Source organism: Bos mutus, chromosome 23 (assembly GCF_027580195.1).
Source record: "Bos mutus isolate GX-2022 chromosome 23, NWIPB_WYAK_1.1, whole genome shotgun sequence".
In the NCBI taxonomy this organism is placed as follows: Eukaryota; Metazoa; Chordata; class Mammalia; order Artiodactyla; family Bovidae; genus Bos; species Bos mutus.
In genome coordinates this window covers 14,580,804-14,724,982 of record NC_091639.1, presented here as the reverse complement: position 1 = coordinate 14,724,982, position 144,179 = coordinate 14,580,804, and the positions used below count along the sequence as shown (strand labels likewise).

At 42.9% G+C, this 144,179-nt stretch overlaps 1 protein-coding gene across 2 annotated transcripts; it reads left to right on the top strand.

Moving 5' to 3' along the window:
- The first annotated feature begins 28,055 nt into the window (after window positions 1-28,055).
- Window positions 28,056-139,086, top strand: MBOAT1 (membrane bound O-acyltransferase domain containing 1). 2 transcript variants are annotated; one of them, XM_005898233.3, is made up of 13 exons: window positions 28,056-28,515; window positions 86,561-86,706; window positions 87,567-87,644; window positions 96,702-96,797; window positions 107,269-107,324; window positions 109,497-109,551; window positions 111,447-111,630; window positions 113,691-113,883; window positions 120,747-120,850; window positions 123,191-123,255; window positions 125,228-125,360; window positions 128,017-128,168; window positions 137,737-139,086. In XM_005898233.3, exons 1-13 carry the CDS (start codon window positions 28,429-28,431, stop codon window positions 137,858-137,860), a joined length of 1,473 nt encoding a protein of 490 aa, XP_005898295.1. In that variant the 5' UTR covers window positions 28,056-28,428; the 3' UTR covers window positions 137,861-139,086. The 2 variants fall into 2 exon arrangements, with proteins under 2 accessions (XP_005898295.1, XP_070217527.1); XM_070361426.1 differs by lacking the exon at window positions 28,056-28,515 and adding an exon at window positions 41,429-41,515.
- Window positions 139,087-144,179: the final 5,093 nt, after the last annotated feature.

Genomic DNA, 144,179 nt, shown 5'->3' with positions numbered 1-144,179 from the left:
GGAGAAGGCAATGGCAACCCACTCCAGTACTCTTGCCTGGAGAATCCCATGGACGGAGGAGCCTGGTAGGCTACAGTCCACAGGGTCGCTAAGAGTTGGACACAACTGAGCGACTTCACTTTCCCTTTTCACTTTCATGTATTGGAGAAGGAAATGGCAACCCACTCCAGTATTCTTGCCTGGAGAATCCCAGGGACAGAGGAGCCTGTTGGGTGCCGTCTATGAGGTCACACAAAGTCGGACACCACCGACGTGACTTAGCAGCATCACCAAAGCTGGCTGATGTCGTTGTGCACAGTGGGGGCGGGGCGGGGAGGAATCTGCGGGGAAGAGTTCTTCTCTCTGAGTCCCCTTCCCTTGGCAGTAGGCATTGGTTAGGTTCCTTCTGAGATTATCTGGCTACTGGAGGACTAAAGAATGTCTTTTCAAGAGTCTAGGAAAGGTTTTCTACCCACAAAACTGGGGGAAACCTCTCAAATATTTTGTGAAAGGTCATGTTATATTTAGGTTGTCAGAGATACAGGAAAGAAGGGCCAAGTGTGTGGTATCCAACTAGGTATCACCAAGGTGTCAACTAGGTTATCTTTTACTACTAGCTCTCTTCCTCTGTCTCGTAGCACACTTTGAATGAGAGGGCAGGAGGTGTAGCTGCAGAAGGCCTCATGGAAAAGGATGGTGTTTATGGGAAAATACTTTAGGAAATGTCCAGGCTTCTCACTACGATTCTTTGATTTGCCCTGTCAGTCATTTAGCCCTGGGGTTCCCCACAGCTGTCAGATACAGTCTCAGGCAGAATAGGAGAAAGGTGTTCTTACTACCTGATGTGAAGGATTGAGTGCTTCTAATGAGGTGGCTACTACACGCAAGATTTCTTTGTGTACATTACCTTGTTTGATTCTCACATCATTCTTGAAGACAGGAAGTGTCCCTATCTTAATTATAAGAAAACAGGTGCAGCATTATGGGAAGAGTATGGAAGTTTCTTAAAAAAGTAAGACTAGAGCTACCATATGATCCAGCAATCTCACTCCTGGGCATATATCAAAAAGATGAAAACTCTAATTTGAAAAGATGCTTCCTAGTGTTCAGAGCAGCACTATTTATAATAGTCAAGACACGGAAACAACCCGAACTCACATCAACACATGACTGATTTAAGAAGATGCAGATGCGTATATATACACACACACAAAATGGAATACTACTCAACCATAAAAGAATGAAATATTGCCATTTGCAGCAGCATAGATACACCTAGAGAATATAATACTAAGTGAAATAAGTCAGAGATAAAGCAAACATTATAAGATATTACTTAAATGTGGAATCTGAAAAATTATGCAAATGCAAATGAATCTGTATACAAAGCAGAAACAGACTCACAGACATAGAAAACAAACTTATGGTTATCAAAGGGGGACATTTGGGGGAGGGATAGATTAGGAGTTTGGAATGAACAGACACACCACTGCATTTAAAATAGATAAACAGCAAGGATTTATATATAACACAGGGAATGGTATTCAACATCTTGTAACAACCTGTAATGGAATATAATCTGATATATATAACTGAATCACTATGCTGTACACCAGAAACTAATACAATATTGTACATCATCAATTGTAAAATATTATTGTAAAAATACATCAATTAAAAAAGAAGAAGAAAACAGTCTCAGAAGTTTAAATGATTTTTAAAAAAGTTTAAATGAAAGTCACTTAATAAATGATAGAGCCAGGATTTGAACCCAGGTCTGTTTGATGCCACAGATTACGTTCTTTTTAAAACCCCTTCCTTTACAATCATCTTCAGAGGCTCTCAGCTTCCTTTATGTACTGTTCTGAGAGCGGTAGGGATGGGGTACATGGAGACGGACTATAAGGGTCTAGCAGTAGTCTCAGAGCTGGAGTAATATGTCCCTCCCCTTCAAGTCTGGTCTCTCTGGATCCTACGTCCTCGTATCTCCTTGGGGACCTTGCCCATCACTGTGAGGTACCCACTCTCCCCCTCCAGTCGGCAGCATCCCTTCCATGTACAGTGTGTGCAAGTCTCTCTTGTCTTTCCAGACGCTCTCCCATGACCCTGCATTTCCTTTCACTATTGCCAACATGGTAACCATTAGTCACATGTGGCTGGTGAGTACTTGAAATATGGCCAGAGCAACTGAGGAACTATATTTTACATTTTATTTCATTTTAAGTAATTTTCATTTTAACTTAGAAACCTAAAGCAGTGTGAAACACTTTCCCATTACACACAACTCTACCATTCTGGTAGAGCTGTATTTCACTTCAACCATTGCATCACACAGTAATGTAGTACACGTATAGAGTGTGTGTTATCTAGTATTACTCATAAACACATCACCTCTCTAATTGGTCAATACTCAGTGTGAATTCTTTTTTTTTTATGTATACCATTGTGACATTGTAAAGTGTTTATTTGAATATTTTTGGCAGAGAGCACAAATTAAACTCACACCTACTGAATCATAATTGAGAAATACATTTAAATATGATCATTTTAATTTTTACTATAGTATCTCTAAGTCATTTTCTAGTCATCTGTCATAGTTATTTGTAAGTCTTTTATCTTCTATTAAACACTGAAACTCTTAAGAGGTAGATCTATAAGTGCAGAAAAACTTGGTTTAAAATGAAGGTACACTCCTGATGCAGAGTAGAGATGTAGAGGGTGGTACTACAAATGGACCGCTGATGAAAAAGACTGAAAAGAGAGACCGATTTCACAATAAATAGTAATTGCAATTTGCTTCAGCGGAGCAAAATGCAGAAGCTGTTACGCAAAACAAAAATCCACTTGTGTTGTTTTCATCATATAACTATTGAACACCATGTCCTAAAGTGAGTTCCACAAAACATTAATCAGGAGGGATGTTCAAAGCAAGAGGGTCTGTGGTCAAATAAGTTTCGGATGTGGTGACTATTTTAATTCTTTACTGGAGATTCACAGTGTAACTTAGCATGTTAAAAGCATTGCGACATCTGGTTTTAAAAGAAAAAAGAGAGAGATTTTAAAAATCTGATTTAATCCAGTGTTCCCTAAAGCTATTTTCACTCTAAAGCTTATGTTTTATTTTGATTGATCTATTCAGATCATGTATTAGAGCATGACACTACTACTGCCAGAAAACTGACTCTTGTTCTCACACAGTGGATAAACCTTTGGGCAGGAAGTTCTCGGCTAGTGGACGGGCCCCTTCCACATCATGCAGGCAGAATTCTCTGGCCTGTGATATGATGTGCACAGAAGAATAAATATAATTCAAACTGATTAAATAAGACTCCAGGAAGGGGACTTCCCTGGTGGTCCAGTGGCTAAGACACTGCATTTCCAATGCAGGGGACCCCGGTTCCATCCCTGGTCAGGGAACTAGATCTCACATGCTGCAGCTAATACTCAGTGCAGTCAAATAAACTTAAAAACCCAGGAAGTGTGTTCAGGAACTTGGAAGGGAGTGGACTGGAAGTTTGGTGACAAACAGGTCTGGATCAGAGGCCTATGGTTGGGCGTGTGAAAATGCTATACCCATCAGAAAGTATGGGTCATGGGAGATGCATCTAGCCAGTTGACATGAGCAAGGCCCCTGTCATTGGCCATTCAGGAACTGGGCACTTGAATGGAGTAGCCACAGTACAGAGATATAGACTGATTTGGGAAAAAGTGTCATGCTAGCAAATATTGAGTCTTCTAATCCAAATTATAATCTTGGATGAATGAGGTATAATCTCTCCATTTTGTTGTTGTTGTTCAGTCGCTAAGTCATCTTGGACTCTTTGTGACCCCATGGATGGCAGCACGCCAGGCTCCCCTGTCCTTCACTATCTCCTGGAGTTTGCTCAGATTCATGTCCGTTGAATTGGCGATGCTGTCTAACAATCTCATCCTCTACTGCTCCCCCCCACCCCGCCCCCTGCTTTGCTTCAATCTTTCCCAGCATCAGGGTCTTTTCCAATGAGTTGGCTCTTTGCATCACGTGGCCAAAGTATTGGAGCTTTAGCATCAGTCCTTCCAATGAATATTCAGGGTTGATTTCCTTTAAGATCAACTAGTTTGATTTGCCGTCCAAGGGGCTCTCAAGAGTCTTCTCAGTACCACCCATTCCTTTTGTTTTGACCTCCTTTAATTTTTCTCTGTTTTTATGTGTTTTGTGCTTTTCAGTGTAAAGATCTCAATTTTAATTATATATATATCTTTCTCTTCATTTTTTCCTTGTAGATACCTGAAAAAATTCTCAGAAAAATAATTGAGCATATCTGTAGCCCACAAAGTATTGTTCCCACAAGTAAAATGCTGTGAGCAGAGCAAAGCCAGAAAGAACTTCAGTAGAAAATAAGAATATAACAATATTTTTTAATTTAAGAAATTTATTAATCAAAAGTTTTGTACAAAAGTTTGAACAAAATTTAAAAAAAATTAACTTGGATGGTAGTTTCATTATTCACTCATTTATTTTACAAATGTTTCTTTTTTAAAGTTTAGCATTTTCTTATTGAGGTATAGATAAGGTAAGCAAATTCTTAATAAAGGTAGGCAGAGTAATATATTTTCCTAGCCACTGTAGGAAAAAGGATTTGTTTTGAATTTGGCCATGGTTTCTTACTGAGTTCTCATTGGAAGTCTTCCTGATGTCTGACTGCTCAATACCTTTGGAAAACATACAGCAATCTCTACCAGGTTAGAGACAAATTATGTAGATAATTCTTCCTGCAAGAAATAACCTCTTGTCTAAGTCTTTAGAAGTTACTGGTAGAGAGAGAAAAACATTAAAATAAGGATAACTAGAGTTGCATTTTATGATGCCTGTAAAAATCCACAACCCAGAGATAAAGCATTGACATTTTATTGTAAAAAGACACAGTGTTGGCTAAAAGGTGGACACAAGTACTTCAGTTAGAAGTAGGGGTTAGAGAGGAGAAAGGGGAACCAGAACCATCACTGTCTCCCGCTGGCTCTGCAGCTCCTGCGTGCTTCATTAGCCATGGGAGAGAGAGTTCTTTGAATTAAGAAATCATTGAAAATAATTTGCAGAGAGCAGGGATATGTCAAGTGTGAGAAGTTCCTCATAGAGGAGCACTTCAGGGCTAAAGATGAGGAGGCTGACAGCAGTTTGGAATCTCAGGATCTTATTCCGGCAGCTTGAAAGAGCACCCAATTAGCATCGTGGTTATGTTAAAAATAAAATGAGGGAACCAAGATACTGTATGGTCTTGGGCCAGGACATTTTCAGTGGCGAGAAACCTTTATGTACTCAAGGAATTCGGCCAGTCCTGTTTGTTTGCTTTCTCTGGGGAGTGGCCTAACAGCATCACAGGTTTTTTCCTCCCAGTTTTATTGAGAGAAAAAAAAATTGTTTTCTCCTTGTGATGAGAACTCTTAGAATTTCCTCTCTTAACTATTTTCTTATGTAGCAAACGGCTGCGTTAACTATAGTCTTCATGTTGCTTGTTATATCCCTGAAAGTGAGTGTTAGTCGCTCTGTCGTGTCCAACTCCTTGCGACACAATGGACTGTAGATTGCCAGCCTCCTCTGCCCATAGAATTCTCCAGGCCAGAATACTGGAGTGGATTGCCTTTTCCTTCTCCAGGGAATCTTCCTGACCCAGGGATTCAACCTGGGTCTCCTGCATTGCAGGCAGATTCTTTACTGACTGAGCCGCCAGGGAAGCCCCATAGTCGTGTCCGACTCTGTGTGACCCCATAGACCCCTATTACCTCCCTAATACTTGTTTTTTTTTCTTTTTTTTCTTTTTTAATAAATTTATTTATTTTAATTGGAGGCTAATTGCTTTACAATATTGTATTGGTTTTGCCATACATCAACATGAATCCGCCACGGATATACACGTACCTAATACCTGTTTATCTTAAAACTTTGTACTTTTGACCACCTTCTTCCAATTCCCTCTCCCATAAATCTTATCTCTTTTTCTATGAGGTGTTGTAGGACATGACTTCAAGGTCCATCCTGTTGTCATAAATGGTAGAATTTCCTTGTTTTTTTAAATGGCTATATTGTATTCCATTGTGTGTGTGTGTATGTGTGTGTGTGTGCATGTGTGTTTGTGTGTCAAAAAAAAGATTAGTGGATAAAGAAGTTGTGGTATATACAATATATATATATATATTTCAGTAAACATTTTATATATATACACACACACACACACACACCACACAAACACAATGGAGTACAATACATGGGGATACATATATCTTTGCAAGTTAGTGTTTTCGTTATCTTTGGATACATTCCCCAAAGCGGAATTTCTGGTAAGGTAGCTCTACTTTCAGTCTTTTTGAGGAACTTCGGTACTGTTTTGCATAGTGGCTGCACCAATTTACAATTTCTCCACCAGTGGACAAGGGTTCCCTTTTCTTCACATCCATGCCAGCATTTGTCTCTTGTCTCTTATTGCTGGCCATTTAAATAGGTGTGAGGTGATACCTCTTTTTAACTTGCACGCCCATAAAGACTAGTGATGCTGACGTTTGTGTATCTTCTTTGAAGAAATGTCTATTCAGGTCCTTCGCCTAGTTTTTAGTTGAGTTATTTGGCTTTTGCTATTGAGTTGGATGAATTCTTTATACATTTTGGATATTAAGCTCTTATTAGATACATGACTTGCAAACATTCTTCCCTTTCTGTAGATGTTCATTTCACTGTGCTGGTGGTTAGAATATACAATTTTTAGGTATATATATTTTGACCATAATTATGTGAAATAGTGTTTAGCAAAACATGATAGACATCATGCAGAGGGGAGGATGGCAGCAGTGGTGAAGTGTTTCGGTCTTTCCGAATCCACAGCCTGGTGGTCCAATTGTTTAGACTCTGTGCTTCCAATTCAGAGGGCATTAGGTTTGATCCCTGGTGAGGGAGCTAAGATCCCGTAATGAGGTGTAGCCCAAAAAACCCCACCCCCAAACAAACGAAAAACAGAACTAAAAACAAACAAAAGACCAGACAGGGAATAAAAGAGCTTTCTGAGCCTCACCTGGGTTTTGCCAGGTGCTCCTGAGTTTTCAACATAGATTTAAAAATGACATGACATGGAACAAACAAATCAGTGTTTTGATTTGGTAGCGCTTTACCGTGAGAATCTACAGAGATATTCCAGGGATGTTGCCGCTGTTCTAACTGTTCTGGATTCCTCTTTTATGTCTCTGGCATATTCTTCAGAGATCTTCAGATGATAAAAGACCATCGTTTGTGGACAGGCAAACTTTTTAGAGCAAAAGTTTCCTTGATCCCAGGATGGTAAATGAAGTTGGTTATCAAGTGGGTCACATGCACGACTGAGATACAAACAATCAAATGAGACATTCTATGGGATGTGCACCAGACTGCCCTTAGTCTGGGTAAGAGGAGCCCAGGTGTCGGGCCCATGACTGAGAGGGCCCTGTGCATGTCACACATGTACTAACAAGTAAAAACCCATGGGGTTCTGTACTCAGGGTCTAGTGCTGGCCCAGTAAAACTCATATCCTTAAGACATCTGCCCTCTGTGAACACTGCTGAGGCCCCAGGAGCTGCTTCTTAATCTCTGTTGAGATTCTTGAAACAAAAGGCAAATGTCTGACTATTGTGAAGTGAGACTTGGTTGACACTGCTTTGGAAAGCCCGGTGGTTACAAGCAGTAGACATTAAGATAAATTAATAAACTAGTTAAACACATGTTCTCAGAGAGTTGAAGGCAATGGATTTTTAGAAATATTGAAGCATAGCTGATTTACAATGTTAGTTTCAGGTGTACCACCCTGCAAAACCTAGATGAGGCTCAGAGAACGCCTGTGTTTCCTGGGTTTTGTTTGGTTTTGGTTCTGTTTTTTGTTGGTTTATTTGTTTTTGGCTGCACAGCACAGCATGTGGACTTTCTCAGATTCTTTTCCATTATAGATTATTATGGGATATTGAATATAGTTCAATATATAGTGGGTTCAATATATAGTGGGTCCTTCTTGGTTATTTATTTTTTGCATAGTAGTGTTTGTATGTTAATCCCAACCTCCTAATCTATCCTTTTCCCCCTTTCCCTCTTGGTAACCCTAAATTTGTTTTCTATGTCTGTAGGTCTATTTCTGTTTTGTGTATAAGTTGTTCTGTATAATTTTTAGATTGCACTTATAAGTGATGTCGTATGATATTTGTCTTTGTCTGACTTACTTTACGTAGTGTGATAATCTCTGGGTCTACCCATGTTGTTGCAAATGGCATTATTTCATTCTTTTTCATGGCCGAGTAATACTCCATTGCTTAAATACCACATCTTCTGTCTTCATTCACTCTTCATTCATCTGTCCACTAAGGTTGCTTCCATGTCTTGGCTGTTGTAAATAGTGCTGCTATGAACAGAGGGGTGCATGTGTCTTTTCAGTTTATGGTTTTTTCTCTTTAGCAATAGCCTCTATGACTGCCCACATGTTTCAGCATGACCATTACATATATGTGTTCCTGAAAGGTAACATGTAAATTAGATTTCTTAAGTGATTTAGAGGGCTCACTTCTTGAAATATTGCTTATGATCAATTTAGTATTGTAGAGCGAAGGTTTTTAATAAAGCAAGTTATCGTTTTTGTAATTTGCATATTTTTGGAAATCCATTCTTGGCTAAAGCAGTGATTCAACCCTTAATCTACCTTAGAATAATCTGGAGAGAGTTTAAAAAGTATTAATGGTCTATCTTACCCCAGGAACTTTTCACCTAATTTGTCTGGAATAGGGCCCAAACATCAGCATTTTGTTAATGTATTTTTTTGGCTTAAAAGTTTTACTTTGAAATAATTTAAATTCACAGGAAATTGGAAGGAATGTACAGGGAGATTCTGTGTGCTCTTCATCCCGTTCCCCCAGTGATAATCTTGCATTAAGTATACTGAAATATCGACTCCAGGAAAACAACGTTGGTGCAGTCTTCAAGAGTTTATTCAGATTTCACCAGTGTTAATATGTTTGTTTGCATGGCTGTGTGTTTCTATGCAATTTTAGCACACGTGTAGAATTGTGTAACCACCACTACAATAAACATAGAGAACTGTGCCATCACCACAAGGTTCCCTCATGCTCTCCCACTTCTCACCTCTGGCAACTTATCTGATCTCCATCCTGACAGTTTAATTTGGTATTTCAAGAACGCTATGTTGATGGGATCATGTAGCATGTGATGTTTTGTGGTGGGCTTTTTTTCACTCAGCATTAATTCCCTTGAGATTCTTCTAAGTTGTGGATGTATCAACAGTTGGTTGCCTTTTATTGTTGTGTAGTATCCATGGAGGGCTTCCCTGGAGGCTCAGATAGTAAAGAATCTGCCTGCAAAGCAAGAGACCCAGGTTCGATCCCTGGATTGGGATGATCCTCTGGAGAAGAAAGTGGCTACCCACTCCAGTATTCTTGGCTGGAGAATTCCACAGACAGGGCTACAGTCCATGGGGTTGCAAAGAGTTGGACGTGAGTGAGTGACTAACACTTCATCCGATACGGAATGGGTGTTTCAGTCTATTTTACTATTCACCCACTGAAAGATGTTTGAGTTGTTTTCAGTTTGGGACTGTTATGAATAAAGCTGCTATAAACGATCATGTAGAGGTTTTTGTGTGAACCTAAGTTTTTACTTCTCTGAATAAATGACCAAGTGTGGAACTGATGGGTCACATGGTCTGCATATTCAAAGCTATGGTTTTTCCAGTAGTCATGTATGGATGTCTGAGTTGGACCATAAAGATGGCTGAGTCCCAAAGAACTGATGCATTTGAATTGTGGTGCTGGAGAAGACTCTTGAGAGTCCTGTGGACTACAAGGAGATCAAACCAGACAATCCTAAAGGAGATCAACCCTGAATATTTACTGGAAGGACTGATGCTGAAGCTCCAATACTTTGGTCACCTGATGTGAAGAGCTGACTCATTAGAAAAGACCCTGATGCCAGGAAAGACTGAGGGCAGGAGGAGAAGGGGACGACAGAGGATGAGAAGTTTTGATAGTGTCACTGACTCAATGGACATGAGTTTGAACAACTCCAGGAGATAGTGAAGGACAGGGAAGGCTGGCGTGCTGCAGTCCATGGGGTCGCAAAGAGTCGGACACGGCTTAGCAACTGAACAACAATGGAACTACGTGCTTAGTTTTATAAGAAACTGTCAAACTATTTTTCAGAGTAGCTGTACCATTTTGCATACCTACCACCAGTATATGAGTGGTCCAGTTTCTCTCCATTCTTAGCAGTGTTTGATGGTGATACTTTTTTTAAAAAAGTAGCCATTCTGGTAAGGATGTAGTGATATTTCATGATTTTGATTTACTGTTCCCCAGTTGCTAATGACATTGAACATCTTTTCATGGGTTCTGTTCACTGTCTGTATATCCTCTTAGGTGAAATGCCCCTTCGTGACTTTCGCCCATTTAAAAATTGGATTGTTGGCTTTTAACCATGAGTCCTGAGTTCTTTATATTTTTCTAGAAACAACTCTTTTGTAGGACATAGGGTTTATTTATATGTTCTCTCACTCTGTAGTGTCTTTTTATTTTCTTAGATGGGTCTTTCACAAACTAAAGAAATTTCATTTCAGTGACATCCAATTTTTTCAGTTCTTTTAATGGATCATGCTCTTGGCCTCAAGCCTAAGATTTCTTCATCTAACCCTTGGTCCTGAAGATTTTCTCTTATGTCTTTTCTAAAGGGCTTGTAGTTTTATAGCTTACATTTAAGAGTGTGACCCATTTTGAGTTAATTTTTATATAAGACATGAAGTTTACTCTGAAAGTCATTTTTTTACCTATGCATATCCAATTGTTTCAGCATCATCTCTGGGAAAGGTTATTCTTCCTCACTAGAATTACCCTTCCATCTTTGTCCAAAAGTAAGCTGGGCATATTTATGTGGATCTATTCATAGGTCTTCTTTTCTGTTCCATTGATCTATGTATCAATATCTATCTTTCCATTGTACCACACTAAGCTGATCACTGTGGTTATATAAGCCTTAATATATGTAGTGATTCCTTCCATTTTATACCTCTTTTTCAAAATGGTCTTAGTTATTCTAAGTCCTTTATCTTTCCATATCAATTTTAGAACACGTTTGTCTATGTCTTACTGGGAATCACTTCACCTTAATTGTCCTGGAATAGAGCCCTGGCACCAGTAATTTATACTCCCACCCCCAGGGGATTCTGATGTATAGCCAAGGTTGTGAACTTTGGTTTAAAGCTAAATACACCTAAAGAAAAATTGCCCTTAGAGAGCAGATGATTCAAGTCTTGGCTTGAAAGTTTGAAGAACAGGTGGGATCTTCTGAGAAAGAGACTATGAAATGAAATTTAAAGAAGTGAAAGGAGGAGAAAGAAATAGAAATTTCTTTACAGCCCTGCAAGTTGTCTCCATTATATGCCCATCTGAATAGGAAGAAGCCTAGGTTTGAAAAAGTAGCTCAACTAATCTTAATGAAGCTCCAGAAATGGAAATGGTTGGTCTCCAGCCACACTGTTCTCACTTGGCTTGAACACAAAAAAGACTGTGGCCAAGACCACACCTGTTAGAGGCGAAATACTCTATAGATAGGCGTGGTACAAGTTAGTAATGTGAAAGCATTTTTCTTCTGTGTGGATGGTTCTACAAAGAAGTGTTGAAACTTTAAAGGATTCAGAGGTCTTTCGAATCCTGCTCGTGCCTGTGCTCACTCACTAACTTGTGTCTGACTCTCTGCAACCCCATGGACTGTAGCCCGCCATGCTCCTCCTTGCATGGGATTTCCCAGGCAAGAATACTGGAGTAGATTGCCATTTCCTTCTCCAGGGGATCTTCCCAACTCAGGGATAAAACCTGCGTCTCCTGCATCGCAGTCGGATTCTCGGGCCACATTCAAAAGCTCATCTGGACTGAAATTTTAAAAATGGCAGACATAGTCACACATTTGTTGTCCTTCTTCTTTTCTTTTAACTGAAAGCCTTTTTGGTTGTATCCAGTGAGCATCAATGTTATTACTTTTCTGACAATGTGCCTGTGATTTATAGTTGCTGTTGGTGAATAAATGACGATATGCTTGAGGGGATCTCCCTCCTTTTAAATACTGTTGACAGTTAGTCTTTCCCTAACTGCAATTAACACAGATTTCCCCCATAGTTATAGAAAAGACAGAATGATTGAAGTAAAACCATTTCAGAGCAAAATACAGTTCTTTTTCTACTTTTAAAATTACCAAGTAGTTGGCACCACAGAAGTTTGGGTCTGAGAAGAGATACCTAAGGAGGTTGAATGTCTCTTAGCCATCCCATTTATGTTTCACAAGGCTGCTTTCTGCAGTGACCACAGTACCAGGAAACAGAAAGCTTTTCTCTCCATCGACTTCCTGTTGGCCCCGTTTATTGACCTTCACCTAGGGGTGAGGCATTGATCTTCTTTCAGTGATCTCACTAGCAGGGAAGCAGTTGGGTCACCTGCCTCCCTGGCTTTCAACTTCACTTCCTTGGGGAATTTTGTTCAAAAGGAAGATTCCTGGTTCCTGTTCCCCCAGCGCTAGCCATTCTCCTCTGGAAGGTCTGTCACGAAGCCCTCAAGTCGGCACTTTTGACAAGTACCTTTGAAGGTTCTGATACTGGCAGGGTCTGAGCCTGCCTCGGGGTTTGGAGTCACAGAGGGCTGGTTGTGATAAAGACGCTTTTCAAGCACAGCTGGCTCGGGGATGAAGGTGGCTCCTTCATGGCTGGGGAGCCCTCTGTGAGAGGCTCTCCTGCGTGCCCACCTGCCTCTCCAGACCCTTTTCTCTGAAGTTGCTTCTGCCCTAAACTGCTCCCTCTCAGTGACCACAATAACAATCCTCTGTTTCAGTTCTCACCACTTCACTGAGAATTTGACTATTTCAGTCCCTGTGGCTCTCCCCCTTCTCTAGACTTGCTGTCATCACAATGAACGAAGCAGGGGCATTCTGAGGGGGCACTTCTGGTGTGAAGGCTCATGAGGTAGCGTCAAGGCTCTGGCCAGCTCATGAAACACCTGTCCTTCCAGCAGTTTCTCCCTGACCCAGCCCCTCTTGCTGCCTCCTGCACTCCATCCACAGGACCTCTCCTTCAAACAACCTGCCCTCCCTGGGTCTCCATTGCCATTGTGACTTCACCCCAGCACATGCCACTGCTTTCTCTGCTTCAGAGACATCACTTTTTCCGTGGTGTCCAATACCCCAAACAGTTCCATGCCTGCCCCTCTTATGTGCAGGAAATTAGAAAGTTATTCTCATGACTAAATGTTAGCAGTAGGTTTCCACAGCCAGGGAATTTGTAAACTGAAGTATAACCACGGTGTCTATAATGGGCTTTGTTATTTTGCAAACCCAAATTGAGTGCAACAATTGACATTTCTTCTTCCACCCCAACTCCCCTGGAAGCTCCTTAACTGCAGCGACCATGTCTTCTTTGTCCCCCATGTTTTCCATAAGCTTCATTGAGAACTGGAAAGGATGTTGGACAGAAAGAGGGAAGGGACTATGATGTAAGAAAAGAGAATGGGCTTTGGAATCTGTGTGGGTAGAATCATGATCCCCCAAAGACATAACCTGTAAAATCGGTAAAAATAATTCTCTTAATTGTATAGATGAAGCAACTGAGGTTCCAATTGTTTAATACATGCCAAAGATCACATTTACAAAGAACACAAAGCTGACAAAGGTCCATCTAGTCAAAGCTATGGTTTTTCCAGTAATCATGTGTGGATCTGAGACTTGGACTATAAAGAAAGTTGAGCGCCGAAGAATTGATGCTTTTGAACTGCGGTGTTGGAGAAGACTCTTGAGAGTCCCGTGGACTGCAAGGAGATCAAACCAGTCCATCCTAAAGGAAATCAGTCCTGAATATTCTTTGAAAGGACTGATGCTGAAGCTGAAGCTCAAGCTCCAATACTTTGGCCACCTGATGTGAAGAACTGACTCATTGGAAAAGACCCTGATGATGGGAAAGACTGAAGGCAGGAGGAGAAGGGGATGACAGAGGAGGAGATGGTTGGATGGCATCGCCGACTCGATGGACGTGAGTTTGAGCAGGCTCTGGGTGTTGGTGATAGACAGGGAGGCCTGGCGTGCTGCAGTCCGTGGGGTTGCAAAGAATCAGACACAAATGAGCGACTGAACTGACTAACTGAAAGATCACATAGCGAGGTAGTGTGAAATCTTTTTGAATCTTGACTTTCATTTAATATAATTCCTGTGTCTCCCGGGTGGCACTAGTGGTAAAGAACCCGCCTGCGGTGCAGGAGATGTATGAGACGTGAGTCAGGTTCCTGGTCAGGAAGATCCCCTGGAAGAGGACATGGCAACCAACTGCAGTATTCTTGCCTGGAGAATCCCATGGACAGAGGAGCCTGGTGGGCTACAGTCCACGGGGTCACAAAGAGTTAGACACAACTGAAGAGTATGTTTTGAATGACTCCTTGGTGACTGAAATTTATTTGCATAATCTCATTCTCCTGAGCTCAGTTGCTTCTGTCGTGTCCAACTCCCAACTCTTTGCATCCGCACAGACTATAGCTGGTCAGGTTCCTCTGACCATGGGATTTTCCAGGCAAGGATACTGGAGTGAGCTGCCATGCCCTCCTCCAGAGGATCTTCCCTACCAAAGGATTCTCTTGAGGAAAAGTCATTATATCCATTTTACAGATAAGGGAATAGATGGGATAGTAAATTGCTCAAATTCCCAAAGGCAGTAAATAGTAAGTACAGAAGTGGCCTTTATTTTCAGTTCTGTCTGAGTTCAAGATCCCTGGTTTCTTTCCTTACAGCATGCTACATCTCAGAAGGCAAGCTGTAGATAATTCTGGATTTTGGACTTCCCGTTATTTCTTGTAGGTCAGTATCATAGTTTGCTTGTGTTTGGTTGTCTCCCTCCGACCACCCTTCCCAAATATCATTTAAAAAATCTGACCTAAATAGAGCCTGCAATTGTAACTATTTTTAAAGATACCCACCTCCCCTACCCACTTTGGTGAACATTTGCAATTACGAAATCAGAATTCCTCTCTTGCATACTTCCCAAGAGTCTTTTTCCATTTAGAGGAGTACTTGCTGATTAATTGATGGTAGGCACTCAATGAAGGTTTTTAGAATTTAATTTAAGGATTCCCATGGAGCTTGCATACTTGATAAACCTTACAGCCACAGGAATTTTAATTTTATCATTGCTTACATTTGAGAAGACATTTTTAAATTTTTTTGTCTTTTTTTATTGAGGTATACTTGACTTACAATATTATTATATATTCATTTCAGATGTACAGCATAGTGATTCAGTAACTTTCTAGATTATACTCCATTAAAAATTATGACAAGATAATGGCTATAATTCCTTGTGCTGTAAATGGTATCTCTGCTGCTTATCTATTTTATACATAGTACTTTGTATCTCTTAATCCCATACCCCTAACTCGCCCCACCCCCTTCCCTCTCCCCATTGGTAACCACTAGTTTTTCTTTTATATCTGTGAGTCTGTTTCTGTTTTGCTATATGCAACCATTTGTATTATTTTTTAGGTTTTACATATAAGTAAATAACATATAGTATTTGTTTTTCTCTGTCTGACTTTTTTCACTGAGCATTAATATTCTCTAGACCCATCTGCTGCTGCTGCTAAGTTGCTTCAGTCGTGTCCGATTCTGTGTGAACCCATAGACAGCAGCCCACCAGGCTCCCCCGTCCCCATCTACATTGCTACAAATAGCAGACTTTCACATTTGGGAATACTTTTTAAAGTCCTGTTTCCCGCACTCAACATACATACCATGGAATGAGGAAATTAGAAGTGGGAATAGCTTTAGCGATTATTTCACCACCTTTCCTTTTCCATTTTACAATGAGTACTCCAAGGGGTTAAGTGATTAAACCAAAACAATGCAGCTAGTTAGTGAAGGCATCCACATCAGAATATAGAAATATAGGTTCCATTTAATAGAGATAAATGTATCTGAGCTTTAGAGCTAAAGTGGACTTTGGTTTTTTTGAAAACCTAAAATCCATTTCTCCTTGTTTTGATAACAGAACTCTATTTTTTTTTCTTAGAAAATTACTCCTCCCTCACTTTCAGTTAAGAGGTTGTGTTATGCAAATTCAGCCTCCAGTTCCATAGATGGCCATATGATAATGATCTGGCCAATCAGAGTGGTACATTCTTTATTTGGTTCCGAGATGGGCACGTGACACATTTAGGGCCAATGAGATTCAATCCTGGGATTCCTGCTGGGAGGACTGCATCTTCTAGTTACTGAGAGGACAGGAAACTGGCCTGGAGCTGCAGGCAGCCATACAGGAAACTGGCCTGGAGCTGCAGGCAGCCATCTTGCCATCCTAAGGGGATGGAACATCATAGAGGAAAACAAAACCCAGAAATTCTAAAAGACCAATCCTGAAAACCTTGAGATCCTGGATCTAGATGTATCTGAAGTGCAAATACTCTAGGAGTTTTCAATTATTTGACTAATTAATTTGATAACCAATAAATCACCACCTTGCTTTTTTTAACTGCCTAAGGATGCTTCAAATGACATGTCTATCATTTGCAACTAAAAAAACAAAAACCAAAATAATGAAAATATGATCAAAAAGTTAATGGACAAGGATAGGATTGGGGAGACATGGCCTAACAATTATTTGTGTGAAAGAGGCTCTTTGGAGAATTTTTTTTACTTGAAGTATAGTTGATTTGCAATGTTGTCTTAGTTTTAGGTGTACAGCAAAGTGATTCAGTTTTACATACATATATGTCTATGTTTTTCAGATTCTTTTCCCTTATAGGTTATTATAGACTGTTGAGTATAGTTCCTTGTTGGTTATCTAGAGAAATTCTTATTCATATTAATTTGAAATCTGATTTCTTGAAATGTATGACAATAAGTCTGGGTACTATACTGAAAAATGAAAAGAAATAATGTAAATTTACTTAAGCATGGCAGAGATTTTTTTTTTGTTTGGCTGCACTGGGTTTTCGTTTCTAGGTGTGCAGAGAGCAGGGACTATTCTCTGGTTGTGGTGTGCAGGCTTCTCATTGCAGGGGCTTCTGTTGCAGAGTACAGGCTCTGGAGTGCTCAGGCTTCAGTAGTTGTGGCTCATGGGCTCCAGAGTGCAGGCTCAGTAACTGTGGCGAATGAGCTTAGCTGCACCATGGCATGTGGGATCTTCCTGGACTAAGGATCAAACCAGTGCCCCTTGCATTGCAAGGCAGATTTCCAACCACTGAACCACTGGGGAAGCCATGGGCAGGGATATTTTTAACTTCTAGAAACAGCTGATAATAGTCTCCATCTATACGGCACTGGTCATCTCTTGCTTGGAAGACTGTTTTCAGTTTTGTGTAATGGTTTTTAAGAGAGACAGGGACAAACAACAGAATCTCAGGAACAGGGTAATTAGAATAGTATGAGATCTTAAAATTACAACATTATTGAAGGAATAGTTTAGCTATGGAAATGAAGGCTTATAAGAGGAGGGGAAAGAGACTCTTTTCAGTCTTTAACTGCTGTCAAATGGAAGAAAATATTTTTTTATTTTATTTGGCAGAACTAGGAAGAGTGGTTAAGAGTTTCAGAACAGCAGGTTTTAGTGCAATATGATCGAAATTTTTAACCAATATGCTGTTTCCACAGTGTCTGTCATGGGTTACATACGAGCCCCATATGTTTGTTATTTTCTTGGAAGAACCAATTGACACAAAAATGTTTCACTGTTTAAACAGAGTCCCTCCCCTTATCCCAGTTAATAACTAAGAGCAGACTGTGTTTGTCTGTATATCAGTATGCTGAATGGTCTGGGACAATGTTGGATAAAAGCGTTATAAATATATATTCAATATATGTATGAACAAAGTTATTATTTTTTTAAAATATATCTTCTCACTCCAAAAACAATGTTCTACCTATCTTTGTGAATGATTATATATTTGATTTCAGTTAGCAAAACATTAATGTATATGTTTAAGCTACAGTGATTAGTGTAGGATTGGTCTCTGTCTTCTACAAAGGAATTAAATGTAGCCTTACTCAATTTCCACATTCTCTATACAACCTATTCCTATGTCCTGTCATGATGTATCATATTGATTACTTCCCTAAATAAAGCACTTCAAGGAGAAGGACTGTGTCTTATCAAATTCCATATGAAAGTCCTGGAGGTTTTAGCCAGCTCAACAGAATAAGAAAAAGAAATAGAAATACAAGGATTAGAGAGAAGGGAGTAAACTGCAACTTTGTAAAGAAGATGATATGATTTTCTACTTAGAAAATTTGAATCTATATACAAATAAGTAAAATTCATAAATATTTTAAAGGGTGCTACGTACGTATAAGATGATCAGCTCAGTTCAGTTGCTCAGTCGTGTTCGACTCTTTGCGACCCCATGAATCGCAGCACGCCAGGCCTCCCTGTCCATCACCAACTTCAAAAGTAAATTGCAACAAACAGAATATGTAATGTATAAAACAAAAGAGAGAATGTTTACTAGTGCAAAAGAAAATATAAAGTACCTGGAATAAATCTAATCAGAATGATCGAGGCATTTATATAGATAGTAATAAAAACTTAATCAGAAACTTCAAGGTCTGAGTAAGCAGAGAGAAATACTGTACTCATGGAACAAAAACTCTACATATCACAAAGATTTCGGTTCTCTGCAGACTGAAAATTTCTCTACAAATTGAGAAAGTGACTCAACACAATTCTAATCAAAACCCAATGGGGTTTTTCATGAAACTAACAAACTGGCTCTAAAATTTACATGGAAGAAGGTCCCAGATTGTCCAGATGCTCCTGAAGAACAATATGATGGAACACCTCATTCCAGGTTCCAAGACTTTAACACATCGATTGTAATTATGACATTGTGGTATTGGTCCACAGTAGACATATAGAACAGTGGAATGAAATAGTGAGCTTAAAACAGATCAACACAAAAATGATAACTTGATATATGACAGAGCTTGATCAGCAGGAAAAAGGGTAACAGGTTGATAAAAGGTTCTGAAACATCTAATAATCCATACAGAAAAAAAAAATGAAACCTCACATTCTATCTCACATCATATCCAGGAATTAATTCTAGATGAGACAGAGTTAAGTATAAAGCAAAATTTAAAAAAAATCAACCAAGATATCCTTCAGTAATTAAATGGATAAACAATTGTGAGGGTGGCTTCCCTGGTGGCTCAGTGGTAAACTCTTTGAAAAATATTTCTATTCTACTCCCTCCACAAGTTTTTGTCCTAACATGATTGAAAGTCTTCTATTAATTATCCTATCATACTTTTTCAAAACAAAATATGCATATAAATGTAATCTTCACATTTATCTCATTTTCTAGTATAAGGCTCTAAGATTAATTCTTCTAAAAAAATAATTCTTCTAGATTGAGTTATCTTTGTAATTTTTATTGTGCTCAGTTGCTTCAGTCCTGTCCAACTCTTTGTGATCCATGGAACGTAGCCAGTCAGGCTCCTCTGTCCATGGGATTTTCCTGGCAAGAATACTGGAGTGGGTTGCCATTTCCTTCTCCAGGGGATCTTCCTAACCCAGGGATTGAATCCCCATCTCCTGCATCGCAAGCAGATTCTTTACCACTGAGTCACCAGGGAAGCCCTTCTTAAATATATTTATAAATGTTGATATTGTTAAATACAAAAAGCAAAATTTATTGGAAATAAATCCTTTTCTGCTTTTTATTTAAATTTGAAGTATAGCTGATTTTAGAAATAAATAATTTTATAAGAAGAATCATGCTCTTTTTCTATGCTTTTAGTAAAGAGAACAGTTTATACTAGTGAGAACTGGTGGGACTAGCAGTTATTTTCTATATTGTTTTTATTGATAGGAGATAGAAAATAATAAACATTTCAAAGGATAAAACAATAGGAATCACTGTAATTACAAAAAATTAATAATATAATTGATAAAATAGGTTTTAATTACCACACTGAGTACTACATACAAAAATGGGGAAAAAAAGTTTTATTTTTAGATCTTACCCAAAGTTATCCTGAAAATTTTGGCAGTCCCAGGAAACATTCCAGCAACATTGAAAAGAATCACAGTCATTCTGCTTCTTCAGCTGATCAACATGTTTTTATTTCCAGCAAATGACACACCCTAGGAAAGAGTATTGAAAATAGCTGAAAAGAAATTCTTGTTTTTAAACACATGAAAAAAAACCTCAAGTTTTCACTGTTGAGTCTGTCTTTTTCTCTCTCTCCCTCCCTTCCCTCCCTCCCTCCTTTCTTTCCCTCTTTCTTTGGGCATCCCATGGACCATGTGGAGTCTTAGTTCCCCAACCAGGAATCAAATCCATGCCCACAGAGTGGAAGCACAGTCTTAACGACTGGATCTGCAGGGAAACCCTAGCGTTGAGTATTTCTTACCCATCTTTTCTTTATTTTTCTCTCCCAGGACTCTTCCTCATTCTTTGAAAATGAGCTGGGGAAGAAAGAGGTGGAAGATTATCATTGCCACCTTCATTCTCATCACTACCATTGATCTGACGTCAGAACATCTTGACATAGTTAACTCTAAAATTCACGCTCTGCCATTAACAGAAATATGCATAAAATGGGAACCAAGAAAGCCCTGTGAATTTACGGAGCCTTGCTTAATCCTCAGGAGACCTGGCCCATTTGGAGATGAGAAGGGTTCACACCCAGGACCCTGGTACACTGTGAGATTTGCAGTGGATGCTTTGACCAAGTGGGAGAAGGACTGTTGTGAACTTGAGACTTCTCAGGCAAATTTGGTTTAGCAAGAGTATACATGAAATTTGGGTATCTAGAAATAATTTACATTAACTGGTAGATGGTTGCTGCTGCTGCTGCTGCTAAGTCACTTCAGTCGTGTCCGACTCTGTGCGACCCCATAGACGGCAGCCCACCAGGCTCCCCAGTCCCTGGGATTCTCCAGGCAAGAACACTGGAGTGGGTTGCCATTTCCTTCTCCAATGCATGAAAGGGAAAAGTGAAAGTGAAGTCGCTCAGTCATGTCCGACCCTCAGTGACCCCATGGACTGCAGCCTTCCAGGCTCCTCCGTCCATGGGATTTTTCTAGGCAAGAGTACTGGAGTGGGGTGCCATTACTCACAAAAGTCCTTATGTACCTGAGTAGGGGTGGGAAGGTGAGAGGCATGCAAACCTTGGTTTGGAGAGCACTGCTGATGATGTTTCTGATGTTCTGTTTCTTATAAGAGTTGTGATAACATGCATTTATCTTTTATTGGTCTGTTTTTAGTTTATATTTGTATAGATATATATTGGGTTGGCCAAAAAGTTCATTTGGTGCTTCCTATAAGATCTTATGCAAAACCCCAAACTTTTTGGCCAACCCAATATATATACATACATATACATAATAATAACAATATATTATTATACTTATACATACGATGTATCTCTCAATAAATACAGTTTTAAAAAATCTATAATGTTTTCAAGGCAGTTTTATTTCTCAAACATATACATGGAAACTGTAGCTGAGGAAGACTGGGTTTGTAGGTGTGACAGTTGAGGGAAAATCTAAAATTTTTAACAACAGGTAGGAGAATTTCTTTCAGGGGGAAAAATGTCTTTATGTAGGAAAATAATAAGCCCTTTTATAGACTGGATTTTACAGAGGATGGTAAGCAAAGAGATAGTTCCATTGTTTTACATTAAAAATGAGGGAACTCGGATAAACTCTCACAGATATGGTCAAATGATCTTTGACATGGATGTCAAGACCACTCAGTGGGAAAAGGACAATATAAGACTGTTGACAAGCTGGAAATCCATATGCCAAAAAACTGAAGTTAGACTTTTATCTTATATTATATTCACAAAGTAACTCAAAATGAGTAAAAACATAAGCAGAAGACCTAAAACGATTAGTAGAGAACTAGAGGAAAACATAGGGGGAAAACTTTATGACATTGTATGTGGCAATGATTTTTTAGATACAACAAAAAAGCACAAGCGATGAAATTAAAAAGAGAAAAATGGGACTACATCAGGCTTCAAACCTTTCATGAGTCAGAGGACACAATCAACAGAGTGAAAAGACAATGGATTGGATGGGAGAAAATATTTGCAAGTCATATATCTGATAAGAGGGTTAATATCCAGAATAAATAGAGAACTCTTACATCTCAACAATGAAAAAAATCAATAACCTCACCAAAAAATGGGTAAAGGACTTGAACAGACATCTCTTTAAAGATGATGTAAAATGGCTAACAAGCATAGGAAAAGATGCTCGACGTTACTATCAGAGAAATGTGAGTCCAAACCACAATGAGATTATTTCACACCCATTTGGATGGCTACTATTGAATAAAAATGAAATAGAAGATAAAAAGAGTTGGCAAGAATGGAGAAAAATTGGAAGCCTTGTGCAGTATGGGTGGGGTTATAAAGTGGCAGAGCTGCTATGGAAAATAGTATGATGGTTTCTCAAAAAATTAAAAATAGAACTGCCATATGATCCATCAACCCTGGAGGAGGCAATGGCAACCCATTCCAGTATTCTTGTCTAGTGAATCCCACGGACAGAGGAACCTGGAAGGCTGCACTGCATGGAATTGCGAAGAGTCAGGCTCGACTGAGTAACTAACACACACACACATGATCCAGCAATCCCATTTCTGAGTACATATCTAAAAGATTGAAAGTAGGGTCTCGAATGTTTTTGTTATGTCTTCACCTTCTAGAGTATAAGCTCCATTTGGGGACGGATTTTTGTCTGTTTACAGTTGATGTGTATCCCAAGCACCTAGAATGGTGCTTTATTAAATAATATTTATGTTAAATAATAGTAGTTTATTATAAACAATAAACATGTGCTGAATGTCGACTCAGTCTTCACAAGCAAAAGCACTGTTTCCCCAAGTGAGTGTGGGGAAAGCTAGTTCTGAAGGATGCACTCTGAACATAGAAAGTGTCCCATGGTGAGTGGAGCCTGATGTTCCTTTCTTGGAGATCACCGACACGAGCACCTGTGAGTATGTGGTGGAGATAGGTACTCTGAAGTAATTGACCAGTAGTGATGGAAATTGTTTTGAAGAGAATGGAAGTTGCAGAAATGGCACAATTGGAGTGTAGGGAAGGCTTAGGGAATAGAGACAAATACCTACTTTAGTTCTATAAAGAAGAGACTACACTGTACCGTCAGCATAATTTAGGGCTGGCCAGTCTGATGTGCTGACGCTGATGGCCGCACAGGCTCTGAACAAGCTGGGTCATGGGGATTTAAGTGAGAGGTCATGAGTACCATTGGCTGCACAGATGGCCAGGAAACCAGCCATCTCTTCATTTGAAAACACTGTTGTGCTTGGTATTATCACTGGGCCTAGGAATCAGGCAATAGAACGAGGAGTGAAGTGCTCAGTCACTCAGTCGTGTCCGACTCTTTGCAACCCTGTGGATTGTAGCCCACCAGGCTGCTCCGTCCATAGGATTCTCCAGGCAAGAATACTGGAGTGGGTTGTCCTTTCCTTCTCCAGCCCCTAACTCATAGTAGAACCAAAATAGACGTCAAGGAAGCAACAGCTCAACTATGAGAGGAGGTTGAAAACCTAGGAAGTAGACACAGTAACTGAAAAAGTTTATCTCTTTGGGTGAAATTTAGTGCCTGGACAAACTTTTGACAAGTCAGTGGACTCTGAGATGTCATCACTGTGTTGCAGGATGGGGTTCTTGATTCATCAGTAAAAATTCAGTTATGATCACTTTAAGTAAGCAGGAACACATGCAATCCATTTTAGAAACCTCTTCTTCCCAAAAGACTAGAGTTAAAACTAAAATGTTAGCTTGTGGAGGGTACGCTTCCACCGAGCAGTTTTAGCATTTTTTTTTTAAACAGTTACTCCGTAACAGTTTAGTTCACATATAATCTTTCCTTCGGTCCTTATACCAGTGACAAGAGACCATAATTCTTATTTTCATGTTGTAGAGCAGGAAGCTGAGACATGATGATAACTAACCTGCTCAGTCACAAAACCAGGAAAAAGCATTTCTGGTTTTCATGTCCAGTTCTGTTTTGCTCTAAAGGCTGGATTCTTTCGACTTTCATTCCCTGTTCCTTTTCTGTGTTTTAGGCTCCAGTCCTGCCTACTCAGGAATTGTACAAAATCATATTTATTGCTCTGTGTACTTTTAGTGAATGGCATTTTGTAGCAGGTTTTATTTCTGCATTTGCTTATCAGTGACTAACTTCTGCTTTGTATTTCTCATAACTGGTTTCTCTCAGAGGCTGGCATATTATTTTGGATTCTTTTGTCTTTACAGCATCTCCCTGATGTAAGTAGAGATTAGTAGGCTGAGAGGATTTGTGTTGATTTATCTTGAATGACTAAATGATACTACTATTCTCAGGGGAAAATGCTATGTTATGAAATAGTAAGAGAAAAATCTGGCATATGTTCAGTTATCTTAATTTTCTGAACATGTACAAGTATGAAAATAATGTTTAACTGTGATTGCAACTCAGAAAATAAGTTAGGCAGGTAGGTGGAAATAGATGCTCCAAGCCAATGCAGAATGGTTGAGCTAAAAACGTGAAGAAGTGAAGCACTGATTGCAAAATATAAATTCCCTACAATTTCATGTGGATGATGCTTAAAGAAACAGCTTTAAAAGCAAGAGTGGTACCCATCGTGGGTCACTTTAGACCATTCTCCTGATCCTATCTCAAATATTAACGCATGGAGTTTAATGCCCTTGGCAGGCAACAATTTCTGCTGTTTTCCTGAAGGTGGACTCCTAGTATAATAAAAAAGATTTCTGTGTGATAAAAAAGAACAATGGAATAGCTAAGTTTGAATCCTACTTTTGCAGGTTACTAGGTGGATAAGCTAGCTGCAAGTTACCAGAAACTTCATATTTTCATGAACAAAAATGGAGATGATGATGACATAATAATAAAAGTGGTAACACCTGCCTGTTCAACCTCCTAGAGTTGGTGGGAGGATCAAAGGGGATGATATAAATGAATGTTCTCTGTGAATACAGAATATACACAAATATGTGGTATTATTAGCATGGCAATTTATTTTTATGTGGGTTATGTCATTTTAGATGGTTTAATTAGTGTTTGTGATAATTATTTTTTATTGAATCATAAGAGTCTATCTTCTTGAGGGGGTTATACCTTTGTAAATTTTGAGGATGATTTTAATTTAATTTTGTTGTTTATATTTGGCTGGGTCTGTGTTGGCATGAGACTGGTGTTGGATTTTCATCAGTCGATAGCATCAAGCTGCCTTCTTGAAACATGCCAGATTCTTTTTCAGGTCTTTTTTGTCTGGCCTTTAATTTCAGACCAGTCATCAGGATAAGTGCTGGGTCTTCTGGATGACTTCACATTCTGAGCATAGCTTCATAAAGGAGATTAAAAACTTGACCTTGATATCAAGCCTCATTTTACTGCAGATAGAAAACAGGTGAGACAAAGCGCCTGTAGCCTCACCCCAGCCACCTCGTTTTTGAACAGTAAATGCAGTGTTTTGCCCATAGGAATGACAAGCCTGCGGGGATGTGAGCAGGCCTCCTGATAGAGAGAGAAATGCTTTGTTTTAAGAGGCAAATGACAAATGACTGAGAGCCCAGGCTCTGGAATCAGACAGACATGTTTTATTCAACCTCCCTTAACACAATCAAGACACTTAAGCTCCCCAAACTTCAGTTTTCCCACTTGTAAAATAGAGATTATAATAACTACCACACGGGATATTGTCACTGGTAAATGAGAGAGCTTTTGTAGAGATATAACTAACATATAATAATTATTATGATGAATGTATGATTCACAGAGGATGGAAACAAAGGGGAAGGAAAAAAGAGTGATAAGTCCATGGTGCATCTTAGAATCATAGCCCATCTTCCAGAACCCAAGTGAATTAACCTGTAGTATAACTGGGGCTTCCCTGGTGCCTCCTGCAATGCAGAAGATGTGGGTTCAATCCCTGGGTCAGGAAGATCCCTTGGAGAAGGGCAGGGCAACCCACTCTAGTATTCTGGCCTGGAGAATCCCACAAACAGAGGAGCCTGGCGTGCTACAGTCCATGGGGTCGCCAAGAGTTGGACACAATTGAGCACCAGCACCAGAGTACGTGTGCACACACACACACTGTACACAGAGCGACCACCACCACCACCAAGTGTTACTGATCCCTTCTCTTGATGTCTCCTAGGAGTTCTTTGAGGATTAATTGTACTACAGTTATCAGTAGGACAGGATTATTAAGATTTAAGTTCTGTGATGTTTTGTTTTCAAGATCTAAGCATAGTTCCTGCCTTTTTAAGGGTAAATTTTAGACTAGATGATAATCTGTGTTTTGTTGAGAAGAAAATCCAGGTAGGGCTAATCTTCTGTTTTTAAACCTATGTCAATGTGAGGACTATTTTTTGAAGTCTGAAGAATATAGCTTTGTGGAGAACTATGAATGGTCTGAGGGTTTTCTTCATAAACACCACCCAAACTGGCCTACTTTTCTTTTCTAGCAGTTCACATTTAAGTGATTTTTTTTTTTTTTTGAGGTTTCAGACTCTTTCTGCCCTCAAATACTTCATGTAAGCTGTTGTCTTGCTGAAGATAAAAGGAACATTGTTTCAATTCTGGTCAGTTTCTAGAACTGTGTGGTATTTAATAAGCCTGTCTAGCCTCATTGGGGCTTCCCAGGTGGCATTAATGGTAAAGAATCCACCTGCAATGCAGGAGGCTGGGGTACAATCCCTGGGTTGGAAGATCCCCTGGAGGAGGGCATGGCAACCCACTCCAGTATTCTTTGCCTGGAGAATCCCATGGACAGAGGAGCCTGGTGGGCTATAGTCCATAGGGTTGCAAAGAGTTGGATACGACTGAAGCGACTTAACACGCATACACACAGCCTCATTGATCCTCAAGCGTATGCCTGTGTGTGTGTTTGTGTGTGCACTGCGTGAGTGAAGGAGCGTGGTGATAGTGGCCTCCTATAAAATCTTCATGGGGACCAGGAGCGGTGGTTGGGACATGTTTTTTCCTCCTCAACAGAGGACAAGAGTTGAGAAACTCTGGCCTGACCATCTAAAATTCTGTGCAGCTTTTTGGTGATGAAACTCTTCCAGAAGGCCAGGGTGAGGCTGAGCCTTGGAGGGAAAGGTGTTAGGAGTGTCTGACAGGCCTTCAGTTGGATTTGAAGTTGAGGGTCACATGGAGGACAGTTAGTTCTGCTCTAGAGGGACTGCCCCCCTGTTTGGTTGGTCTCGCCACCAACTAATCCTTGGCTGGGTGGCTCAGTGCCCGTTCCCAGGTAAACTGCTAATGCAAAGTATTGAGCTTGGTTACCTGGTGAAGCCTGGGGATTGACACCAACTCTTTTTTTTTTTTTTTTTCTACCCATTCGATTTCAACACTGCTTTCCTGAAAGTCCAGCAAGCATTACAGCAGTTCCTGGAAAGAGCAAGACTTTTATGATTCTCAAAATCTCTGTATCAACTGAAAAAGTTTCCCAAGCACCAGTGATACACTTCTGGGGACAAAGGGGGCCAGGTAACCCCTTTTTAGAACCGGTGCTGGCAAAACAGTGATCAGAGAGCACACAGTATCGCAGTAGCATCGTTTCTTACAGGAGTAAAAAGAATTTACAGTCCGCGGGGGGCCGGACATCCAAGGTCAGAAGCTAGCAGTCCCAGTTTCTGAGCTTCTGCGACACAAACCCAGGGTGTAGGAAACTCTCCCCTTAAGGGGTGGGTGATGGGGCGCTGGCTGGGAGCATCGGGGTGTCCTTGGGTTTCCAGCCTCCGGCAGATGAACTCTTGGCCGCGGGGAAAGCACAGGAAACCTTCACCCGAGAGGGAACCGGGAGGGCGGGGGTGCTGAAACTGCGGCGGAACCAAAACAGGGTGTGGCCAGGGTGCTCCCGAGTGCTAGGCGCCCGCCTGGGTGACCCTGGAGGAGGTCGTTTTCGGGTGGCGGGGAGAGGACGGGGAACTCCGGAGAAGGAAGAGCATTGGCTCCTCCCGCCCCACCCCCGCCCGGGGCTGCGCAGCGCCGGGCGCGGGGCAAGGCGGCGGCGCCCGTGGCAGCCTCTCCCGCCCCGCGCGGCCCGGGCAGGGCGGGCCGGGTGGCGCTCGGGGGGCCGGGCTCTGGTCCCCACTCAACCCTCCCTCCCCCCGCCTCCCGGGCCGTCCCGGGCGGCCGGGCCAATGAGCGGCGAGAGGAGGGGAGCGGGAAGCCGAGCGCGCTGGGCCGCGGCCCTCCTACCGCGCCCGTAGCCGCAGCGCAGAACGCCAAGTTTTGCGCCCCGAGACTTTGCGCCGCGTCTCGTCCTCCGGCTCGCAGCTCGGTGTCCCGGAGCCTGGCGGCCGCGCGCTACCCTCGGGACGGCCGCCCGCGCGCACTCGGGCAGGAGGACGCCGAGCCGGGGGCCGGGGCTGGGGGCGGCTCCTCCCGAAGATGCAGGATGGCAGCGGAGCCTACCGCACCACGGGCTCCACCTGTCTGCACCCGCTCAGCGAGCTCCTGGGCATCCCGCTGGACCAGGTAACTGCGGGCGGGCGGCCAGGCCGCGGCTGGGGCGTGAGCGCAGGCACCCTCCCCGAGCCGGAGCGGGAGGGAAGCCGGGGGAAGCGGGGAGGGGGATGTTATCTACCTCCCGTCCCCGCCCCCAAGCAGATTTCCCTGCTTCAGACTAGACAGGTGGAGTTTTGTTTGTTTGAGTTGATGTTTTTCTCCTGTAAGTATGTGTATACCCTGCACAGCAGGTTCGAATAAACTTTTTTTTTTTTTGGTCTTGTTTGAAGTTTGGGGTTGCCTCCTTTCCTGTAAGCCAGTTCTAAAGCCTTCTGATAAATGAAATCGTGTTCCTTCTGTCATTGCACTCAAGTCTTCATTATTTTTAAGTTAGTTGAGCCTACTTAGAAAGTAAGCCTGAGTCATGTCTAAGCAGTAGTCTACCGTTTGGGGATGAGAGACCCGGGTTTTTCGGGCAGCGAGGCTTGGAAAATCGGGTTGACAGTTATTTTGTGCCGTGCGATCTCCATCCGCAAGGGAGGAGGGACACAGGATGCTGTGGTTTTCCGAGGGCTGTGGTTTATTCAGTCAGTCCGTCCTCGAGGGTCCAGGCTCCCTAGTAGGACAGGTTATTGGAAGAAGAGAGAGGCTGCTGCAGGTGTTTGGACGGAAACTGAAAATAGCAACAAACAGTAATTCCAGGTAAGAAATTTTTCTAAGCTTTGAGGCTCTTAACCCATTTTTTTGGTCTCTCTAGATGCTACAGGCTAGATCTGCCCTGTGTTTAGTAGTGAGCCAGTAAATACACAGCTGACCCTTGAATAAGACAAATTTGAATTGCATGGATTCACTTATATGTGGATATTTTTCAATAGTAAGTACTACAGCGCTGTACCAGTACTGAAGCTGCTTAAATCTGCAGTCTAGGAACGGAGGATTCAAGAGGCTGTCTGTAAATTATAGGCAGATGAACACCTGTGTGGTTGAAGGGTCAGCTGTATGTTATTTAAATGGAATTGAGTAAGGCGTCCTGGAGGAGGGCCTGCATACTCCTGTTTCCTGCTGAGTTTTCACCCAGTTTTCTTCCTCTGCCTGTTCCCTAGTAGTGAATAGTAGTGAAGTCGCTCAGTTGTGTCCTACTCTGCGACCCCATGGACTGTAGCCTACCAGGCTCCTCTGCCCATGGGATTTTCCAGGCAATAGTCCTGGAGTGGATTGCCATTTCCTTCTCCAGGGGATCTTCCCAACCCAGGGATCGAACCCCGGTCTCCCGCATTGTAGACAGATGCTTTCCCGTCTGAGCCACTGGGGAAGTCACCTGTTGCCTAGTGAACTTTAAAAATTCTTTCCTTCACACAAGAGCATACCTGCTGCACTTCCCACTCCCATTCCTTCAGCAATGAGGAAGTGAGAGCTGGATGTTTGCTTTACTCAGGCTGTTTTCCGAGCCACCCTCTACCTGGCCCCCTTTGAGGCTTTGATTCAGAACTCCACCTGATCCGACAGTTGCCTTCTCATCAGTTGTGAAATCCCGAAGGTCAGGAGGGTTTTTTTCCAGCTGCCAGTGCCTGCTCTTGTAGTGAGGATGTAGTGACTGCCAGGGACCTGCAAAGGCAGCAATAGCAGCAAATTCTCTAGCCCTGAAATGAAATCTAACTCAGAGCCGAATTTCCTTTCTGGGGAGTTTGTTTCATACTTAACCCCTCTACCCTCCATCACAATTTAATTGCACTTTCCATTTGCAGCAGAACAGCACAACTAGAGAATGGAGGAATCCAGGGAGGGTGGTTTTTTTTTGTATGGAAAGAGAGATTGTTAATAGATCCTGGAGATTGATGGCTAAGAGGTACCTAGGATGGATGTTATTAAGTGCCCTGTAACTGCCTCCACTGTCATCTTGAGTCTCCTGGATTTCTGGCAAAGGAATCCTGGTTTTAATTTATAAGAAAGAACAAAAGACTGAGAGGGGAGGGATTTGGGGGTACACTGAAGGAAAAATGTGGGCTTATAGACAAGGAAGGCACACCTGTGATCTCTTAGATCTTAGGGAGCCCTACTGCCCTTCAGTTGGGTCCAGTCACAGTGACTCTTGGTGGAAGACACCCATAAAGGGCAGTACCCCAGCTGGCTTATTTAGGCCGAGGGAGAATCCCAAACCATAAACAATGTGGTTTGAGGCGAAACTGTGGCTTGAGGGTTTGGAAGCTTGATGTGTTTTTCTCCCTCACACTTTTAAGGGCCTTTTAGATGTTAGACTGACTTGCGGGTAATTCCTGGTCTGCCAGAAATCTTCCTTTGTGACCGTCAGCTGGTATTCTACCAACCTGGAGCCTTAGGGTCCTCACGTGTAATGTGGGAGATGGCAAAGGACCTACCTCTGGGAGTTGAGACATTTTATATAGATGTAAAGTGCCCTACGGTCCTTGTATCAGGCAGGGGCCTGGCAGGAGACAATTCAACTCAATGGCTTATAATGAAGAAACTTCCCTGAATTACTTAAGAGTTGTGGGTGGCACTATAGGAGCCAATAAAGGATGTTCATGTACCAAGACTGGGCGCTGAAGGGGAAAAGGGAGAAAGTCCTGTTGCTGGATGCAGGGGCGAAGCAGAGAACTTGGCCCTTCTGCTCCCCATCCCCTGACCTTTGCATCTCTTGCCATGGCCCCTGGTGGGTGGCTGGCCTAGAGCACCTAGGTGAAGTGGTCTGAGGGGCTTCTCCTGGGCCACAGAAAGGGGACGAGAAATGTGGAGCCAGCTCTGGAGGACAGTCCTAGGCTAAGAGCCCAGTCCTTGATATACATTTGCTCCTGGCCCATTAAAGAGTACCTTCTTATTGGCCTGCAATTTGCCAAGAATGACAAAACATATCTCAAGTTGCCCAAGTAGTGCCTCATATACCATTTAAAGGCGGCAGTGAATCCTCTCCTTAATGTTTTAGCATTTCACATGTGTTTGTTAATTTCTGAATTGATTGCACTTGTGAGAATGTCTTTGGCTTCTAGGTCTCCCTGGGTCAAGTCGTTTATTATTTGCAACACCTGAGATATCTGCTGAGCATTCTGCTATGTGAGTGAAGAGCTCTGTTTTTCATCCGATTCTTGCATTTATCTGTTCTGTTAGCTCCTCGGGGGAGCCCATGTGCGTTGCAACTACACTCAGGAAAAGTCTCTAGTTTTAGTTTCTGGGGACTTTGACTAGCCTGGACTCCTCTGAAAGAGGTTAAATGCAAAATCATCTTATTTAATTAGAGACTTGGAGCCTAGCAGTTCAGATCCAGAGTATAGGAAATGGAGGATGTAGGGGCCTTCACAGGTGCCTCACACATGAGTTTGTTGAAAACTGTGTTTCTAGAATGAGTTCCTTTCTGTTGAGCAGATGTGGAGCTTGGGCAGGAGCTTTTCTGTTTCTTATTTGCTTTTCTGTTTAAATCATCTGTTCATGCCCTCTCCACTCTGTTTAGGTTGTGGGCTATGACAAGATCCATCTTTAAACTGTCCCAGCCTTCGAATGGACTAGGACTCAACTAGTCCTAAATGGACTCAGCTACCAGAATGCTGACATTCCTAATGTGTGTGTCACTTGATCATATCCGAGGAGCTGTGCAAGAGGAGGAATTCCTGGCTTTAAGGACTTTGCAATTTGGGGAACTCTGAGTGCCAAGACTTATGTTTTTACCAACTGAAACCCCCCAAATTTGTCTGTATTTGCATAAAGTATCAATTCATTATTAAATTAGGATTCTTTGTCTGGATTTCAGTTTTTCCCCCTAATTGACATCAGCAGAAAAAAGGGGCAAAGGAAAAATAGACCAGGAGATAAGAATCTAGGAAGTGATTTCCGAGGTTAAAGCTGTCAAGGTTTAGGCCTCTTCCTATAGGCTTGTATTACAGTTTAAAAGGCTAGTGAAGACTAGCTCTCAAGGCCTGGCCTTCTCAACTCATGGTGATATGCGGGTATGATGCTCCTACCCGTGTCTCTGGTGGCTCAGATGGTAAAGAATCTGCCTGCAGGGCAGGAGACCAGGTTCAATCCCTGGGTTGGGAGGATCCCCTGGAGAAGGGAATGACTACCCACTCAGTATTCTTGCCTGGGAAATTCCACGGACAGAGGAGCCTGGCGGGTTACAGTCATGGGGTAGCAAAGAGTCTGACCCTGAAGCCTCTGACCATAAAGTTTCTCTACCTGCCTGGAGTTTTCAGTCACCTGGTTGGTTCCTTTGCCTGTCTGTGGAAAGCCCAACCCTCAATTCTTGTCTTATCTAAGCCTTGCCCTTGGTTAAAGGCTTAACTCACATTCCACAGTCATTATTAAATATTTATTTCACACTTGTAATGCCAGGGACTTGGTCAGGTTGTAGTAATATAAGGATTAAGAAAAAAAGGTTTCTGTCCTAGAAGAGTTTATACACCTATAAAGGAGACAAAAGACCCACATAAATATTAATATACAAGTACTATGTCCTGATGAACCGGTGTAGGTGCTAATAGAGGTTTGCTGTTGTTCAGTCACTCAGTTATGTCCGACTCTTTGCGATCCCATGGACTGTAGCACGCCAGGCTTCCCTGGCCTTCACTATCTCCTAGAGTTTGCTCAAACTCACGTCCATTGAGTGGGTGAGATCCAACCATCTCATCCTCTGTTGCCCTTCTCCTCCTGCCTTCAATCTTTCCAGCATCAGGATCTTTTCCGGTGAGTCAGCTCTTTGCATCAGGTGGCCAAAGTATTGGCGCTTCAGCATCAGTCCTTTCAATGCACATTCAGGGTTGATTTCCTTTAGGATTGAGGTTTACACGTGGTACCTTAGTGGAATGGAGACGGGAAAGCCACAGGACACCTTGGACTCCTGTAGAATTTACTGTTTACCTTTGACACCATTTGTATTTGACACTTAGTAAATGTTACTTTATTTTGTTAGCTGTCCTTCTACATTTGTGTGCTGAGTTTCAAACTAAAGTTTTCTTGAGGGTCAGGTTTTATTTCCCTTTGTATTCTAAACAAGTAATAAGTGAAAGTGAACGTCGCTCAGTCGTGTCCGACTCTTTGCGACCCCAGGGACTATACAGTCCATGGAATTCTCCAGGCCAGAATACTGGAGTGGGTAGCCGTTCCCTTCTCCAGGGGATTTTTCCAAACCAGGGATTGAACCCAGGTCTCCCACATTGCAGGCGGATTCTTTACCAGCTGAGCCACAGGAGAAGCCCAAACAAGTAGTAAGTACTCAACAAATGTTTATCATTAGTAACAGTATAGGCCCATGCTAATGGTGTATGTGATCAGATGTTGATATAGAGAATCTTGTTTTTCAAGTGGACAGTGGATGGGCCTTTGTAGGGAGAGGGCCCGCCACTGAACATCCCCCCTGTTGGTGGTGCCTCCAGGCTGTACCCTTGGGTTTCTGATTTGAACCATCTGCTCTCCACCCTAGGGCTTGACCCCAGCTCAGGATGCATTTGGCAGGCCAGAAAACGTCGGTCCTGCAGAGAGCCACTTTCATTTATTTCTTTGGCCTCACTGGTTCCTGCAAGGCCAGATCTCCTCTCCCCACTCAATTTCCCTTTCATCGTCCGAGAGTGAAAATCATTGACTCCCAGGAGGAAGCTCATGAGGTTAGACCACAGATAGCAAATCTTGAGTTTCTGCCTTATTCCAGGAATTCTTGGAACCAAGTGAGGCTGGGATGATTCAAAAGTGAATAAAATTGGGCCCTTGCTCAAAAAACTCACTAGCGATTGGGGCGGGGGACACAGAAGTCAACTGGTGTTGCTTCTGTGCAGTGCCTGGGCCAGCAGCATCAGCCTTGAAACTTGTTAGAAATGTCCATTCTCTCTGCTTGGCACCCTGTCCGCCGCTCTGCGGGGCAGACCCAGCCAGAGGGTGGTCTCATGAGCCCTCCTGGTGGTGCTGGGAGCAAGAAGTTTGAGAATCACTGCTGTGTACAGATAATTGGGATACAAATGAGTTTAGTGCAGTGGGGAGTCGGGTGAGGTTTGGTTGTCAGAGAGCATCTCACGGGTGGGGAGGAACATGAATTGGGTCTTGGAAGGACGAAGAAGTGTTTGTGTGGCAAGGTGGGTAGAAAGAACAGCACGTACAGAAACGGGGAAGTGTGAAACTGCACTTCATTTGAGGCGCTGAGCCCACTGAAGTGGCGGTGCGGCTGCGCTTGTGAAGACTGTGGGACCTGAAGACTGTGGGACCGTAGGTTGGGGAGGGGGGCGGGGGTTACATCACAGAGAAGCTGGAAGGCTCTGGTGAGGTGTCTGCACTTCATCCTGCGGACCAGGGGGCGGCAAGCTTTTTATATAAAGGACCGGACAGCAAATATCTTCAGCTTTGCAGGCAGTCTGTGGCATCCACGTCACTGTGCCTTTGTCACTTCAGAGTAGCCGTAGACAGTATGTAAATCGCTGGGCCTGGCTGTGTTCTCCTGAAGCTTTATTTATGGGCACTGGAATTTGAATTTTATGTAATTTACATGGGTTGTGGCATTCCCTTCTTTTAAAAAAAAAAAAAACTTATTTTTCGCCATGCTGGGTGTTCGTTGCTTCCTGTATGCTTTTCTCTAGTTGGGGGCTACTCTTCGTCATGGTGTGGGGGCTTCTCACTGCTGTGATTTCTCTTGTGGAGCTGGGCTCGAGGGCATTTGGGCTTCAGCAGTTGCAGCCCACAGGCTCAGTAGGTGTGGTTCTGGACTCCTGAGCACAGGTTCAGTAGTTGAATTGCATGGGCATAGTTGTTCCGTGGGACGTGGAATCTTCCCAGACCAGGGAATCAAACCTGTGTCCCCTGCATTGACAGGTGGATTTTTATCTGCTGTGCCACAAGGGAAAGTCCAAAATTCTCCTCTTTTGATTTTTTTTTTTTTTTTACAACCCTTAAAAAATGTAAAAACACATAGTTAACATGCAGGCCACACAAAAACAGGCAGGGGCTGGATTTGGCCCGAGGGCTGGAGTTTGAGATCCATGTCCTAGACTGATTTTCCTCCAATCTGGTGGATGGACCAGCATCCGAATCTACTGCCATGTATGCTTCTGGGATTCGATTCAGGCCTAGTGAGTCCAAATACCTGTCCGAGTGAAGGGGCTGCCCAGGTGATTCTCCTGACAACAGAAGTTTAGAGGCACTGCTCACATCAAAGGGAAAGCGTTGAAGGGTTTAATGTGAAAGGATTTTCATCTTGTGAAGTGGGGTGGGAGGTCATGGCTGAGGGATGAAGGGATGGAAGTGAAGCCGGGGTTTTGAGGATGAGCGGATGTTTCAGGTGACTTTATAGGGGAGCAGAGAAGGAGCTGCCTGGGGTCAGTTGAATGGGTTGCTGGGTATAATCAACCCACTGAAAGTCAAAAGTGTTAGGATTTGTGCCAGTCTGTGATTTTTCTCTTTCAGCAGCGCCTTCTCAGAGCAAAAGTGAAATAGACAGTTGGAAGGGAAAGTCGTTGAGACGTTAAGAAGTAAGGGTGTTGAGAGATGCTGACAAGTAGCTAGAGGTGGTGACAGTGAGAAGGGAAACGTTAGGGGATTGGAGGGACTTTGAGGAGCAGGTGCTGGGGAAGTGAGAGAGCCAGGTGCCGGGGTATTCAAGTTGAAGATCCCTAGCAAAGCTTCCCTGGGAGAAGGAATGGAAATTGATTCAGTTTAGCAAGCCCAGGAACTAGGGGGGTTTGAGGAATTGTCCTCCTAAACACTGAAGCTCCCCAGGTGCCCGGGGATGTGAGGTGTGGTACCGAAGCTCTCCAGGAATGTGGAGGTTGGTGGATGCTGACAACTAGGAGGGATCAGAGAGGGCATGACCAGCTCTGCTCTCAGGCTCTCGGCCAGCTGCTCTGCAGGGTGCATCCTACCCAGGGTTAGGAGGAGCCACACTTGGGTCTGGAGGGGAGGCACTTCCTGGCTGGAAGGATGATGCCTCTCTCGAAGGGTGTTAGGAGCTCTCCTACCCCCTTTATAGAAAGAGGCAGCAGCTGAGCCTGATGAGGGGAGCAGAACATACCTGCTGTGTTTTTTTGGTGCCTGCCACCCCCGTTCCCTCCAACAGCCCCATCCTAGGGGTCCAGTTCATAATTGGTGCTAATTAAACACTTTAAGAATTGATGCTTTCAAACTGTGGTGCTGGAGAACACTCTTGATTGTCCCTTGGACAGGAAGGAGATCAAACCAGTCAATCCTAAGAAAAATCAACCCTGGAAACTCATTGGATGGACTGATGCTGTAGCTCTAATATTATGGCCACCTGATGTGAAGAGCTGACTCACTGGAAAAAACCCTGATTCTGGGAAAGATTGGGCAGGAGGAGAAGGGGATGACAGAGGATGAGATAGTTGGATGGCATCACCGATTCAATGGACATGAACTTGGGCAAACTCCGGGAGGTAGTGAGGGACAGGGGAGCCTGGCGTGCTGCAGTCCATGGGGTCAGGAAGAGTCGGACACGACTTAGTGACTGAACAACAACAGAACACTTCATGAATACAAGACCAAACAAAATGCACTCAAATGCTTTCTTAAAAAAGGCCATTTTAGAGTTCTTTCTATTCAGGCTAATAAATAAGGGCAGAGGTATTACTTTCACATGATTGGCTGATTTTACACACACTTAGGGCTTTTAGTCTGCAAGCGTATTGCTAAATGACAGGGGATGGTGGAAGAAAAATGGTCCAGAGCAGCACTGGGGGAGTCTGGACAAGCAGTGACTTTCTTCTCTCTCCTTGCCCATGTGGTAGTAAAATGGGAAAGCAGACACTGGGGGCAGACAGCTCTTCCACCAGGCCGAGAGCTGAGGGAAGGAGCTGGGAAGACTCTGAGGTTTCCGGAGCAGAGCAGAGGTCAAAAGTGGGAGGGAGGTCAGTGGTGGGAACATGAATCATGGAAGCGGAGGAGGAAGTCCTTAGCTGCAAGTGTGCACACCCTACAGGAGGCTGGGGATGAGAGGCAGGTTGCTCGGCAGGGCAGGGAAAGTGCCCCCTGGGGGCCCAGGGGCCTGGTAAGGCCATGGCCAGCAACTGACCCTAAGCCTTGCAGTCTTTCTTGGAGCTGCTCACAAAGAGAGTGGAAAGAGCCTTTGTGGTTCTGAAGAGATTGCTTTTGGGAGATGAAAGGCGGCTTTTAAAATAACCAGAGGCTCAGCGGCGAAGAATCCGCCTGCAATGTAAGAGACGCAGGTTCGCTCCTTGGGTCAGGAAGATCCCCTGGAGGAGGGCATGGCAACCCACTCCAGTACTGTTGCCTGGAGAATCCCATGGTTGGAGGAGCCTGGCGGGATACAGTCCATGGAGTCACAAAGAGCTGGACATGACTGAATTGACTTAGCGTGAGCGTAATGAAACGGTGAGATGTATTGAGGGAAAGACTATATTATAAACCCCAAATTCCATATAATAAAGAGGACAGGGTGGGTGGCGTTGGGCAATGTTCCTTAGTCCAGCCCTGTGTGTGGGAGGAATGACGACTCTATCCTAAGGGACTCGGGTAGGTCCAGGGGGTACTGGCAGGAATGGCCAGTGCTGGCTGGTGTCACAGTCCGGTGGCCTGATTTGACTACCGTTGAAGGGGGGTGTGGCCATATGCTTTCTGGAATTTAAGGCAGAGGCCTGGTGGGTCCTGGAGCTTCTGCCTGCCTGTCATGGAACAAGATGTGTTTCTTCTTGACTTGGCCTCAGTTTACCTGTCTGCCCTAAAGACACCAGCAACTCCACATGCTGGATGCTTAAACAGGCTTACAGGTCTTCAGTGGGACTTCCCCAGTGGCTCAATGGAAAAGAATCTACCTGCAATGCAGGAGACGCAGGTTCGATCCCTGGGTCAGGAAGATCCCCTGGAGAAAGAAATGGCATCCCACTCGAGTATTCTTGCCTGGAGAATCCCATGGATCCCGTGGACAGAGGAGCCTGGCGGGCTACAGTTCATAGCGTCGCAAAGAATCAGACATGACTGAAGCGACTAAGCACTCACCCGTCTTCAGTAACTTGCCTGCAGCCCTAGGGCTGGGCGAGGGCAGAGGCAGGACTTGAACCTGGGCCTCTGCAGGCTTTGCTGTAGTCACTTCCTTACATGCCAGCATGCTTTCCTGGGTTCTGTATAGTCAGCGCAGCAGACAGTGCTTTCCTGTGGCTCAGATCCCCTGTGTCTTTTACACCTTCCAGCTTCTGTTCACACTTCCCCTCTCGCAGGCAGTAGCCCTCATCCTGATGCTCATTTCCTGTTTCATCCCCTCCTGTCTGCTCTCTGTGACCCTGGCCTTGCTCTCCCCTCTTCCCTTATAGACTCCCCCTCCCCCAGGGCCAAATGACCCCGCTTTTATTTTCTTTGTTTCTCCACAGCACTCTCTCCATATCACATGTACCTCTTTTGCGGGGGGAAGGATTATGACAGTAATCCAAAGAGTTATGTTTATTGACTTTGTATATGCATATCTAAAGGAAATCAACCACCCTGAATGTTCATTTGGAGGACTGATGCTAAACTGAAGCTCCAATACTTTGGCCGCCTGATGCTAAGAGCCAGTTCATTGGAAAAGACCCTGATGCGGGGAAAGATTGAGGGCAGGAGAAGAAGGAGGCAACAGAGGATGAAATGGTTGGATGGCATCATCAACTCAATGGACGTGAGTTTGAGCAAACACCAGGAGATAATGAAGGACAAAGAAGCCTGGCATGCTGCAGTCCATGGGGTCGCAAAGAGTGGGACGTGACTGAGCGACTGAACAACAATATGTGTTTCTACTGGTCTGCATATTGGTTCTGTGTGTCTGTTTCTGTCATTTTTAAAGAGAAAATTCATAGTTGATTTGCAATATTGTATTAGTTTCAGCTGTACAGCAAAGTGACTCAGTTATATCTATTTTTCAGATTCTATTCCATTATAGGTTATTAAAAGATACTGAATATAGTTCCCTGTATTGTACAGTACATCCTTATTTCTTATCTGTTTTATGTATAGTTGTTTGTATCTGTTAATCGCATAATTTATCCCTCCCCACCCTTTCCCCATTGGTAACCATAAATGTTTTCTATGTGAGTCTGTTTCATTTTTTTGTATATAAATTCATTGGTATTATTTTTTAGATTCCACATATAAATGATATTATATAATATTTGTCTTTGACTTCACTTAGTAGGATGTACTCTAGGTCCATCCAAGTGGCTGCAAATGGCAATATTTCATTCTTTCCTTACCTGGTGCCTCTTGTGTCTCAGATATTTCTTGGTCTTTCTGCCCTGCCTCGCTCTGAGAGGCTTCTTTCTGTAGTTGCTTATTGAACACTGGCTACCAAATATTGGGCTGGAAGAGGGATACAGAGATGAGCTAGGGCCTGTGCCTTCTAGCAGGCAGATTTATAAGCATGTGTAAACTCTTACAATGCAGTATGCTTAATTATTACAGAAAATGTGTGCACCCAGGCCTCAGCACGCCTGGGCCTCTTCTGGGAAATGATGTGTGTGGGGAGTGTTCTTCCTGGGAGTTCCTGCGTTAGAAGCAGGAGAGAAAGTGCAGGGATGGGGCCGGGGGGACAGGCAGAATATGCCAGGAAGAGGAAACTGAGCAAAGGCACTGAGAAAAGATGAACTTTCTCTGTGGGCAGTGACTAAGGCTGAGTCGTGGTCATCTTGGTATGCTTAGGCGTGTGAAGTAAAAACTAAACACACTTGATTCCATTGTAGTGGAATTTTATTTACATATTTGCGTTGGAATGGATGACTAAGTGATGAGAAACCAAGGGGCCAGTTCCTTTAACCACTGGGTTAGGCCTACCTATTTCCTATTTGGACCCTGCATTTCAGATTGAATAGGCCTAATTTCTGATCGAAAGTTAATTAACAGCCCAGTTGCTGATAGTGAAATGTGAATCTTGGATTGTGTAAGTATAACATTCTCCATTCCTGTTTTCATTGTGTGAAGTTGATAGATTACCCTAGATAGATCTATTACTATATGATATAGTAATATCATAAATGCAGATATTATCATCATCTTTTGGGGGGGTCAGAATGTTTCATGTTTGTGTGGACAATATGTAGAAATCCCTTTCCCAGTCTGAAGTCAAGTCACTTATACAAAAAGTACAGTATACCCCAGTACTCTCGAGTATTTTTGAAGCATGGCCTCTGAATTACATTCATAAAAAAAATTTCATGAAAAGATTATATCAAAGCAGATACAATCTGGAAATATCTTTTTGTGGCAGCAACTTATAAAAAAATTAAGAATTCAGTCTGTGTAATTTAATCACAGTATTTGGTTGTGTACTTTTTAGAAGCTTTCTATTTTAAGTAAGTCAACCCTTTCAGTAAATAAGACAAAGGAAAAACTTGCTGCAGACTTATTAATGACAATTTCTAGTAGTTTTGCCAGAAAAGCAAAAGGATAGAGAATAATCAATGGGAAAATTACCTTCACATAGTTTATACTGGTTAAAAATAGGCTTTATTAAAAGACCACTATCCCTTAGGGCTCAGTTACATGACCATGTGCCACAAGATGAACTCATTAACCCATTTGTAATGGGTTTTTACTTGGCCAAAAAATATGTACTTGGTGAATCATTTACCAACTTCCTTATAGTAGAAGGGCTCTGCTTATAACTGTTGTCAGTGGTTAATCTTCTCTGAAGTATGTTTTTGAAAGTCCACACGGCATTAAAGCATCTCTAAGTGTTGAACTAGGATTTCTGGGGGGTGGGAAAGGGGGTTGGTGCTGAGGGTTTCCCAACCATCCTAGTGTTAAAAATATTCCATACTCCAGCTTATCTACCAAAAGAACAACACAAAGCTTGGGTTCTTGTTTCATTTGAAAAAAAAAAAAGAGCAGGGTTATACTGGAAAAGTTTTCTTCAGTTCTAAATTCATATTTCAAACAAGTAATTAAAAAATCCTGTGGTTTGTCCCCCCCTCGCTTTTGTCTCATTCCTCATTCTGTGCTTCTTTTCTGAAACAGAGTCGGCAGAGGTACATACAACATAAAGTTGCTAAGGCCTAGAGGAAGTTGCTAAATTCAAAAGTCATCTTGTGAAATGTCACGAAGTGGTTTAACTGTGAGTGTCATTGGGTTGAGACGTCTCCTCCGAAGACGTCCCCCACCCATCCCCACCCCTGCATGATTTGTTGCTCTGTCTTTCTAAAAATTTAATTTCACTTATTTTAAATATTTATCTGTTTTAATTGAACATGATTTGTGTTTGATTAGCTCATTTTGGGGGTTTTTACTTTGTGTAAATACAGATTTTAAGAAATTAGTTTTCTGACTAGGTAGTTTATGTATTTAGTGTCAGAATCACAAGGCAGAAAAGGGGGGGTAGGATGAAAGGTCAGTCCCAGTGGTGATCCCCCACTTATCCCCCATGCCCCTAGTTTGAAGCTGCTCACATTCCCTCCCCACTGGCAGCCAGTGGCACCCTTTGAGAGGTAGGGGAGACATCCATGTATATGGAATCTTTTTGTCTTTTCTGATATAAGCGAGAGCGTAGGTTCCTCCACTCTTCTTTTAAAAAAAAAAAAGAAAACAAAACAGCGTCTCCTAGGAATTGATTCATATCTGTGTCTACGGAGCTCTTGCAATGCCGACTTCCTTTCTGCCTTTTCTGAGAGTTCTGTTTCTGTGCTTCCAGGAGTGACCTCGTCCTTTAGCCAAGGCTGAAAAACGCTGCTGGGGGTGGGTGATGGAATCGGGGCGGGGTCCTCCACTTTGGCATGGTCCCCAGGAATGTGTAGAGTGAGGACCCCCTCCAGTGGGACAGGTTGGGCGGTTGAATGCGGAGCTCAGGAGGAGGGGCAGAATGGGGTTTGCCTCCAGTTTCTGCTGGGAGGGAGAGAGATCCACTCTGGACTTAGGCTTGAGGATGTTGAGGATCATCTGTTCCTTGTGGCCCAGGGATTCAAATGGCTCTGCCTCTCTCAGACGTGAGGTCCATGGCCCGTCTCCAGAATTTCTGCTCTCTCCATCTGCCAGAAACGATGCTCCTGAAGTCCAGTGCAGCTCTAAAATTCTGTGATTCCAAGATCTTCAACAGTAGAGGGAAGGCTTGGTTTCAGATTGTAAAGGAACTCTTCTTGAGGGTGAAGACCCCCTTTTCTTTTTCCTTTTCAGTGGATGAAGCTCAAAGAATTGCACCTGTATACTTTCCTTTCTTATTTCTTTCAACGAAGTGTGTGCATTTCCACGCGTGTTGGCTGAAGTGAATAGAACTTCAGGGCTCTGGAATTGCTTTGCTTCCACCTCCTTGTTAGAGTCCGGTCAGAATGCCTTAGAAGTTTGTGTGCTTTGTTCTGGAAATAAGAGTAATTTATTCGAAAAGAGCTTCTATTTCTTGTTCACATGTTTGAGGAGAGAAATGTTTATCTTACTAAACAATTATTCGTTCGTGAAAATCAGCTGATGAGCCTGAGGATTCGGGGTGAACCAAAAGTCCTTTGTATCTTTACTGAAAGTGACTTAGATGCATGTGATGATTTTAATAAATCTGACTTTAAAGTAAAAGTGAATCTGAAGCACAAATACATACTGGTGTAATTGTGTGTGAAAAAGAGCTTCTCTTTCTTGTTTGCTAGGGATGTTGAGCTGCTTTTCCTCCCTTCTCTATCCCAAAAGAAAATTGCCCATTCATCTCCAAACAGTAAGTGTTAACTTGCCTGCAGGTTCAAAAGGAAGCAAATCAAATTGGATTTGAAATTGTATTCAGAGGTCCACTTTCTCTACCCTGTGGAGGGAAGAACAACAACAAAAAATTTACGTTTTTTTTTTTTTTTTTAATGACTGGGGTCTGGGGGTGGAGTTTACAAAAAGGATATAATGAAAGGCTGTTTTGTAGTCTGAGCCTTACTGAGTTATCATTTACCTCAGTTTCATAGTGAGCTTGACCTAGTTGCAAATCTTGAGTTACGTGTTTTATCTTTCTATAGAGGTATTTAGAGTGTCTTTATAGATACCTTTATCTGATGGCTAGTTTGTTATCTTAATTTAAAAGAAGGCTGAAAGGAGGCTATAAACTAAAAGTAATCTTTTCATCAGAGTACAAGGTGGGGCCCAATTTCACTGTCTTGAGCAATAATGAATTATGACTGTGCACCTTCGCTATTTGAAACTTCGAGAGACACTGAAGGACAATAGTAAGCTGTCAAAGTGATTTAGAAATTGACCACTTTTTTTAATGAGAACTGGAACACCGTCTGTTGTATGCTTGGCAACCCCCAAGTATTTATTAGAGTTATATGTATCAAGATTGGTTCTCCATTGCAAAGTTTCTAGAGGATATGGTATAGTTAGAAAGGAGCAGGAAAAACGGTTATAAGGACAACTGAATTGAAGGTTCCTGAACAAAAGAAAGTGAACTTGAGTAGAGTTGACTAAAGGTGGCCAAAGCTGCAGACTGTGGAATGGTGGTGATCAAGGAGGACCATAAAATGCTGGTTTGGTAACCGTATCAGGGGTGTGCCACTGATGCATGTCATTTCCTGAAGATGGCCTTGAACTTGATGGCCTCAGAGAACTCCTTTGTCATGTCATTTTATAGGTATCCTCTCTTTAGCTTGAATGAAAATACTAAGAATCTCACCAATATTTCCAGAAGCAACTGGTATACCGTCTAAGGTTTGCTCTTTGCTTCATAATAATAGATCACGTTCTATGGTAATTAAAAAAAAAAATCCCAAATTTATTTTGGAATAATTTTAAATGTACAGAAAATTTGTAATGATAGTACAAAGAGTTTTTGTATATGCCTTCCCCAATTTTCCTCATTAGGTACCCTTGTCAAAAGTAAAACATCAACACTGATAACTGTTAAACGCATTGCAGACTTTTTGAATTCCACCAGGTTTTCAACTAATGTCCTCTTTCTAATCTGGGATTCTGTACCTTACAATTCACCCATTTCAGGTGTTCAGTTCAATGTTTTTTAGTATCTTCACAAGGCTGTGTGACCATTTTAATAACCAGGATGAGTCTCAGGAGACAGAACAACTAATGTGTGTTGTGTCCTGGGGCAGACAAAGAGCATTAGGCAAGTCTAAGGAAATCTGAATACAGAGCAGGCTTCAGTTAATACTAATGTATGGATATTGGTTCATTAACTGTGGCACATGAAACCTTTGTATGTAAGATGCTAATAATAAAGGAAATAGGGTTAGGCTATAGGAGAACTCTCTGTACTATCTTTGCAATTTTTCTTTAAAGCTGTTCTGAAACATAGTTTATACTTAAAACCTAATGCTATTTAATTAAAAAAATTTTTTAATTAAAAAATATTTATTTGTTTTCGGCTGTGCCAGGTCTTACTGGGATCTTTAGTTGCAGCGTGTAGACTTCTTAGTTGGGGCATGCATGTGGGACCTAGTTCCATGACCAGGGGTAGAACTCACACCTCGTGCATGAGGATTGTGGAGTCTTACCCACTCGACCACCAGGGAAGTCCCTGCCTTTTTTGTTTTTAATCAAGGATCATTACTTGTGCCGTGTCTGTGAACACTGGGACCAGTGTGGTTTTAGAGGATTTTCTAGCCAGAAGAATGAAAAGGAAACACACAGTTACCCTGGTACGTGTTTGTTCTTTACATTCACTTTTGCTTTAAAGTCAGATTTATTAACATCATTGCATGCATCTAAGTCACTTTCAGTAAAGACGCAAAGAACTTTGGTTTATCCTGAATCCTCCAGCTCCTCATCAGGTGATTTTCATGAACAAATAATTGTTTAGTAAGATAAGTATTTCTCGTCTTGTAACATAAAACAGCAGAACCCCCCTCCCCCAAGCCCCCACCTCCACCTCCGAGCGAAACTCTCCAGGCATTAGCCATTGCTCATTGAGGGTATTTCCTCATTAAGTTTTGACCTTGGAAGTGCTATTCTGCATCTCAGTTGCCCATTCAGCAGAACCATTCTAAGTGTCTATTGCTTAAGCCAAAAGAATTCATGCAAAAAACTCTTCTCAAAGAATTATGGAGGGCAAGCTGTAAAAAGTCGACCACGTTTTAGACCCAGGCTGTGTAATTGATATTTGTGTTTCCTTCTGACTTCTGTCCTGTGAACTCACCCTAGCTCAGTTGTAGTAGGAGCAATGCTGCAGTAGACTTTGAAGAGCTGGGTTTTAGACTTAGAGCCAGTCTTTTGTAGATGTGTAACCTTTTGGGGCTTCCCAGGGGGCGCTAGTGGTAAAGAATCCACCTGCCAACGTAAGAGATGCGGCTTTGATCCCCTGGAGAAGAGAATGGCAAACCACTTAAGTATTCTTGCCTGGAAAATTCCATGGAGAGAGGAGCCTGGCAGTTGCAGAGTCGGACTTGACGGGAGCACATGACCTTGGCCAACCTATTTAAGCTTTCTGAGCCTGATCCCTTATTTGTAAAATGAGCTATTATAGGTACATTAAGAGTGGTTTGAATTTCAAATGAGGCTGGTGATCCATGGGGAAGATTTTAGTAAACTGTTCATCAATTATGTGCATGCTGCTTGCTGTCACTTCCCCATCACCCCTTCCATCACATTTTTGAAGCTCAGAGGGAACAATACATGCTCAGTGCTCATGTCACAGCACTGAGATTAAGTGAGGTGGGTGTAGGTGGTGTTTGGAGGGGAAGTTGAGTTTTCAGTTAGTATCTGGTGATGAGTAAGAAAAGACTCAATTTTGAGGATTCTAGGGGATGAAAAAATTTAGTACTTCAAGACAGAAAAGATGGGGCAGAAGAAGGCAGTGAGTAAAGACAAGGATGACAGCTAGGGGAGGGGTGGGGGAAACTTTTTTTTTTTGACTGTAGTGAAATGGGAAAGAGTGGATCCAAGCTGAAATATAAGTAAATTTAGTGTATCCAGGAAGTGAGAAAGAACCTCTCATAGGAACCACTCTTTATCTGATAAACATTACTTCTTATCAATGAAGAGGCGGGGTTAGTTAGTTTGGGTATGTTCACAGCCAGCAGTGTGGCTGTACCTGTGGGATATTAGGAAAACTCAATTGTCTTCTGAAACAGACACCGAAGCTCAGGTATTTACTTATTATCAGCCACTTAGATATATAAAAGACAAGACTTCTATCTCTTCAAAGAAGAGGAAAATACAGCTTAATTCCTCAGGAGGTATGGGCCACATGTATATTTATTCTGTCATATGGCAAGAATTCTGCTTTCAACTTCTGGTCTCTGTGCTAACCTAGTTACGCATGTGTGCTAAGTTGCTTCAGTCATGTCCGACTCTCTGTGACCCTATGGACTGTAGCCTGCCAGGCTCCTCTGTCCATGGAATTCTTGAGCTTTTTGCAATGATTGCTTCTTGCATACTGTGCTAAGCACTCCATATGAATTATCTAAGCCACACAACCTCCTATGTGGTAAGTGACTTGTTTTAGGTCCCGTGGCTGGCCTACAGTAGAGCCAGGATTGGGACTCAGGAACTTTGGGTTCTTATCCACTCTTGTGTTTTATGCCTAAGGGCTTCAAGTGCCTCCTCAAAGCAGGGCTGATTAGAGAGTATTCAAAAGAGTATTTGGTAAGTCTGGGAATGAGTTAGAATACACAGCAAGTTTTGTAGCTGTCCTCTTTGACTTTGGCCACCTGATGCGATGAACTGACTCATTGGAAAAGACCCTGATGCTGGGAAAGACTGAAGGCAGGAGGAGAAGGGGATGACAGAGGATGAGATGGTTGGATGACATCACCGACGCAATGGACATGAATCTGAGAAGCTCTGAGAGTTGGTGATGGACAGGGAAGCTGGAGTGCTGTAGTCCATGGGGTTGCAAAGAGTTGGACATGACTGAGTGACTCAACTAAACTGAACTCTTTGGCTTGTGGCATGTGGTAAAATGACCCAGGGGATGTGTTAGGCTCTCCTGTCCATAGCTGGTGATGCTGTGGAGGGATGGATGGTCACAGCAATTCACTGTGTGCTGCTTGAGTCACAAGCCCCTCAGTGTTTAATGCTACGTGTTAGCTTTTGAGAGTGACATTGGAGGGACTTCCCTGGTGGTCCAGTGGTTAAGACTTTGCCTTCCAGTGCAGGGGATGAAGATTTGATCCTGGGTTGGGGAGCCAAGATCCCATGGGCGTTGTGGTCAAAAAAGCAAAACATTAAACAGAAGCAACGTTGTACCAAATGCAATAAAGACTTATAAAAGAGAGACCTACTTATAAAAGAGAGACCTCAGAAAACAAGAAGAGCTGAAGGAAGGTGAGAGCCCTGGAACCTAGTTCCTGGGAACAGGATTATTGAAGGAAGAAGAGGTGTTTAACTTAGAGAAGAAAAGCCTTAGATAGGATCCCGTAGTAGTGTTCAGATATTTGATGCATGTAATTATGCTGTGTCCTCAGCAGAATTGAACTCAAGGGGTGGAAACTTTAGGGAAGTAGGCTTCAATTTGTCACAGCGTTTCCTATTGATGAGATTTGTGTCAATAAAAGAATTGGTTATCATGGAAGTTCATGAGTGCCCCGTCCCTGGCAGTTTTTAAGTATTCAAGCAGAGGCGGTGTGGTGATGATACTCCTGCCATCAGGATCTACTCCCTTCCTTCCTGATAGCCCTCCCTGCTTGCTCTGCGTTCTTTGTTTATCCAGCTGTCAGTCCACAGTGGTTCTAGTTTTAGTATCAGCTGACAAACAAGTCAGTGGTTTAAGGAGCGCCTTTTCTCAATGGACTTTTAAAGACAGAAAGATCCCTAAATGATAAGCAATAGCAGAATAGTTAGATTGAATTATAGTATACTCAAGCTATGAAATTAGATACACGTATTAGAGAAAATGAGGTCAGGTTGAAAGATAGTCATCATATTGAGTGAAAAGAGCAAGTTGTAGAACAGTATGTGTATTATGATCTCCTGTCCTGATTAAAAAATAAAAATGCCATCTCTTCCATCTATTCATCTATCTGGCTTTGGCATGATAGTCACTACCATGTCGCTAGCCATCGCAGTGACCTGTGAAGATGTTCATGTCCCTGTCTGGGTGCCAAAGAAAAGGAGCAGGCAGTCTGCATGCACACTGTCCCAAAGAAGACATACAGATGGCCAACAGATACGCGACAAGATGTTCAATGTCACTACTCACCAGGGGAATGCAAATCAAAACCACAGTGAGATACCACCTCACACCTGCCGGAATGGCTATTTCAAAAGGATAACAAGGATTGACAAGGGAACCCTTATGTGCTGTTGATGGGACTATAAACTGGTGCAACCACGGTGGGAAACAGTACGGAGATTCCTCAAAGAATGGAAAAAATAGAACTGTCATGTAATTCAGCAATTCCTCTCCTGGATATTTACTCAAGAAAACAAAAACACTAGTTAGAAAAAAAGATATAGGTACCTCGATGTTCTCTGAAGCATTGTTTACAGTAGCCAAGATAGAGAAGCAACCTCAGTGCCTGTGAATAGATGAATGGATAAAGGAGATATAGTATATAAATCCAATAGAATATTTTTCAGCCACAAAAAGGATGAAATCCTGCCGTTTCTGACGACATGGGTGGACCTGGAGGGTATTATGCTACGTGAAATAAATCAGAGAAAGACAAATGCTATTTGATGTCACTTATACGTGCAGTCTAAAACAGAAGACAGAACAGAGTTATAGATACAGAGAACAAACAGGCGGTTGCCAGTGGGGAGAGGGGAAAGTAATAGGTGAGGGAAACTAACAAATCTAAACTTCTGGTTCTAAAATAAGTGAGTACAGATATAAAATGTACAGAGAGGCGAATATAGTCAATAGCTATGTAATATTGATGTATGGTGATGTAACTAGACTCATTGTGATCATTTTGAAATATATAGAAATATGGAATTATTATGGTGTAAATGAAACTTACATAGTGTTGTAGGTCAATTATGTGTCCAAAGCAAGCAAGCAGTCTCATAGAAAAAGAGATCAGAGTTGTTACCAGAGGTGGGGAGTGGATGAAGGTAGTCAAAGGGAACACACTTGCAGTTGTAAGATAAATAAATACTCGGGATGAAATGTACACCATGCTAAATATAATCAACACCGCTGCCAAGTCGCTTCAGTCGTGTCCGACTCTGTGCGACCCCATAGACGGCAGCCCGCCAGGCTCCCCCGTCCCTGGGATTCTCCAGGCAAGAATACTGGAGTGGGTTGCTATTTCCTTTTCCAGTGCATGAAAGTGAAAAGTGAAAGTGAAGTCTCTCAGTCGTGTCCAACTCTTAGCGACCTCATGGACTGCAGCCTACCAGGCTCCTCCGTCCATGGGATTTTCCAGGCAAGAGTACTGGAGTGGGGTGCCGTTGCCTTCTCCAATAATCAACACTGCTGTATGTTATGTATGAAAGTTGTTCGCTGAGTAAATCCTAAGAGTGTAGGATTCATCACAAGGAAAAAAAGGTTTTTTTTTTTTTCTGTTTATTTCATTATGTATCTCTAAGAGGTGATGGATATTCCCCAAATGTACTGTGATAATTGTTTTGTGATGTATGTCATTCGTATCATTACGCTGTACACCTGAAACTTACACAGTGCTGTGTGTTAATAACATCTCAATAGAACTGGAAGGAGAAAAAAATAAGGATTCAACATACCCCCAGGAGCTTCCTGGGATGCTGGGAGTCCTACAGAGGAAAAATGCCTTTCTGGGGCAGAAAAATACTCTGTGTATTATCTATAGGTTTGTCTGAGCATTTACTCCTTTGGGGACTTGTTCTAAATTTTGCTCACTCGGGGAAGTTGGGTCTCCCATGGTGATCAGACACCTTGCTATTTCTAAGGCTGAGCATTTGTAGATGTGGATATCTGTTGTGTTGTTTACTGTTCTTAGTCTGCCATGTCTGTTCCCACAAAGATTCCAAAGCCTCTCTGAGCACCCTTGAGTCATTTTCTCTAGGTACTCTTCCAGTTCACAGGGTTGCCGCTTATGCCCCGCACAGGCAGACCTTGGAGATATTGGGGGTTCAATTCCAGACGACTGCAATAAAGCGAGTATTGCATTTTGATTTCCCAGTGCATACAAAAGTTATGTTTACACTATACTGTAGTCTGTTAAATGTGCAATCGCATTGTGTCTAAAAAACCAATATGCACACCTCAGTTAAAAAATAACTTATTGCTAAAAATTGCCAACCATCATCTGACTACACAGGGTTGCCGCAAACCTTCGATTTGTAAAAAAACATTACCTGTGAAGCTCAGAGACGTGAAGTGCAATCAAGAGGTATGCCTGTATAGTGTTCCCATTTCACTCTTAAACTTAGGTAGAAAGCCAGTGTGCCAAGTTTCTTCGTCTCTTGACCTGACTTACGGAAATTCTTTTTTTTTACTCCTTATTCTTTCATATTAATCCAGGAGCCTAACTCTTAGTGTCATGACTCTGTTATTCCTTCTCTCCTTTGCTGAAGATAGAGATTGTTAACCCCTTCCGGCTTTTTAAATTGTTTTAAATTTGTAAAATAAGAAGTTGGAACTGTTTTTGTAGGGGAAGTAGGAAGAAGAAAGTGAGCTCTATAGAACCGCAGTAAAATTTGCCCTGGAGAACACTCCCCATAAGTTGTGGGAGAGCCCTTTAGATGCTTGTACTAGATGTATCCATATATTTTGTTTTGGAAATTTCACAATTATCCTAACAGTTATCTTTCCCACTTCCTCATTTTACAGACAGGAAGGGCTTGGTTCCTCGAGATTACAGCAGTAGTCCAAGGACACCCTAGGTAACTCATGGCAGAACTGGCTGTCAGACTCCAAAGTCCATGCTGTTTCCCATATGACGTGTTTACTGTTTTGCTCGTGTCTTCAGAATTAGTAAAACATGACCGTAGTGAAAAGACTAGATCCCTGGATTACGGTTATTGCACACAGATTTCCATTATTGCGCTTAATCACTCAATTGTGTCTGACTCTTTACGACCCCATGGACTGTAGCCCACCAGGCTTCTCTGTCCATGGGATTCTCCAGGCAAGAATACTGGAGTGAGTTGCCACTCCCTTCTCCAAGGGATCTTCCTGATCCAGGGATCGAAGCCAGGTCTCCTACATTGTAGACAGATTCTTTACCATCTGAGCTACCAGGAAAGCCCAGAGTTGCCATTGGTCGGTGTTTAAATATTCCAGGAATCTTGAGAATCCTCTCTTATGTCCTGGGAAGGACTTTATATTCACATCTGAATGAGCAAGTTGTGATGTTCAAAGATGTCTTAGTGGAATAAACATAGGAAGTTATTTTTATCCTGAAGATGTTTAAGTTTGAAATAAATATTTCTAACCAACTTGGTAAATAGTTTTATAACCATATTTACAGGCTGCAGGTTTTGCTTAAAACTGAATGGCTTATGCTCTGCTTTCCATTTGTTGGAGTGTGGAGCTTGTTTAATTACCTGGAAAGTAAGTTAATCGGGAATTACTCAAGGCACTATGGTTTTTCTCCTGACTTCCTGATTAGTTTATTTACTTTTGGAAGTAGATGCTTGCTCTCTCTTATGGCTTTCTTAAGTCCCCTACTCAGAGTTTAAACTCCTTTACATTGTTCAAGGTGTACTTTGATAGAATATTCTAATTTGTGCTACTTCTTCAAAGATTTCGTCAGGGCTCTACTTAAAAATGATGATGTTTCAGGCTGACCTTATTGACCCTCCAGATTCAGATCCAGCGAACAACCAGGGAATAACTTGCCTGGTAAACTTGCTTCCAAGAAGCGGTGCTTATCCATTCCCCACAGGGTCACAGTATTGCTTCACCTTCTGTTTCTTATTCTCCTACTCTGGGCTGCAGGAAGGGTGGTGACCCTCAGGACATGTGGATTTGTAGTTGCTTGGACCTGGAGAATGTAGGCAGCAGCAAGAGGCATGTTGGAAGCATCATTGGAGATGGAAGACTTACTGGTACAGCCACTATGGAAAACAGTGTGGAGAGTCCTCAGAAAACTAAAAATAGAATTACTGTATAATTGACCAATCCCACTTCTTGGTATATTTACAAAGGAAATGAGATCACTGTCAAAGAAATATCTGCATCCGCATCCTCCTGTTCAGCCCCTCCCCCGACCCCCCTCCACCAAGAAAAAGGAAGTCTTGCCATTTGTCCTGAGTGGATGAACCCTGAGGGCATTATGCGAAGTGGGATGAGTCAGTCAGATACAGACAGACAAAAACTGTATGATCTCACTTATGTGTGGAATCTAGAAGAGCTGGCTTCATGTTGAAATACCCATGATCATATTGAAAAGTTATGGACTCTTGTTCCCTGGGGCAGTGAGCTTGGTGGGAGGGAGGAGATAGATTACCTACAGATGAAGACAGAGCTGAAGCTTCCAGCAAACTCCAGGCCTCTCACCTTCCCGCCCCACCGTCTTCCTTCCTCTCAATCATTTATGGATGTGACCCAGTACAAAGACAAGGAGTCAGAGCTTGTGTTAACTCCCTGTTTTTTTCAGTTTTTATAGGTGAAAGTGAAAACGTGAAAGTCGCTCAGTCACGTCCGACTCTGAGACCCCACAGACTATACAGTCCAAGGAATTCTCCAGGCCAGAATACTGGAGTGGGTAGCCTTTCCCTCCTCCAGGGGATCTTCCCAACCCAGGGATCAAACCCAGGTCTCCTGTATTGCAGGTGGATTCTTTACCAGCTGAACTCAGTGTTTATATTGGAGCATAGTTGATTAACAATGTTGTTGTTAATTTCAGGTATACAACAAACTGACTCAGTTATTCATGGATCTATTATTTTGCAAATTCCTTTCCCATTTAGGTTATTACAGAATACTGAGTAGAGTTCCTTGTGCTATAAAGTAGGTCCTTGTCCTTGTTGGTTATCTATTTTAAATATAGCAGTGTGTACATGTTAATCCCAAACTCCCAGTCTATCCTCCACCCTCTCCATCCCACCTCCTGGTAACCATAAGTTCATTCTCTAAGTCTGGAGTCTATCTCTGTTTTGTAAAAAAGTTCATTTGTATCATTTTTTTAAAAAAGATTCTGCATATAAGTGATACCATATGATATTTGCCTTTTTTGCTGACTTCATTTAGTGTGATAATCCCTAGGTACATCCATGTTGCTGCAAATAGCATTATTTCATTCTTTTTAATGGCTGAGTAATATTCCATTGTATATACATCCCACATCTTTATCCATTCATTTGTCGATGTACATTTAGGCTGCTTCCGTATCTTGGCTATTGTAAACAGCACTGTGATGAAATTGGGGTGCATGTATCCTTTTATGAACCATGTTTTTCTCTGGATATATGCCCAGGAGTGGGATCGTGGGCTCGTATGGTAGCTCCACTTTTAGTTTTTAAAGGAACCTCCATATTCTTCTCTATTATGTCTGTACCAATTTATATTCCCACCAACTGTATAGAGGTGTTCCCTTTTCTCCACACCCTCTCCAGCATTTATTGTTTGTAGATTTTTTGATTATGGCCATTCTGACTGGTGCAAGGTGATATCTTATTGTGGTTTTGTATTCTAGTATTTCTCTAATAATTAGCAATGTTGAATCATGTGCCTCTTGGCCATCTGTCCTCACTGCCTTTTAAGACTTTTCATCTGTTGAATGGAAATGATAATGGACCTGCGTCATGGTTTTGTTAAAGGAATGAAATGAAAAAATAGGGAAAATGCTAAGACTATAGGGAGTATAATTTTGATTATCGTGTGTTGGGCTCTGACCTAGGTGCTGGGCTTACAGAGATGAGTAAAACTTGTTCCTTGCCTACAGAGAACTCAAACATAGCTAGAATATAGATTCACACACAAATTGCCATTATGTTAAAATATTAGATACCTATAGTAGTATAGGGGCTTTCCTGGTGGCTCAGACAGTAAAGAATCTGCCTGCAATATGGGAAGCACAGGTTGAGAAGATCCCCTGGAAAAGGGAATGGCTATCCACTCCAGTATTCTTGCCTGGAGAATTCCTTGGACAGAGGAGTCTGGCAGGCTATAGTCCAAGGGGTCACAGAGTCAGACACGACTGAGCGACTGATCACACACAGAATATAACTGGTAAGCAGAACAGAAATACTGATATTGGGTAGTCATTCTCTTTGTCTCCCACATAGGAGACTTTCTCTGCAAATTCAGAATTGAATCAGAAATAGATGGAGTCTGCTGGTGGACATCATGGTCATGGTGATGGAGCCAGGCTGACCAGATAGGCCCAGCTGCATCATTTGTCTGTACCCGGATGGGCTGGCTGTAGTACCTCTTTACCTATTTGGTGTTCATGTAGTCAACTATTTTGTCCTTTTTCCCTTGTTTAATAAAATCCTGGCAGACTTCTCCTTTCTGTAAACACATTGTCTAGATCATAGTACTGTGGAGTGTCGTGAAAGTTGCTCAGTCATGTCTGACTCTTGGCGACCCCATGGACTATACAGTCCATGGAATTCTCCAGGTCAGAATACTTGAGCAGGTAGCCTCTTTCCTTCTCTAGGGAATCTTCCCAACCCAGGGATCGAACCCAGGTCTCCTGCATTGCAGGCAGATTTTTTACCAGCTGAGCCACAAGGGAAGTCAAGCCGTGGACTAGATAACAGTTTATTTTAGTTACATTCTAGCCTGGAGGGTAGGACCACCTGGCAGGCTCCTTGAGTGAGAGAGTGAAGAGGGGCCCAGAGGACAGGGATTTCTCTCTGGCTGCAGTCATATCCTTGGCCCTTTGCAGAGGGGTGGGAGATAAGGCCAGGGGGTTTCCAGTGTCTGGAGAGCTCTGTGTGTCAATTTGTTCTTTTTTATAAATATAATACCAACTGTTGCCATTGTGTTACCTGAATTTTTCTCCACCAATGAAAAATTCTCCATCATTTTCCATAATAAATATTGGGGTTTGAGAGTTTCATTTTCGCCCCCTCCAGTGGGTTGTGAATCAGTTGAGACGTGCAGGTGTCAGCTAGGGTGCTTGATAATGTCTTCGATAGTGAGAGAGCTCAAACAGAGCTGGGGACCGTAAATGTGAGAGCTCTTGCAACCTGAACTGAGCTGATTTATCCTGATGATAGATGTGCGTGTTGTTAATCCCTTCCTTCAATTTGTGTAGGTGTAACATAGTTTCTCAATGGTCTGAGGCGTTGTGAACGTACACACCTGTGCCCTTGAGTCATGCTCTGTGTTGGAAGCATAGTCTTCACTTTGGATGGCCCCTCCTTCATCACCTGGTCCCCATGGAGATGTGAGCTCTCTCCTCTGGATGCCCGTGGGCTTCCTGTCTCCTGTGTTTGAGGACAAGATGATGCCTTATGCTTTAGGGGCTTCCTAAAGAATCCACCTGCCAATGCAGGAGACATAAGAGACATGGATTTGATCCCTGGGTCATGAAGATTTCTCTGGAGAAGGAAATAGCAACCCACGCCAGCATTCTTGCCTGGGAAATCCCATGGACTGAGGAGCCTGGCGGATTACAGTCCAGGGGATCGCAGAGAGTCAGACACAACTGAAGTGACTTAGCATGCATGCACGAATATGTGCTTTTTGGTCTGTTGTATTGATACTTGCTTTATCCCTTTCTCTAGAAGGTGGGAACCAGAGCGCCTGTCCTTTTTCTACCATGGCACCATCCTGAACTCTGGGACTAGTTATTTAATTGAATACATTTAAGTGATGACTTTTCATCCACCTTAGAGTTCAAGAGAGAAGAAAATAAGATGGAGAGAAAAGGCCAGCAGTTGAAAATAGAATAAAATGGGAGCAGGGATTTCCCTGGTGGGCCAGTGGTTAAGACTCTGTGTGATTCCAGTGCAAGGGTTATGGGTTCCATCCCTGGTCAGGGAACAGGCTCCTCAGTCCATGGGATTTCCCAGGCAAGAATGCTGGCGTGGGTTGCTATTTCCTTCTCCAGAGAAATCTTCATGACCCAGGGATCAAATCCATGTCTCTTATGTCTCCTGCATTGGCAGGTGGATTCTTTAGGAAGCCCCTAAAGCATAAGGCATCATCTTGTCCTCAAACACAGGAGACAGGAAGCCCACGGGCATCCAGAGGAGAGAGCTCACATCTCCATGGGGACCAGGTGATGAAGGAGGGGCCATCCAAAGTGAAGACTATGCTTCCAACACAGAGCATGACTCAAGGGCACAGGTGTGTACGTTCACAATGCCTCAGACCATTGAGAAACTATGTTACACCTACACAAATTGAACCATGCAGTGTGGGCCCCCCCCCTAAAGAACAAAGTCAGAGCAGGAAGAAGGAAGACAGAGGGAACCTGATAATAAAGAGGTGAAAGAAAAGAAATGTTTAAAAAGGAAAGAGGTGACACGGGGCTGAGACTTGTGCTTCCTCCTGCACTGAGATGGCCCTGCCCCCTGTGAGTGGCTCTGATCACTCTTGTGTTGGGGGGAGGGGTACTTAACGAGGAGGGTCACCACAGCAGTGACCAGAGTGTTACCCCTAATTCAGAACTCTCTATTCAGCCACCAAAATGGGAAACAGCCTCAACAGGCCAGTCCTTTGGCAGCTGTGAAGTAGACAAGATTACATTATCTGGTTTCTATTTTCAGCCTGCCGTTAACACTGCCTAAAACTGATCATTTCAAGGCAATCATTTGCTACTATTTCTGTTTTCATTATATGTCTCCTTAGGCTCACTGCTTCTCGGGTGGTGCTAGCGGTATGCAGGAGACATAAGAGACGAGGGTTCGATCCCTGGGTTGGGAAGAATCCCTGAAGGAGGGCACAGCAACTCACTCCAGTATTCTTGCCTGGAGAATCCCATGGCCAGAGGAACATGGTGGGCTACAGTCCAGTCCATGGGGTTGCCAAGACTTGGACATGATTGAATTGACTTAGCAGGTACAAGCACAGGCTCAGTTTGGGTGACATCAGAGTGGTTTCTGATCATTTCAGTTTCTTTCATTCTTAAATTTTAAGTTCTGTTGAAGTCTTCCTAAACGTCCAGGCGGAAAACACAAGTTTACATAAGGGTATGCCATTTATTAAATAGAAGTTTTCATTAAATTCACTTGTCTGTGGATACACTGTAGGTTTTTAAGTTAGAAGATGAACATTAACAAGTAATTGGTGTTTGTTGGGTGGTAGAAAGAAGCGTTGGTGTCCTATTTAAAGGCTAGACATTTAAATAACGTTTAGCGTAGCTCAGAGTGAAACTTTGTGGGCTGATTCATCAAGTGCAGATGATTTTTGAGTTTAATTAGCAAAATACCAGAGCAGCTGATTCTGTTGGGCGGGAGCAGAATGTGGGGTGTAGGAGATCCAGGGCTACAGGTGGTTATTGGAACAAGCAGGGGGTTAGTTAGCTGCCCATGAGGCCTGAGTGTACACACTGGGAGGCCCTGGAGAGATGACAGGAAGGGGAAAACAGTGGAAAATGCCAGGACATTTTCATGGGGAAGGACAGGAGAATTGGGTAACATAGGAAGATGGCCAGTAGGTGAGAGTGTGGAGGGATTGGAAGTGATTGGAAAAAGGAATTGGGGGGAATTAAAGCAGGTTCAGTGACATTAAACTACATCAGAGTTTTATTGAAAAGAGCCTGAGAAGTGTCTAGTTTTTGAGCAGTGCCACAACTATCTAGATAAGGATCCACTCTTCAAGGAAGAAACAGTCTAGAGTGGAGGTGGCCTGAACACAGACACTTAGGGGACCAGACAGGATGTGATGGGTGCAATGTGCGGGCATGATGCAACTGCAGAGGCTGCCAAAGGGAGGGAGGGAGATACAGCGCTTGGCTTCTCTGATTTGTTGAAGGAAGCTATTGGCTTTTTCTTTTTTTTTTTAAATCCAGCTCTTGGGGCTTCTCTGGCAGTCCAGTGATTAGGGAGCTGTGCCTCAGGGGGCATGCGTTCAGTTCCTGGTTGGGGAGCTAGGATCCCACATACTGTGCAGTATGGCCAAGGGGGGGGAAAAATGTAAAATCTAACTCTCAGCAAATCCCTGATAGAAACCAGGCACCCACTGTAGGTTTGGTGAGCTACACTTTTAAGACTGGCCGTTCAGTGGGATGACCTTGCTCCACTCATTGTTTTGATGTCAGTACAATGAATTTATTTCCTGTGCTGTTGGTATAGTCTTTACATGAAGTGGATCGGTTTGCATGAAGTGGGTCAGTTCATCATCACCTGTCAGATGTCAGTCAGCCTTAGGCTGAGTCACTTTATCAAGCCAAAGCACAGAAAGCATTTATAAGTATTTTTGAGTTAGAAAGGATATTATGGATCATTAATATGATCTCCTGATTTTTCCTATTGGAAAGCTTAGGACCTCAGGGGCTAATGACTGTCTAATGTTCAGTGCATAATCGTTGTTGACTTCAGCCCACAATGAGCCTGTCTCAGACCTAGTCTGTGTCTGGTCCAAGATTAGGCAATGGGTATCCACACTCTGACACTAGGTGTGCTTGACAGGGACATCACGTTTAGAAGAACAGCAACGACTACTTTTTAAATATTTCCCAGAATCCTGTGGTCCTTTTCTAACACTGTCATGTTTTTGTGGCCAAGTATTGCCCTGGGATCTCTTTGGAGGGAATGATGCTGAAGCTGAAACTCCAGTACTTTGGCCATCTCATGCGAAAAGCTGATTCATTGGAAAAGACTGATGCCGGGAGGGACTGGGGGCAGGAGAAGGGGACGACAGAGGATGAGATGGCTGGATGGCATCACTGACTCAATGGACGTGAGTCTGAGTGAACTTCGGGAGTTGGTGATGGACAGGGAGGCCTGGCGTGCTGCGATTCATGGGGTTGCGAAGAGTCGGACACGACTGAGTGACTGAACTGAACTGAACTGATTGCAACCGTGGAATCTTCATAGTGTTAACAGTAGGTAGCCATGGCAGGTTCAGCTTTTGCTCTAAAGAAAAATGGTGTCATGTGGGGGTGGCTTTGGAAGGCCATTCGTTGAATACACAGTAACCACTGTGTGTACATTACCTGCACACTGGAGGGACTTTCCTGGTCATTCTGTGATGGTGCCCCTTACCTGCCGCCTCCTCTTCCCCATAGAATTTACATCCCTGGAAAACTGGTAGCAGGAGGCAGGAACTTCTGCCTTGTGCCCTGGAATGGTCTGACTTAAATGTCAAACAAATAGAAAAACCACAATAGGAGACAGGAAATTGCATCTTGGCTTAATAGGCTTTTGAGGTGAGTAATTTTTTTTTTATGTTTACACCACTGAAAAAACTATAGACTCTAGAGCAGCGGTCCCCAACCTTTTTGGCACCAGGGACCAGTTTCATGGAAGACAATTTTTCCACAGACTGGAGGTAGCGGGCAGGTAGGAATGGTTTCAAGACGGTTCAAGCGCTTTACACTTATTGTGCATAGAAAAAGCAAGAGAGTTCCAGAAAAGCATCTGCTTCTGCTTCATTGACTATGCTAAAGCCTTTAACTATGTGGATCACAACAAATTGTGGAAAATTCTGAAAGAGATGGGAATACCAGACCACCTTACTTGCCTCCTAAGAAATCTGTATGCAGGTCAAGAAGCAACAATTAGAACCGGACATAGAACAACAGACTGGTTCCAAATTAAGAAAGGAGTATGTCAAGGCTGTATATTGTCACCCTGCTTATTAACTTGTATGCAGAGTACATCATGCCAAATGCCAGACTGAAGCACACGTGGGAATCAAGATTGCCAGGAGAAATATCAATAACTTCAGATACGCAGATGACATCACCCTTATGGCAGAAAGCTAAAAGGAACTGAAGAGCCTCTTAATGAAGGTGAAAGAGGAGAGTCAAAAAGTTGGCTTAAAACTCTGCATTCAAAAAACTAAGATCATGGCATCTGATCCTGTCACTTCACTTCATTGCAAATAGCTGGGGAAACAATGGAAACAGTGAGAGCTTTTATTTTCTTAGGCTCCAAAATCACTGCAGATGGTGTTTGCAGCCATGAAATTAAAAGACACTCCTTGGAAGAAAACTATGACCAACTTAGCATATTAAAATGCAAAGACATTACTTTGCTGACAAAGGTCTGTCTAGTCAAAGCTATGGTTTTTCCAGTGGTCATGTATGGATATGAGAGTTAGACCATAAAGAAAGCTGAGTGCCAAAGAATTGATGCTTTTGAACTGTGATGCTGGAGAACACTCTTGAGAGTCCCTTGGACTGCAAGGAGATCCAACCAGTCCATCCTAAAGGAAATCAGTCCTGAATATTCATTGGAAGGACTGATGCTAAAGCTGAAACTCCAGTACTTTGGCCACCTGATATGAAGAACTGACTCATTGGAAAAGACCCTGATGCTGGGAAAGATTGAAGGCAGGAGGAGAAGGGGATGATAGAGGATGAGATGCTTGGATGGATGGCATCACTGACTCGATGGACATGAGTTTGCGCAAACTCCTGGAGTTGGTGATGGACAGGGAAGCCTGGTGTGCTGCAGTCCATGGGGTCGCAGAATCAGACAGGATTGACTTGAACTGATTGATACTTACTGTGTACTTTGTTTCTATTATTACATCAGCTCCACCTCAGATCATCAGGCATTGGATCCAGGAGATTGGAAGCATGAATGGATTACATGTAAAACCCAAAGGACTTTCCCCTCCACACTGAGAGAAAGTAGCTTTAATGCTCAGCTGCACCTTTAAAATCTTTTAGACAACTGCAAGACCTGAGTCTTGTGAGTGACACCTGATGCCCGCTAATCTGCCCTGTTGCCATTGAACCTGCTGCCAGGGACTTAGGAAGCTGGCATCAGAGTAAAGGAAGGAGGAAAGCCAGGTGGTAGTGGTGGCAACAGATAGGCTGAAGCTTTGGGCAGTGGGGAACAAAGTGAGAAGATAAGCAGAAAGTTTTAGAGAAAGCTGACATTTTAGGATGATGTCTCAGAAACCTTTGCCAAGTTTCACGAGCAATCCCAATGTTGTGCTTTGGTGTATTGTCCATATCAACATATCTTGGATTTTTTAAATAGGCATTCTTGTTATTATAATGTCCTCAAGACAGTTCTGAACCCTTCTGTTTGCTGCTTAATAAGCTCATGAAGCAAGAGAGAAGGTGACGGCCTGACAATTATAGGCTAATTCACTGGCTAAAGGTGAGTAAGCACCAGCCTATTGTTAATTGTCGAAATACCAACAACTAAGGTCTTTATTAGTATTTTCTTCCAGGTAGTGACTAAGGGCAGGTCATTCTTGATGACAGGCTAGACTGTCAAAATTTTCAGTGTTTCTAAATGTGTGAAAAGTGAAAGTTCGTTCCACAGTATGTCCGACTGTGTAATCCCATGGGCTGGAGAGCCTGCCAGGCTCCTCTGTGGAATTCTCCAGGCAAGAGTACTGGAGTGGGTTGCCATTTCCTTCTCCAGGGGATTTTCCTGACCCAGGGGTCGAAGCCAGGTCTCCTGCATTGCAGGCAGATTCTTTACCAACTGAGCTACTAGCAGATAGCTTTATGAACTATCCGATGCTACCCATTTTTTATAGTTAACAATTACGAGGTTATAGGGCTTCAGTGGGCCAGTGGTAAAGACTTTGCCTTCCAGTGCAGGGGCTGCAGGTTCCATCCCTGGTCAGGGAGCTAAGACCCCACATGCTTGGGGCTCAAAACGAAAAGGTAAAGCAGAGGCAATATTGTAACAAATTCAAGAAAGACTTTAAAAATGGTCCACTCCCCCCAAAAAATCTTTAAAAAATTATGATGCTAGACCTTTTATCATATTTGAAATGGAGTAAATATTGATGGTAAATGTCAGTATCTCTTCTGCATCTTACTTTGGGACTGCTTAAAGCTTCAACTTTAAAAAAAGTTAGCTTTTAACTACACCACTGCATTGTATTAATCGTAAAACAAACAAAATATAAAATGCACACACCCCCATAGTCAAGCTTCAAATAGCTCTTTGCCAACAGCACTTATGAGGCTGTTGTCTACTCAGCATGTGTTGCAATTACATGTATCATTTTCAACAGGTGATTTTTTTTTTCTTGAGTTTCAGGAAAAGAGTTTCTGTTAAGAACTTAAACTTAAAATTCTCCATTTAAGAGAAAGCAGTGTCTCTGCTACAGATAATTTCTCTCTTAGGGCCTTTCTGGCTTTGCTATTTTTATTAATTAAAAGGCTGTTTTTGTGGGGTCTTAAAAGGGACCAGCTTTTAGGGGAGGGACTGGTTTTTGGATACGTCTCTATTTCCTCTCCTGGCCCGCAGACATCTTTACCCTGCATGCTGAACTTACCAAGGTGTGGCTTTGCTGGGGACTCTGTTTTTTGACTGTCTTACTAAATGATACGTCCAGGATGAATTAATTTGCCTCTTGTGGATGTCACTGCCCTTCTGGCACATCCCCATCATGTCAGACATGAAAATAGAAATTGAAGGAATTTAAAAGTAGTAGCTAACTTTTTGCTTTGAAAATTCCTCTTCATCATTGGCTTGTTGTTGTTCAGTTGCTAAGTTGTGTCTAGCTCTTTTGTGACCCCATGGACTGTAGTCCACCAGGCTCCTCTGCCCATGGGATTCTCCAGGCAAGAGTACTGCAGTGGGTTACCATTTCCTCCTGCACGGGGCCTTCCCAGATCAGAGATGGAACCCACTTCTCCTGCACTGGCAGGCAAGTTCTTTGCCACTGAACCACCTGGGAACCCCTCCGTCATTGGCTGCTTGGTATTATTTTTATTCAGCAAGGATCCCGTGACTGGAACTGTTTTCAAGTACTCTTGATTTCCTCAAGATGCTCACAAGAAGCAACTCTTTCTTCTTGAGCCCCAAGTCACCTCCCAGTGGTGCATACAGCAGGGGACCTGGTGCCCTGAGTGGCGTCATGGGTGGCGTCTGGAGGTGACCGGAGAAGCTGTGCAGCACACCCTTTCATAGATTGGTGGCTTGGGTTCCTGGACTCCTGACACTTTTTTCCCCATTTCTGTCTCAGATATCTTAATTTTCCTCTTTCAAGTATACTAAACAGCAGGAACCATATTCTGAGGCTCAGTTCTTAATCTTAAGAACAAGTATGTCCTTACAACCTGGGGGAGGTGGCCCACTGACATCTGTGCACAGTGTGTGTGTGTGTGCACACGTGCTCTGGTGCTCAATTGTGTCCGGCTCTTTGTGACCCCACGGACTGTAGACCACCAGGCTCCTCTGTCCATGTGATTTCCCACGCAAGAATACTGGAGTGGGTTGCCATTTCCTGCTCCAGAGGCTCGTCCCAACCCAGGGATCAAACCCAGGTCTCTTAAGTCTGCTGCATTGGCAGGTGGATTCTTCACCACCTGGAAGTGTGTGTGCATGTGTGTATACGTCTATAGAAATGACATACATAAGAAATACATATGTGTATATATATGTGTGTGTGTGTATATACATATATAAATGTATGTAGACACGTGTGTGTATGTATCCGTATCTTTCTTGGACCACGATGGATCTGGGGGGCACCATCTGTATTTCAACTTGTATCATCACAGATTTGTTTAGTTAGCATGCTATCATTTCTAAGATTTCCTTCAAACCCTTTGCTCTTTGTAAAACATGCAAATCTCTGCAGAAGTCCTGACAGATATTATTAATCCCATTTTTCATTTGAGTAAGAGAGTGGCCCCAGGTTATTGGGATTAACCAGGTAGGTAGGCTACCAACCACAGTAGCCTGTGGAGCTTGGCCCACAGGATGGAGAGAGAGCTGCTCCCCACTCCCCCGACTCAGTTCAGTTCAGTTGCCCAGATGTATCTGACTCTTTGTGTCCCCATGGACTGCAGCACGCTGGGCTTCCGTGTCCATCACCAACTCCTGGAGCTTGCTCAAACTCATGTTCATCGAGTTGGTGATGCCATCCAACCGTCTCATCCTCTGTCATCGCCTTCTCCTCCTGGCCTTCAGTCTTTCCCATCATCAGGGTCTTTTCCAATGAGTCAGTTCTTCAAAACTCCAAAGTATTGGAGTTTCAGCTTCAGCATCCCCACTTTCTCCCCACTTGGCCTGGTGTGTATTGATGTGTAGGACAGGTTCCTTGGGCATTGAGAAGGGGTGGGTGGAATGTGAGAACATCAGGGTAGATTGGCCTTTGCTTTTCAACTTGAGAGAAAAAGGAAATCAAGCAGTCTTCTTATTAGCAAAGCCCGGATTTAATTTTCCTTTGACTCACATAGCTGTGATCTACTGTAAAGCCAAGAGAAACTAGAGTCGTTCTTTGGAACCACCAGTTGTGGGCGCCACTGACTGATACTCTTTGCGGCCATCTTAGTGTTCCTCCTTTCTGTCTTAGATTTTCTTTAGCTTTCTTTTATGGGCCTTTTCTTATTTATTCATTTGTTCTACAGAGATTAAATATTTACCACATGCCAGGGACTGTGCTAGGTGCCAGGGATCCAAAGAGTAATAAGTCATTAAGTTTCTGCCCACGAGACCCTCACATTCTATTGGAAAAGTAGACTTTATCTAGCATTTGAATTGTTTATTCTGCCAATTCTAGGACCTCATCTGATTTTTAGAACCGTCTTGTAAGACAGCGGTCCCCAACCTTTTTGGCACCAGGAACCCGTTTCGTGGAAGACAAGTTTTCCACGGATGGGGATCATGGTTTCGAGATGATTCACGTGCACTTTATTTCTGTTGTATTTCTTACTACATCAGCTACACCTCAGATCATCAGGCATTAGATCCCAGAGGTTGGGGACCCCTGTTGTAAGAAGCAGCAGTTAAACCATGTTCTCTTTGTCGTTTATTTACTTCCCTACCCCAACATTTTTGTCTTTCTCCTTTCTCTGTGTTTTAAACCCTCTATCCCTAAATATTTACTGGCACTGCCTAGTTATTCATGTAATACTCATATTTAAAGATTTGCCCAGTTTCTGGTCTGTCTCTTCCTAAGTGAAACAAAATTTTTAATCTCCTTTGTGTCCTCCTACTTATGAACAGCCAAATGTATTCTGACTCTATTTCAGATATTTTCCAAAATGAGTCATTAATCGTTTTTGATGAAATGTTTCCACTCAATTGTGGTGTCTTTTAAAAACCAGTTTGAATCCCTATGATTATTTTATGGAATTTAAAAATTCAAATCCTGGATTAAGTTTCAGAAGACATTTTTCTTATACGGGAACAGAGATCTAGAAAAGACCAGCTTCTACTACTCAGAGACCACAAAATTCCAATTTTGTGTGACATGGAGAACTTACCTTTTCTTCATAGAGTCCATCTAGGAAACCAAAAGATATTTATACGTTTCTACACTTTTAGCGTTTTTCCCCATATGTTTATGTGCATCTTTTCATATTGAAATGTTTATTAAGTATATGATTATAGATGTGCTTCAAGATTTTATACATACACACACACGTATTTTTCATTTATGTGTTTGCAGGACTTCTCACTATAGCTGTCCTGGGAACTTAACTTTTCTTGGAACAAGGAAACAAGGCATTTGCTACCTACAGATTCGGAAAGGCAAAAGAGCCAGTTTCACCTCCTTTTTGGTTTTAAGAGCAAGAGTTGAGAAAGCAAGGCAGCAGATCCTCCTTTGATTCTGCAGGTATAGTGTCAGAAAATTGAGGCATCCCTAGGAATCGATTTTTCATAGCAGTTTATACCACAGCATCTTTATTGCCTTCTTTTTTGTTTTCCTTCAGTTCAAAAATGTAAAAGAATTCCCTGCTGTCAGCAGTGCTCCTGGGGATTGTATTGATGGAGTTAGTTGTTGTTCAGTCACTCAGTCATGTTCAACTCTTAGCAGCCCCATGGACTGCAGCATGCCAGGCTTCCCAGTCCTTTACTGTCTCCCAGAGTGTGCTCAAACTTACGTCCATTGAATTGGTGATGCCATCCAACCATCTCATCCTCTGTTGTCCCCTTCTCCTGCCTTCAATCTTGCCCAGCATCAGGGCTTTTCCAGTGAGTCAGCTCTTCTCATCAGGTGGCCAAAGTATTGGAGTTTCAGCTTCAGCATCAGTCCTTCTAATGAATATTCAGAGTTGATTTCCTTTAGGATTGACTGGTTTGATCTCCTTGCTGTCCAAGGGTCTCTCAAGAGTCTTCTCCAGCACCACAGTTTGAAAGTATCAGTTCTTCAGTGCTCAGCCTTCTTTATGGTCCAGCTCTCACATCTGTACATGACTTCTGGAAAAACCATTGCTTTGACTAGATGGACCTTTGTCAGCAAAGTAATGTTTCTGCTTTTTAGTATGCTGTCTAGGTTGGTGATAGCTTTTCTTCCAAGGAGCAAGTATCTTTTAATTTCATGGGTGCAGCTACCATCTGCAGTGATTTTGGAGCCCAAGAAAATAAAGTCTGTTACTGTTTCCATTGTTTCCCCATCTATTTGCCATCAAGTGATGGGAACGGACGCCATGAACTTCTTTTTTTTCTTTTGAGTTTTAAGCCAACTTTTTCACTCTCCTCTTTCACTTTCATCAAGAGGCTCTTTAGTTCCTCTTCACTTTCTGCTATAAGGGTGGTGTCATCTGCATATCTGAGGTTTTTGATATTTCTCCCAGCAATCTTGATTCCAGCTTGAGATTTGTCCAGCCCAGCAGTTAGCATGATGTACTCTGCATGTAAGTTAAACAAGCAAGGTGACAACATACAGCCTTGACATACTCCTTTCCCAATTTGGAACCATTCCATTGTTTCATGTCTGGTTCTAACCGTTGTTTCTTGACCTGCATACAGGTTTCTCAAGTGACAGGTAAGATGATCTGATATTCCCATCTCTTTAAGAATTTTCCATAGTTTGTTATTGATGGGGTTAACTGTAATGTTTTCTGTTGAAGTTGAGAGGAAAGATCAAATTGGAAAGAGATTATCAAGTTTGTTTTGTATTAATTACATATAAATAGCTGAATAAGAAATAACATTGGTCATTTTAAAAGTGACACCTGTAACTCAAAGAATACTTCTGGCAAAGTCACCCATGGCCCCAAAACAGTTCACTCTTGTATATCAGCCTTTTAGCAGTTTCTGAATACCTGGTAGAGGCCTGGAACTGTATTCTTTACAGAATAAAGAGGAAGCATGATCTACAGATTCCTTTATTACTTGTTTTCTTGTTTTTTCTTGTTATTACTTGTTTTCCTTTTCCTTTATCTGTCTTTTCTTACCCTCTTAACATGCTGGCTAACCTCCTTTGCTCCTGAGCCTACCATTCGTTCATTCATTCATTCCAATTTTGAGAACCCAATATATAGTAGGCACCCTGCTATATATTGAATATTCATCAGAAGGACTGATGCTGAAGCTAAAGCTGCAATACTTTGGTCACCTGATGCAAAGAGCTGACTCATTGGAAAAGACCCTGATGCTGGGAAAGATTGAAGGCAGGAGGAGAAGGGGATGATAGAGGTTGAGATGGTTGGATTGTATCAGTGACTCAATGGACATAGTTTGAGTACACTCCAGGAGACAGTGAAGGTCAGGGAAGCCTGGCATGCTGCAGTCCGTGGGGTCACAAAGAGTTGGACACGACTGAGCGACTGAATAACAACAAAATGGATACTTTGATCAAAAGTAAAGACACAACCTTTGCCTTCTTGAAGCTGTTTGCCCAGGTAATGAGGTCAACACAGTTGGAGAAGTGCTGTGACTGCAGAAGCTTAGGATACTGCAGGAATGTCAAAAGGGAAGCCTTCCTGGAGGAGGTGACTTCTAAGCTGTGATTAAAAGGTTGGAGGAAGAGGGGAGAAGGAAGTGGGCATGGTCAGAAGCAGTAGATGAGTTCAATGGCTGTTGAAATTGTCCAGGTGAAATGAAGGGTGACCTGAATTAAGGTAGAAGTAGTGAGGGAAGCAGATGGATTTAAGAGACAGAGGTAGAATGAATAGAGTCAGGAGGTTGATTCCATTAATAGGATTTAAGGGAAAAGGACAGGTTCTCTGCTTTCTGGCCTAACCAGTTGGGTGGTTGAAGGGCCCACCCTCAGAGGGGAGGCTGAGGTGAAGGGGAAAGTGATAAGCTCTTATGGACCTCATGAAATTTAGGTGTCTGTGGTTTATCCAAATGAGGATTCCAGTAGGCACCAGGGTGTGTGCCTGGGGATTCAGGAGGGACATCTGGGCTGAAGAAAAGAGATCTGGAAGTTATCTGCTGGTCATCGGAGGCGTGGGAGTGCGAGAGATCCTGTGCTGTATAACTTGGCTTGGGAAGCGAAGCTGGCCTGGGATGGCCCCCCAGAGGGCACCGTCTCAAGCGGAGCGGCAGGAGAGCAGGTCTCAAAGGTGAAGACCACCTAGGAATGTCAGGGAGTCAAGCAGAAAGAGCAAAGAATAATGCTCTGCGTCAAACATTGCTGAAAGCTCACGGCAGCTCCTGGGTCCTGCTCACCGGCTTTGGCCGATGAGATGGTTGGTGACTTGGTCACAGCAGTTGTTTTAGAGTGTTAGAGAGTGTTGTAATTTATGGCACTGAAAGTGAAAGTTGCTCAGTCATGTCTGACTTTTTGAGACCCCATGGACCCATGGAATTCTCCAGGCCAGAATACTGGAGTGGGTAGCCTTTTCCTTCTCCAGGGGATCTTCCCAACCCAGGGATCGAACCCTGGTCTCCTTCATTGCAGGCAGATTCTCTACCAACTGAGCCACCAGGGAAGCCCAAGAATACTGGAGTGGGTAGCCTATCCTTCTCCAGGGGATCTTCCGGACCCAGGAATTAAACCGGGGTCTCCTGCATTGCAGGCGGATTCTTTGCTAACTGAGCTATCAGGGAAGGCCCTGTGGCATGTAGTGGAGGCTAAGCAATACAGTATGATTTTAGGGGTTCTTTGTAATTAAATTTTTAAAAGATTTATTTCTTTTTGGCTGTGATGGGGCTTCACTGCTGTGCGCAGGCTTTCTCTGTGGTGAGCAGGGGCTAGTCTTCGTTGCGGTGCTCCAGCTTCTCCATGCAGTGGCTTGTTGCAGAGCTCAGGCTCAGAAACTGTGGCGCACGGGCTTAGCTGCTCTGTGGCATGTGGGATCTTCCCAGACCAGGGATCGAACCCATGTCCCCTGTATTGGCAGGCGGATTCTTAACCATGGCACTACCAGGGAAGCCCCGTAATTAAATTTTAAAAATACAAATCCCTTCACTAGGTCCCTCCCTGTGACCTATAGGTGGGAGAATTAATAAGCACCAAAGAAAAGCTTACCTACTACTTGCAATTTTTTTTTTAACCTGTAGTTAGTTGGAATTTGTTTTATGCCTTTGAAAACCATTGTCTTGTTTTCTATAGGCTAAGGCATTTTCTTTTCTTTTAAAATAAGGGATGCACAGTTCCTGACTCTTGCTCCAAATTGGAGTCTCCCTTTGATCATTAACACATATTTTAGAGAAGGTGATTACCTAATAGTAATTGTAAATAGCTTAGGACTTAGTGACCAGACGGAATCACAGGTATTCCCATTTCGATGTTCCCTGTTGTATAGTGGCCCCTAGGGCTTGGGTCTCTCCACTCTTGGTATTGTGACGTTTGTGTTATATCCCACCTGTCCCCACAAGAGCTCTATTTTATGAAAGCTAAATGGTGCTATGTTTTATTTTCAACTTGAAGTGAAAATTAATTGTTTCAAGACATTTGAGAATTTCATAACTGTGTGAGATAATTGGTCACACCCTAGGGAAATTGCATAAGAAAATATAGCTCTGAGTTCTGCATTTTCATTTTCCCTAAAGATCTCATTCACAGTGATGTCTTAAATAGTAGATAGTTTTATGGGTGATGAGAAAGCAGATTTACCTGTAGAGTGCACTTTCTTTGGCATAGTGAAGGGTTCACAGACCACCACGAAAGAAATTGCTCAAGTCAGGCTTTTTGTTTAGGAGGCAGCAATAGGTTATTGGGGATAGAGGTGACTTGGGAGTGTGTTTTCCTCTCTCGTTAAATACACCTTATTTAACCTCTCCATTGTACCCGCTGGGAAACCACTGACGGTATTTGTACTTACTGCCTCCCTAGGGACATGAAGTAACCAAACACAGAGTGTGCATGTATGTGTGTATGTGTGTGTATAGTTACTTTTTCTTTTTTTTTTTTAATAAAATGACACTATAGGATCATAGTATAATTGATTCATGCTCCATGCTGTTCGGTTCATATTTCTTGATTGATTGTACTATTTCAAATGTGTAATGTCTAAGAATTTTAAATAATGAGATTTAAAAAAAATGTTAAGATAATGAATGTGGCCTCTTTAAAGCACCATCATCAACTCAGTTGAATCTCATTTGGGTGAAGATGGGCTAATTTCATTTTACATTTAGGACAGGTGCCAAATATGCCTATGGGCTTCCCTGGTACCTCAGTGGGTAAAGAATCTGCCTGCAGTGCAGGAGACGCAGGTTTGATTCCTGGATCCACAAGATCTCCTGGAGAAGGAAATGGCAACCCACTCCAGTATTCTTGCCTGGAAAATCCCATGGATGGAGGAGCCTGGCGTGTTACAGTCCATGGGGTCGCAAAGAGTCGGATACAACTGAAAACTAACACACTTGCCGGCTATATCGGAACTTATGCATTGGTAGACCATCAGTGGGCTAAGTCACTTCAATTGTGTCTGACTCTGCGATCCTATCGACTATAGCCCGCCAGGCTTCTCTGTCCATGGGATTCTCCAGGCAAGAATACGGGAGTGGGTTACCATGCCCTCCTTCAAGGATCTTCCCAACCCAAGAGGAAGTCAGCAGCTGCCCTGGTGGGTCTCCTGGCAGGATTTTGATTGACTTAGTTCTCTATCAACCTCTCCACTCCAGGACAGAGGAGAAAGGAGGAAAAGCCACTTCCAGGCCAACCTGTCTCTTACATCTCCTGCATTGGCAGGCGGGTTCTTTACAAGCGCCACCTGGAAAGTCCTCAGAGATGGAGGGGTGGTGGTCATCATTTATATGTTTTTTACTGAAGGATGTGCAGAGAAATTCTTCAAGTCTAATGAATATATTTGAGCTTTTCTCCTTGTTGCTGTATTGGGTAGACAGCCTGACTGAAAATAACAGAGGTGCCATTTAGCACACACTCAGTATTTCATGCTGGACAGGCACCATGGGAATCACTTTACAAGTATTAAGTCATTAAATCTATGACTCAGTGAATATTAAGTATTAATTCTATGAGGGTAGCTATATTATTATCCACATTTTACAGAAGAATTGGGGGTAGGGGTTAGATAACTAGCCAAAGTTGTACAGCTATGGGATGAGTTAGGGTAGTATTCAAGTCTCAGCAGTCTGGCTCCGGAGCCTGTGGTCTTAACTCTTTACACCACTAGCTTTCATTACAGTCTGCTGCTTTGTCTACAGATCTGCAGTTTGTTGAATCCATGGACAGAAAAAATGGACAGAAACTGAGAATAAGGAGGGCTGGCAGTACTGGGCTATTTTATGTAAGAGAGTTGAGCATCCACAGATTTTGGCATCTGTTGGGGTCCTAGAACCAATCCCCACAGACTCTGAGGGACAGTGTCCTATTGATCAAATCTGAATGCTTTAACTCATCTCATCACGCTGTTTTTACAGTAATGAAAATGAGTCTTGTGGCTAATAGATTCATTGGCCAAAGGCCAATAATAAATGAAAAGATGCTCAACCAGTAGTCAGGAAAATGCAAATTGAAATGAATATTCCACTAGTTCTTTACCTGATTGGAAAAATGGAACAGATTCATAGCATCCAAGTGTGAGGGTAAGGACACATATGTAACTCGTGGGAAGGTGGGAGTAAAAAAATTGCTTCAAATTTTTATTTAAAAATTTAAATAAACATTTCATTTGACTGAACTCCTAGGAATTTATCTTGTAGACATAAAATCACCAGTACATAAGGATGCATGTACAAGGAATTTGTTTTTTATCATGCTATTTGTAATGACCCTAAACTGGAAACCACTTGGCAGTTGGAAAATGCTGGCATAAATTATGCTGCATTCCTAATTTTGGAGTTTGGGGAAACTAATCAACAGTTCCTCTCCTAGCTAGCATGCATGCATGCTCATGCTCAGTTTTTCAGTTGTGTCTGATTCTTTGCGACTCTGTGCACCGTAGCCCGCCAGGCTCCTCTGTCCATGGGATTCTCCAGGCATGAATACTGGAGTGGGTTGCGTTTCCTCCTCCAGAGGATCTTCCCAACCCAGGGATCCAACGTGAGTCTCTTGCATCTCCTGCATTGCAGGCGGATTATTTATTTATTTATTTTTTTAACCACTGAGCCACCTGGGAAGCGAACCAATTAGGAAATAAGACCCAAGGGACAGAGGGAGATCAAAGTATTGTCTTATTAGTGATAAAGCTGATTGACTATGTTTCTTATTTCTTTATTCTTGAATGAGATGGACTTATGCTCCCAACTGCTGGTGGTGATGGGGGAAGGGCAGCAGGGGAGGGAGCACAGATCAGAGAACGTCCTTGTCTGAATGCAGACTGGCCACTAAAGACCGAAGTCTCCAAGTGAGTCCAGCACACCCAGTGTCTCCTCTCAGACTCACCAGTTGGGCTAGTCATTTCCTCCCTCCCTGGATAGGAGGAAGTGCGGAGTCACAGTGGAGAGAAGGTGGAAATTCTCCTTTTGTATTTTCCCTCCTAGGGAAGGGAGTGGAGATTATTCTTCCTTATGGAAATCTATGAAGTGGGAAGTGTTCCCCTCTCCTCCAACAACAGTGTTTTGGAATATCATGCAGTGTTAAACAGTATAACTTAGCTCAGTGTGAGCAGACTTGGGAAGATGTCTGTCATATTTTAAGTGAAAAATTGAGCTATAGGTGACTTTTATATGATTTTATATGATTATATTAAAAGGAGAAACCATGTATATGGGTATATTTTTGTAAATATAGAAAAAAGTATTTAAACACATATTGTAGTTGCTAAGAAGAATGGTGTGTGGAAGGTTTTGGTGATGGGGAAACTGAGCTTTTCCCTTGCATTTCTCTGTATTGTTCAGTTGTTCAAATGAGCATTTATTAATTTTATAAGAAAACGTCTAGTTGAGAGTTGCTGTGAGATACATATGGGCTTCCCTGGTAGCTCAGATGGTAAAGAATCTGCCTGCAGTGCAGGAGACCCTGGTTAGATCCCTGGGTCGGGAAGATCTCTGGAGAAGGGAATGACAACCCACTCTAATATTCTTGCCTGGAGAATTCCATGGACAGAGGAGCCTGGCAGGCACCAGTCCATGGGGTCACAAAGGAGTCAGACATGACTGAGCGACTAACACTTCATACTTCACTTCATGATATATATATACACACACACATATATGTATGTATATATACATATTTTCAGATTACTTTTCCATTATAGGTTATTACAGGATATTGAATATTGTTCCCTGTGTTATACAGTAACTACAGGGTAGATCTTGAAATTTCTGATTACAAGAAAAAAAAAGTTGTAACTGTGTGTGGTGATGGATATCAACTAGACTTACTCTGTTGATCATTTTACAATATTTGCAAATACTGAACCATTACATTGTAAACCTGTAAGGGAGTCTTAGTGGCCTAGCTGATAAAGAGCCCGCCTGCCAGTGCAGGAGATGCAGGTTCCATCCCTGGGTCAGGAAGATCCCCTGCAGATGGAAATGGCAGTCTACTTCAATATTCTTCCCCGGAGAAGCCCATGGACAGAGGAACCTGGTGGGCTGAAGCCCATGGGGTCACAAACAGTCGGACATGGCTGAGCTACTGACACATGTTGTACACCTGAAACTAATATAATGTTATATGTCAGTTTTATCTCAATTAAAAATATCATAAAGTTGTCTGCAAATATTGCATTGTGTGTTCAGTGGTGCCTTCAGCAGCTGGTGTCCCCCTTCCCTTTGGCAGTTCAGGGGTCTTCACTGAGAACTTGTTTCTAGATGGGCCTGTCGGCTCCCCTGCACCTTGTTTTATTTTCACCCCACACCCAGGTGTGCATGCGTGTGCTCAGTTGCTTCGTTCATGTCCAACTCTTTGTGATCCTGTGGACTGTAGCCCAGCAAGCTCCTTTGTCCATGGGATTCTCCAGGCAGGAATACTGGAGTGGGTTGCCATGCCCTTCTCCAGGGCATATTCCTGACCCACAGATCGAACCTGCGTCTCCTGCATCTTTTGTGTTGCAAGTGGATTCTTTACCACCAAGTCACCAGGGAAGCCCCTACACCCAAGGCTGGTGGGGAGTTTTGGGAGGGTGCGCTGGACTGGAATCAGGCCACTTTGTTGCTTGGTGACTATGAACTTGGCTGAGTGATTGGCCATCTCTGGGCTCCGCTTTTCTTATCTGAAAAATGAGATGTTGGAATTACATGAGAAGGTTGAACTAAATGAATCATTCTAGGGGGGCTGAGCAGATGGACTCTGAACCCTGTCTCCCCGAGTTTAAATCCCCATATTGCCACTTACTAGGTGTGTGATATTGAGTTTAAATCCCCATTTAAATGTGTGATATTTAGGAAAATTTTGTAACCTATCTATGACTTACAGGCAGAAGGACTTTAGAGCAGTGCTGGAATATATGGGGTTGGTCAAAAGTTCATCTGGGTTTTTCTGTAAGATGTGATGGAAAAACCCAAATGAAGCTTTTAGCCATCCCTCTAAATACTGATAGTGTTAGTCACTCAGTCGTGTCCAACTCTTTGTGATCCCGTGGACTGTAGCCCAACAGGCTTCTCTCTGGAATTCTCCAGGCCAGAATACCAGAGTGGGTTGCCTTTCCCTTCTCCAGGGGGTCTTCCCGACCCTGGCATTGAACCCAGGTCTCCTGCATTGCGGGCAGATTCTCTACCATCTGATCCACCAGGGAAGACTACTCTAAATACTAGCTATTATTAACTGACTAACAATGAAATTAATTCTAATGGGGAAATGGTATCTCCAGGGAGGTGGATGACAGCATGCTTATGGGCAAGGTTTCCCAGGATTCCTCAAATAATCCTGAATTCTATCCAGTCTTCCCTGTCTACTTGGCCAGGGCTTATAAGGATGTGGTTTATGAGGTGGGAGGCAAGCTAGAGGGATATCCTTAAAAGATACTACCCACCTATATTAAGGTTTTTCTTTGCCATGGCTAAAGAGGTGGCTTAAGTATTTTCCCCTTTGTATACACTGGAGTCAGTTTCTAAAGGGTTTTCATTGTAAATTATAATAAATGCATGGCATGATGTTTACAGAATAAGGTCAGCCATGAGTCTTCCTGTACAATTTAAACCCTAAACAAGTATATAGGATACTGTTCTGAGAAGGTGTTTAGTTGCTAAATTGTGTCCGACTCTTCTGCAACCCCATGGACTGTATCCTGTCCAGCTCATCTGTTGATGGGATTTCCCGGGGAACTATACTGGAGTGGGTTGCTATTTCTTTCTCCAAAGGATCTTCCTGGATCAGGGATCGAACCTGCGTCTCTTACATTGCAGGTGGATTCTTTACTGCTGAGCCACCAGGGAGGGTTATCTCATTCCAGAAGGACTGGATGACTTACTCTGAACTAGTGGAAAGAGGCTTGTTAAGTGAGTATAAAAAGTTGGGGAACAGGGCTTCCCTGGTGGTCCAGTGGTTTAGACTTTGCCTTCTGATGCAGAGGGTGTGGATTTAATCTCTGGTTGGAGGGCTGAGATCCCACATGCCTTAGGGCCAAAAAACCAGAACATAAAACAGAAGCAATATTGTAACAAATTCAATAAAAACTTTAAAAATAGTCCATATTAAAATTTTTTTTAAAAGCTCAGAGAGAAAATTTGCACAAGTTGAAGAGTTGTTGGAAATGACTTTGAGCAGCTTAATTAAAGCCTCCCCCTGGACAAGCCTGACGTCTTGGGAGACAACCACAGGCAATGACTAAGCATCTCGCTTTAACTCCTGGAGCTGCCCTGGAGCTGAGTGTTTGGGGCCATTTACTTTACGTCTTGGTTTCCTCAGTAATCCTTGAGGATTGTTGGGAAGATTCAGTGAGATGATAGGGGTGAAGTGGTAAAGAATCTCCTTGCCGATGCAGGAGATGAGAGTTCCATCCCTGAATCAGAAATTCCCCTGGAGGAGGAAACAGTAACCTGCTCCAGTGTTCATGCCTGGGAAATTCCATGGACAGAGGAGCCTGGCAGGCTACGGTCCATGGGGTTGCAAAAGAGTCGGAAACAACTGAGTGACTGAGCGCATACATTTAGAAAAACAGCCTGTATTTGTGTTGCTCAGTACACATACATGCTCAATCAGTGCCAATTGTTACTACTTACACGTGTGTGTTCGAAACAAAAGGCTGAGGGGTCATGAACTTTCTCAACAAGTGTGAACCCTTTGTGGGCTAATGAGCTTTTGACCTAAGTAGGAGCAGGGAGGCCAGGGCACTGTTGGGAAGCCCTCTCAGTCCCGTTTGCAGTGGGCTGAGACGTACCTCCAGGCGAGGAGGGGGCATCCCTCACAGTTTGGTTTGGGTGTTGCTAACTTCCCACCTGCAGGCACAAGGAAAATGAGGTCTGTTTCATTCCTTGTCTTTGAGTCGAGGGTTTTTTGTTGGGAAGTGTTACAGGCCAAATTATGTTCCTGCAAAAACCCAGTTCTGAAGTCCTAACTCCCAGATGGTTGGATGGCATCACTGACCCAATGGAGGTGAGTTTGAGCAAACTCCGGGAGGTGGTGAAGGACAGAGAAGTCTGGTGTGTTGCAGTCCGTGGGGTCGCAAAGATTCAGACATGACTGAGTGACTGAACAACAAACAACCACCTCCAGTATCTTAGAACGTGACTGTATTTGGAGATAGTATCTTTCAAGAGGTCACTGAGTTAAATGAGGTCTTTGGGAAGACCCTCTGGGAGGGAGACATCGGCCGTCTGCAAGCCAAGGAGAGAGGCCTCAGAAGAAAACAACCCTGCCGCCATCTTGAATTCAGGGCTTCCAGAATTGTGAGGCAACAAGGTTCTGTTGTTGAAGCCCTCCAGTCTGTGATACTTTGACATGGCAGCCCTAGCAAACTAATACAGGCAGCTACTGAATTCTCCCCAGAGTGATAGTATTTCTGGGCAGACTATTTGAAGGTGAAGGAAGTGATATAGTATCTTCAGTGGGGACATAGGCCAGGTTTTAAATTCTGGCTCTGTTGCTCACTGGCTTTGTGAATTCAGCCTTTGTTTTTTCTTTTCCTCCTGTGTAAAGCAGGAGTAAGCTACTTCATAAAGTTGTGAAGCTGAAAGGACTTCGTCTGTATAAAGTTTATTACTCTGCCTGACACTTAGTAAGCACTCAAAAAAATAGTGTTGTTACAATGAGACGGAATATCAATTAGGAGTTTGGTTATAAATTTGCACATTGATTATCACTTTTAAGTACTGTTTGCTTACCTACAAGCTTGGAAAATGGCTTATCACAGATTTGAAGGTGTTTCTTGCTGACCTCCCAAGGAGCTTGGAATTAAAGTATGACAAGGATGTCTTTGAAAGTGCAAAGTAGCTAAAGAGTATGGTACAGCCACTTTTTGTTTTGTGGTACAGAAAGGAATTGCATTTTTTGTTCTCTTCCCCAGCCACATTCATTTGTAGGAGGCAATGCAAAAGAGCACTGTTTGTGAGAGAGGGACGGCTTGCCTTTAAATAAGGAATTGTTTAATTAGGTTGGTTTCGTCTTGGGGCATATAAGGCAGTGCTGCTGAGAAAAACATTCCAGGCCTGAACAGCTGCCTTTGTCTCATTGGTGAGCCGCCGGTAAATCACTGTGGTAGGGAAATAATTTTGGATTGTTAATATTTGCTGTTTGTTAAAAATAGCCAGCTTGCATCTCTTCATTAGGAGGAAGGCAGTGTTTTGCGCTCCTGGCAAAGTTTGGGGGCTTTTTTTTGGAACATAAATCCCCAAGAAATGCCTTTCAAGCAGCACATGAGAGCAGAAAGATCAAAAACTTCCACTGGAAGATTGCAGCTCATTGTGATTGTTCTTCCCTGTGGCTGGTAAAGAATCCGCCTGCAATGCAGGAGACCCTGGTTCCATCCCTGGGTTGGGAAGATCCCCTGGAGGAAGGCATGCAAGCCACTCCAGTATTCTTGCCTGGAGAATCCCCATGGACATAGGTGCCTGGCGGGCTACAGTCCATGGGGTCATGAAGAGTCTGACACGACTGAGCGACTAAGCACTAAGTGATGGGCCTTTGGTGATGTATTTTTTTTTTTTTTTTAATGGGAGGATAATTGCTTTACAATATTGTGTTAGTTTCTGCCATACATGACTCAGCCATAGATATGTTGAATTCATGTGTCCGTTGAACTCCCTCCCACCTCCCTGGGCACATGTTTTATTTCCTTGCCGTGACTTTGAAATCTTGCGAGAGTGGTGGAAATTGAGGTCTTGCTGAATACGGGTTGTGTTTGATCAAAACAGCTGTGCTATACCATTTCCTTCTGCAGAACGGCCTGGGCAATCCTTTCCTTGTGAAGGGCGTGTTGTTGGACATCACGAATGGAAATGCAGCTTGCTTTCCTGCTCTAGAGGGAGGGCATCAGTAGAAAAACAAAAATTTGGCACACCTTCCTTTTAAATATGAACATGTAAAAGTGTTAGTTAGTTGCTCAGTCGTGTCCGACTCTTTGCTACCACATGGACTGTAACCCGCCAGGCTCCTCTGTCCATGGGATTTCCAAGAACAATGGAGTGGGTTGCCATCCCCTTCTCTAGGGGATCTTCCTGACTCAGTGATCAAACCTGGGTCTCCTGCATTGCTGGCAGATTCTTTAGTATCTGAAGCCACCAGGGAAGGGTTTATTAAAAGTAAAGCTATCTATTTTCATCTTCTTTGCCCATCTTCATGGTTAACTCCTGACATTTTGCTGCCTGTAAAAAGCACGTTTTTCTTTAAGATGAAGTTTTTTTCAAGTTTATGCCTAATTCCTCCCTAAACTTGATATATATAGTAAGTGCTAATAAATGCAGCCCTGAGGATAGAGTAAGCAGAATTAAATAAGAATTGTTATGAGTTTAAGCGCCCTGATTGTGTGTGGTGTTGTGTGTATGAGAAATTCCATATGGAAATTGCAATTATAAATTGGAAAAAAGTTTACAAAGAATTTGCCAAGATCCCTGCCATCCTGATAAAACAGCCATATTCAATTTTACATGTCTTTGCCTTTTCACATGCTACTATTGTTTAAAATATAGTTGTACATATCGATACAGTTTTATCTTTTGCTTTTTATTAGTTATAGCAAATGTTTTTCATTTTATTATAGGTGCTTTGTAAGGCCCATTTTTAATACTGTTATACTGAACAGTACCATTAATTACTATCTTTCTATTATCCTACATGTAGGTAGATTTTGCTTCATTTTGTCTCATAAATAATATCTTTTGGCATTAAGCTTTTTGTCATTCCAATGAATAAATTTCCAGGAGTTGGTCAGAAGTGTTACTTGTAGTAACTACTATCTACCATATTCCTTTTGAAAGGACTATGGTGCCAGGTGTATCCTTTTTTTCACATGTTAACCAGTGTCTTTACTAATTGTTGAACTTTTAGTTTGCTTCTTCTTGCCATTAGAAATAATATTGAGGTGTCTTTTTTGTGTTTGTATTAAAAATTTGGTGCACATTTCTAATAGGTAATTGTGGTTTTAAAATTTACAGTCACACAGACTGGATAGGAGGGGAGTTTGGGGGAGAATGGATACATGTTTATGATGTATAGCTGATCTCTTTGCTGTTTACCTGAAATTATCAAAACATTGTTAATCATCTATATTCCAATATAAAGCAAAATATTAAAAAAATAAGATTTACAGCCACAGACAGATAATACAAAAAAATAGAACTTTAAACATTTTTCCCTACTAAACTTAATTTAGTTTTCAAGCTGAATTGCCAGTTTTAGTCAACTCACTTCTGTTTAAGGCTATGAAGGTTTGTCTCCCTCTACACCTGGGAATGAGTTGCAGGCTTTTGTGTTCTTGGCAGGCATCGGGTGCCTGTGCCATTGGGACTTTGCTGGTCTCTACTCCATCTTTGTGTTCCTCTAGAGTGCTTCTCTATACAGTTGGCCATCTCCCCCGGCTGCATTCTGAGAAGCCAGGCAACCATCTTTTCTACTGTGATACCTGCATGCTTCCTCTAGGCTTTTCTAGGAATCCCGTCCACTTAATGGTCTGAGCATCTTTCCTTTTACCCTTTTGTCCGGGTGTCTAAGTGCTGGTCCTGTGTGGTTCTATGCTAAGTCGCTATGTCTAACTCTTTGTGACCCTGTGGACTGTAGCCCACCAGGCTCCTCTGCCCATGGGATTCTTCAGGCAAGAATACTGGAGTGGGTTGCCATGCCCTCCTCCTTGGGATCTTCTTGACCCATGGATTGAACCCGCAGCTCCTGCATTACAGGCAGATTCTTTACTGCTGAGCCACTAGGGAAGCCCCAAGTGCTAGTTCAACCCCATGGAGTCTCTCCTTCAGTCTGCTGGCCAAACACTTTTATCAACTTTTGTGCCGAAAAATAGCTCTTATATCATTAAGAGCTTTTCTCCCCTGTAGGATTATGGTAAAACTCCATGCTTTAAATTCTTCAGTTTTGCTCTTCAGCTATGAAGATAAGCTTTCAGAATTAAAAAGGAAAAAGAAAAACTTTCCTAAGGTTCTGGAGACTGTTTTGACTTTCAGATTTATCTCTGCTTTAGGTTTAGAAAAGTCGACTCAGGAACTGGAAAACCCAGGGATTGCCTCTCTCATCCTAGGCTGCATGGCTTGTCCCTGGGGAAGAAAGGAATGTGGAGGGCTTAGGCAGCTGCTTGAATGATGGGTGGGAAAGGGAATCAGTCCAAGGCCAACAAAGAGACTGGGGAAGCCAATTCTTAACAACACAGCAGTTTAGTGCTGTGACTTAACTGGGGACTGTGTGTTAAGTTTATCGAATGCACAGTTTGTGTGTTGTTATTGTTCAGTGGCTAAGTTGTGTCCAACTCTTTCTGACCCCATGGACTGCAGGGCACCAGGCTTCCCTGTCCTTCACTATCTCCCAGAGTTGGCTCAAACTCATGTCCATTGAGTCGGTAATGCCATCCAGCCATCTCATTTCTGTTGCCTCCTCCTCCTCCTGTGATAATTTAGTGGATATAGAATAATATTAATAGCAAGTACTTGTCAGTGCCAGGACTGTTTGGAGCAATCTTCTACATTAACTTCTTTAGTCCTCAAAACAACTTGAGAAGGACAACTACTATTTTTTTTTTTTTTTGTCCATACCACGTGGCATGAGGGATCTTAGTTCCCTGACCAGGGATTGAACCCTGCATTGGGAATGTGGAGTTTTAACCACTGGACCAATTGGGAAGTCCCTAGTACTACTGTTATTACCTCCACCACATGCTCTAGGAGCCAAGATGAAATGAGCTTTGTAACTCTTCACCCTGTAAGTGGTGAGGCTGGGTCTTGCAGCCCGGTAAGACTGTTGTTGAGTCTCTGAGTCGTGTTTGACTCTTGTGACGCCATGGCCTGTAGCCCACGAGCCCACCAGGCTCCTCTGTCCATGGAATTCTCCAGGCAAGAATACTGGAGTGTGTTGCCATTTCCTACTCCAGGAGATCTTTCCAACCCAAGGATCAAACTCGTGTCTCCATTGGCAGGTCAATTCTTTACCACTGAGCCATCAGGGAAGCCCTGGTTCTATTTCTGGTCAGGGACTGGGAGGTGACAAGTACTTAATCTGATTATTATTGAAGGGAAATCCTTTTCTCTTGTATTTGTGACACTTTTGGCTTTCTTCTTTCAGGAGTTTGATCATTTCATAAAAGGTGGTTCTTTTCCTATTTAGGAAGGCATCATCTCTTTACTGTTTTGGTTTGTTCATATATTAATATGTATTTCCTCATTAATTTAGCTGTTTCTCTGATGAGGATAAAGAAACCTTCATTTCAACTACTTGGAATCACTAGGGTTTAAAATCTGTATTATCTCAGGTCAGTGACTTGCTTTCCAGAGTTGTGTTATTTAAAAAAAATTTTTTTTTAACTTATTTGGCTGTGATGGATCTTAGTTGCGATACATGGGGTCTTCATTGCGGGATGTGGGGTTTAGCTCCCTGACCAGGGATCGAACCCAGGCCCCCTGCACTGAGAGCACAGTGTTAGCCACTGGACCACCAGGGAGGTCCTGGAGCTGTGTCGTTTTAAAAACCTATTTATTGTGAAAAAGGTTAAACATAAAGGTGAACATGGAGATGTCAGTAGAGCAAACTTTTCAAGTGCCCAACACACAGCCTCAACAATTTTAAACTCATGGCCAGCCTGGTTTCATCTATACCAGGGTTCTTCACCTTAGCACTATTGACATTTTAGACTGGAAAAGTCTTTGGATGGGAGGCTCTCCTGTGCCTTGTAGGATATTTAGCAGGATCCCTAGCCTCTACCTACTAGATGCCAGGAGCACTACACCCCTCCCCGCGTCCTGGTTATGACAACTGGAAGTGTTCCCTGGGGAGCACACCCTCCCGAGTTGAGGGCCACTGACTTATACTCACTCCACTCTCCCTCCCTGTAAGATTATTTGGAAGTAGATCCCATAGATTAAATCAAACCCGTTTGTGGATTTATTTCTGAAATGTAACATTGTATGTAAAATATAACGTCTAGTTTTGTTAACCCTTCAGAGAGGAAAGGAGGAAAGATCTAACAATGTTCGTGTATGAATTGTTGCCAGGTAGCCACTCTTGGCTGGAGAGATGGTCATAGTTCCTACCAGCTACCAGTATTGATATGAACTAGGAAACAGAAAGAAATGGATATTGTGCTCCAGCCTGTGTATATTTTTAAAACTGTAATGTATACGTGATACAGGGTTTCCCATTTTAAAGCGTGTAGTACAATTCAGTGGCAGTAAGTACACCCACTCTGTCATGTAACTATTTCCAAATCATCCATCTCCAGAACTCTCTTCATCTTGTAAAACTGAAACTCCATATCCATTCAGTAATAATCCTATTCTCTCCACCCCTCAGTTCCTGGCAAGCACCATTCTGCTTTCAGTCTTGATAAATTTTATTTTTCTAGGTACCTCATATGAAGTGAAGTGAAGGTCAGTCAGTCATGTCCGACTCTTTGCAACCCCATGGACTATACAGTCCATGGCATTCTCCAGGCCAGAATACTGGAGTGGGTAGCCTTTCCCTTCTCCAGGGGATCTTCCCAACCCAGGGATCAAACCTAGGTCTCTTGCATTACAGGCGGATTCGTTACCAGCTGAGCTATGAGGGAAGCCTGGTACCTCATATAAGTGGAATCAGATATCTGTCCTGTGTCTGGATTATTTCACTTAGGATAATATCTTCAAGGTTTATCTGTGTTGTAGCATGTGTCAGAATTTCCCCCATTTTAAGGTTGAACAATATTCCATTGTATGTATTTATACCACATTTTACTTATCCATTTATCTGTTGATAGACATTTGGGTTGTCTCTGCCTTTTGAATGTTGTGAATAATGCTGCTCTAAACCTGGTGGGCAGATATCTCTCCAGGACCCTGCTTTCAGTTCTTTTGGGTATACGCCCCAAAGTGGAATTGCTGTATTATAATTTTTTGAAGAACCACAGTACTGTTTTCCATAGCAGCTGTACCATTTTCGATTCCCACCAGCAGTGTACAAGGATTCTAATTTCTCTAAATCCTTGCCAATGCTCATTATTTTGTTTTTAAAGTAATTACCATCCTAATGGGTGTGACGTGGTATCTAATTGTGGTTCAGGGTGTACCTTTTAGGATGTTCCTCTAGTCATTGAAAAGTAATTCTGCTAGAACCTTCCTGCTGGAACTAAGTGCTGCCATTGTGTATTTTCACTTTCGCCTTAGAATAGGTTGCTCTGGAACCCTGAGGTTCCAGTTTGCTCTGGAACATCTGAGGACTGACTAGAGACTCATTGTTGGGAAGAAGGTTGGAGGGGTGGGTTGTGTTTGTGTATAGGGGGGAAACTTTTAATCCATTGTGAAGTGTTGCATTTGAGCACCAAGAGTTCAGGGAAAAGATGCTGGTCAGATGTGGAATCAGAGACCATTATGGCTGGAAGAGCCATGAAAGACCACTTCAAAAGGAATTGATTTATTCAGATACTATGTCCTTGATCCCTTCTAAAAGCAAACTGATGCTGAAGTTTTCATTCTGAATACTCTGAAAAGTCTAAAGTACTTTTCTAGGGTTAATTTTTTTTTTCTCTAGGGTTAATTTAATGGTTAAACCTTTCAATATATTTTGTGTTAAGTCCCTTGCTCTTTCCTAAGAGTATCAGTTCGGTTTAGTTTGGTCGCTCAGTTGTGTCTGACTCTTGGCGACCCCATGGACCAGCACGCCAGGCCTCCCTGTCCATCACCAACTCCCGGAGCCTACTCAAACTCATGTCCATTGAGTTGGTGATGCCATCCAACCATCTCATCCTCTGTTGTCCCCTTCTCCTCCTGCCTTCAATCTTTCCCAGCATCAGGGTCTTTTCAAATGAGTCAGTTCTTTGCATCAGGTGGTCAAAATATTGAGTTTCAGCATCAGTCCTTCCAATGAATATTCAGGACTGATCTCCTTTAGGATAGACTGGTTTGATCTCCTTGCAGTCCAGGAGATTCTCAAGAGTCTTCTCCAACACCACACTTCAAAAGCATCAATTCTTCGGCACTCAGCTTCCTTTGTAGTCCAACTCTCACATCCATACATGACTACTGGAAAAATCATAGCCTTTGACTAGACGGGCCTTTGTTGACAAAGTAATATCTGCTTTTAATATGCTGTCTAGGTTGGTCATAACTTTTCTTCCAAGGAGCAAGTGTCTTTTAATTTCATGGCTGCAGTCACCATCTACAGTGATTTTGGAGCCCCCCAAAATAAAGTCTCTCACTTTTTCCACTGTTTCCCCATTTATTTGCCATGAAGTGATAGGACTGGATGCTATTATCTTTGTTTTCTGAATGTTGAGCTTTAAGCCAACTTTTTCACTCTCCTCTTTCACTTTCATCAAGAGGCTTTTTAGTTCCTCTTCACTTTCTGCCATAGGAGTGGTGTCATCTGCATATCTGAGGTTATTGATATTTCTCCCATTAATCTTGATTCCAGCTTGTGCTTCATCCAGCCCAGTGTTTCTCATGATGTACTCTGCATACCTAAGGGTATTAGGAAATTATAAATATTTTATAGTTTCTTTTAGGTAAAATATTTTTGAGAGAGAGGTCATTGAGATTTTTCTAAGGAAATATAGTGCCTATTTTACATAACTAGATAGTTTTTGATATTGAAAGTTTAATACAGGGCTGTCTCTTTTTCTGAGCGTCTTTGGAATACCCCCTTGGATTTGGGCAATCTCTTATTTGGTGTTAATTTAAAATGAGAAAAATTAGAGTCAGAAAACAGCTGATGAGGGACTTCTCTGGTTAAGATTTCACTCCCTGCAGCGGGTTGCAGGTTTGATCCTTGGTCGGGGAGCCAAGATCCCATATACCTCAGGGCCGAAAAACCAAAACATAAAGCAGAAGCAATATTATAACAAGTTCAATAAAGACTTAAAAAAAAAAACAGTCCATATTTTTTAAAAAATTTTAAAGCCCCCCGCAAACCAACTGGTGATTGTTTTGGAAAAGCATTTGCTTTCTTAGGTACCAGTGAGGGAAAGGGCTTCCCTTGATATCTCAGTTGGTAGAGAATCTGCCTGCAATGCAGGAGACCCCGGTTTGATTCCTGGGTCAGGAAGATCTGCTGGAGAAGGGATAGGCTACCCACTCTGGTATTTTTGGGCTTCCCTTATGGCTCAGCCAGTAAAGAATCTGCCTGCAATGTGGGAGACCTGGGGTCAATCCCTGGGTTGGGAAGATCCCCTGGGGAAGGGAAAGGCTACCCACTCCAGTATTCTGGCCTGGAGAATTCCATGGCCTGTGTAATCCATGGGGTCGCAAAGAGTTGGACACAACTGAGCAACTTTTACTTCACTTCACTTCACAGTGAGGGAAGCCTCAAGGATTTGATTCATCGGCATCTCAAAAAGAATACGTTCTTTATCTTAGGATAATGCTAAGGGCTGAGGGTAGGGAAGACGCTCAGCAAAGTGACCTCACAGTCAACTAAGGCTCTTTCCAATAAGAAGTCTCCAGTTTGTCGGTGGGAAAGCAGCTTTGCCTCATCTCAAAGGACTGGAGAAGAAACCTTTGGGTTGGTCACTTCTTCTACCAGATGAGGGTATGGTTATCTTTTAACATCCTCCAAACGAGTACTCTACCGAGCAAAACATCCATGTCTGAGAGGCATCTTGATGTAGAGTCTGCAAGGAGGAGGGAAAGAAAATCCACACTCGGGCCAAACAGCAAAGGTTCTGATTCTCGCTTCCCCGTCCAGGTGAATTTCGTGGCCTGCCAGCTCTCTGCTCTGTGTGCTGCTTTCTGGTTCCGCCTCTACTTGAGTCCCGGTGAAACCAGTCCTGCTGTCCGGCATGCATTTGCCACCATTTTTGGCATCTATTTTGTCATCTTTTGTTTTGGCTGGTGAGTATGAACCTCCTACGTTCTAAATGTTTATCATTTGAGTGTTTTGTGGAGATATTCTTGGCATTTCCCAGACACTAAGGAAGAAAAAATATGACATTTACTCTTATTGTAAAATAATGGGGATATTGCAGGAATCTCCAGAAACTGAAACCAATAAATTGACTCTAATAGAAGTTAATTCAGTGAATTTTTCTTAAAATTAGACTTCTGCTGATCTCACCCAAGATCATGTAAATGGAATTTTCCTAGCAAGGAACTTTTCCTAACTGTTATAGCTATTGGTGTTTTTCTTGCATCACTGCTAGAGATAGTGGCATTAATCCTGCACTTAGAGTAGAAGAAAAGTTTTAGGGCCAGTCTTCGGGAATGTGTCCTCCTTTAGCAGGGAAAGCCTTTTCTCTGCTAGGTAAGCTGGGCAGATCTCATGGGAGGGATACTTCTTGGGGAAGAAGTTCTAGAAATAAACATTTCTAGAAGTTCAACTTGAGGGAATTTGTTCAGAGTAGTAGCTTATGGCTCCTCCTCCTCCAGTGAAAATTTGAGAAAGGATGATGAGTATTTTGAATCACCCCAAGGTCAAAGTGTTGGTGTCTGGGGCAGCTCAGTTTTGGTCTTGATACTTTAAAGTTAGAAAGAACTCTCTTCTCTGCAGTTGGAGATCTATGTCATGACTTCCTAGTGTCGTTTCAAGGTATCTTATTTGCATAGAATGAAAATACTTGATTTATTTTCTCTTAAATAAACATGAGTTGACTGATCACTTGCTTTTTGGTGGGAGTGGAGGTGGAGACAGCCAAGAGGTATGTTAATATGAAATACATTCGGTGTCCTCCCTTTCTCCCCACAATGTCCTGCAGGTATTCTGTGCATCTTTTTGTGCTGGTGTTAATGTGCTATGGAATCATGGTCACTGCAAGCATATCCAATATTCACAGGTAAGACCCTGGGGATGAACAATGCAAGGTGAGCTCTTTCATGATCTTTGAAATCTGTTTCCAGGATGAAGAGATGCCTTCTCCATTAGCCACATATGGTATATCCTAAGTTCTCTGGGATATCTGAAGGGAGGGATGGAAAACCTTAAATTCTGGGGGTCTTTGGAGAAAGCTGTTTGGGAAAAAAAAAGTGTGATGCAAACTGGGACTCAGGGGAAAGAGAGTTTATCAGAATTAGGCAGCCTCATTTGTCATGGCACCAACCTGGAAAGTGGTCACCTTATGGAATACTACTCAACCATGAAAAAGAATGAGTGATTGCCTCACACAGTGCCATGGATGAATCTCATCATCAATGTGCTGGATGAAGGAGATCCCACGAATTCTCTTCTCAAAAAAGCAAACTAAGCTGTAGTGACAGAAATCAGATTGGGGTAACTGGCAGCAAGATGGCTCAGGGAGATGTGAAAGGGATCATGAGAGGTGTGAAGCAGCCTGGGGAGGGGGTGATGGATATGTCTGTTATCTTGAACTTGGCTCTGATTTTCTGAGTATGACATGTGTCAAAACTTTGGATACTTTAAATGTGCCCAAAGAAGTGTTAAAAAGGGAAGAAATATTCTTACTATGATATTTTGATTTCAAAGTGCAGAAGTAATTTAATTCTACCTTGAAGGCTGCATGCTTGGACAATCCAGGAAAATACCTGGAGTGGCTGTCTTGTATTGTCTCTGATTCCTGTGGTCTTTCTGAAACCTCAGAATTAATTCAGCCTCTCAGTAACACTGGAATGTGAGCTCTGTGAAAACACAGACTTTTCTCTCCACTGTTGTAGCCTCAGAGCCTAGAACAATACCTGGCACAAGTAAAGACTCAGTAAATATTTGTGGAATGAATGGCTGAATATACTTGAAAACACATTCATGCTTCAATGGCTTCATTTTTGATAACTTCTCTGGAAAAGCAAATGCCTTATTTCAACCTCAGAAAACTCTTTGATTAATAAGACTATTGGCACAATAGTTTTCCTTCTTAAAAGAATTGGAATTTAATTTTTTAGTGTATCATCTTGTAATTACTTCCAATAAAATTTTGGTTTGCAAGGGAAAATATTTTTGCCTGCTTTTAACTTGGATAGTCACTTAACTTTGTGTTCGAATGAACTTGGGAAATTTGAATTCTAGTCATCTCTCTGCTAAGTGTCTTCCTTAAAGAGGATAGAGTCATTCCTTCAGAAGGGAAATAAGAAATCGGTATTTCTATAATTTGTTAAGAATGGATTTGGGAAATGCTTCATGTTATGACAAAATGCTTTTTTTTTCAGTAGGAGGTAAAAATGCGTGGCTTTTCCTCCACTTGACACTGGAATTAAATGATGAATAAAAATGTCACATCTCTAAAGCAGATTTCCAGCTACCTTACAAACTATAATTTGTCAGTTCTCCCTGCATCTGTGTGATGCTGGTGAGGTGGGGTCCATTTTTCAGAGGGTCCAGCTGTATTTCCAGGCTTGCTGTGTTAGTCTCCAGCCAGGAGTGGAATCCTCCGGCGTTGGTAGGGAGAGCCCTTCACGGGCAGGCTCTGACTATTTCTTCATGATAACATTGTGGTAGCAGAGGGCCGTGTCCTAAGACTGGAAAGAAAAAAATGCCAGAACAAGTTCTTCTCCTTTTTCTGTGCTTGTCTGGTTGCCAGGACTGCCGAAGTCAGGAGTGGCTCACATTTCCCCATGGAGGGAAGTTGTTTCCTCTTGCTGCTGGGAAAGAACACCAGGCAGGGGTCAGGAAACCTGGCTGTTTGCAGCGGCATGAGGTTGGAAAAGCCAGGCGGCGGCTTTGCGTGTCGGGCTTCCCGCCTATGCGACGTGGGGTTTGTCGTGGTGTTTGTTGTTTAGTTGCTGAGTTTTGTCCGATTCTTTGTGACCTCATGGACCGTAGCCTGCCAGGCTCCTCTGTTCATGGGATTTCCTAGGCAAGAACACTGGAGTGGGTTGCCATTTCCTACTCCAGGGGATTTTCCCCGATCCAGGGATTGAACCCACATCTCCTACATTGGCAGGTGGATTCTTTACCACTGAGCCACCAGGGGATGGTTTGAGCTTAAGTTTGCTTCGAGATTGCTGGGTTCTTTGTGAATTGTTTTCCTCTGCCTTTCCCTGAGTTATGAGTTGTGTTCTATGCATAGCTGGGAATAGGAGGGGAAGATGGTGGTACTTGCTGCCATGTGGACCTAACCCACTGCAGAGCTGCCTGTTATTCAGGATTTATCTAGAGAGTTCATGAAGTACCGATGCTGTTTACTTCCCAGGCCACTCTGTTGGGCAAAAATCACAGGTGTTCACTTACTTTATATGAACCCACTGGAACAGAATACAGTACCTCCTGGGATGGAAGGCCTCGTGTGGGAACTTGGTGATGCAGTTACCAACTTTTGAGGCCAAGCTCTCTTAAATATGTTTCATTAAATTGATATATAAACTCTTATTGAGTATATCAGTATACAATTACATTTACTATTTCCTATCATTACGGCAAATATATTCTTTCTAGGAGAACTCTATAGGGTATAGATTTTTTTTTTTCCTAAGATGGAAAATGATGAAAGTTCAGAGAGGTGAATGGGTGTACGTGCTCAGTCATTCAGTCATGTCTGGCTCCTTTGTAGCCCTCCAGACTCCTCTGTCCATGAAATTTCCCAGGCAAGAATACTGGAGTTGGTTGCCATTTCCTACTCCAAGGTATCTTTCCAACCCAGGGATCAAACCCATATTGCTTGTGTCTCCTGCATTGGCAGGCGGATTCTTTACCACTGGTGCCACCTGGAAAGCCCCGGGTGTACAAATGGCTCTGCAGTTGAGTGAGTTTTCACAAAGTGAATGCACCCCTGCAACTGCCACGAAGGTCAGCGAGGACTGTGTCACCGTCATTCATGCTCCAATCTCTACCACACCCTTCCTTCCTAAAGTAACTACTGGCCTGACTTCTCACACCTGCAGATGAGTTTGGCCAGTGCTTGGATTTGAACTCATGTTGGTCTGGGCCCAGAATACATGCTCTGTCTGCTGCTCCTGGATTCAGGTTTTTCAGGGGAAATGAATGTATTTCTCTATTGTCTGGGGACTCAGTACTTGGCCCCACCCTTGGTAAGTGGGTCATAGTATAATAATTGAATTGAACTTGCTTTTCTCTCTGGGTGAAGGGTCCCAGGAAGGCATGGGCGTAGCTCCTTTTGATTCAAATTGATTCTGGAAAAGTCTCTCCAATCTTCTTTGTGCTACTGCCTTGACCCTTGTGAACTGGCTTGGGAGGGGGGACAGGTACTAGAGGGAAAAGCTCTAACTCCATTCTAGTACTTCAGCTCATAAGGGAGTTTTTTCTTAAACATTTGCTTTGTGTACCATCTTCTTGGTCTGGAAGGGGTTATGGTTGAACCCAGGGAGGGAAAAGTCATTTCTGTGTGGTAACATCTTTGCTTGCAAATAATGAAGAGAACTAAAGTTATAGAGTGCTTTACTGTATCTGGCTTAGCATCCTGCTTTCCCTTGCTACCAGATGAATGTTTATTATCCTTTCTTTACTATTCCTGAGGTTGATTTAGTCTTGATGAGTTATTTTAATGTGAATTTGTGAATTTCAACATCATTCGGTATCAGAATATACACCTTCCCAGTTTTATTACATTTGTTTGAAAATCATCCTTGTGAATTTATGTCTGTTTATGATGGGCTCCTGAACCATTCAGTTCAGTTCTGTTCAGTTGCTTAGTTGTGTCTGACTCTTTGTGACCCCATGGACTACAGCACGCTAGGCTTCCCTGTCCATCACCAACTCCTGGAGCTTGCTCAGATTCATGTCCAGCGAATCGATGATGCCATCCAACCATCTCATCCTCTGTTGTCCCCTCTCCTCCTGCCTTCAATCTTTCCCAGCATCAGGGTCTTTTCCAATGAGTCAGTTCTCCTCAGAAGGTGGCCAAAGTATTGGAGTTTCCTGCTTCAGCATCAGTCCTTCCAATGAATATTCAGGACTGATTTCCTTTAAGATGGACTGGTTGGATCTCCTTGCAGTCCAAGGGACTCTCAAGAGTCTTCTCCAACACCACACTTCAAAAGCATCAATTCTTCAGTGCTCAGCTTTCTTTATGGTCCAACTCTCACATCCATACATGACTACTCGAAAAACCATAGCTTTGACTAGACGGACCTTTGTTGGCAAAGTAATGTCTCTGTTTTTTAATATGCTGTCTAGGTTGGTCATAGCTTTTCTTCCAAGGTGTTTAATGTTCTCAGTTTAGTTCATTGCAACTAACAGTTAAGAGAACCTCTTGGTGGCCGAGAGTTTGGGTGCTTAAGGTTACAATGAATTGGAGAAACAGATACATGTAATTTTAATGTTATGATGATGTGTTAGCATAGAGCACTGGAGAAACACAGGCAGTTGAGCAGTGAATTGTGTTGGGAGTTGGGGTGGGGTGGATGGAGCAAGACTATGCTAGGTGACATTAGAGCCCAGCCATATCAGATAAGCCATATCACCCAAGACAGGCGGGTCATGGTGGAGAGGTCTGACAGAATGTGGTCCACTGGAGAAGGGAATGGCAAACCACTTCAGTATTTTTGCCTTGAGAACCCCTTGAACAGTATGAAAAGGCAAAATGATAGGATACTGAAAGAGGAACTCCCCAGGTCAGGTGCCCAATTTGCTACTGGAGATCAGTGGAGAAATAACTCCAGAAAGAATGAAGGGATGGAGCCAAAGCAAAAACAATACCCAGTTGTGGACGTGACTGGTGATAGAAGCAAGGTCCGATGCTGTAAAGAGCAATATTGCATAGGAACCTGGAATATTAGGTCCATGAATCAAGGCAAATTAGAAGTGGTCAAACAGGAGATGGCAAGAGTGAACATCGACGTTCTAGGAATCAGCAAACTAAAATGGGCTGGAATGGGTGAATTTAACTCAGATGACCATTATATCTACTACTGTGGGCAAGAATCCCTTAGAGGAAATGGAGTAGCCATCATGGTCAACAAAAGAGTCTGAAATGCAGTGCTTGGATGCAATCTCAAAAACAACAGAATGATCCCTGTTCGTTTCCAAGGCAAACCATTCAATATCACAGTAATCCAAGTCTGTGCCCCAACCAGTAACGTTGAAGAAGCTGAACGGTTCTATGAAGACCTACAAGACCTTTTAGAACTAACACCCAAAAAAGATGTCCTTTTCATTATAGGGGACTGGAATGCAAAAGTAGGAAATCAAGAAACACCTGGGGTAACAGGCAAATTTGGCCTTGGAATACAGAATGAAGCAGGGCAAAGGCTAATGAGTTTTGCCAAGAGAACGCACTGGTCATAGCAAACACCCTCTTCCAACAAAACAAGAGAAGACTCTACACATGGACATCACCAGATGGTCAACACTGAAATCAGATTGATTATATTCTTTGCAGCCAAAGATGGAGAAGCTCTATACAGTCAGCAAAAACAAGACTGGGAGCTGACTGTGGCTCAGATCATGAACTCCTTATTGCCAAATGCAGACTTAAATTGAAGAAAGTAGGGAAAACCATTAGACCATTCAGGTTTGACTTAAATCAAATCCCTTATGATTATACAGTGGAAATGAGAAATAGATTTAAGGGACTAGATCTGATAGATGAGTGCCTGATGAACTATGGACTGAGGTTCCTGGCACAGTACAGGAGACAGGGATCAAGACCATCCCCATGGAAAAGAAATGCAAAAAAGCAAAATGGCTGTCTGGGGAGGCCTTACAAATAGCTGTGAAAAAAGAGAAATGAAAAGCAAAGGAGAAAAGGAAAGATATACCCATCTGAATGCAGAGTTTCAAAGAATAGCAAGGAGAGATAAGAAAGCTTTCCTCAGCAATCAATGCAAAGAAATAGAGGAAAACAACAGAATGGGAAAGACTAGAGATCTCTTCAGAAAATTAGAGATACCAAGGGGACATTTCATGCAAAGATGGGCTCGATAGAGAACAGAAATGGTATGGACCTAACAGAAGCAGAAGATATTAAGAAGAGGTGGCAAGAATACACAGAAGAACTGTACAAGAAAGATCTTCATGACCCAGATAATCACGATGGTGTGATCACTCACCTAGAGCCAGACATCCTAGAATGTGAAGTCAAGTGGGCCTTAGAAAGCATCACTACGAACAAAGCTAGTGGAGGTGATGGAATTCCAGTTGAGCTATTTCAAATCCTGGAAGATGATGTTGTGAAAGTGCTGCACTCAATATGCCAGCAAATTTTGAAATCTCGTAGTGGCCACAGGACTGGAAAAGGTCAGTTTTCATTCCAATCCCAAAGAAAGGCAATGCCAAAGAATGCTCAAACTACCGCACAATTGTGCTCATCTCCCACACTAGTAATGCTCAAAATTCTCCAAGCCAGGCTTCAGCAATATGTGAACCGTGAACTTCCAGATGTTCAAGCTGGTTTTAGAAAAGGCAGAGGAACCAGAGATCAAATTACCCACATCTGCTGGATCATCGAAAAAGCAAGAGAGTTCCAGAAAAACATCTATTTCTGCTTTATTGACTAAGCCAAATCCTCTGTGTGGACCACAATCACACACAGGAAACTGGAAAATTCTGGAAAAAACTGGAAAATTCTGAAAGAGATGGGAAAACCAGACCACCTGACCTGCCTCTTGAGAAACCTATATGCAGGTCAGGAAGCAACAGTTAGAACTAGGCATGAAACAACAGATTGGTTCCAAATAGGAAAAAGAGTACATCAAGGTTGTATATTGTCACCTGCTTATTTAACTTATATGCAGAGTACATCATGAGAAACGCTGGGCTGGAAGAAGCACAAGCTGGAATCAAGATTGCCGAGAGAAATATCAATAACCTCAGATATGCAGATGACACCACCCTTATGGCAGAAAGTGAAGAGGAACTAAAAAGCCTCTTGATGAAAGTGAAAGAGGAGAATGAAAAAGTTGGCTTAAAGCTCAACATTCAGAAAACGAAGATCATGGCATCTGGTCCCATCACTTCATGGGAAATAGATGGGGAAACAGTGGAAACAGTGTCACACTTTATTTTTGGGGGCTCCAAAATCACTGCAGATGGTGATTGCAGCTATGAAATTAAAAGACGCTTACTCCTTGGAAGGAAAGTTATGACCAACCTAGATAGCATATTCAAAAGCAGAGACATTACTTTGCCAACAAAGGTCCGTCTAGTCAAGGCTATGGTTTTTCCATTGATCATGTATGGATGTGAGAGTTGGACTGTGAAGAAATTTGATCGCCAAAGAATTGATGCTTTTGAACTGTGGTGTTGGAGAAGACTCTTGAGAGACCCTTGAACTGCAAGGAGATTCAACCAGTCCATTCTGAAGGAGATCACTCCTGGGTGTTCATTGGAAGTACTGATGCTGAAGCTGAAACTCCAGTACTTTGGCCACCTCATGTGAAGAGCTGACTCATTGGAAAAGACCCTGATGCTGGGAGGGATAGGGGGCGGGAGGAGAAGGGGACAACAGAGGATGAGATGGCTGGATTGCATCACCGACTCGATGGACATGAGTTTGAGTGAACGCCGGGAGTTGGTGATGGACAGGGAGGCCTGGCGTGCTGCGATTCATGGGGTCGCAAAGAGTCGGACACGACTGAGTGGCTGAACTGAACTGATATCAGATAATTTGTGTCCAGATAGACCATATGAGGGAGCAAAGAGTTGCAGACAGAGGAAGGAGAAGGAAATCTGGCCTGAAAATTCAGGATTTAATTGGAAGGGAGCAGTCCGGTGTGGTTTAGCACATGATGGACATGGAACATGACTGGAGGTGATCCAAAAAGGAACTGTTAAGGTAGAGCTTAGCATGTGCAGCAGCTGGAATGCTGTATTCAGGAGTTTTGATGTGATTAGACAGTAGGGAGTAGGCGTGGGGTGGAGGAGCAAAACTCTTTTTTAAACGGCTTTATTTATCAGTCTATGGCTGCGCTGGGCCTTCGTTGCTGTGTCCAGGCTTTCTCTCATTGCAGACAGTGGGGGTTGCTCTCTAGTTGGGGTGCATGGACTTCTCATTGCCGGAGCTTCTCTGGTTGTGGAGTACAGGCTCTAGGGCATATGGGCTTCAGTAGCGGTGGGCTTAGTTGCCCCAGGGAAGGTGGGGTCTTCCTGAACCAGGGTTGAACCCTGTGGCTTTTAAGTCAAGAAACATTCATTTATTGTGTGTTCATTCAACACTGGCGACAGTCTCAGCTAGTGGTGAATGAAACACACGTGACTATCCTTACTCTCATGGGGCTTTCCGGCTTGTAAGGGAGACAGTGGTTAATCAGATGATCATATATCTTTATGTGTACAAGTTGATGAATGTTCTTAATGGCATGCATGCATGTGTGTGTGTACATTGCTGGTTTATACCATAGGATGATCCTCTGAAGGAGGCCAGGGAGTGAACAGGAGAAGGTGGAAATTGAAGCCTCAGGCATCAGCAGGGAGGGTTCTGAGCAGAGCACTGGGACTGCTGATGCCTAAGGAGTAGAGGGAGGAAGATAGGCTGAGCAAGAGCCTTGGAAGAACTGACCAGAGAGCTGGGAAGGAAACAAGGAGAATGGAAGCCAAGGGAACAAAGTGTTTCAGGAAGGGAGTGGTTGGCAACAGGATAATTTATATTTTAGGAAGATCACTGTGTAAACAGGATGGCTTGTGAAGAGGAGGATCTGAGTGCAGGACCTTACAGGTCCGCGGTTCCCAGCTCTGGGTGCACGTTGTAGTCACACCTGCCACATGTATCCCTTATCAATGAAATTAGAATATCCGGGGGTGGGGCCAGTTACTCCCCAGGTGATTCCATCATGCTGCCCCAGTCGAGAACGACTGCAGTGGTCCAGATGAGGAAAAATGAAGGGCTGAGAGCCGTGTGTGTGCAATTGAGGAGCAGGGATGTGCTGGGAGGGAAGTGGACCAGGTAGGACTTGGCGGCTAATCGCATGTGGTGGGTGAGGGAGAGAAGAGAAAGTCGATTGACTGCATGCACAATGATCTGATCCTCGGTGGTTTTTTTTGGTTCTAGATACTCCTTTTTTGTAGCAATGGGCTACCTTACAATCTGCCACATCAGTCGAATCTACATCTTCCACTACGGAATTCTCACTACAGATTTTTCTGGGTGAGTATCTTCATTTGCGTTGGGGTGGTTGGGTGGCTTTGACTCAGTTCCCTGGGGTCTGTAAAGATCGAGAACACAGGTATGAGTCATCAGTGACTTGGTTAAATCATTCGGTGAGACGGTGCACGTGAGGTTGAGGGCGGTGATTTGATTGCTCCGTAGGATGGTGAGCTCTGCCGTTGTCATAAGGCAGGGTTGCCAACCACATGCCGTGGGCACTGTCTGGGCTGCCACTTGATTCTGTAGTTATATTGGAACATGCCCAGGCACTTACTCATGTATTTGTTATCTGCGGCTGCTTTTTGCACTATGGTGGTAGCACTGAGTAGTTATGACAGAAACCATATGACCTTACAGAAGCCAAAATATTTCCTATCATGCCCTGTACAGAAAAGTCTGCCAATCCCTATTCTAAGGTCCCAAATACAGCGTTGGTGTTTTATCTCTTACTAGTTAATAACACAAAATTCTTCCATAGGAGCTGATAAACATTGGGTTGGCCAAAAAGTTCGTTCGGATTTTTCCATGTGCTGTTACAGAAAAGCCAGATGAACTTTTTGGCCAATCCAACAGCTGTTCTGTGAGCCCCATTGAGTGACCCCTGGCTGCTCTTGCCTTCCCAGGTCCCCTCCCCAGCTCCCCCAGACTTCTGGCAACCAGAAGGGTAATGCATAGCAGGGGTCTCCATCCTTCTTGTAAAATTTTGTCTGTCACTGCGGCCTTCACCCAGGGGGCCACCCCTCTCCTAGTGGGTCGCCTGGTGAAGGTGATGGTGAATCAGTGAACAGTTTGTGCTCTGTTGATGCTCTTTCAGGAACAGCTTTTTGCGAATCTTGAGGAACAGGCACTAAAGGAGAGATCCTCCTCCTCACAGGTCATGTATTCTCCACGTCACTTCCTTAGGAGTTCGCTTTTCGTCTACGCAGGCGGCCTGAGGTGACCTGCCTTTCATGGGCTGAGTTGGTAGAGAGTAATCAATGAAATAAGGGCTACAACTTACCACTCATTTGTATGAACTTCCCAGTTGTGCAACTAAACTCTCCCATTGTGACGAGACTTCAGGAGGCGAAGTGTTGCCTGGAACACAGAACCTGTTGCCTTGAAACGTCCACAACCCTAGTTTGGTCTCAAACTGGCTTTCTGGGCATAAGTTCCTCTTACCCTCAGTCCTCTGGGTTTTGCCTTTTTCTCTTTGAGTTGCATCCTTTCTTTTTTGAGTTGCATCCTTTCTTTATTCCTTTCCTCCCAGATTGTGGACCACTATCTTTCAGTTTCCTGAAACAGATTTACAAACTTCTTTCTGTTTTTTTTCAATGATGTGTATGGCTAGCAAAATATGGAAAATGTGGGAGCAACAAAGATTAGCAACACAGTCGCAAAGTTATAGCATTAAAAGTAATTTCAAAATGGTGGTCATAACTCTCCTTAGAGTTTAATCAACAGACTTCAGTTTTTTTGGTTTAACCCCAGAACTATGTCTCCCGTTCCCAATACTTAGAAGAGCTTCTGGTCTGTCATAGTGAAAGGGAAGTGGTTCAGTCATGTTCGACTCTTTGCGACCCCATGGACTGTAGCCTACCAGGTTCCTCCATCCGTGGGATTCTCCAGGCAAGAATACTGGGGTGGGTTGCCATTTCCCTCTCCAGGAGATCTTCTCGACCCAGGGATTTGAACCCAGGTCTCCCACATTGGAGGCAGACACTTTACCATCTGAGCCACCAGGGAAGAACACCTGGCATGTCATAGGTGTTCACTAAATGAATGAGTTAAATACTCTAGTATTTGAGAAAGCCAAAAGGGTGTGAGGCAGGATTATAAACATGAAAATCTTGCATTAAGATTGCTTTGCAAGCATCTTTGCTTCCCCTTACCTTCTCAATCCGTGTTGGAGAAAACCACTCCAGAGAAAGTGGATGGGGATTGTGTAAGAGCAAAGCCATCATCGATCAGATCCACACTCCAAGGAGTGGCTTGGGTTCTGCCTTGGAAGTACCTTCATTCACCATTCAGCAGACCTGACTGAGAACCTGTAGATGGCAGGCGCGATTATAGGAGACAAAGGTGAGGAAAGACTGAGGAAGAATGCATGTGCAGTTACCCATTCCAGGTTTGTGTAGGGAGGCCGCATGTGAGCGCGTCACCATGAACTGGTTTGACGAGCGTGCCCCTAATTCGTGTCCACTTGGAGCCTCAGAATATGTTCTTATTTAGAAACAGGACCTTTGCAGGTGTAATTAGTTAGTGTGAGGGCATGCTAGATTAGGATGGGCCCTAAATTCACATGGCGGGTGTCCTTATAAAATGTCCACAAGAGAGAGAGAGATACACAGGGGGAGGGTGGCCACGTGAAGACGGAGGCAGAGATAAGAGTGATGCAGCCACAAGCCAAGGGACTCCAGGGGCTGCCGTCCGCCCCAAGGAGCCAGGGAGAAGCATGGAACGTTCTTCGTCAGAGCTTTCAGAAAAACCCAGCTCTGCCAGCACCTTGCTTGTGGCCTTTCTGACCTCCAGAACTGGGAGAGGTTATGGTGGCTCTAGGAGATGAATATCCATTGTTCTGATTTCATACATATATCTGCTGACTGCAGTCCCCAGCTCTTGGTCAAACAGGACACAATGCCTCCCTCTCCACATTCCTCCCTGCCTTCATGACATCTCCAGTGGTTTTGTCCGTAAAACTCTCGAACGGTTGTTACGTCATTTTTAGTATAATTGCAATTGTGGAAAGTTACCAAAAGGGAAGGATAGAGGGCAAATTATGGGAAGACAGTCATGCGTTTTTGAAACGGGGTGGATTTGGGGTTTGACAGCACTGGAGGATGGAAGTTCCTGTCCACTCCACTGTCAGCGGCGTAGGCGAAATTGTGCTACATTTCCTTATGTGGTGTTTATCCTCCGGCATTTTTGGGTCTGCTTGTGTTAAGAAATCTCTTCTTTACATATAAAAGTGCAGACTGTTTGAATTAGAAAGGACACTTCTGTTAGGGAAAGGAGACAACGAAAATGTGTCTGCTCCTGTACATTGAAGGTGATTTAGAGCCCTAATTGGCAAGTGACCATACTTTATTCAGTTCCTGGAAGATATGTGTCTTTTTTTTTTTTTTTAATTATAGGGCATTCTTAGGCAGCAGCATTATTTTTTCCCTGTCATCCTAAATGCACAGTGCCTCACTGATAAAGATCCATCTTCTTGGGTAATGTCAGAAACGTAAATGGAGAGGTACAAACTAACCGGAAATTGACACAGTGTTTTACATCACACATGGTCAATAGGAGAGATTCTGACGGTCTGTTCTCATTGTGTTAGCTGCTCAGTCATGTCCAACTCTTTGTGACTTCATGGACTGTAGCCCACCAGGCTCCTCTGTCCATGGAATTTTCCAGGCAAGAATATCGGAGTGGGCTGCCATTCCCTTCTCCAGGGGATCTTCCCAACCCAGAGATCAAACATGCATCAGATTCTTAACTGTCTGAGCCACCAGGGAAGCCCCAGTAGGAAACCGTTCTCATGATGAACATGCAAGCAACCAGCAGTTCTCTTTCAGAATGGAATTTAACACTCCTGTTTATGTTGGTCTAAGAATCTTATTTAGGATTTTGTTGAGGAGTCAAGCAGTGATTTGAGGTTACACTTGGTGTTTTAAGGCAGCAGCCTGATGTGATAGCTGTTCTCTTCTGAGCACGCGTGCAAACCTATGTGCCTAACACCGTTGTTTAGAGCAAGAGCGCAGACAGGAGGTGACCAAGATTGGATTATGTCCGTGTTGTTACAATGAGGTGTGTGTGTTAGTTGCTCCGTTGTGTCCAACTCTTTGCAACCCCACGGACTGTAGCCCACCAGGCTCCTCTGTCCATGGAATTCTCCAGGCAAGAATACTGGAGTGGATTGCCATTCCCTTCTCCAGCAATGATGTGTATGTGTTTCTAATTTGGGGGAGTACATAAACTTGTACTTCAGATTACTCTGGGTCTTGAAATTTTATCATTCTGAAAGTAATCAAAGCTGGTGTGAATGGCGAGCGTGACACACAAGATTCACTTTTATTAGTGATGCTGATGTCATTTGTGTCAGTACACACAGGGCCAGTGCCCTCCGTGTTTTCTCTGTGAATGCAGGTTATTAAAAATATGGGAAGATTTAACTGTTCTCCCTGGGGAAGCTCAACAATTGCTTGTAATAAAGCTGATACTTGATTCCTTTTAAGTCTGTGATAGTGAACTGATTGTTTTTTTGCTCACAGAAGGGTGCAAATCGAGTTTTCTTCTGAGGGCAACAGCAAGAAGGAACCTTAATCCTTTTGCAGACAGGGCCAGATTCAGGCAGATAATTGCCCTGTCATCAGGATGGCAATTTGAGTTGCTCATGTTTTTTTGAAAACATCATGAAATGAGAACTTTTATACGCTGCTAGTGGGAGTATAAATTGGTACAACTGTTCTGGAAGGCAACTTAGCCACAAATTTTAAGCAAGAAATTTTTAAAAGTTTATATCATATTATGAATTCCTAGGAACTGAATTACCTGAAGGAAATCAAATTTATTCATATGTGTGTTCAACTTATGAATAGTGCAACTTGTCCATCATAGTGCAAAATTGGAAACATCCTAAAGGGTCCAAAAGAGGTGAGTGGGTAAATTGGGACACTAAACGGGGATTCCTCGGTTGTCCAGTGGTTCAGACTCCGTGCTCTCACTGCTAAGGTCACAGATTCAGTCCCTGGCTGGGGAACTAAGATCCCACAAGCCACATGGTGTGGCCAAAAAAATTAAAAAATAAATTCTGGTACTAATATGCATCCATTAAAAGGATGTCTTCAAAGAATATCTAATAACACTGGAAATGCTTACAATATAATGGAAAATCAAAACCACACCAAAAAATACGTGTATTGAGATTCCATTTTCATGAATGTGAACATGTGTGGGGGAAAAAAGAGTGGAGGGAAATAAATACTAAGACAGTGATTCTGTGTAGGGTTGGGGAGTGGTCTTAATTGATTTCAATAATTGTTTTTTTAATTTTATATAATAAGTTCTAACTGTCATTTAAACATAATACAGTTGAATGCACACTGTGCATGCTTCTCACGGTGAGCTGCAGCCTACCCCAGTGGAACAACAGCCATTTGTGTTCCTGGTTATCCTGTTGGGCATTCTAGAAATACCACTCACTCACACCCCCTGGGGTAGGAGAGTTTGTTTGCCCTGTTGTTCCATGGGAGATGTTTTCCTCTGTTGGTTTACTATAATCCCAATCACTGACCTGATCAGCCTGGTGGAAATAGGGGGTCTGTGTCTTAGATTATATTACTTTTTGATTGAAATGCAACATGGATGGTACTATGGTATTTGAGTTTTATCCTAAGTCAGTAACTCTGATGTCTCAGTAAGCTGTGCCATCTGAGTTTGGCATCTGATCTACCCATTGGCTTAAATAAATCGATGAATGAAAAAGTGTTCAGAATGGACATCCTCTGAGCAGGAGCGTATGGCTCCATTCCTTACACCCACAGGAAAGTAAGAATGGAGGAGGAGTCTAACCCCATTTCCTTTCCTACAGGTTGCCAGTGTGTTTTATAAGCCCATGATCCCACATGTGAGTTGTTTCTTATTTAAGTTGCTAGAACTTTCTTCAGATACTTCAAACAGAAACACTATATTATTGAAAGTATAGTCTGGGTGATGAGTAACAATATTTGACCCATAGCTTCTTTCTTTTGCCCCCCTAGAAGGGAGATTTTTTTTCATCAAGAATGATAACAATATGATTCTTACATAGACCTAAAGGTACAGATTTCATGTGGAATAACTGTTATTCATTTACATTGATCCAGATATTTACTGTTATGCATTTTATTAGTCTGGGTTCTGTGAGAAGTGGATGCCAAGGTGGGAACAGAAGTATGAGATTTGTTGGGTGAAATACCTGTGAGGGAAAACATGCAGGTAACTAAACAGGGAGGTTCTTCCATCTGGGGGAGCCATCAGATGGACATGCATGTCTGACCCCTGAGATGGACAGGAAAGGAGGGGACTGAGGTCTTGGACTGCAGTGCAGTTCTTGTAATATTTCAGCAAGTTCAGGGATAAGTCCTCGAGCTCGGATCCCCAGCTGAGGAGCACCATACCTGGCCTGGAGGGCCTGCTGGGTACCCAGCTGTGCTCAGTCATTGACTGGACACAACCTCAGGAGGTGTGGGTTCAGCACCAACAAGGCGATGGAACCAGAGGATGGAGCTGGAGCCCGTCAATTACGCACCCCCAGCAGCCAATCAGAGAGCTGCTTTCTCATGCCCATTATTTCTGGGAATAGATACTAAATGCTTTGCTGAACGTGTGCCTACTTGTGAAATACATTAAATCTAACTCCCTGGTAAAGGAAAACAAATGTTACATTTCTTTAAAAAATTTTTTTAAAATTTTATATTAGAATATGGTTGATGAGCAATGTTAGTTTCAGGTGTATAGCAAAGTGATTCAATTATAAATATGTATCCTTTTTTCAAATTATTTTCCCATTTAGGTTATTACAAAATAGAGTTCCCTAAGTTATATACAGCAGGTCCTTGTTGGTTATCTATTTTAATTATAGCATTGTGTACATGTCCCTCCCAATCTATCCCCCCCCCCCGACACCTCATTTTCCCCACTGGTGACCATATTCATTCTCTAAGTCTGTGAGTCTGTTTCTGTTTTGTAAATAAATTCATTTGTATCAATTTTGTAAGATTCTGCATATAAGTGATATGATATTTGTGTTTCTCTGCCTTACTTCACTTAGTATGATCATGTCCATGTCCCTCCATGTAGCTGTAAATGGCATCATTTCGTTCTTTTTAATGGCTGAGTAATATTCCATTATATATATATACACACCGTATGTTCTTTATCCATCCATCTGTCTTCTGTAAAGAGAGAAGACCAAGCTAATTCTGTGACACATTTTCTTTATGGATATATCAATGTTATAAACCCTTTAAAAATGAAGTTATAAATTAAATGAAATGTAGAAACTAAGTTTGCAAAGTGCATGGTCATCAGAATGTGTGTCTCAGAATACAAAAAAAATTTGTGCTGGGCTTTGTGTAAAGAAGGCTGGGAGCTTAGGTCCTATTACTGATTCCTCAGACTTAGTCTTACAGGATAAAAAGGCTTTGGGGAAAAAAGGTCATAGTTGGCAACCACTTGGAATGTGATGCTTAGAGTGAGTCCCTTTCAAGATAAATAGCGCTCTGCATCTGTTATACATTCTGGGTTAGAAGTCTGGTAGAATGTCAAGAAGATGAGCTGTGAGGTTATATTGGGTCTATAAGGCCAAATTGCTCTTACAGAAAGTTTTGATGTATCTTATTTTTAGGACCCAAACCTCCATGTTCTTGAAGCAGTTATTTTTTTTCCCCACTACATAAGAGTGTAATCAAAATCAGTGTCAGCTGTGAGCTGTCTTGCTGCCCTAGAGTGACCACCCTGGGGACCCCTGTCCGCCACTCCCATTTCTCCCCAGTCCCGGAGAGCAAGCCGTCCCTCCCTTCCACAGGCAGACCCCTCACTTCCCCTGCTCTTCACCTTTCACAGTGTGAGGACTCTTGTTTCAAATCTTGGCAGTGGGGCTTTTGCAAATGAGATATAAAGTTGGATGTAGGTGTTAAGATTTCAAAGGGCCTTTGTTGACATGCTCTTTAAAATAGTGTATCTTTCTAGCTTATACTGGTAGTTTAAAATATTACATGTTTATTCTTTTAAAGAGATGGAAAATGGAAATGGGAACAAGAGGAATTAAAGAAGAAAATGACCTCAGAGAGAGGAGGCTGAGTACAGTGGACGCATCAGCTTTGGCCTGAGGATGCTTTGTGTCCATCCCATCCTCCCACACCTGGCGTGGCCAGAGCTCAGGGCCCAGAGGCTGTGCTGCACCCTAAGGTTATCTCAAGGATGCAGTCATAGACACTGACCAACCCTCAGCTTTGTATGTAAATGAGCCCTCAGAACATATGGGTTAGAGATGGCAAATTCAGGAAGAAGCCATGAGGATGGAGATCAGAAAACCAGGCTAAACTTAGAAGGAAGGTATGGTAGAGGTACTTTAGAGGAAGGTACGGTAGTTGGGCGGTGAGATTTTATCTTGTCTTATGGGGCAAGAATAGAGCTATTAAAGGTACTGAGCTAGACCAGATGATTACAAAAAGCAAACTGTAGCTTTATTGAGATATAATTCACGTACCATACAATTCACCCATTTAAAGGACACAATTCAGCAGGTTTTAGCATATACGCAGAGTGAATTTACAGAGTCTAACTCTTTACAGTGGTTAATTTTACATTTTCATCACCCTCCTACCCAAAGAAACTTGTATGCATTAACTATCACTCCACATTTCCTCCCTTCACCCCAGTCTTAGGCAACCAGCCATCTATTTCATTTCCCTGTGGATTTGCCTATTCTCGGCACTTTGTATAAATGGAATCATGCCGTGTGTGGCCACTGGGTCTGGCTTCTTTCACTTAGCATAATGTTTTCAAGGTTTATCCATACTGGAGCATTAGCAGTGCTTCATTGTTTTTTATTGAATTATTGAATGTTCTGTTGGATGGACATGTGTGTGTGTGTGTGTGTGAGTGTGCTGTGCTCAGCCATGTCCGACTCTCTGTGACCCCATGGACTGTAGCCCGCCAGGCTCCTCTGTCCAGGGAATTTTACAGGCAAGAATACTGGAGTGGGTTGCTATTTCCTCCTCCAGGGGATTTTCCCGGCCCAGGGATCAAACTCACATCTCCTGCATTGCAGGCAGATTCTTGACTGCTGAGCCTCCTGGGGAGGCCCTGGATGGACAAACATATCGTGTTTTATTTGCCCATCAGTTGATGAGAAAGAAAAATATGTCTACACACAGACTTGTACATACATGTTCAGAGCAACACTTCATAACAGCCTGAAAGGAATAATCCAAACACCCATCATCTGATGGATGGATAAATAAAATGTACTTATGTAACATTTGGGTTATTTGGGTTGTTCCTTTGGGGCTGTTACGAATAATGTTGCTTTGAACATGAATGTACAAGTTTATGTGTGGACACATCATGGGTACATACCTAGGAGTGGAATTGCTTGGTCATATGGTCACTCTATGTCTAACCTTTTGAGAAACTGGCAGACTGCTTTTCAAGGAGCTGCACCATTTAATATTCCCACCAGTAATGTATGAGGGTTACAGTTCTCCGCCTTGTGGCCAAAACAACCTGTCTTTTTGATTCTGGTCATCCTGGTGCTTGCCAAGTGGTGTCTCATGGTTTTGATTTGCGTTTCTCTGATGACTGATGACAGCGAAACATCTTTTCATGTGCTTATATCTCTTCTTTAACATCAATGTCCATTCAGAGCCTTCTAAATTCAGGCCATCTAAACTGTCCATTCAGGCCATCTAAACTGGTTATTTTTGTCTTTTTAATTCGGAAGAGTCCGTTGTGTAGTCTAGTACAGGTTCCTTAGCAGATGTATGATTTTCACATATGTTTGTACATTCTGTGAAATGTCTTTTCACTTTTTCTTGATGGTGTGTGTCCTTTGAAGCACAAAAAATTTAAGTTTTAATGACAGCCATTTAATCCGTTTTCTTTCTCTTTGGTTGCTTGCGCTTTTGTGTTATATCTAAGAAGCTGTTGCCACATTGAACGTCATGAAATTTTCTGCCGGTGTGTTCTTGTAAGAGTTTTGTAGTTTTAGCTCTTCCATTTGGGCCTTTGAACCATTTTTAGTTACTTTCAGTATGCTTTTTATGTGGCTGTCCAGTTGTCCCATCACTATTTGCTGAAAAGACTGTTCTTGCCTCCATTGAACTATCCTGGCACCCTTGTTGACATGGGTGTCATTTCTTAAGCTTTTTTTTCCCCTCAAATTAAGATTGTTGCTATTTTAGGTCACAAAATGCTTTATTTACAGGAAGCTACATTTTACAAATGTGTTTCTTTTTTTTACTACGTGTGCACGGAAGAATTGCTTTTAAATAGAACAAACCATGTTAGACCATATTAGGATGAAGAAGCCAACATATATACCCATCCAGGTTGTACCAGGGCACTGGATTGGGTGTTTCCCAGACAAGTGCTGCTTACGCTTAAATGTGCATTTGAATTCCATGGAGATCTTGTTAAAATTCAGGTTCTCATTTTATGGTCGGGGATGGAGCATAAGCTTCAGCGTTTCAGACAAGCTCCAGCAGATGCTGGCAGTGTTGCTTCTGGAACTTAGCTTCGAGTAAAAATGCAAGAGAGACTTTTCCGGGTGATCTTGCTGTTCACTTGTTCTACTTATTCAAGGTGATTTGGAAGGGGAAAATTGTTTTGAATTCCATGGTTTTTGTATTTTACTTAATAACCGTCAAGATGAGAAACTACCAGGGCCAGAGATGGAATAAACATTTTCTCCCGTGGCGATGTGGCCAGTCTTCATTATTTTCTATCTTCCTTTCAGGCCTCTGATGATTGTTACTCAGAAGATCACAACCTTGGCATTCCAAGTTCATGACGGTGAGAACAGCAGCCCTCCTTTTGGGTCTAAGAGTGAGCCTGACCTTCAGAGTTCTTCTTTTCCACTGTATACACAGCCTAAAGTTTAGACAAGGGCTGGCAGATCTTGTTATATCTTGTAAAAAAAAATTTTTTTTTTTGCAACTCAGATTAATCATAGCTTTTTACTTTCCCAGCCGTGACCTACCATTCCATTGCTGAATCTGTAGCCTTTGCTGAAATATTTGCATCAAGAGCAGTGGGTTTTTGGTTTAGCTGTATGATGTTTTAAATTTCAGTTTAATTTTGTGGTACTCTCTGCCCTTGATTTCCAAATCTGTTAAGAAGAAATGGCATCCTTTTTCCTTTGGGCTCATCTCTGAGAAGCTCAGAAGGTAATAAAAGACGAAACAGCATTGGCTAGTTAAGTTACCTTTATTTTTGGCTTGGAAAATTATATAATGAGATTGGCCCGAACCTATAAAAAGCTGGCAAGAGGAAGAATCCTCTGGTTGTCTAAAAACTGAACATTTTCTTCACTTGGGCCCTTGCTGATAATGGCCAGAACGTGTGATTATTTCCAGCGTTACTACCGGTTCCAGGAAAGGAGGGTGGCATTTCCACGCAAGAGGAAGATTTCAATATGGGCTTAAGAGAAGCAGGTGCGATTAGTAAGGATGTCTTCTTTGGGTTTGTAGGGCTCTAACAAATGGTTTCCGATTGTTGAAACTTCTTTATGTGTTGACACATTGGGAAGATTTAGTCCCCACTAGCGAGTCGTCTTGTTTTTACTTAAAGCTTGAGAACTGGTTTGATTTCATTTTGACCCTGTTTATTCCCAGTTCATACTTGGTGATTAGTCATTCTCTAGAGAACTGAGTACTTTTATTCTGAGGATGGAGTCTTTCTACACTGACCAGCTATCCGAGTTTGCTCAGAATCCAAAGGTTTCCCAGGACAGGAGATATTTAGTGCCCCAGTTGGCAAAGTCCTGGACAAAATGGTGAGATTTGGTCAATATTTTTGTACCTGAAAAACATTTGATCGTGGTTATAGACTCATACTAGCACCATAAGTCAATAAGCTAAAATCAGTTTAATTCCTGAGATTGCTGGAGTGGGTAGCCTCTGCCTTCTCCAGCAGATCTCCCGACCCAGGAATCAAACCCGGGTCTCCTGCATTGCAGGCGGATTCTTTATCAACTGATCTATCAGGGAAGCCCTCCTGAGATTGCCAGAGCTGGACTATTTGATGAGATCTTAGAAAAAAGTGAGTGTAATTTTGTTTAATCAACATTGCTTCTTGTTTTTGATTTTAATACATAGGCTTTTTGCCTAAATTTACTTTTTAAAGCGTTCTCAGTTTACCCTGTTTTTTGTTTTTAGAATATCCCTTACATGCTGCAAAATGTTTATTTGCCTTTTTTTCTTTCTTGTGTGTAGGAGGAACAAGTAAATTCCAGAAACACTCTGCCTTCTCTTAGGCATGTTTTTGAGTTGTGTTGGTGGTTGTTGACCGTAATCTGTCTTGGCTAAATATACAGTTTTAAAGTCGAATTCTTTTGCTTTTAAGATGACAGTTTGGTTTCCTTGACTGTAAGTTAACAGACGCATTTTCTAGGAGTCACAAGTGCGATTTGGTTGGGAGTTCTGGCATGGGTACGTTTTAAAAGAAGAAAAACCTCCTGATAATTCTTTGGTGTTTTCCCTGCATTCAGGGTTACATTTCCTTTTTTTTTCCCTTTTGGAAGAGGAAAGTGCCCTATTCCTTTCCCATTCCATTCCATTCTCAGCGTGTACCAGGTGTGTGTACCCAGCATAATCTGGGTGGCAGTTAGGCAAGTGCAGGCCGCAAAGGCAGGCTTGTGTGTCTCATGTAGCAGTGAAAACCTATACAGCGTGGTAAGGAATATATGCAGTGTAGATCCCTGTTCATACTGGTGAATTAAGTAAGGGTAACCTCCGAATCCTCCCTCTTCCTAAGAACCTATAAAGACTTTCCTCCTCACTCATGTACTTATTGGCGGCTCTTTGATCCAGAGCACTTAAAAAAAAAAAAGGAAAACAGAGACTCTTTATGACTGATGAAATAAAAATGAATCATTTCTTTCAAAGGAGTTTTTATCAGCCTCTTTTAGGATGTAGTGATCTACTTCACTCGAAACCTCTTATTTCTAAATGTTTCTTTTCATAGGACTAGGTCGAAGGGCTGAAGATCTTTCCAGCGAGCAACATCGACTTGCTGTAAAGTAAGTTTGACGATATATTCTTGAGCCCTTTGGGCATCAGTATTCAGAGCTCTTCCTTGTTTATATGGATGTAATATTGTTTATGGAATGAAGCTACTTATGATGGACAATCGGTAGACTGGGTTGTCTTTGGCTTTTATAAGTGGTAAGCTACGATAACCTTGTTCATAGGTCATTTTAAATGGATTTGGGTGTAGTTGTGGGATAGGTTCCCTTGATTAAAGGGTCAGTGGCTCTGTAATTTTCTTAGTTTCCGAGGATTCTCCTTCACTGTGGTTGTTCTGTTTCTTCCAGGATTATTTTTATTGGGCATGTATCTGAAGTTGGGGGACATCCTCAAGAAACAGTCACTTACCTGTGCCCATCAGTATGATTATGCTGGCATGAAAAAAGATAGGATATAGGGTTGGAGAGAGAAATATGGGCTGGGCAAGAGGAGGAAGGAGGAAGCTAAAGTTTGAAGGTGGATTTTGGCCAATGTTATGTGAAGTACAGAGGGGGTGGGCATCAGAGAGGAAGGGAGGCCATGTAAAGAGGAGAATAGCACTGATAAGGCTGTAAAATGGCATGTGGGGGAGGGTGGTACAGCCACGGCGAAGAGTTCCTACTAGAGAGTTCAGTTCAGTCACTCAGTGTCTGATTCTGCGACCCCAGGGACTGCAGCACACCAGGCTTCCCTGTCCATCACCAACTCCTGGAGTTTACTCAAACTCACGTCCATCAAGTCAGTGATGCCATCCAACCATATCATCCTCTGTCGTCCCCTTCTCCTCCTGCCTTCAGTCTTTCCCAGCATCAGGGTCTTTTCCAATGAGTCAGTTCTTCGCATCAGGTGGCCAAAGTTTCGGAGTTTCAGCTTCAGCATCAGTCCTTCCAATGAATACCAGAATACCAGGGAGTAGCAGGAGATAACCGGGATGTATGAGAGAGGGTCCCCGCTTCATTCCTTCATTAAGGAATCGGGACTTGGCAGTGATGGAGACAGAACCACCGCAAGAGTCTCATGAACCAACTTCTTTGCTGAGCATCATAGCGGTGTAAACACTAGAGGGCTAACCCTGTGAGGAATCCTTTTCCCACAGCTCTGTCGTTAGAAGAGCATGCCCTTTGGTACTTATTTTTGCTCTCCAATGTTACGATTTTTAATGAAACTCTACTCAGACAATATCACAGCACTTCATTTATTTTTGGTTGTGAGGCATATGGGATGCTAGTTCCCGGACCAGGGATCAGACACACACCCCCTGCATTGAAAGTGCGGAGTCTTAACCACTGGAGCCTGCCGTTAACACACTAGACACAGCTGGTCTCTGCAGAGTGTTTTCCTGCCACTACCCCTGTCTGTTGGCCGGGACGTCATGCCCGGAGGCCAAAGCAGACAGGAGACAGCTATAGCAGTAGTTTTGTGTGGCCTCTTCAAGTGGAAACCAGTTCCACCCATCATTTGTTTTGTATTTATTTTGGCAGTTGGGAGGGAGTTTTCCCATCTCACACCATCTCGACCAAGTCCCATTAGTCCGGGTTCCCACCCTGCCTGATGTTTATTACCTTCATTTTCTCGGGTGGACAGACAGCTGAGGTTGCCCAGAAAGAATGTTTGTTCCCCAGCCTCAAGGCTGCCTTTGTCCCGGTCTGGCCCTCCGCGTGTAGAGCTGCGGTTAGCCAGCAGAGGGCGCCATAGAGTGCCGTGCCGTCTCTGAGCCACTCGCCTCCTTCACTGCCTTTCAACTACATTTCACTCTTAGGTGGGTTTTTAAAGAAACAGAACAAAGAAAGAGCGTGTAGCATTTAACAAGCGACAGAGACAACACCTGTCTTTACAACGGGCGTATTTGCAGATATGAAAGAAAAATCAAAGACTGAAGACTCTTCAACTTTTCACTTTATTTTCGCAGAGCAAAACCCTCCTTTTTGGAATATGTGAGCTACCTTCTCAACTTCATGAGTGTCATAGCAGGCCCTTGTAACAATTTCAAGGATTATATAGCCTTCATTGAGGGGAGACACACACACATGAAGTTGCTGGAAGTGAACTGGAAGGAAAAAGGCTTCCACAGTCTGCCAGAACCTTCTCCTACTGTAAGTTGTTTAGTGCCAAGTATTTATCCAGAGGTCTAGGAAGTAGAGCTTTGCTACCAGGGCTGTCACTTTTAATTGTTCTAATTAAAAATCCAAATAGTTTACCAGAAAGCTTGGCCCATAACTTTTCCCCCCTGTTTAAAATATCAACATTGGTATTTATTTGCAGGAGTTCTCCATGTTGGTGCAACAGGAATTTATTTCACAGAGAAGCTCATTGGCCTGAAATATTACAGCAATTAATCTACTTGCCAACCAGCCAGTATTTACTGCCTATGATGTACCTACAATTGTGTAGTTAACACCTTCAAATGTGTCTTTACGAATAGAAATTCATAGACAGCCAAAGGATACTATGTCATAAATGGTGAAGAGGGAAAGAGTGGGAACCAGAATACATGTGCTTTTTATTGCAGAGCCTTACTATGGCAAGGGAAACCAGCTTTATCCTGGCATGCCTTATAGTCAGTAAGTTTCATCTTATTGACTTGTAGAAAGTTGAAGGTGTTTTTTTGAAATAATGTTTTAATTTGAAGTGTATTAATCTCAAATTAATCAACATGAGGATAACTCATTGAACTTTGCAAATCTGCTGAACATATCCAGATCAGATATCCTATATTTAAGAAAAATTTGTAATCAATGGAAGGAAGAGAAACATTGGAAAGGGAGAAATTGAGGATAATTTAAATATTTTTAAATGCCACTGTTAGGCAACATTAAGTATGTGAAAGTTTAAATGATTGATTAAGCATATGTTTTCTGAGAGTTTGACACAGTCAGGTCCTCTGCAGTTTATGGTGAATCAGAGACCTTTGTGGACAGAATCTAGGAGGGAGGTCACTGGCTGGGTGTCATCTGCGTAACCGCAGGTGCTTACACACAGGGTCTGTCACAGGAGTTCTGTGTCACATTATTTGGAAAATAATGGTATCAGAGAGTCTTCACGTTGCCCTCCAAGGAGACTTGCATTTTTGTGCACAGAGAGCATGAAGCTCTGAAGTTGCATTTTGGCCAGAGACATGTGGTTGTGAGGGGCTGGCGCGCACTAGTGGTGAACAGTTAGAAAAGCATGCTGTGCTCTACTGTGATGTGCCGGGAATCCGGCTCTGTGCCTAGCCCCTTGTAAACATTCCTGCGCTGAAACCCCAAGCTACCCTGTGAGGCAGGCGCTGTTACAAATAAAAGTAGTCTCTTTTATAAAGTTGGGGACTATAATTCTTTGGGTATTAGCTGACATCTCCTGGATGTCAGGGAATCTGGGCAAAATGACTCCATCCAGGGGAACTGAAAACCTCAGTACGTCTCAACCCCAGAGCAGACTGCATGGAAACCATCCAGAAAGGGTTTGTAAAGCTACCTGCCCACGTCCTGGCTCAGACATGTAATCACGTGCCCAGAATCCTTCCTTATTAAGCCTCTGTGCTCCTTGCTGGTGACTCAGATCCATTTCCTTGGCTCTGCTGGCTGCAGGACCAACCAGGTGGCCAGTGGCTCTTTCTTTCTGATGGAAGATTGCCATCCTGTAATGTTACTGATTTTGCATGTGTTTAGGGGCTTCCCTAATGGTTCAGATGGTAAAGAATCTGCGTGCAACACAGGAGACCCGGGTCCAATCCCTGGGTCGGAAAGATCCCCTGGAGAAGGAAATGGCAACCTACTCCAGTATTCTTGCCTGGAGAACCCCATGGACAGAGGAGCCTGGTGGGCTATACGGTCCATGGGCTCTCAAAGAGTCGGCCCCAACTGAGCAAGTGGTCTCTCACTTGGGTAATAAAACCACCTGACCTTTGATGGTAGAATGTGCTGGTAAGAGTTTTCTTTTTTTTAAGATCCATCCCTTCCTGGGGTGTCAGAGGCGAATCCTACATCTAAATACAGCATGTATGCCCATCATCTGAAACTGTGCCCTGAGGAATAATGCCCTTTGCCTCTCCTTCTAGAGACTATTACCACAGCAGCCATGGGGCAGCTTTATTCTTAGCATCCCTTTGCTGAAATTGTTTTCCACGCACCAGTGTCTTCTGAATAGTTACTTCATTCTTCTCCCCCATTTCCAGGGAGCCGTGATGCACAAACTGTGCGTGACCTTGGTATCTCTCCTTTTGTTTCTGACGCTGACGAAGACCTTCCCTGTCACCTCCCTGGTTGACGACTGGTTTGTTCATGAAGCAAACTTTCTGACCCGACTCTGCTACTTATACATTGTCATGCAAGCCTCCAAGCCCAAGTATTACTTTGCCTGGACCTTAGGTGAGTTTGCTGGAGGGCGCTGAATGCATGAGGAAAAAATGCTACTTCTTGGAGGGCTTGGCCAGAGCAACATTTGGATCACTTAAACCAAAAAAAAAAAAAAGACCGGTGTGTAATGGAAGGCGGTTGAGCCAGGGGGACTCTGTACTTTCCAGGGTAACCCTCCTTTCAATTATCTGTGATAAGGAAAAAAGTCCTGGCTATTGTTTAAACCCAGTGTTATTAGCAGATGTCAGACCTTGGAAGCTGCTGCATCCACCCATCAAACTTGGCTATTTAGGGTAATGGAAAGTTAGGGGAAAAATTCCAGAATGATCTGGCTTTCTTGTAATTTTTGTGGGTTGTCTGTAATACAGGATACACGTTGAATTTTACCCATATATATGCTTATTTAGGTTGAACTTTTAAAGAAATGGTTGGTTAAGCTTTATGCTTTAGAAAGAAGCTGATTTCAAGTGATTTTTTTTTAAGGTAGAAAGTTCAACTTAATTGGGCATTATCATACTTTTCTTTTTCCCCCGTGAGGTAACTTTAGTCAATATTAAGCCTTTATATCTTTTCCTTTTAAAGAGTTTTACACCAGAAAAGTTTAAACCTTTGCTAAGGTGAGCAATAAACCTTCTATTTACATACCAAGAATGGTTAAGTATTTTGATAAGGCATGGTAACCATAGGGAATATCTATTTTGCATTTGGAAGACTTTCAGGAGGGGAAGTTTAACACCTTAGCTGCAAGTGACCTGGGGGCCTGATGTCAGGAACAGTGACTTGGTTTATGAAATCAAGTAGATTATTAAACTTGGTTCCTAGTAGACCATATTCCATAAGGGTGCGGCACTTAACTGAGTTCTCTCATTTCATACTCTTAAGTTTTTAGCACCCAGTTCAAGTTTATAACTACTGATTTATTCATTTATCATTTTTTTATTGTGGTAAAATAAACATAATGTAGAATTTGCCATTTTATCCACCATAGTGTACAACTTAATGGCATTAAGTTCGCTCACAACAATGCAACATAACCACCATCCATTTCCAGAACTCTATCACCTGAAACAGAAACTCTATCCTTTCAACAGAGCAGTGATCCCTATTCCTCTTTCTTCCCTGCTCCTGGTCCAAATGAATTTTTAAAGATCACAGTGTTCAGAGACAAGTGCAGTCCAATGCAGAATTTATGTCACACTTGACCACAGAGAGACCTAAGAGCTTTTCCAAAATTTGCTGTGTGGGAAAGTTTGTTCCCGGTCCCATTCAGTTTAACGCAAGGAGTTTTTGTTGAGTACCAGGCTCTGTGCTACGAGGAACTCAACGTCGGACATCTCAGCCCTCATGGTCATTGCACTCAGTGGGGCCCCAGACACATATACCCACCAGGCAGTGCATACCCAGAGCTGCGGCAGTGACAGGATGGCAGAGGAGATGACGTGTACGGACTGGTCCTTGGGCGAGGCTCCCAGCTCCTTGTATCTGATTGCCTTTCCTGCCGATGCTTTACTGTTGAAGAGTCATTTCCTCAGTAGGTGGGCATTACTCCTCCTCTGGATGCAGCACCACTCAGAACACTGGGTGTGTTTTTCTACTGAAGTAGACTTATCGCTTTGCTCCAACCTGGAGAGGGTGTGTGATAGAATCTCTCACTCCTTTCCTAATTTCTACTTCTTCGCTTTTCCTCCCTTTCTTCCCCCCTTCTCCCTCCCGTTCCTGCTCCCACATTCTGTACCCCAGGGCTTAAGGGCTGGCTTCTGGACTAAATCGGCTCCTGATTTAAGGAGGAAAGAAAGGCCATTCCGTGGCCTCGTAGGGAAAGTCTAACACGAGGTGGGTTGTACTGGCGGGAATCTGGGCGGGGAGGCGGTTGCAGGGCACAGGGGTGTCCGGCCTCACTCGGTCCTTTGTGGAGTGACCCCAGATATTTAGAGTAGAGAAATAACCCTTGCCATGGATTGCTTTCTCTGTGGATTTACCTCTGTCTTTTCTTCCCCACCAGCCTTTCTTCATTGTTTTTGGTAGCTTCAGTAGAAACGCTTCATTAATTTGCATGGCCTCAATTTGAAGTTTGTGTTAGTTTAGATTGCATGGGCTGGTCTGAAATTAACCTTTGTATTATTTATAAGTAAAGATGCAATGAATAGTGTAACGGGGAATATTTAAACTGCTTAACCGAATAATTGTTTTATGCAGCTCCTTCAAACACCATTTACATATAATTGATGTACTAATTATACACAGTTATACATTTAATCCTTAAAGCTGGCCTCTCGATGACTCCCAGCTGACTTGCACTCTGTACGTCGAGTTCTAGTTACCGTTTCTATTGAAAGAATAGAGCTATTTTCTTTGGACTTAGCATATGAGGCTAGTGGTTTTTCTCCTACTAATTAGTACTAATTAGTGAGACTCAGTTATAGCCCAGGCTGTGTTCTAAAGATCACAGATGCCCAAATAGGGGTGTCCAATGAATTTATCTTCCGTTATGTTAGAGCCGTGTGCAATGCAAGTGAAGCCGGTTTTGGATTGGTGAACTTAGAGATTCTAACTGCTTTAAGGCAAGAACAGTCTTGGATAAAAGGTGGCAGGATGCACTAAGGGGAGCAGGGAATTCTGACCGTGTATAAATGCGGCAGTTCTGAGAGTCACCTCTTCTGGTTCTTCAGTTCAGTTCAGTCGCTCAGTCGTGTCCAACTCTTTGCGACCCCATGAATCACAGCACGCTAGGCCTCCCTGTCCATCACCAACTCCCAGAGTTCACCCAGACTCACGTCCATCGAGTCAGTGATGCCATCCAGCCATCTCATCCTCTGTCGTCCCCTTCTCCTCCTGCCCCCAATCCCTCCCAGCATCAGGGTCTTTTCCAATCAGTCAACTCTTCACATGAGGTGGCCAAAGTACTGGAGTTTCAGCTTTAGCATCATTCCTTCCAAAGCAATCCTAGGGCTGATCTCCCTCAGAATGGACTGGTTGGATCTCCTTGCAGTCCAAGGGACTCTCAAGACGGCTCCTAGCCCCCAGGGATGGGGGAGCCTGATGGGAGGCCGTCTGTGGGGTCGCACAGAGTCGGACACGACTGAAGCAATTTGGCAGCAGCAGCAGCAGCCAATCAGGCTGGTGGAATCAGCCCTAGTGTTCAGAGTCTGGCACTGTTTACCACCTGAGCAATCTTTTCTTTTTTTTTTTTGATGTGGACCATTTTAATAGTTTTTATTGAGTTTGTTACAGTATCGCATCTGTTTTATCTTTTGGTTTTTTGACCTGAAGGCATGTGGGATCTTGGCTCCCCACCCGGGGAATCGAACCTACATTGGAAGGCGAAGTCTTAACCACTGGCCCACCAGGGAAGTCCTGCACACCTGGCGGGATTGAGTGATCTTAATGTTAACATCACTAAGCTTTAGACCTCTCACTAGCAAGATGGGGGTGGCAGTAATAATGATGCGGGTGGCAGCTAACCATTCTTGAATGTTAACTTGGGCCAGGCCCTGTATTATGCACTCTACATATTTTCAATTCGGTCTAATCCTTTCAGCATCTCTTTAAAATAGGTACTGTTATAATATCTACTCATGAGAAGAGGTTCCTAGAAGTTGAGACAGCTCTCCCAAGGCTGTGAATTAACCCCGCTCCCAAGTAGAGAAAGGAACCCAGGAGATCACCGTTCCCACGACGATGGTAGTATGAACCACCATTTCCACACCATTGTGAGCACTAAATGAGAAATGTCTGTGGAATGCTTTACAGAATCCTGGGAAAATATTTAAGGATTCCGCCCCCCCCCCCCAAAAGAAAAAATTGTTATGCTTCTGTGTGTTTGAGATCTGAGGCTGGAGACAGGACAAGGCATGCCTGGATTGCTGTGCTGGTTGCAGCACCATCAGCCTGGGCCTCAAGAGCGCGTCCTCTCCTGGTTTTAATTCTGTCCTTCGCCGTCTGTGCCCACACAGTGTAAATTCGTGGTCTCTTAGCTGCTGCACCCTGGCTGTGTCCTCCTCCTTTTCCACTGAGTTTCCCTCCAGTCGGCATGGGAGGAAGAGATCTCAGGACTCGTTTCTTTCCTCCCTTTTCTGAAAGAAGCCAGATCGTTTTACAGTAAAGCTAAGCGTAAGATAAGCAGTTTTAAGGCATCAACGATGCCAAAAGGAAAGCAGGCAAACTTCGAGGGGGTGGTTTTTCTTCCCACTAGCCCTTAGAAGTCTAGCGTGAGCTGGACCTGAACTCCCCTAGAAACGGAATGAACAGAGCTATGGGAAGGGTTGCTCTGAGATCTCCCCCAGATCTCAGGCTTTACAACTTCATTAGTTTGATTTTTTTATGTTTGTAGCAGCTTTACTCATAACTATCAAAAGTTGGAAGCAAGCATCAAGTACATTTGCTGCTTTTTTATTTATTTGTCCTCTGTAGATTGCTTTGTTAAGTTAAACAGGTTTGCTTCTTTGTTTGCAAAGGTTTAGGGGTTTTGGTGAGGGGATGTTTGTTTTTAATTAGGAAAAGATGAGTTCTATGGAATGTCATCTCTGTATCTGTTAATATGACCATATTTTTCCTTTTAATCTGTTAAAAAGCTCATTTGATTATTTTTAAGGAAATATTCTGTTGCTCCATGTCCAGTTCTAACTGTTGCTTCCTGACCTGCATACAAATTTCTCAAGAGGCAGATCAGGTGGTCTGGTATTCCCATCTCTTTTAGAATTTTCCACAGTTTGTTGTGATCCACACAAAGGCTTTGGCATAGTCAATAAAGCAGAAATAGATGTTTTTCTGGAACTCTCTTGCTTTTTCCATGATCCAGCGGATGTTGGCAATTTGATCTCTGGTTCCTCTGCCTTTTCTAACACCAGCTTGAACATCAGGAAGTTCACGGTTCACATATTGCTGAAGCCTGGCTTGGAGAATTTTGAGCATTACTTTACTAGCGTGTGACTGATATGCAGAGTACATCATGAGAAACGCTGGACTAGAAGAAGCACAAGCTGGAATCAAGATTGCTGGGAGAAATATCAATAACCTCAGATATGCAAATGACACCACCCTTATGGCAGAAAGTGAAGAGGAACTAAAAAGCCTCTTGATGAAAGTGAAAGAAGAAAGTGAAAAAGTTGGCTTAAAGCTCAACATTCAGAAAATGAAGATCATGGCATCCGGTCCCACCACTTCATGGGAAATAGATGGGGAAACAGTGTCAAACTTTATTTTTTTGGGCTCCAAAATCACTGCAGATGGTGACTGCAGCCATGAAATTAAAAGATGCTTACTCCTTGGAAGGAAAGTTATGACCAACCTAGATAGCATATTCAAAAGCAGAGACATTACTTTGCCAACAAAGGTTCGTCTAGTCAAGGCTATGGTTTTTCCTGTGGTCATGTATGGATGTGAGAGTTGGACTGTGAAGAAGGCTGAGCGCCGAAGAATTGATGCTTTTGAACTGTGGTGTTGGAGAAGACTCTTGAGAGTCCCTTGGACTTCAAGGAGATCCAACCAGTCCATTCTGAAGGAGATCAGCCCTGGGATTTCTTTGGAAGGAATGATGCTAAAGCTGAAACTCCAGTACTTTGGCCACCTCATGCGAAGAGTTGACTCATTGGAAAAGACTCTGATGCTGGGAGGGATTGGGGGCAGGAGGAGAAGGGGACGACAGAGGATGAGATGGCTGGATGGCATCACTGACTCGATGGACGTGAGTCTGGGTGAACTCTGGGAGTTGGTGATGGACAGGGAGGCCTGGCGTGCTGCGATGCATGGGGTCGCAAAGAGTCAGACACGACTGAGCGACTGAATTGAACTGAAGGAAATATTCTAACAGAGTGAACTTGAAAGAAAGTAATCTTGGCCATTATAATACAAGTGTGTTGATTTCATCAGGTCTCTCTTTGAGTGTAAAAAATATCATTAAGGAACGGATTAGAAATGAAATACGGCAGGGGGATGGTTTCACAGAGTTGAGTGAAGTGAAATAAAGGTGGATACAGGAGCGTTGAGGCCGACTCTGTCGGTAGGGTGGCTTTGGTCATTGTGTCCATGTGTGGCCTCTTCGGCGGGCTTCCCAGGTGGCGCTAGTGGTAAAGAACCCGCCTACCAGTGTGGAAGACACACGAGATGTGAGTTTGATCCCTGGGTCGGGAAGATCCCCTGGAGGAGGGGATGGCAACCCCCTCTAGTATTCTTGCCTGGAGAAGCCCACAGACCCGTCCATGGGTCGCAGAGTTGGACACTGACTGAAGCGACTTAGCGTATATGCATGTGGCCTCTCTGGCAGCTGCCTCCAAATTCCCAGCTCTGGTACTGTTCTTTTTTGTAAGTTCTAAATTGTTCTAACTGTATCTTGGCTGTCCCAACTGATATCCCTACTGACACGTCATGCTTAACATCCAGAACGAGCTCAGTTTCTCTTTCAGAGCTGATTCTCTTCCAGATGTGATGCTATCAGCCTGTGTCATGCCATCGTTAATGACAACTCTTGGATGGAGGTCCTTCTGTCTTCTGAGCTTATATGTAAATATTTCCACCTCTTTCCCTTTCCCCCCTTATATCTAGTTGGTCTCTAAATCTTCCTATTTCTCTGTTTTGTTTCTTCATCTCTTTTTTTCTCATTCTGCACATTCTGTGAGCATCTTCCTTCTTACTTAGCAGGTGCTCATGAAATGCTAGTGAATGAATAAAAATGAATGAATAAAAGTTGACATCACCCAAGCACCAAAGCTCTGACTGTTAGTAGTATCAGGAGATCCTGTAAATTTATTTTGGTTTCTTTCTCAAGGAAACTGCAGCCATCTCTCTTCCTCTTAAAGCTAGACAGACATCTAGTTATCTTTGAAAGCAGCAATGTGACTTTTGTCCCACATCCTAATGTGTTGTTTTAAAAACCATAGCTGATGCAGTGAATAATGCAGCTGGCTTTGGGTTCAGCGGAGTGGATAAGAATGGAAATTTCTCTTGGGATCTGCTTTCTAACCTAAACATCTGGAAAATTGAGGTGAGTGTATCATGCTTGTGAATGACGCTGCCGTTGTGAGTAAAGCAAACGGTGTGCTGTGAGTGTGGTATACACGGGAGGTCCTTGTTAGTGTCCGAGAAAAAGCCCCTTTCAGGGAATCCTGGCTCCAGCAGTCTCTGAAACACTCTGTATCTCAAAACTTTTTTCCTTATATATATATATTTTATGGTACCTACTTTCTTGGCAGTATTAGTGGTTCTAGTAGTAATAATGATACATGGAAAATCTTTTTGTTGTTTACGCTCCTGTTGTACCAACTAGAAAGTACAGATGTCATTTTCTCTTGGTGACAGTGTCCTTTCTGCAGAGATACAGACTAGCGGTTGTATTGCCAGTGCTCTCTGTGGTTCCTTTCCACGATGCATCTGCTTTTAAGAATTGCAACAGTGCGCAGCTTTAAGGCCTCTAGAATTAGAGTGTTTTCTCTTTCACTAGCTTTGTTCTTGGACCACAGTTCTCGGTATTATCATTTCCATCTCTAGAGGTGATCTCTGTGGGGCCACATCCTTCTTGATCTCCTCCATGTTGTCATCCCTCAGAGCTGAAAGGACTGCCAAGCCTCTGGCCCTTTTCCTCCTTGCAGCCAGAGGGCACGATTCTCAACGTGCAGAAGTGCTGGTTCTCCAGCCAAGAGACTCATGACTGCTGTTGGCTATGGCACTGGAGAGTCTAGGCAGAAAGAGGAGCTCCGTGTAGGGCAGGAAGCCCAGGAGGTGGAGACTGACCCCCTGCTGCCCACATTTGGTGGGCATCCCCCACCCACTGGGAGGCCCGGGGGACAGCCTCCACCTTCTTGACACCTGGGGCTTCTCTTCATTTGAATGGACATGATCCAGCCTCCAGAACAACCCCTCTCTCTTGTTTTTCAATCTAGATGATGTCAGAGAGCGATGTGTCAGGACTTTCCTCCCTTTTCCCACTGAAATTCTTCTCGTCCTCAAAACTGTCAGACCCCGGCTGGCTACTTGGGCATGCTGAGGGTAAATGGGCGTTCAGAGTGGGTCCCCTGGACCTCCGGCTGCCCGCCAACCCGTCCACTGTGGCCCTGAAGACAGAGACCTCTCACTGTGGGCATGTGTTCTGGGTGATGCTGAGTCATGTGTTTATGATGAAAGAAGTGGAGCTGATATACAGCCAGGAGCTAAGTAGAACCGCCAAGGAAGTCTGATTTAATTTAGGCACTTTTGGCTCTGTGAGGATAGCATTTTTTAGCCATGGACGATGGCTAAATGGATAAATAAAACTCCCTAGGACAGCGGCCCCCAACCTTTTGGCACCAGGGACCAGCTCCGTGGAAGACAGTTTTCTCCCGGACTAGGGGTGGGGAACGGTTTTAGGATGATTCAAGCTTGTTGCATCTATTGTGCACTTCATATCTATTGTTATTACATCGGCTCCACCTCAGATCATCCGGCATTAGATCCTGCAGGTTGGAGACCCCTGCCTTAGGGTGTTCAAACTAGAAGTTCATAGTACAGAAACCTGTCTGTCCATCACGGATGCGTTCTCCCTCTTCCTCCATTCCTTCCAAACATATTACATTAGGCCAACGTGTGGCCTAAGATTTTATGGTTGAAACAGAAAACAGGGACATCTACATTTTCCAACTTTATTAGGAATTCTAGGTCTTAAATGTTTGCTATGTGCTTTCTACAACCAGCCTTTATTAAATTTTTTTTTTTAATTAGAAAACCCAATTGAAGACTTATTTTGGAATCTTTCTGCATGGTTGATCTACCTGTGTCATGCCGGCAAGAGTGATATTTTGTTTTCTTTTCTGTATTGTGACTCCTTCGTGCGTGAAATCGCCTTACTATTCTAGATACAATTGGAAGCGTTTGAACCTGTATAGCTACTTGCAGAATAACTGCACCAGACTGACCTAGTTTACGGCTGGCCCCAGAGTGAAACGATGGCAACTGAATTCAAGGTGTCTCTGGAAGGGCTCTGAATTCACAGGATGAAGCTTTTCCTGTGGCAAATCCCATTTTAGAGGGTTTAGTTTTAAAATTCAGATGACTTGGGTTTTGTGTTTAACCAGAATGGAAGGAAAACCCACAAAACATTCTTTTGGTCATCCTATAATTTGAAAATAGATTTTGAGAGAAATTGAGACTCTGCGAGCCAAGTTTTAGTTGCAAAGGAAATCTTGGGAAGCCCATAAAGTCCGACTGTGTACAGCGGAGCAGCTGAGCTGCCCGAGCCAGTTGTCACCGTGGAAATAGCACATCTAGTCTGTCGCCAGGGAAATTCTGGGGAGGACTTTCCATTTCTGGGGATATTTAAAGCTAATGATAGGTGTTATTTTCTCCTTTCTAGACTGCCACAAGTTTCAAAATGTACGTAGAAAACTGGAATATTCAGACAGCTACTTGGCTAAAGCGGTAAGGAAAACAAAAACGACCTTGTTACTCATGGCGCTGGGATATGTTTAGATGGGCAGCGTTAGGTGAACAGCCGTAGTCTGCTGGGTCATGTCAGCTGGCACTTTGGTTTGGTATTAACATCTATGCTGTGTCAACGAAAAAGTAGGAAGAATTTGAGAAGGTCACAATGTAGTATATTAATTTTTTTTTGTAGTATATTAATTTCACTGTACCAAATACTTGCTAATGCCATTCCTGTGTACCAGCAATCCTCGTACCAATCCCAGGAAGTGATGGTACTTATCTCCATTTTACAGATGAGGAAAGTGAGGCACAGAGGGCTGTGTCACTTGCCAGTCACACAGCTAAGGAGTAATAAATATGAGGCCAGTGCATCTCCAGAGCCAGGCTCTTAACCTCTGTGATGTGCTGCTGCCTACCTAGAGGACAGTCTATTGCTCAGGGGTCAAGGAGGGTCAATGTCAGCATCATGTCACGGAAGACTGCTGTTTATTTTATCTGTAGCATTGAAAACTTTGTGGTACCCCCCCACATGTTGATGCTTTTTAACTTTGTATTTTTGGTATTTCTCTGTCCTTTTGTTTTTCTACACATTCCAAAATTAGAAATATTACTTCTTATGGAACTAATGACATGCTATCCTCAAAGCAGCAGACTCTAGCTCATGAATATTCCTATTACATGAGTGCAGAGAGAGTATACAAATATTAAACTGTCAGTTCTACTGTTTTTGATAAGTAGCATTTTCCGTCTTGTTAAAACACTGGGGTCAAAGAAGAGACAAAGGATAACAGTTCTACCAAAGTAAACTCATGCAATTCATCTGAATATGTACGTTTTGAAAATTTGCCCTTAAGTTATTGCTTTTAATTTTCTGAATCAGTTTAGCATAAACCTCTATTTCTGCCTATTGAATGACCCCAATGTATTGAGAATCCTATAGTCTCCACTAGGAGCTTGTTCTACATAAACATTTTTTATGTGAACATATATATAAAAAGTGAAATATTTTTAAAAAATCACTTTAGAAAATGGAATGTTTCATTCATTCAAGAAGGTCCAGAGAGGTAAGAAACAAACACCCATGCAAAGTACCTCTCATTTCAAGAAGAAATATTTCACATGGAATTCCACGCTTGTTTCTTTCCTCAGATGCATTCCCTTTCTTCCCATAAAGAGACAGCCGTGACCCTTAGTTTGGTTTTAGCTTGGTTACTTTTGACTGTTGGGATTTATTTTCATCTGGGCTGTCTCATTTAGGAAGGCATGTAGTTGCTCCCCAGGGTACCACTGCCAATCTATAGACTGGATTTGGGAGGAAGTCCCCTGTCACTTCGTTTTAATGAACAACCAAGAAGCCAGAGATCTGCAGGGTTTTTACTGGCAGTTCCTGGATTCTCATAACGCCCTCGCTCTTTAAGGCAAATTCATGGGTTGGAATCCAGTGGACGCTGAGGACTGAAGAGGCCCTGTAACTGATGTGTTGATTTTGTGCTGGAGTCATGGCCAAGAGAGATGAGAAGGCTGCCGTGGTTTTGTTGTTGTTGTTGTTTTTTTAAGGTGGCATTGGGGCCAGTGCGGAAAGTAAATGAATTCCACTAAATGAGGACCCTTATCTGGTTCTAAATGTTTTAGAGCCAATGGCACTTTTCCAGTCTGGAAGATCCCCTAGAGAAGGAAATGGCAACCCACTCCAGTATTCTTTCCTGGGAAATCCCATGAATAAAGGAGCTTGGCGGGCTATAGTCCTTGGGAGTCACAAAAGAGTCGGACACGACTCTTAGTGTTTAAGAAAACTAGAGTTCAAGGCTGCTTGGACTACACTGCAAGTCCCTGACGAGGGTTAGGCAGGCATGCCATCAGTGGATCATCAAGTGATTTCTGCATGATTGGATCTAAAAAGATGCAGGTGTGGGTAAAAATTCCTGATATGTTTGACCTGTGGCTCATTGTACCTTCCTGTCTTCAGTGTGTGCTATGAGCGGGTTCCCTGGTACCCCACAGTGCTGACCTTCATCCTGTCTGCCTTATGGCACGGTGTCTACCCTGGGTACTACTTCACCTTCTTAACTGGAATCCTGGTCACTCTAGCAGCCAGAACGGTAAGCTTCCTCTGGTTATGGGGTCTTCTCGTTAGTAATCAGATGCCTGTGTGTGTGTTGTCTTTTAGGTCCCAGCAGGTTGGGGACCATGGTGGGAGTGATGTTTTGAGAAATCAGCAGATGTCTTCCCATTAGAGAAATATTTCAGTATATAGGAACTTATGGTCATAAAATGGTTAACTACTTCATTTTCATATTACTTACAGGGAGTGTTTGCAAAACAAAAGGGCTTTTAGGAACAATGTTTAGTACCTTAAGAGATGAAAATATTTTTAATCATTAATTACAGGTGACTATCGTTATTCATCCATGGAGATTCCATAAAACTTCATTTTGCTTATGTCCTTTTCATAATCTTTCACCTAAAAATAATTTGATCTCTGAGGAACTGTAAAAATTGCAGCCACAGGAACTGTTCTCTTAAAGATTTCTCTAACCTCTCGTGTTTGATCCAATTTAAGTTTGTGTAAAGTCCTTTGTGAATTTTATAAATTTAGTTCTCTAGGTTTTAGGAGTAGCCTTCAGTTTGTCCTAGACTGTTCCTGTGATTTGCTGGCTGCAGAGCAAGAATAATAATAATTCTGCAGAGCAGAATTAAAAAATAAAATGTCCTCAAAAATGAAGTGAACATGTACAAAAGTAATTACAAGTCAGTGTATTCTGTCAAATACAGAGCTTTTAATGAGATTTGTTGAGCTGGTATTTTAGACGTGGGTTTAGGAGCCCCAACAAAGCTATTCACTCTCTTATTTTTTTTAAATATGTTTATGGAGTGCCTCCTTGCATGCCAAGTGCTGTGATGGGTATTGGAGGAAAAAATGGAGAACAGAAGGGATGTGGTCCCTACTCTGGTCTACTGGGAATAGAGACGTAACATCTAGTGTAAACGGGAAACATCTCATATAAATGGATAACATCTTCCTGTTCGTTCAGTGGAGAAAGTGGGTAGAGTAGGATTTCTTCCCATTTCTTTTAGCTGTTGACTCATTCTTGAATTCATCTGTTCGATGAATATTTCAGGAGCCCTTTTATGTGTTAGCAGGTGCTGGGCTACTGCAGTGAACAAAAGTTCTGCACCCATGCAGTTCTTATTAGCTTGGCCAAAAAGTTCACAACTTAAGCACTTGTAGAAAAATTTGTATGCACCTTTTTAGCTGACCCAATATTTTATTTATATAAATGTTTGTTGTGTGAACAAGATGGATAATTGATCATTCTGATTAGCACAGTTTAAAGTTTCATAGCAACCCAGTTCAGTAGTGTTGCCTGGGAAATCCCATGCAACAGAGGAGCTGGCTCGGCTACAGTCCATGGGGGTCGCAAAAGAGTTGGACATGACTTAGTGACTAAACAAGAACAATAAAAGTATATATTGTACATACTTGTGCAGTGAAAGCAAGCATTTTCTTTTTTCCCATTCATATACCAACTTGGGTCATAAAACTAAAAAACAGATGGAAAGACAAAGGCTAGAATTTTGTTTATACATTCAAAGTATTATTTCTAAAAACGTCTTTCATTCAGTTGATCTTAATTGGTATAAAAGCATTGACTTATTGGGCTGGCCCAAAAATTTGTTCGAGGTTTTCTGTAACATCTTTTTGGAAAAGCCCAAATGAACTTTTGGGCCAACCCAGTATATAAAGTCTGTCCGGTGACCTTGGAACGTTTTCCACAAATGAGTCAGATAAGTGATGGAGAGAGGGTTGATGGAACAGTGTTTCCATTCCCCTCCCTGGCAAAGGGAGAATGAACTCAAACAGTCATGAAGTGTCTCAGGCCCAGGAAGTTACTTAATAAAATCTCTTATGTGCTTCTCAGTACTGCCCATGGATGGACCTCCAGCCTCTGTCTAGAGGACCTTAGAGCCAAGGAAGAGTCCTTGCTGACCTGCCTTTAAACCAGCCATTGTTTCAACTCTGTCTTTGGTTCTGGCATCTGGAAATCGGGTGTCTTTCTGAAACCAAATCTGTGTCCAAAGACCTACAAATCCTTTGACACCCAGCATTTTTCATCTCAAAGAGTTCTGTTTCCTTGTCTGTAAAATGGGCATAATGATGCTTACATGATAGCCTTGTTGGGAGAATCAGAGATGATACCCATAAAGAATTTGCACAGACTTGGCATACCGTAAACACTCAATAAATGGTAGCTCTCATTATTACACTATTATATTTCACCGTTATTTAAAGGAAATAAGACACAGTGCAGAGACTTTTCTACAAGGATATACATCACAGAATTGTTTACAAAGTTTCCCATAATTAAAATTGTGTCAGATTAATATTGACATAGAAAAAAGTTCATGCTATGTTGCTAAATGAAAAAACAGGCTAACCATCTAGTGATGCCATTGGAAATGTAAACATGAATATGTATGAATAGAAAAGAGACTTGAAAGGGTTTTTCAACAATGCTTTTCTTGGGGAGATGTTAAAAAAAATCTGACTGCTTAGTTGTTCTTTAAACATTTTTCTACAGTGAATGGATGTGTACTTTTTAAAAATAACAAAACGATAATGGTAATTTTGGTTGAAAATAGAACTCAGATGGTTGGTAGTTTTTATCTCCTGTGTTCCTGAAGTATACTACATGCATGCATGGAATAAAAGTTTTTATTTTTTGCACCCCGCCCCCCAACTTCCTTGGCGAGCAGGTGAGGAAAAACTACAGACATTACTTCCTTTCTTCAAAAGCCCTCAAGGCGGTTTATGACATAGTCACCTGGGCTGTCACTCAGCTGGCCGTCTCTTACACGGTGGCCCCCTTCGTTATGTTGGCCGTGGAACCCACCATCAGCTTATATAAGTAAGTTTCGCTTGCTCACGATTGCTCTGCAGAAAACTTGTCTGGTAACCTCTGTGTTTGGCTTAGGAGCTGGTGAGCTGAATCAGCCAGTACTGAGTTTCTATGTGCGGTTTCAATGGGAAAATGTCTAGAGAAGGCTTTAGGAGGAAGTGTCTGTCCTGGAGATGCTAACAGACAGTAACGCAGATGGGGCAGAGTGCCCTTGAACCATTCCTAAAGTAAGTAAGGGATGCTTATGGTAGTGAATTCCGAAGGCATGTGTCTGGATTACAAGCTCAGAGGGTGAGTTCACTGCCCTTACCTGTTTTTCCTGGGGTTAGGCTCTTTTGGAGGCCTTGGGGCACCCCAGGAGGGACAGAAGCAGGCAGGAGCTGGATTCACCCCACAGACGAGGCCTTTCGGGAAAGGATGTCAGGCCCTTGTATTCAAACACCAGCCCTCCAGCTGAACCGCAAACCTCTTGATTACTTTTATTGTCTCACTCCTCTGTTGAATTAGCCATATTTCTCTACTCTCAGAGAAGTGGTTGTGTGACCTCTGGCAAGTTATTAACCTCTTTTACCTGTGTTTTGTCAACCGTAAAATGAAGGCAAGAATAGAATTCATCTCAGAACACCTTTGTCAGGATTGAATGAGGCAGACATGCAAAGGGCTCAGCCCAGTGTAGTCTGTACTCGATAAATACTGACTTGCATCGTTTACTGATTTGCAGGAACTTTTGTAGGTTAAGTTTGGGCCACAGCTACAGTCAGAAAAGTGGCTTGGGAATAAACATGCAAACGTGCCTTATTGTATATCAGAGACTGTACACACCAGTTAGGAATGACCAAAGATACTCTCACTGCTCAGTCCAGGTATCAGTGTCTAGATGTAGGATTCTTTTTTTTCAGGTTGAAGTCTGTTTCTGTAATTCCAGTTAGGTCGTAGGCGTTATGTCCAGATAGCATGGAAGTTAAACTGGTTTATATACAGACTTTTCTAGACAAGGGATGCAGGAATAGTGGGAAAAGAATTATAATCTTCAGCCAAAAAACCCTCAGTTCAGCTGCTACAGAGGTAGGAGCCATGAGCTGTCCCACCTGCGCTCGGCTTCCTCTTTCCAGAGGTGCCCCCCCTCCAAGCCTGCACCATCTCAGTTTTACCTCCTGTGCCCACTCCCTCCGAGCAGCCCCACTTGCTCACAGCTCTGTTTTCTTTTCCCTTATCTGAGTACTTCCCTGGTGGGTGTCTGCCTGCAGTGCGGAAGACCTGGGTTGGGAAGATCCCCTGGAGAAGGAAATGGCAACCCCCTCCAGTATTCTTGCCTGGAGAATCCCATGGATGGAGGAGCCTGGTGGGCTACAGTCCACGGGGTTGCAAAGAGTTGGACACGACTGAGCGACTTCACTTTCACTTTATCTGAGTGCCCTCCAGCCAGCATTTGCCCTTTATCATCTTGTACATTTTAACACTCTCTGAAGCAGCCTTTAGGCCCAGTCCAGCTATCCTCCTGGGCTGTCCAAGTTTTGGGCTTGGGTGCTAATTGTCTTTGTTAGTGCTCAGGTTACATAAACTCTCATAAGTTTTGAGGTGTCTGCTTCTAACTGGTAACCCTGGGCTCTTTCCCCCATTTTCTTTGGAGAGAGGAAAGAGGAGAGAGCTGCTAGTGAGGAGATGACCTTTTATAAAGAAGTGGAACTGTGAGATAAACAAGGAATTATGTTAAACAGGTTATTTTTTTTTAAACAGGCATCAAGACACATTGATTTGCATTCCGAAGTCAGATGCCTGGGGCTGAGGGTTCCCCCAGTGTTTGGAAAATCTAAGCTACTATGCAGATAAAGAAACAGGAACTGGGGAGAGGCGAAACATACCCACCCCAGCCCTGGCATTTTAAGCGTATGATGTTGCTAGATGCAATATTTTTTTCCCAGGAATATGTGTGTCATATTATAGCAGAAGTGCCTGTATTTAACTCAATATCATTTAATCGATCCCTGGGTCGTAACGATGCTCTGGTGAAGGGCATGGCAACTCACTTCAGTATTTTTGCCTGGAGAACCCCATGGACCGAAGAGCCTGGCAGGCTGCAGTCCATAGGGTTGCACAGACACAACTGAAGCGACTTAGCACAGAACGGCGTGCTAGGCACTGCTCTAGAAGCTGGGACTGGGATGGTGAACAAAAGAGCGAGCTCATTCCTACTTCCGTGGAGGAGATCGCTTGATAGAAGTGATAGGAAATAATTGACAGATTTATAAATATCCACGAAGATCAGACCCTTGAGTGAATGGTCTGGAGATTTTGTACCATGTAACATGTACATGGTGCGTGTAACAGGAATCTGACTCTTGAGAGAAAGCAGCGTTGAGCTTTCTTTCCTGGAGGCTGCACCAGGGGAGTGTGAAGCAGGTATAGTGTGTAGGGATGCTGAGCGGGGCAGATGGAGCACTGTGGGCTGTGCTGCAAACCCTGGGAGCAGCACAGAGAAGCTCCATTGTAATAGGAAGAAGCCCTGAGAAACACGAGTGTGGGAAGACTGTAGAACCAAAGTAGAGCAGTGAGCTGAGGAGAGAATGGTAGGTATCACTATCCCTGTTTATTATTTATGGCCATGGAGGCTCAGAGAGGGTGAGTAATTTAACAGGTGTCACACAGCAAAACCCAAGTTTCACTTGCAAAGTTTTTTTTTTTTTTTTAAACAGCAAGAGGAGGAGTGCAGTCACTAAAAATTTCTGTAGGAGAAAATACTTTGGAAGAATGTTATCACTTGGGAGTCACACACAAGTGGTGATTTGTTTGTGATCACATGCATTTAACCAACTAAGCATGCCAAATTCTATTTGTAGGCAGGAGCTTTAGGGAAAGAAATCATTATCAGGCCAGATCACTCTCAGGAGATTTCCATTTCTTTTTAAAAACAACCTACTTTACTTAAAACGCACACAAACCTTTGTTTAGAGTGAAATTGACATTTCTGTCACTTTTGTCAGTTTCAAGTAATTCAGCCTAAGTGGTACGGTGTTTTCCTCCTTGCTTATGTATACCATCTAAATTCCCTACCTAGGTCAGCTCTGTCCAGTAGAAGTTTCTACAGAGACTGAAATGCCATCCAGTAGGGTGGCCACCGAGCTTTTGAAATGTGTCCAATGTTCTTGCCTGGAGAATCCCAGGGACGGGGGAGCCTGGTGGGCTGCCGTCCATGGCGTCGCACAGAGTTGGACACGACTGAAGCAACTTAGCAGCAGCAGTGTGACTGAGAAACAGTTTTCGACTTAAAATTCAAAGTAATTAAAATTAGATTAACAGCTGCATAGCTGTTGCCAATGGCTATTATAGATTGTCTCTCAAAAGTGTTTTCAGAATCTTTTTAAAACAATTCTTTTTCAGAAACTTGTAGGAGACTCTCTGAATCTGGCAGAAGAAATTAATGGAGATGGGCCTGGCCAGATCTGTTCCTCTCTGGGGGGTAATTTCAGTAGCTGGAGATGACTGGCAGTTGTATGCAAATCTATTTCTCAGGATACCCTTCCTTGATTGACATTTAAGTGTCAGACGGGCTTTGTTTTTCTGTCTCGTCACTTTTCAATCTGTAGCGACTGAAAATCCTGCTTTAGTCTAATTTTTTCCCTTGTAGTTGTAAGTGAGCCCCAAGTGAACATTTGACTGTGTTATGAAAGAACTTGTGTCTCCACAAACATGACCGAGTGGAAGGATTTGCACTCACTTCCCCTCAGGAAATCACCAAACTCACAACCAAGTACTGAACAGCCATCGACCGAAGAGACTGGAATCTACCCCACATGATATATTCAAAGACAAAGAAGCAGCCACACGAGACGGTAGGAGGGGTGCTTTCACAACACAGTCAAATCCCATGTCCACCAGGTGGGCAGCCCATAGGCTGCAAGGTAATTATATCACAGAGGTTCCCTCACAAGATGGAGTGCTGAGCCCCACATCACGCTCCCCAGCATGAAGGTCCAGCCCTGCGAGGAGGGACCCCCAGAGCATTTGGCCTTGAAGGTCAGTGGGACTGAGTACAGGACTGGAGCTCCACGGGACTGGGGGAGACAGAGTCCACTCTTGGAGGGCACAGACAAGGTTTTGTGCCCCTGGGAGCCAACCCAGAGTAGTAAACTCCATAGGAGCTGGGACTGGACCTCCTGTGGGTCCTAGAGGCTCTCCTGTGGCGACAGGGGTTGGCTGCGGCTCACTGGGCTGGGGGAAGGGTAAGGACAGTGGCGGCAGAAGCCCCCAGAGAATACTGACCTCTCCCAGAGGTCGCCATTTTGGCATCAAGACCTGGCTGTAACCAACGACCTACAGCTCCAGTGCTGGAATGCCTCAGACAGAACAGTCAGCAGGCCACGAACACCGCCCCACCCGTCAGCAGCCACACTGAGGTCACCTGGTCCTTATGTTAGGCTCTCAGTTGTCCGACTCTTTCCAAGTCCATGGACTGTAGCCCGCCAAGGTTATAGACTCCTCTGTCCATGGGATTCTCCAGGCAAGAATACTGGAGTGGGTTGCCATTCTCTTCTCCAGGGGATCTTCATGACCCAGGGATGGAACCCCAGTCTCCTGAACTGCAGGCAGATTCTTTACCGTCTGAGCCACCAGGGAAGTCTCAGCCACACAACCACCTCTAAACACACCCCTTGACACAATCCTAACCAATGCCAGACCACTTTACCTGCCTCCTGAGAACCTGTATGCAGGTAATGAAGCAACAGTTAGAACCAAACATGGAAAAATGGACTGGTTCCCAACTGGGAAAGGAGCATGTCAAGATGTATATTGTCACCTGCTTATTTAACTTATATGCAGAGTACATCATGAGAAACGCTGGGCTGGATGAAGCACATACTGGAATCAAGACTGCTGGGAGAAATATCAATAACCTCAGATATGCAGAAAGCACCACCCTTATGGCAGAAAGTGAAGAGGAACTAAAGAGCCTCTTGATGAAAGTGAAAGAGGAGACTGAAAAAGCTGGCTTAAAACTCGACATTCAAAAAATGAATGTGACTTCATGGAAAACAGATGGGGAAACAATGGAAACAGTGACAGACTTTATTTCTTCGGCTCCAAAATCACTGCAGGTGGTGACTGCAGCCATGAAATTAAAAGATACTTGCTCTTTGGAAGAAAAGCTATGACTAACCTAGACAGCATATTAAAAAGCAGAGACATCACTTTGCCAACAAAGGTCCATGTAGTCAAAGCTATGGTTTTTCCAGTAGTCATGTATGGATGTGAGAGTTGGACTGTGAAGAAGGCTGAGCACTGAAGAACTGATGCTTTTGAACTGTGCTGTTGGAGAAGACTCTTGAGAGTCCCTTGGGCTGCAAGGAGATCCAACCAGTCCATCCTAGAGGAAATCAGTCCTGAATATTCTTTGGAAGGACTGAGGTTGAAGCTGAAGCTCCAATACTTTGGCCACCTGATGCGAAGAACTGACTCATTGGGAAAGACCCTGACGCTGGCAGAGATTGAAGGCAGGAAGAGAAGGGGACGACAGAGGATGCCATCCAATGATGAGTCGAATGGTATCACTGACTCGATGGACATGAGTTTGAGCAAGCCCTGGGAGTTAGTGATGGACACGGAAGCCTGGTGTGCTGCAGTCCATGGGGTCGCAGAGTCGAACACAACTGAACTGACAAGATCCTGACCACCAGAATGACAAGACCCAGCTCCACCCAAAAGGAAACCTGCACGAACCTCAGGACCAACGTCAGCCACTAGAGGGCAGACATGAGAAGAGAAGCTATGATCCTCAGGCCTAAAGCAAAGAAAGATGACAGACAAAATTCAGTTAGTAGAAGGAAAGAAATGAGATCAGAGCAGAAATAGAGATGAATAATGGAAAAAAACTAAAAGCTTTTTCTTTAAGAATGTAAACAAGATTGATGAATGTTAGCCAGACTCATCAAGAATAAAAGGGAGAGAACTCAAATCAATAAAATCAGGAATGAAAAAGGAGAAGTTAAACTGACACTACAGAAATATAAAGGATCTTAAAAGACTACTACAAACAACTGATGCTGCTAAGTTGCTTCAGTCGTGCCCGACTCTGTGCGACCCCAGAGACGGCAGCCCACCAGGCTCCCCTGTCCCCGGGATTCTCCAGGCAAGAACACTGGAGTGGGTTGCCATTTCCTTCTCCAATGCATGAAAGTGAAAAGGGAAAGTGAAGTCGCTCAGTCGTGTCCAACTCTTAGCGACCCCATGGACTGCAGCCTACCAGGCTCCTCCATCCATGGGATTTTCCAGGCAAGAGTACTGGAGTGGGGTACATTGCCTTCTCCACACAAACAACTATATGCCAATAAAATGGACAACCTAGAAGAAATGGCTAAATTCTTAGAAAGGTGCAACCTTCCAAGACTGAACCAGGAGAAAAGAAAACAAACCTGTTCAATTTCAAGTACTGAAATTGAAACAGTGATTAAAAATCTTCCAACAAATAAAAGTTCAAGACCAGATGACTTCACAGGCAAATTCTGTCAAACATTTAGAGAGGAGTTGACAACAATCCTTCTGAAACTCTTCCCAAAAAATTGCAGAGGAAGGAACCCTAATGTGTGTTGCAGCACTGTTTACAGTAGCCAAGATATGGAAGCAACACAAACGTCCATCAACAGATGAATGGATAAAGAAGATGTGGTCCATACACACACACACACACACACACAGGGTTCCCTGGAGGAGGGCATGGCAACCCACTCCAGTGTTTGTGCCTGGAGAATCACCATGGACAGAGGAGCCTGGTGGACTATAGTCCATGGGGTTGCAAAGAGTCAGACATAATGAGCAACTAAGTACATTACTCACCCATAAAAAGAATGGAATAATGCCATTTGCAGCAACATGGACGGACCTAGAGATCGTCATACTAAGTGAAATAAGCCAGACAAAGGCAAATACCATATCCCCCACATGTGGAATCTGATTTTTAAAAAATGATACAAATGAACTTATGGACTTATTATGAAGTCGAAACAGACTTACAGATATTGAAAACAAACTTATGGTTACCAAAGGGGTAATGTGGGGGTATGGAGGCTAAATCAGGGGCTTGGGGTTAATGAACACATACTACTATATATAAGATAGGTAACCAACAAGGACCTACTATATGGCCCAAGGAACTCTACTCAATATTCTGTGATAATCTATATAAGGACAGAATAAGAATGAATATATGTATAACTGAATCACTTTTTCACACATTTGAAACTAACACATTGTAAATCAACTATAATCCAATAAAAAAAAAAAGAATGAAGTTGTCTTACTTCAGGCTTCTATGACTAAATACTATAGACTAGGTGACTTAAAACAACAGACTTTTTTTTTCCTTTACAGTGGCGGAAGTTGGGAAGGTCAAGATCAAGGTGCCAGCAGATTTGGTTTCCAATGAGAGCTCTTTCTGGCTTGCAGAAGTCTTCCTTCTTGCTGTGTCCTCACATAGCAGAGAGAGAGACTGATGGAGACAGGGACAGCGAAAAAGATGGGTTGAGGGACAGTGAGAAGGATACAGAGACAGCTCACACTCTATTTCCCGTTATTTTCTAATAAACACACTAATCATGGGGACCCCGCCCTCATGGCCTCTTCTAAAACAAATCACCTCCCTAAGGCTACTTCTTCCAATACCATCACATTGGAAGTTGGGGTTTCAACATATGTATTCAAGGAGGACAGAAATATTTAGTCTAGGAGCAGAACCCTTCTCTGAAATCATTTTCAAAAGCAAAATCTAAGTTGTCTTAACTAGATAATGCTTACTAAATTCAGTGTATAAGAATGTTAGAGTTTGTGTAGGAGTTTCTGTAGATAGCAAGCTCCTTGAGAGGAGGACTGTGCCCTATTCATCTGTATATCTGGACACCTAGTTCAGTGCCAGAACACTATACAAATGTTAACTGAGTTCTTCCATAATAAAAAAGATGAAGGGTTCTTTAACACTGGAGAGAGGTATGGAATGTCAGAATAGGTTACTAAACCTTCCTGGGAGGTTGCAAAGGAAATTTTAACCCCTTGACTTCCAGAATAATAATATTGTAATCTAACATAACGCCTTCAGGGTAGATTTGACCACATGTAAATGATTCAGGCAAAAGGTAAAAACAAAGTCTGTTTTAGGAGAGCAGACTTTGAAAGCTGGAATGGCCTATGCCTCAGATGTGCCTCAGAGAAGGCAATGGCACCCCACTCCAGTGTTCTTGCCTGGAGAATCCCAGGGATGGGGGAGCCTGGTGGCTGCCGTCTATGGGGTCACACAGAGTCGGACACGACTGAAGTGACTTAGCAGTAGCAGCAGATGTGCCTGTGAGATGTGAGAATCCCAGTTTATACTTGCAGAGCCAGTGTTTCCTTGTTGAACCGTTTTTCACTCTCAATAATGTCCTGATTTAAATAGTAAGTCAGATGACCACTCACCTGTGGCTGTTCACCCCTCTGCTGGCCAGATTGCTACTATTCTGTCTGTACTGGTCTTTTCCATTCCCAGAAGAAGGGGTGGAGTCTGTGTGTTTTTATAGATCCCAGTTTAATCCTTCCTACATTCTAGGTGGGCTTCCCCAGTAGATCAGTGGTAAAGAATCCCCTGTGATGCAGGAGATGCGGGTTTGATCCCTGGGTCGGGAAGATCCCCTGGAGGAGGAAATGGCAACCCACTCCAGTATTCTTGCCTGAAAAATTCCATGGACAGAGGAGCCTGGTGGGCTACAGTCCATGGGGTCGCAAAGATGACTGAGCAGCAGAGCGCACACACACACTACATACTTATTGAAAGAAGAAAAGGTATGCTTGCTTCTGCTGGAGCTCTTGACTGTTCTGTTGACCCGACCTTATTATCACAGAAGCTGGGAGATGAGATGTAAATCAGTTGTGGGTCTCCTGCCCCTTAACATTATTTTCTTCTGCTCTTCAGAAAGCCTTGGAGAAACGGAAAGTTCAGTTTTTCCAAATGGATATACAGCAATCATATAAAAGCTGTTCCTGATTACTTCATTCATTGATGTGTACAGATTTATTGAACATCCGCACTGTGCCCAGTCCCACACTTAGGCTGTGAGTCCACAGACCTCAAAAGCAAAACGTGTTCTAGTTTGGATGAAAATTATTGAGTCATGGGGTAGGCTTTTGAAATCTGGACTCTTTGGGCTCATAATGTCTACAAGAACCCCTGACACTTAGTGGAGCACATTGGCTAAAGTGTCAGTTGCCTTTGTGTTAGGGGAGCATAGGGTAGGGCTTGAATTTGCATTCCATGCATCCTTATACTTTTAATATGGTGAGTTTCTAGCTGTGGGGTTAATGCTCTTGATCTGCTTATAACATCAGTGGGATATTACCACGTGTCTGTCTGCAGACGGGCTAGTTCGTTTGCTCTGCCCAGCTCTGAGGTTTTGGTCCATCTTTGGCCTGCTCAGCCACTGTAGGGAGTTATCTGTGGAGTAGATCAAGGCAAGCCTGAGGGCGGTTAGGTCTGCCAGCGCCAAAGGAGGATGTAATTGCTTCATGTGACATTTCCCTTGTATATCCTCATTTGAAATACGTGTATGTTTCTTCCTAGGTCTATGTACTTTTACTTACACATCATCAGTCTCCTGATCATTCTATTCCTGCCAATCAAACCACAAGCTCATAATCAAAGGTGGCCTCAGACTCTGAACTCTGTTAATAAAAAAATGGATTGATACCTCCACCAAAAAAAAAAAAAAAACACTGAACACTTAAGACTGCAAATCATTGGACAGACAAGATAAAGACTCCAGAGTTCTCCAGTGACTTAGAGGCGATGTTTACATGCATTTTTTTCTTGTTTTTGTTTTTTAAGTGCAGGGAGTATTTTTATAAAGCCTTTTTGTACCATTAAATCAGCCATGCCCAGTTGATTTCATATTTTATAGGACATTTTAGTGGCATGGAGGTATGTGGAGAAAGTGCCAGAACTTGCAGAGACAATGCATTCTGGGCATCTGGGTCTTTGTTTTTCTGGCATGATCTCCAGCCCCTGAAATCTGAATATTGGGAACCTGAGTGTCTGCTCCCAAAGTGAGAAGGGGAAGCTGAGATGACTTGTCTTCCAGAATACACCCAAGATGGCTGTGCCTTGGGAAGCCCCCAGTCCTTTGACTTGTGACATTACTGTTCTCAAACACATTAACTACACTCAGAAGACTTCCGGGGAGGAACCGTGTGAAGGGAGGTCTGCAGAATACTGAAAACTCGATGTGCCAAGATCACCAACGTGAACGGACACCTGTATGGACTTGAAGTCAGGCATGTGCCCTGAAGGCGGCTGTGTTTTCTTCCCCCGCCCCCGAGGGATGTAACCTTCTTCTGCAATGAGCCAAGATTGAAAATCAGAAAGTCTCCTGTCCAGGTACAAAGAGGTCTCAGAGGGGTTACAGTTCCCCATTGCACAAGTACATGCCTTCCACTTACCCACACATGGTCCTGAGAAAACACCCAAATTTCACACTATGAAGGCAGGAGGATACCTTTTTATAATTTTTTAAAAAATAAAGTTACATTGAAGTTTGGGAAGAAAAGGTAGACATTTCTCTCCTCTTCCCTCACATCTTGGGAGTGTTCATGATCATGGCCATGGTGTTCACTTGGGCTGGTTTCCATTTTTCAGTTTCAAAGCTGATTAAATTTGACATTGTTTGAGTTGAATCATCCTGCCTGAAAGCAGATTTAAAATGGTTTTCTTTTCTTTCCTGTCTTTGTCATGAATGTGCTATGGCTCCTTTGGGAAACTTCTGCTAGGTGATATTCTATGTGGGAGAAGGAAATGTGGTATTAAATGTTATGGAAAATAATAATAATGATAAAACATGCTGTGATGTATTTTCAATCAAAACCCTTGGGAGGAGAGAATTTGTTCAAATAAAATGGTAAAAAGTTTCTTACTAAATGAATATTGTATTTCTATATAAAGGAAATATTTCTGAAAAACATTGTGTATTGTGTCAGTAGCATCTTGCCATTCTGAAGCATGTGTGTGCATTTTGCATGTGTGTGTGTGTGAACAAATGTGTACAAACTTAAAGGTCTTACTTGCTTAAAATTTGAGCATGATGTGCTCCATCTATACTTTATGTCAAGTGCTTGGGTGGTTTTGGTTTTTGGTTGGATTTCTGATCTTCATCCCCCTAAGTGCAGATAGGATTAACTTCCTGTTATAGATGAGCAAACAGTCAGGAAGATGGTTGCTACCTGCCCCATAGTCACAGACGTCATGGTTGAGCTACGATTGGAATTCACGGTGGTCCCAGGAAGGGTGCTGGCCATGGGATCTTTCCATGCTGGTGCTTCTCTTTGGACAATGAAATGTGAAATGATGTTCTTGTTCCTTAAAGAGTCCAGGGTGGCCCTGTGCTGCTCAGAGCCTAAGCTCTAGTCCTGATGTGAGACAGTGGAAGTTAAGAAGTAGCACATTTGGGCCAGGGTAGGAAGCTCACGCCAATTTAACCAGCTAACTTCTGGGACTTCCCTGGTGGCTCAGATGATAAAGAATCTGCCTGCAATGCAGGAGATCTGTTTTTGATCCCTGGATCAGCAAGATCCCCTGGCAAAGGGAATGGCAACCCACTCCAGTATTCTTGCCTGGAGAATCCCATGCACAGAGGAACCTGGTGGGCTACAGTCCATGGGGTCGCAGAGTCGGACACGACTGAGTGACTAAACACTTCTTTCAATCTTCTAGCAACGCTTCTTAGTGTCCTGAAAGGAATCTTAGTGGATGCAGGGGAAAAAGGTAGGTGCCTAACATCTGTCAGAGTCTGCCTCCAACAGGAATATTTTGAGGTACAAGACCAAAATGCATAATCTTGTACACTAGCAAAAATGGTATATATCACCATTGGCATGGAGTGTGTGGAATAATCCATCTTACAATGAAATCCTTGAACTTGCAATGTGATTTATGTCTAGGTTTCACTGTATTTTAAGTGTCTTCATTTCTGAGAGAAGAACTTTGGTGGGGAGAGGAGAGTTTATCATCTCTCTGCTTTGCAGGGACTCTGCCAACCCCTGAGTCCTAGGCAAGTGGGGACCACTGGTCCCCTAAGTGACCCACCCAGAATCAACTATTCATTATAGAATAAAGTCAAGACTATGGACTGGGCTTATAGATTGTCTGTGTCAGACAGTGCTAGATCCTGGGACACGTTTTTGATACTACGAGGCTTTACTCAGTAATAAAAGGATAACACATTGAAGAGTGATTCATACCTACCCCCTCCCCCCCGGCCCCGAGAACATTTACCCATAGAAAAAAATTTCAATTTAGGACCCATATTTAGATAGAAGATGAGGACTGTTTCTATCACCGTAGAGTTCCTAGTTTTTAGGTATGACCTAAATCAAACCCTTTGTGATTATACAGTGGAAGTGACAAATAGATTCAAGGGATTAGATCTGATCAAGTGCCTGAAGAACTATGGAAAACCATCTTCAAGAAAAAGAAGTGCAACAAGGCAAAATGGTTGTCTGAGGAGGCCTTACAAATAGCTGAGAAAAAGAAGATAAGCGAAAGGCAAAGGAGAAAGAAGAAAGCCTTCTTAAATGAACAATGCAAAGAAAGAAGAAAACAACAGAACTGGAAAGACTAGAGATCTCTTCAAGAAAATCAGATACCAAGGAAACATTTCATGCAAAGATGGGCACAATAAAGGACAGAAATGGTATGGACCTAACACAAGCAGAAGATATTAAGAAGAGGTGGGAAGAATACACAGAAGAACTGTACAAAAAAGATCTTCATGACCCAGATAACTACAATGCTGTGACCACTCACCTAGAGCCAGGACATGCTGGAGTGTGAAGTCAAGTGGACCTTAGGAAGCGTCACTACGAACAAAGCTAGTGGAGGTGATGGAATTCCAGTTCAGCTATTTCAAATCCTGAAAGATGATGCTGTGAAAGTGCTGCACTCAATATGCCAGCAAATTTGGAAAACTCAGCAGTGGTCACAGGACTAGAAAAGGCCATTTTTCATTCCAATCCCAAAGAAGGGCAATGCCAAAGAATGTTCAAACTACCGCACGATTGTGCTCATTTCACATGCTAGCAAGATAATGCTCAAAATCCTTAAAGCTAGGCTTCATTAGTACATGAACAGAGGACTTCCCGATGTACAAATTGAATTTAGAAAAGACAAGAACCAGAGATCAAATTGCCAACATCTGTTGGATCATAGAAAAAGCAAGAGCATACTAGAAAAACATTTACTTCTGCTTTGTTTACTATGTGAAGGTTTATGCGAAAGCCTTGACTAAATGGATCACAACAGACTGTGGAAAATTCTTAAACAGATGGGAATACCAGACTACCTTACCTGCCTTCTGAGAAACCTGTATGAAGGTCAAGAAGCAAGTTAGAAGCGGACATGGAACAACAGACTGGTTCCAAATTGGGAAAGGAGAATGTCAAGGCTGTATATTGTCACCCTGCTTATTTAACTTATATGCAGAGTACATCATGTGAAATGCCAGGCTGGATGAAACTCAATCTGGAATCAAGATTTCCAGGAGAAATATCAATAACCTCAGGTATGCAGATGACACCACCTTTATGCCAGAAATCAAAGAGGAACTAAAGAGCCTCTTGATGAAAGTGAAAGAGGAGAGTGAAAGCTGGCTTAAAACTCAACATTCTTCTCCTTAAGGGCCAGTCACCCTCTCGTTTACCCTCTAACAAATTTCTTTTTCTTGCCTGAAAAAAAATTCAACATTCATAAGATGAAGATCATGACATCTGGTCCCATCCCTTCATGGCAAATAGATGGGGAAGCAATGGAAACAGTGAGAGACTTTTATTTTCTTGGGCTCCAAAATCACTGCAGATGGTAACTGCACATGAAATTAAAAGACACTTGCTCCTTGGAGGAAAAGTTATGACAAACCTAAGCAGTGTATTAAAAAGCAGAGATACCACTTTTGCCAACAAAGGTTCATATAGTCAAAGCTATGGTTTTTCCAGTAGTCATGTATGGATGTGAGAGTGGACCATAAAGAAGACTGAGCATCGAAGAATTGATGCTTTTAAACTGTGGTGCTGGAAAAGACTCTTGAGAGTCCCTTGGACTGCAAGGATATCCAACCAGTCAATCCTAAAGGAAATCAACTCTGAATATTCATTGGAAGGACCGATGGTGAAGCACGAACACTTTGGCCACCTGATGCAAAGATCCAACTCATTAGAAAAGACCCTGATGCTGGGGAAGATTGAGGGCAGGAGAAGGGGGTTGCAGAGCATGAGACAGTTGGATAGCGTCACCGACTCAATGAACACGAGTTTGAGCAAACTCCAGGAGATCGTGAAAGACAAGGAAGCCTGGTGTGCTGCAGTCCTTGGGATCACAGAGAGTCAGGCATGACTGAGCAACTTAACAAAGAGTTTCAAGGTATCCTAAATGTATTATATATTTAATAAATGTGTGTTGAGTTGATGAGTTTAGGTTTAAAAGAAATACATTTTAGGGTTTTTTTTTTTTTTTAAGGCCAGATCTAGTCATCACTGAAATGAGAATCAAAACCACAGTGAGATAATCAACCTCATGCTAGTCAGAATGGCTATCAAAAAGAACACAAATAACAAATGTGGGTAAGAATGTGAAGATATGTGAAGATAAGGGAGCCCTCATATACCGTTGGTAGGAATGTAAATTGGAGAAGCTTCTGTGGAAAACAGTATGAAGATCCCTCTAAAAACTAAAAATAGAACTACCATATGATCTAATAATTCCACTTCTGGATGTATATTCAAAAAAGCCCCCAAACACTAATTTGAAAAGAAACATGCAATCTTTTGTTCCTAGCAACCTTACTTATAATTACTAAGGTATGGGAGCAACCTAAGTGTCCATTATCAGATGAATGGATAAAGATGCAGTGTACACACACACACATATAGAATATGCACACACACAATGGAACGCCGCTCAGCCATAAAAAGAATGGGAATTTTGCCATTTGTAGTACCGTGGAGGAACTTGGCACTATGTGAAGTGAAATAAGTCAGAGAAAGATAAATACTGAATGATATCCCTTATACGTGGAACCTAAAATATACAACAAGCTAGTGAATAAAACAGAAAAGCAGCCGACTCATAGATACAGAGAACAGACTAGTGATTACCAGTGGGGAGAGGGAAGGGAGAGTCAACACAGGAATAGGGTAGAAAAGGGGTTATTATGGGATTATATGAAGTCATGCGTGCGAAACTTTTGAAAATTATAAAACTTTAAAGAATCTTTCAGTTAATTCTATTTTAGTTTTAAGGTTGCCATACAGAACATAAACATTATTCAGTAGTTGCAAAGACTCAGTAAGTATTTCAGCCTGAGATTTTGACAGGCTAAGAGAGAAAAAGGCAGAAATTGGGAGGAGAAAAGAGAAATTGGTGGGTGGTCCCAGGACAGGTTGTGGGTGTGCCCCCTGGACTGTGTAGGCTCAAGGCAGTGAGCAGAGGTCCATTCTGTACACCCTTCTCCACACTGGCCGCACATTACAACCACAATAGGAAGTTGATAAAGAAGTGGTTGATGCCCAGCTTTGTGAGAGACTGTATCTTATTTCTCTTCTTGTCTCCAGCCCTTGGCATAGTGCGGGGCATGTAATGAAGATTCAGTAAGTGTTTGTTGAATGAATGAAGGATTGAATGCATTAGTTTAATGCATCGTTGGGTTTGACAGTTTTGATGGAGTCATTTTTGTGCTGGGAAACATCTTTTCTACTTGTCAGAATTAGTTTTTGAAATAAGGGCATGTGTTTTCAGGGAATTCTGAAAGCGCATTATGTGAAATAATCACTTAGGTAGGCAGTATACATAGTCTGAACTCACCACCACCCCCACCATCCATTAACTAATGCATTTGCTTATTTATCAAATGTCATGTCTGGCCACATAAAGGATGCAGGTAAAAGATGCTGAAGACCCATTCTCTGCCCTCGAAGAGCTCACAGTGGGACCAGAAAGACAAGATCCGGAGCATGTGCTGCAGG

Bases quoted from the DNA above. Each gene is read 5' to 3' on its own strand.
- MBOAT1 (XM_005898233.3), top strand. From the start codon at position 28,429: ATGCAGGATGGCAGCGGAGCCTACCGCACCACGGGCTCCACCTGTCTG. The intron at 120,851-123,190 runs GTGAGTGTATCA...TCTCCTTTCTAG, and splicing joins TAAACATCTGGAAAATTGAG to ACTGCCACAAGTTTCAAAAT. The intron at 128,169-137,736 runs GTAAGTTTCGCT...GTTTCTTCCTAG, and splicing joins CCCACCATCAGCTTATATAA to GTCTATGTACTTTTACTTAC.